At 54.0% G+C, this 118,250-nt stretch overlaps 5 protein-coding genes across 11 annotated transcripts; 3 read left to right on the top strand and 2 right to left on the bottom strand.

Moving 5' to 3' along the window:
• The first annotated feature begins 9,870 nt into the window (after window positions 1–9,870).
• ZNF185 (zinc finger protein 185 with LIM domain) lies at window positions 9,871–36,510 on the top strand. Its single transcript, XM_063170274.1, has 29 exons — window positions 9,871–9,931; window positions 10,187–10,322; window positions 11,770–11,829; window positions 12,707–12,745; window positions 12,932–13,006; window positions 13,163–13,231; window positions 13,705–13,785; window positions 15,133–15,216; window positions 16,019–16,057; window positions 17,093–17,176; window positions 17,519–17,593; window positions 18,282–18,362; window positions 19,277–19,345; window positions 19,820–19,903; window positions 20,103–20,147; window positions 20,489–20,569; window positions 21,649–21,732; window positions 22,130–22,213; window positions 23,348–23,455; window positions 24,730–24,810; window positions 25,575–25,727; window positions 26,502–26,609; window positions 26,857–26,952; window positions 27,948–28,025; window positions 29,231–29,299; window positions 32,282–32,362; window positions 33,531–33,633; window positions 34,187–34,285; window positions 34,990–36,510. Exons 1-28 carry the CDS (start codon window positions 9,907–9,909, stop codon window positions 34,283–34,285), a joined length of 2,271 nt encoding a protein of 756 aa, XP_063026344.1. The 5' UTR covers window positions 9,871–9,906; the 3' UTR covers window positions 34,990–36,510.
• Window positions 36,511–37,976: 1,466 nt separating this feature from the next.
• LOC134425559 (SLAIN motif-containing protein-like) lies at window positions 37,977–59,571 on the top strand. Of its 4 annotated transcripts, XM_063170271.1 has the most exons (9): window positions 37,977–38,102; window positions 41,488–42,152; window positions 50,302–50,435; window positions 53,262–53,411; window positions 55,644–55,784; window positions 56,382–56,699; window positions 57,444–57,581; window positions 57,661–57,958; window positions 58,550–59,571. In XM_063170271.1, exons 2-9 carry the CDS (start codon window positions 41,509–41,511, stop codon window positions 58,614–58,616), a joined length of 1,890 nt encoding a protein of 629 aa, XP_063026341.1. In that variant the 5' UTR covers window positions 37,977–38,102; window positions 41,488–41,508; the 3' UTR covers window positions 58,617–59,571. The 4 variants fall into 4 exon arrangements, with proteins under 4 accessions (XP_063026341.1, XP_063026343.1, XP_063026340.1 ...); XM_063170273.1 differs by lacking the exon at window positions 53,262–53,411; XM_063170270.1 differs by having other exon boundaries at window positions 57,444–57,958.
• Window positions 59,572–60,850: 1,279 nt separating this feature from the next.
• On the bottom strand, window positions 60,851–77,370 carry VAMP7 (vesicle associated membrane protein 7). Of its 4 annotated transcripts, none has more exons than XM_063170267.1 (8): window positions 77,325–77,370; window positions 72,256–72,414; window positions 70,669–70,726; window positions 68,865–69,002; window positions 65,276–65,366; window positions 64,928–64,995; window positions 63,432–63,524; window positions 60,851–62,572 (listed from the first exon to the last, which is right to left on the bottom strand). In XM_063170267.1, the coding sequence occupies exons 2-8, from the start codon at window positions 72,399–72,401 to the stop codon at window positions 62,504–62,506; spliced, it is 663 nt and encodes a 220-aa protein (XP_063026337.1). In that variant the 5' UTR covers window positions 72,402–72,414; window positions 77,325–77,370; the 3' UTR covers window positions 60,851–62,503. The 4 variants fall into 4 exon arrangements, with proteins under 4 accessions (XP_063026337.1, XP_063026336.1, XP_063026339.1 ...); XM_063170266.1 differs by having other exon boundaries at window positions 72,256–72,411; window positions 77,325–77,369; XM_063170269.1 differs by lacking the exon at window positions 77,325–77,370 and adding an exon at window positions 77,049–77,071 and having other exon boundaries at window positions 72,256–72,411.
• Window positions 77,371–77,403: 33 nt separating this feature from the next.
• Window positions 77,404–80,758, top strand: LOC134425557 (DNA-directed RNA polymerases I and III subunit RPAC2-like). The gene is made up of 5 exons (XM_063170264.1): window positions 77,404–77,459; window positions 78,167–78,264; window positions 79,202–79,278; window positions 79,619–79,701; window positions 80,393–80,758. The coding sequence occupies exons 1-5, from the start codon at window positions 77,424–77,426 to the stop codon at window positions 80,438–80,440; spliced, it is 342 nt and encodes a 113-aa protein (XP_063026334.1). The 5' UTR covers window positions 77,404–77,423; the 3' UTR covers window positions 80,441–80,758.
• On the bottom strand, window positions 80,541–92,562 carry LOC134425556 (endothelin receptor type B-like). The gene is made up of 8 exons (XM_063170263.1): window positions 92,408–92,562; window positions 88,081–88,598; window positions 86,348–86,460; window positions 85,614–85,818; window positions 84,576–84,725; window positions 83,825–83,958; window positions 82,532–82,640; window positions 80,541–81,886 (listed from the first exon to the last, which is right to left on the bottom strand). The coding sequence occupies exons 2-8, from the start codon at window positions 88,561–88,563 to the stop codon at window positions 81,737–81,739; spliced, it is 1,344 nt and encodes a 447-aa protein (XP_063026333.1). The 5' UTR covers window positions 88,564–88,598; window positions 92,408–92,562; the 3' UTR covers window positions 80,541–81,736.
• Between the last annotated feature and the right edge of the window lie 25,688 nt (window positions 92,563–118,250).

The following is a 118,250-nucleotide window of genomic DNA, read 5'->3' as shown; positions in this document are numbered from 1 at the left end:
ATCCTCTTGGTTTTAATCAGATACGTTGGGAAAATGGAAAAATTCCCCTCTTGGATTCTGCTCAGGTCGGGTGAGTACAAAGGGCTTTTTGTGTTGCTGACTTCAGCACGCTCAGGTTTCCTCCAGAGGTGTGCAGGGCTCCTGTGCTGCTCCAGGTGGGGCTGCTCCTGCCGGGGAGACCAGACTGGTGTCTTTCCTGGAGCATCCTGAATTTGGCAGTGATGAATCCCACTGTGAGCAGCTCCCTAGCAGAAATCCAGAGCCCATCCCTGAGCCTGTGGCAGAAGCTGTCAGCTCCTTCAGGCCCTGCAAGGCCACACTGAGCTCACCCCAAAGCTTCTTTTCTCCAGGTGAACAATCCCAGCTCTCCCAGCTGAGCTGCTCCATCCTCTGCCCATCCTGGAGCTTCCTCTGGGCTCTCTGAGCAGCTCCAGGTCCCTCCTGTGGTGGCCCAGGGCTGGGGTCTCACTGAGGGGCAGAACCCAAATCTCTTTGCTGCTGCCCACACTGCGGGGATGCATCTCCTGAGCCAGCAGTGACCCCTGGGTGCTGCTCCGGCAGCTCCTCATCCTCTCAGTGTTTGATGCTGACGTGCTCATCACAAATACCTTTTATTTTTGCCTGGTTTTTGAACACTCGGCGTGGAACGGTGTGTTCCCACCGGGAGAAGCAGAGCCTGGGTGTCCGTGCGGTGCCGGTGTACCTGCAGGGCTGGCCGGGCTGGGCTGGGCTGGGCTGTTACTCACGGCTGTTTCAGGGAGAGCCGGGACAAACCTTCAGCAAACGCTGCCGTGACTCAGGGCCTACCGAGAACAAAGCTGCTCTGTCAGCTGCAGCCCTGGAGCAGGGGATGCTGCCCAGGAAGGGTCTGGGCTGTGTTTTGCAGCCCGCTTTGAACCATTCCGGTTCCCTGAGCCGGACCCCGAGCCCGCCCCGCCGGGAGGGAGCTCGGGGCGCGGCCCTGGGAGCAGCCCCGCTTATCTGAGCCGGGATCAGCGCAGCCACCGAGCCCGGCTCAGCTCAGCCCGGCTGCTGCTGAGCCCCAGCAGATCCCAGGGCAAGATCTGGGGCGGCAGGAACGCCGTAATGCCTGAAAATCCCTGATGTCATCCTCACTGTGCTGCTGGGAGCCAGGGCTGGGCCATCGGCCCTGTTCCAGCACATCCCCATGGCATAGAGTGGGATGGGGATGGGGATTGGGATGGGATGGGATGGGGATGGGATGGGGATGGGGATGGGGATGGGGATGGGGATGGGGATGGGGATGGGATGGGGATGGGATGGGGATGGGAATGGGGATGGGGATGGGATGGGGATGGGATGGGGATGGGATGGGGATGGGGATGGGGATGGGGATGGGGATGGGATGGGGATGGGGATGGGGATGGGGATGGGATGGGGATGGGGATGGGGATGGGGATGGGATGGGGATGGGGATGGGGATGGGGATGGGATGGGGATGGGGATGGGGATGGGATGGGATGGGGATGGGATGGGGATGGGATGGGATGGGGATGGGGATGGGGATGGGGATGGGGATGGGGATGGGGATGGGATGGGATGGGATGGGATGGGATGGGATGGGATGGGATGGGATGGGATGGGATGGGATGGGATGGGGATGGGATGGGGATGGGATGGGATGGGATGGGATGGGGATGGGGATGGGATGGGATGGGGATGGGGATGGGGATGGGATGGGGATGGGAATGGGGATGGGGATGGGATGTTTGCCCATCATCCTACAGCAGGAGCTCTCATTTCCAGCTGCTACAGGCTTAGCATTACCTGTGCTTGAACTGGGGACAGGGGATCCTGGTGGGGGCTTGGTTGGGGCTTCATCACCTCCAGGGCTGGAGGAGACCACGGAGCTGCTCCCAAGGCCTGGAGCCGGGCTGGGAGAGCTGGGGGTGCTCTCCTGGACAGAGGAAGCTCCAGGGAGAGCCCAGAGCCCTGCCAGGGCCTGAAGGGCTCCAGGAGAGCTGGGGAGGGACTGGGGACAAGGATGGAGGGACAGGACACAGGGAATGGCTCCCAGTGCCAGAGGGCAGGGATGGATGGGATATTGGGAATTGGGAATTGTTCCCTGGCAGGGTGGGCAGGCCCTGGCACAGGGTGCCCACCCTGGATCCCTGGCAGTGCCCAAGGCCAGGCTGGACATTGGGACACCCTGGGACAGTGGGAGGTGTCCCTGCCATGGCAGGGGTGGCACTGGGTGGGCTTTAAGGTCCCTTCCCACCCAATCCAAATTGTGGGATTCTCTGGTTCTTCCCACGCTGTGGCAGTGCCAGGCTGATGTCCTGACTCCTCAGCAGAGCTCCAAAGCCCCAGCCCCACTGCCAGGCTCTGGGGATGTGCAGAACGGGAGTCCCAGGCTGTGGCTGTGCCAGGCTCTGGCTGTGCCAGGCTGTGCCCACGGCCGGCCCTGGGGACCGTGCGGTGACGGGAGCAATTAGAAAGGGAAATCAAATGAGGACGAGCGGAATGCCCGGCCATTTCCTGTGGGATTATCACACCTGTGGGCCTTGGTAATGAGTTCCAAGGAGACAATCAGTGTCGAGGGCTAATTACAGCCCCGCTGCTCCCTGATGCCGCCCGGGCACCACTGCTCCCAAGCGGCTCCGAGCAGCATCGGGGGTCCCGCTCCCCCTGCCTGGGGCAGAGCTCGCTCCGAGCAGAAATTCCGTGGGGTGAGAGCTGGGGGGCTGCTCGGGGCTGTGCCAGGCCCCACGGGGCCGGGGACCGTGGCATTGGCTGGGGAATGCCAGGAATGCAGAGCGGAGCCTGCAGGGAGGGGAGCCCGTGCCGCCGAACGGAGAAACCTGTTTGATTCCCCTGCAGGGCCAAACACACCCAAGTCTCCTCCTCAAAACAAGGCTTGGCTTCCCGGGGCCGGCCCTCCCGGCAGGTGGGGGCTCAGGTGTGCCACAGCCGTGCCAGGCCCGCCGGGACGGGGACAGGGACAGGGACAGCTCCGAGCCGGGAACCGCAGGTGGGACCGGGGACGGGAACGGGGCTGGTCAGGGGGGGAGAACAGAGGGCTGCCCTGCCCTGCCCTGCCCTGCCGTGCCAGGGACACCCAGACACCCAAACCCTCCTGCCCCGTGCAGCTGGAGCTGTTCGGGGGTGTCTCGGATCTGCAGGGGCTCTGCAGGGACGGGTGGGGCTCTGCAGGCACCGGCTGGGGCTGAGGTTTGGCTCTCCCCGGGGCTTTGTTGCACCTGTCTGATCTCAGATTCCCTCGCTGCCCACGGCTCCACATGCTCCCAAAGCCCTTTTCCCCCTGGATTTCCGCCCCGGGACGGGTCTGGGTGTGGGCAGGGTCGGGAAAACTCCGGGGAATTCAATCCTGTGACCCCGAGAGCCTCCGCAGCGCTTTGGGGATCCCCAGCTCCTCCTGCCTCCCCTGCCAGGGCTCCCGGGAGACGCAGGGGCTGCAGGCAGAGATTTGTGCCTCTCTGCTGCTCTGCCTTGTTTTGTTTCTGCCCGAATCGGTGAAATCAGCACCCTGGGAAGGAGTGGCAGAGCTGGCACGGAGGACAGAGCACCTCCCTCTGTCCTTGCTTCATCCAGGGAATGTCATCCCCATTTCCCCGTCCCTGCCCTGCTCAGGACAGACCCCACAGAGGAGGATGAGCTGTGCTCACCTGGGCAGGGATGTCCTTCCTCCTCAGCTGGACCTAGAGGTTTTCTTTAGGATATTTTATTACTTTTATTAGAAACTCAGTTTATTTTATTCATCCAGCCAATGACTCAGTATATTTCTTCCCAAAAAAATGTACCAGGACTTAAGTGGAAGTCCCAATTTCCACAAATGGCAGATTTTAGCTTTCTTTTACAAAAAAAAAAAAGTTGTGTTTTACGGCAAAACTTTGTGGTGTCTGTGTGACGTCGTGTGGCTTCAAGGAGCTTTTGTCCTGCTCTGTCTGTGGGTCGGTGACACAAACACAAAGCTCCACCTTTGAAACAAAACCCATTTTCCTTCCTTTTTCCTTTCATCTTTGAACATCAAGGCTCAAGGTCAGCGATGTGTGGGTGTGGCGAACGTCCTGCACATCCTTCCTTTCAAACCCAGAAATTAGCTGAGCAATTAGGAATTAATTCCATGTAATTAGAGCAATGAAACTGCACACCCAGGATGGTGAAAATGACCCGGGAATTTCTGGCAGTGGCAGGGGGAGCTGTGCCAGGGTGGTCCTGCATGGGCAAGGCTCAGGAAATTCGTGCCACCCTTCCCTGCCCTCAGCAGCTCCAGGCTGTGCCAGCTTCAGCAGGATCTGATGGTTTTGTGGGATGTGTGGTTGTGAGAGAATGAAAGGAAATTCTAACTGGGCATTTGCAGCTTTTCACACATTGTGAGGTCTGGGCAGGGCTCCCCCCTCCAGCTGCAGGTTTCCATCCCTTTTTCCCAAGTCTGGGGGAAAAGAGACTTTCACTGTGCTCAGGTGATGGAGGGAAGATCCCAAGGGAATGTGGTGCTGGGATGAGGCTCCTCAGAGCCCCCAGGCTCTGCTGCAGCCACAGGGGGATCAGGACAGAGCTTCAGGACAGACACCACAGGAATTTCCCCGTGGAAAGGGTGCCCAGGGAGGCCTGGAGTGCCCATCCCTGGAGGTGGGGATGGGGCACAGGTTGGATTTGGTGATCCCAGAGCTCTTGTCCAGCCTCAGGGACTCTGGGATTGATTGGGAGTGCTTCTGGCTCATGAACCAGGCAGGCGTGAGCTGTTGCGTTGCACAATCCCAGAAGGGTGGATTTAATGTTTGATTGAAGGTTGCCTGGACTGTTTCAATTATTGAATTCCTGATTGTTTATAGCTTGGCTTCAGAAATCTCCTGGTGCTTCTTAAATATCCCCAATGTTTATGGAACAGCATCAGTGTTAAACAGTCACTGCCTGGAAAAAGGGAAAGGCAGCAATAAAAAGCTGGTCCTTCAGAGCAGCTGAGCATTGTCTAAAATCTGGAATCCCAGACTGGGCTGGGTTGGGAGGGACCTTGGAACCCACCCAGTGCCATGACAGGGACACCTCCCACTGTCCCAGGCTGCTCCAGTGTCCAGCCTGGCCTTGGGCACTGCCAGGGATGCAGGGGCAGCCACAGCTGCTCTGGGCACCTGTGCCAGGGCCTCAGACTGGGTCTGGACCTTCAGAGGCTCCCTCAGAACCTCCCCCTCCAAAGAGAGCCCCTGTGTGCAGGAGGTGCTCTGGGACCCTCAGGTGCAGGCTGTGAGCTCCCAATGCAGCCTGAGGTGCAATTCCCATTGTCCCTGGTGCCCCCAGGAGCAGACAGCAGGACAGGAATGTCCATCCCTGCCCCAGGAACGGGGTGGGCTTCAAGTCTGAGCTCAGGGAGGAACTAAATCCAGCTTTAAATTACTGACTTAAAAATGGCACAGCCACTGGCCCAGGGGCTGCTCCAGCAGGGGCTGGGGATGGTCTGGAAGGAGTAGGGGTGGGTCTGGCAGGGGTTGGGGTGGGTCTGGCAGGGTTTAAGGTGGGTAGGGTTCCTTCCAGCTCCTGCTGTCCCCTCTCAGCCATCAGGTGTCAGGTGACATCATTGCAGAGCAGGGACAGGGTTTGCATTGTGGGCTCGGCTGGTGCGCGGAAATTCGAGTCTGTGCCCTCTCGGGAGGTGCCTGCTGGGCCAGGTAACCCGTGCCAAAGGAAAAGGAAAAGCCTTCTCCACCTGCTCCCCTTCCCGGGGGTGTCCAAAAGCTGGGCTCCAGCTGCTGAGGGCCACCAGATTGGTGCTGGAACCCTGGGGGCTGAGAATTTCAAAATTTCTGTGCTGCCAGGCACTGACCCCCAGGAGAACACTGCATTGACCTGAGGCTGTGGAGAAGGCTTCCAAAATTTAATGATAAAATTGAGATTATAAATTTGAATAAAAGTGTGTAGTATCACATAGTAGAAAACTTAATGCTTTAGAATATAATAATATAATTATATATATATATATAACAAATTTGAAGTTTTAAAGCAGTAGCTAGTCCTTCTTCACCTTCTTCATGCGTTTAAGAAGCATTGTGTAATTAGATAAAAAGTCCACATTACAAACCACAAGTACTTAGCTATTAAGTTAAAAATAAAAATAATTGTAGTGTAATTTCTAAATTAGACAGTTTATCCTTAAAAAGCCTAATAGAAAGAAAAATACAACTCAATCTTTTTAGTTTGTTAGTAAAGTACTATAAAACTCACAACTTATAGATATATATGTATATAAATGTAGTATATATATAAGTAATATAAACAGTATGTATAAAATAATATAAATAAAGTAATATAAATAATAAAGTAATATAATAATAAATATAATAATAAAATAAATAATAAACATAATAAATATAATAAATATAATAAATATAAATACTTTGAAATAATAAAATAGTAAACATCTAAGTTAATAATAAACATTTAAGTCCAAACAAAAAATACCATCTCACACATTTAATCCCAACCTTAAAAAAATAAAAAGGAAAATTAAAAAGCAGCACAAGATCCCCCCTTGCCCATGGAGTGGGGACCTGGCCTGGAGCTGGGCCTGGAGGCCAAAACTCTCAGCAGGCTCGAGGAGGCTCAAAGGAAGGAGGTTCAAACCTCTTGCAGGCTTTAAATACATTTTAATTGGAGGCTCGTGAAGGTCAGAGCAGGCATCAATTATCCCCAGAGCAGGAGGTTTTTCCGCGTGACTGCGCTGGGTGCTGCTCGCAGCCTCCGGCTCAGCAGCCAAGGCCTCCATCAGCGCCCAGGCCTGGGGAAACGAGGCTGTGCTGGCACCAGGGGCAGGGGGAGCACGGCAGGGATCCCTGGAGAGCTCCAGCACGGGCTCAGCTGCTGGGAGCAGGGCCTGGAGCTGCTGCTGGGCCACCTCGGGTGGCACCTGGGTCCCCACAGAGCTGGGATCACCGCGGGCAGGACAGGATCACTTCAGAGCTGGGACCATCAGTGATGGCCCGTGGGTTTGGGCTGAGGGAAGTAACCCTGGTGAGGGCACAGGTTGGCATCTGTGGATGTCCTTTGTGTGAGGAACGCAGAGTTTCACCCCTTCTCCAGGAGTCACAGAGCCACTGAGGCTGGAAGGGCCCTTCAGGGTCCTCCAGTGCCACCGAGGCCTTGCAGGGACAGGGAGGGCAGCAGAGGGACCTGGGGGTTCCTGTCCCAAAGGGAGCTGAGACAGTTCCTGTCCCAAAAGGAACTGGGATCAGCATGGGAGAGTGAGGTGGGGCTTGGGGCATCCCATCCCAGGGCCAGGAAGCCAAACACGGGGAGCAGGACCGCTGGAAGCTGGGCCTGGCTACAGGAACACTTCAGGGGTCTCAGGGCGCCCAGTGCTCCCAGGAGAGCTGGATTTATGGGATCAAAGCAACTCCATTCACTGTTCCTAGGGTGTCACCCTGATTTTTTAAGATTTTCTAAGCCTTCTGTTGTTTACATTCTTGTAATGAACTTTCTCACACACTTTCTGTAAATAACTCATTGTTTTGCATTCTTTTATGGAAGGAGAGAAATTTGATAGACTGTTAGTTTGTCCAGTGTCATTGGAGAGGTGGCACTGTCACCCTCCAATCCACTATCACTATTAGAAAACTATAAATGTTAGAGTCAGGAAATAAACTGCCCTTTTGTTCACCTTGAGAGCAGCAGTGTGTGCCCTCGTGTTGTTTTGTGTCCTATAGAGACACCAGGGCGTTCTTTCTGTCCCCAGAGCTGGATTCAGCTCATGCCCAAGGCACACAAGGTGCTGTTAGTCTCAAAGGGGCCATTACCCCAGGTGCCCACAAACTGCAGGCTGAACTCTTGTTTTTAACATTTCCAAGGCCCAGCTGCGCCATCCCAAAGGAGGGTGGAAAGCAGGGAAGGGGAGCTGCCATCAGCTTTGAAAGAACAGCGAGCGTTTCATCTCCTGCAGGGTAATTAGAGCTGTTCAAGTGCTTTCCGTGGAAAGCAGATCCTTTCCAATTAAGGACTGCACTGCTGATTTCAGGCACTTGCAGAATTTATTGGGGAAGAGTTGGTGTGGCTGTGCCTGCACTCCTGAGGGACAGGATGGGACAGGATGGCTGGGCAGGGACAGGGACAGGTCACCCCCCCAGGGCAGGGCAGCCCCACAGCCTCGGGCACAGCTGGAGGTGCCCCCTGGTTCATCCAGGGGCTGTGATCCATAGGGAACACTCCCTGCCGGGGATGGGAGAGGAGTTTGGGGCGCTGGAGCTGCTCCAGAACTCCGGGGCATGGAAAGAGCTGAGGCAGGGCAGGGACCCCAGGGAGAGCTGGGCTGGGCTCTGCCCCTGAGCTGGGCTGGGCTCTGCCCCTGAGCCCCTGAACACTGGCATCCAAACAAGGTTCCAGCTCCCTTTTCCTTATTAAATAGCCTGGAATTGCTTTCCTCATTAAATAGTTTGGAATGGCTTTCCTCATGGGATGAGGAGCTTCAGCGTGTCCTCAGTGGGACACTGCAGCCAGGCTTGGTCCTAAAGCAGGGGATCAAGATGACCTCAAGCCTGGCTCTCAGAAAAGCTGCCCATGAGCCCCAGGACTTCCCAGAGGTGGGAACAAACTGTGAGTGCTGTCTGGGCGGTGTTCCATGCCTTTGGAAATGGGATCCTGTGTTACCTAGCACGGCTTTAAGCAGCAGCCCCGTTTGCAGTGTGCAGTTTGGGGACACAGTTCAATGGGATTTTGCTGCTGTGCAGAGAGGACGTTTATCTCCTGTGCCAGGTGGCTCGTGTTGGATGCTTCGTCAGTGGGAATGAACCATTTTTATGGATCTCCTGCTGCCTGGGACATCCCAGTGCCCCATCCCAGAGGCTGGTATCCAAAGCTGAGCACCAGTTGCGTTTATCCAGCACACAGGATGAGGGATTTAATGTACCAGGGACATGAGCTGGACCATGAATCACAGGTTATTCCAAATACCAGAATGAATACTGGAATATCAGCTGCCTGTTGCATATTTGGATGGCACAGGGGTGGGTGTGATGCTTGGGAATGTTTGCAGAAGGAGAGGAGCCCTGGGGAATTGTTCATGATCCTGATGGGGAGAGCAGGGATGAGCAGTGGGCAGATCCCTGGCTGAGACGAGCTGGGGGAGGAGGCTGTGCCAAGCCCAAAGCCATGAGATCAGCAGCCTGCATTCCTCCTGGGCATGTGGCTTCCCAGGAATACTGCAGGGACAGGCCCACCAGCAGGGAACAACAACCTCCTCTGAGATTCTCCCAAAGAGGGCTGGGCCTTCTTATTTCTGACAGGCAGAGTCATTCCAGAACCCAGGAGAGAGTTTTGGCAAGGGAGGACTGGGGGTGGTTAAAGCTGGAAGGTGTCCCTGCCATGGAACGGTTTGGAACTGGAGGAGATTTAAGGTCCCATCCAACCCAAGCCATTCTGGGATTCAATGTGGGAATTTCTCCTCCATAAACAAAAGCTCATCCTGCAGCTTCCATGGAAAATCTAGGAGTGCAAACAGAACAGAACCATTTCTGACAAGCACAGCCAGGTGCTGAGTTAACCTGGGTGCCTCTCATCCCACCTGACACAAATCCCAAGGGATCCTCGGGGTTCTGTGGGCTCCGGAAGGTCTGGCCCAGCTGGGCACTTTTGCAAGGTCTCCCCCACAGCTTTCCTCCCAGATCTGGAAAAACACCTCTGGCATGGCTGGATTGGATTTTCCCTGTCCTTGATGCTGCAGTTCATGGATGGGGAGGAATCCCGGCTCTGGTGCCAGGCCAGAGCCTCCCCACCCTCCGGCTGTGCCACCACGGCTGTGGCTCTGTGCCTGTGCTCTCCTCTCCCCTTGCCTGCCAGGTGTTTGTACCACAGCTGATATTTTGCTTATCCCCTTTTCCATGTCTTCCAGGGCCTTGTTGGCTGTGAGCAGGGGCAGAAGGGGAAGGTGCTGCTGAGACCATGATGTCCCTGGGTGTCACTAAAGGTAATTCCTTCCTCTGCTGGTTTTCCTCTGTTTCCCCTGCCCAGCTGGAGCTGCTGGAATGTCCCTGCAGGGGCAGGACACCAGGGAGGTGTTCCAGTGAGGTGTGAGACTGTCATCCAGCGGGATGCTCATCCCGAGCTCTGCATGGCCACGTCTCCATCTTCCACCCGCCAGGGAGGGGAGGGCTCCGTGCTGGGCTGGATCCCGCCTGCCCCGGGGTGCTGTGAGCGCTTCCCTCCCTGTCCCGCTCTCCAGGAGGGCCCATCCCGCCCACGGACGAGGATCGCCGCAGGATCATCCGGCAGATGAAGGTGCGCACCACCCTGCGGGGCGACAAGAGCTGGATCCAGCACCACAACTCCGACTCGGACGAGGAGAAGAGCAGCCCCCGGTAGGAGCATTTCCTTCTCCTTCCCTTTCCCCATCAGGACTCCCTGGGTTGGGTCATTGATTCAAGCCCCATTGATCCCACCCTGTGCCCAAGGGCATTGTCTGGAGCTCTGGGCTCCCCAGGCTGCACAGGATGTGCTGGGACAAGTTTTGGGGTGGTTTTGGGGTGGTTTTGGGGTGCCCCTGGTGCCAGGCCCTGACACTGCCTGTGGGAACCCAGAACATCCTCAGAGACCCTGGCACAGAGCCCAGAACACCTGTGTGAATTTGATTATGACCCGTGGAGCAAATTACCAACCTTGTATGAAGATCAGCAAGCCACAACAGTTTAGGTAGGATAATAGTGAAGTTATCACGGGGTGCAAAAGTAGATTTGGGAGTTTTTGGTATGGCAAGATGTAGGCATCTGGGTGTGCCCAGCCTTTCTCCTTCTTCTTCTTGGCCTCCATCTTCTGCTGTGATGGTGGCACTCACAGATTGGTTTAGAGTAGAAGCTCACTGTCTAACACAGGTGATGGGTATTGGAAAGTAATTGTAAACATTGTACACGTGGTTTTTAGTATAAAGCCATAACACTGCCCTGGGGCAGGCAGAGTGCCTGGAACTGTCCTGCTGGATGGACCTCGGCAGGACAGGAGAAAATTTATAGATAAGATACAATAAACAACCTTGAGACCAAGAAATGAAGATCTCTGAATCATTCTTCAAGTGCCAGGCTGGGAAAAGAGACTTTTAACAATCTCGGGGTCGCAGTGACCCAGAAAGACCCCGAGAACTGACAGATGAGTTGCTGCTCCTCTTTATTTCTGATAAATGCAAGGTGGCCAGAAGCTCGGACAAGTGTCTTCTGCTGGAGCTGGGATTCAGCAGCACAGACAGGTTGGGAGGCTCAGGAGAGCTCTGAAGTTTTGTGAAGCCAGATTGTGCTCTGGAGTGACAAACTCAGGGCAGGCCTGCAGGGAGTTTAGGATGGGAGAGGCAGGAGATCAGACAGTTCCCTGGCTGTCACACAGTGCCCTGTGCCAGGGAACACCAGTCTGCTCCAGCTCCTCTTTACCTGGGAGCAAACCCAATTCCAAACCCCCCTTCCCTTCCCTTCCCTTCCCTTCCCTTCCCTTCCCTTCCCTTCCCTTCCCTTCCCTTCCCTTCCCTTCCCTTCCCTTCCCTTCCCTTCCCTTCCCTTCCCTTCCCTTCCCTTCCCTTCCCTTCCCTTCCCTTCCCTTCCCTTCCCTTCCCTTCCCTTCCCTTCCCTTCCCTTCCCTTCCCTTCCCTTCCCTTCCCTTCCCTTCCCTTCCCTTCCCTTCCCTTCCCTTCCCTTCCCTTCCCTTCCCTTCCCTTCCCTTCCCTTCCCTTCCCTTCCCTTCCCTTCCCTTCCCTTCCCTTCCCCTCTCTCCAGACCCATGCTCAGCAGTCAGTTAACCACATCCTTGTGTTTGCTGTTCCCTCAGGTCTGGCCAGGCTGCTGGGACACCCCCAGCCCCCAAACCCACTGCTCCCCAGCAGGACAGGTAATTCCAGGGGCCCATTCCCATCCATTCCCTGCTCTGCTGCCTGCAGGGCTCGGTGCCAGCCCTCACCTCACTGTGTGCCCCCCCTCACCTGCTGCTGCCAGCACAGCCCTGGGCACAGGGATGGCACACCTTGGAGAGGGCAGGGAGTGGCTCCCCAGAGGTGCAGCAGGATGCAGGGGTGACTTTAATTCAGGGGAACGGAGCCTTTGAGCCGTGGATGGCACAAGGCTGGGCTGGGACATCAATGGCTGCGCTGGTGCAGCCCCCCAGTGCTCCAGGCAGGAGCTCCTCAGGGCAGGGGGAGCCCTGGCTGGGGCTGAGGTGGGTTCAGAGCATGAGGGGTCTCCAGGAACTCAGGAGCTTGGAGGAATATCCTGAAATACCAAACTCTTGGGAAGGGCCTGGCCCTGTGTGAGAGCTCTGCCCTCTCCCCTGAGCACTTCCCTGCTTCCCTTTCCCTGTGGCTGCTCTCCCCACTCCTGGTGCTCTCCAGAGGAGCCACGCTGTGCTCCCTCCTGGGAATGCACCTCGGAGGAGCTGGGGTGCAGCTGTGATAAAATAATCAGGATCTGCATCACAGTTGATTCCCCCTCCTGTGCCACCAGCCTGGGCCAGAGAACACTGCCAGCAAGGCTAATATTAATTGGTTCACTCTAAAATTAATTTTTCCTATAAAAAAAATCCTTAAGAGAGCTTGTTCTGGTGATTATTCATGTCAAATATCCCTCCAGAGTCAGTCCAGTTGTGGGATCCCTCCAGGCCTGTTTGGCTGAGTTTTGGTTTGACACCCACGTGGACTTTCCCCTTCAATCCTGGTGCTGCTGCTGTTGTTTTCCCTGTGTTTTTTACTCCCTGATGTCTGTTCTTTGCACAGGTCCTCTGCCCCCAAGCCCCAGTCTGGATACCTCATCAGGTGGGTATGGAGTGGGAGAGATCTGGGCTGCAGCGGGAGGAGAACTGGATCAGGAGCAGAAAATGTTCCACCAGCTGGGAACATCCCAGTGCTCAGGGCCAAGAGCCAGCCCTGTTGTTTCACTGCTGCTTTGAACTTGGCTCCAAACATTTCCCATTTCATGTGAGATGTCCCTTCCCTCCCCAGGGGGGTGTTCACCAGGACCATCGACAAAAGCTCCTCCACGCCGGATCCTTCAGCTGCCAGCCCAGCACAGAAAAAGTACGAGGGTGTCCCCTGTGCCCTCCCCTCCATTCAGCAGCATTCCCTGCAAACAGAGTGGGGTATCTGGGGCTCTGCTGTTGTCCCCCTCCCTGGGGAGCTCCCCTGGGGAGGGATGGGAAGGTCACATTGCCAGTGTGCTTTGTGTCCCCCCAGCACTGCCCTGAAGGGACAGAGCCGCTCTCCCTCTGGATACAGGATGACCACAGAGGACTACAAGAAACTGTGAGTGGGCAAAGGGAGCAGCTCCTCCTGTCCCTGCTCAGTGGGAGCCCCAGGAATGCCCCTGGAGCATCCAGAGCTTCCACTGGAAACTCCAGTGGTTCCCAGGGTGCCTCTTTGTGGGCCAGGAGCTGCTGCTTGAACTGACACCAGGCAGGAACGGAGGGTGCAGCCCGGGAACTCGGTTTGGAGCTTTCCTGAAGCCTGGAGAAAGGCAGGGCAGCACTCTGGGCATTTCCTGTGTCCCAGAGTGTCCCTGGTTTTTGTGTCCCAGAGTGTGGCTGTCATCCAGAATGGGGTTGGGGCCTCTGGGCTAAGGACAAAAGTCCTTCATGGACCTGTGCACCCCTATGGAAAATACAGGTGTCTGCCAGGGCCTGACCGAATGCCTTGGATTCACTTCTGTTTGGCTCTGGTGCCTGTGCCCAGCTCCAGCAGCAATTCCTGACCCTGGCTCTCCCTTCCCTCCCTCCCAGAGCTCCGTACAACGTCCGGCAGAAATCCGTGGATGGGGAGGAGGAGGATGTGCCTTTCTCTCCGGATGAGCATAAAAAGAGGTGAGCCCTGGAGGTGCCCCCGTGTTCCTGCAGGGACAGGGACAAGCTCTGTTCCATCCTGGAGGGTTGGTGGACCCAGGCACGGCTCAGGGCCGGGTGCAATCCAAGGATAATCCCAGCTCTCCCTGCTCCGAGCCCCGCTCTGCCCACGGGCAACCGCGCTCCCCACAAAACGTAATTAAATCCTGACGTGATGCAGCCTGACAGCACAGCCCAGTTACCCAGGCAGCTGGGAGGGCTCTGGCATCCCTGGGCTGCCTGCTGGCCGTGGGGGAGATGGAGAGGCACAAACAGGCAGGAGGGAGGAGCCCAGCTCCCCACACTGCGGGTGTGCCAGAGCTGGGATCACTCCAGGACTGGCACCGAGGGCAGCTCCAGGATGGGCTGTCCTTCCTACCAGGAACAGGAGCAGAGAATCTCAGAGAATCATCCTGGGATGGTTTGGGTGGAAGAGACCTCAAAGCCCATCCAGTGCCACCCCTGGCATGGGCAGGGACACCTCCCACTGTCCCAGGCTGCTCCAAGCCTTGTACAGCCTGGGCTTGGACACTGCCAGGGATGGGGTACAGGACATGGATAGAACCAGGTCTGCTCTCTCTGGCTTCAGCCTTGTTGCTCTTGATGGAGTTTCTGATGCCCCTTTTCCCCAGCCACAAGTCTTGTACAAAGGAAAACCTAATCATTGTCCCCTGAGGTCCAACCACTAAAAGACCTGGAGAGGAACTTTGGATAAGGGATGGAGGGACAGGACACAGGGAGTTTCTGACTTCCCACTGCCAGAGGGCAGGGATGGATGGGATATTGGGATGGAATTGTTTCCTGGCAGGGTGGGCAGGCCCTGGCACAGGGTGCCCAGAGCAGCTGTGGCTGCCCCTGGATCCCTGGCAGTGATCCCTTCTCCCTTGGGACACGTGGTAGTACCCAGGTCACTGCAGACACTCCATGGAGTGTCAGCCACAGAACCCATGTCCATTTGTCTGCCCATGGAATCCAATATTGCAACAGTCCAGGTCTGCAATGGACGGTCCAGCCCTGGCACAGCTGCCCAGGGCAGTGGTGGAGTCCCCATCCCTGGAAGTGTTCAAAAAACCTGTGGCTGTGGCACTTGAGGACGTGAGTTGTGGTGACCATGGTGGTGGTGCTGGCCCATGGTTGGACTGGATGAATTTGCAGGACGATTGGATGATTCTTTCCAACCTGAACCATTCCACGATTCCATGAAATCTGCTCCCCAGAGCTCAGGGTTAGCCCAGCCTGCAGAGGTTGTTCCCTGCCCCTCCAAGGCTCCAGGCAGGGAGCAGCAGGGTGAGCAGGCTGTGAGCCCTGCCCTGCTCTGTCCCCCTGCAGGACCGAGGCTGCCAACAGCGTCCTGCGGCGCTCGGCCGGCCGCGAGCGCGCCTACGTCCTGTCCGCTGCCAAGAAGAGCAACGGGTGAGCGCAGGGCTGGGAGGGGAGCAGGAGCCAGGGAAGGGCTGCTGGAGCTGAGGGAGCCTCTCCAACACAGCAGCCAAGCACAGGACACAAGGGCTCCAAGGGCTGGAGCTCATTCCCTACAAGGGAAGAGCTGGGAATGCTCACCTGGAGAAGGGAAGGGTCCAGGTGCTCTTCCAGGGCCTGAAGGGGCTCCAGGAGAGCTGGGGAGGGACTGGGGACAAGGATGGAGGGACAGGACACAGGGAATGGCTCCCACTGCCAGAGGGCAGGGATGGATGGGATACTGGAAATTGGGAATTGTTCCCTGGCAGGGTGGGCAGGCCCTGGCACAGGGGCCCAGAGCAGCTGTGGCTGCCCCTGGATCCCTGGCAGTGCCCAAGGCCAGGCTGGACACTGGGACACCCTGGGACAGTGGGAGGTGTCCCTGCCATGGCAGGGGGTGTGGCTGAATGGCCTTTGAGGTCCCTTCCAGCCCAAACCTTTCCATGATTCCATGGTATCTGTAGGATTCTGCAGAACTGGGAAATCCTCCAAGTATTCCTTATTGAGTGGGATGAAACTTCCAGAAAAGAAAATCCAGGGGAGTCCCTAATTCCCATTTTCAGGCTCAGTCCTTCAGCTGCTCTCTGCAGTTTTGTTGTATTATTTCATTGGTGTCACACCCCTGGTTGGGGCCAGCTCTGCCCAGAGGGGTGACAGGACCTTGCACACCTGGGGCAGGGCTTGGGGGGCTCTGCCCCTGCCCAGGGAGTGTCATTCCCTCCAATCCTTTAACTGCTCCTTAACCCTTCCTCCACAGCAGCCCAGCCCAGGAATTCCCACCCCTGTTTGCCAAGAGGTAGGTGCTGCACCTCGGGGAGCGCTGCTGGGGCTGGGTGCTTGTACCAGGCTGGGACAGCAGATCCCAGCAGTTTCACAGCAGAGGAAGAACAATCCCTCGACAAAGGATGCTGAGGGTTGAATCTCACTGCTCTTTTGGGATAAACAGTGTTGGAAGAACTGGGAATGCAATCCTGGTGGTGCTTTGGGTTATGGACAGCCTGAAATGGGGAGACTCAGGCACAGCCTCCCTGCTCCAGGCAGCCAGGACAATGCTCCTCAGCATCTCCCTCCTGGAGCTGTCTGTGGGACAGCAAACGTGCCCAGGGCTCCCTCTGGTATCACTGCCACTGTTGGTAATGTGGGGATGGGACTGGTTTTGTGCTAAGAACAACTTACTGCTCAGATAAACATCATTCTCAAAGGCTGGGAGACTTTAAAAAAGTCAGTCATAGCTCAAGAGTAGTCACAAGTTCCTTGTTACAAGACAATATAGAACTTTCTAATCTGATGAACAGATGTTACAGGGGTTAGTTTGCTTTTCTAACTTATCATTTTTATTTAATTTTGCTGCACTGCAGATAATTTTGCCTAATGGGCTTCTGTCTCACATATGCTTCTATTATAACATCTAAACTCTATACAATTACACCCCTACACTATAAACCCTTCACCATCTTACCAATGCAGTTTCTCACTTACTTAAGGCATATTCTTACTTACAACTATAAAAACATAAGTTTATAGCTGTTCTGTGTATTGTGTTTTTACATCAATCCAAGCTTCTCCCAAGGCTAAAGGTCAAACCCTTCAGTGTCTCTGGAAGTTTCTGTTTTTCCAATTCCCACACTCTGGAATCCAAGAACTCAGCTGATGCTGTGTGGAAAATCCCCCTGGCCTGGCTGCATCCTGCCCCTTGGGATGCTCAGCAGGAGCACAAGGGAGCAGCAGCAATAACCTGCTCAGGAAACAGGGGAAAACAGGGATAAATTGCCTGGAAGGCTACAGAAAAGAGGGAATGATGTGCTATTTGTCTCTTTCTCCCTGTGGAAAGAATTGAGATAGAAGAGGAGGAAGGACAGCAGAGGAGGAGTCCGAGCGTGCCGGGTTCGTCCAGGGTTGCTCCGGAGAGCAGCAGGTACTCATTGCTCAGGGTGGCATCTCTCATTCCAGCCTTTGCCAGCTCTGGGGATAACTGCATTTATCAGCTGGCCAAACACAACCAGACATGGGGAGTTTGCAGAGGAAACCTCCCAGGAAACACTGGGGATAGAAACAGCTCCAGCTGGGATAAATGGGGAAAATCAGTTTCTAAACCCGAGCAGAATGGCAGATGTGATGGACATTCCCAGGGAGCAGCACAGGAGCTGTGGGCATAAAGCAGCATTTGAGCATGGGAGAAGCTCCTAAAATTCATCTGGATTAATGTTTTGTTGATTTATCATTTTGTTCTCTTTTTTTCTTTTTTTTTTTTTGTCAGTGCTAATGGGCTAAGAAAAACCAGCCCTGGGTCTTCCTGGGATGAGCCAAAGGCAGCAGCAGCCTCTCCCTCCAGGTAGGAGCTCCAGCACGGCCAGGATGGGTGGGATTGAAGGTCAGAGACCTCTGTGGGCACCACTCTGGGAAAGGGGAGGATCCAAATCCATCTTCCCGTGGGAACCTTTCCTGGATGCACACAGCTCTTGATAAAGGTTTTATGGCTGAAACCCATGGCAGGATCTGACAGTATCCTGATGGAAGGGCTCAAAACCCAAAAGGAAAAAACCCAAATGTGGAATCCTGGGCTGGTTTGGGTTGGAAGGACTTTAAAGCCCATCCAGTTCCACCCCTATGGGAAGGGACACCTTCCACTGTCCCAGGTTGCTCCAAGCCCCATCCAGCTGAACCCTTTCCTGCCAAACAGGTGTAAGGGAATCATTTTTAGCTGTTTTCCAAGGTTTTTGACTGAATCCATGCCTGGTGTATAAAAAAGGTGGAATAGTTCTCACTGCAAACAGCACTTTGTCTGCTGCCCTTGTCCTGGTGCTTTTACTGTAGAAAGTGGAAATTCCTGGCAAAATCTGTGCTTTTAATTTAAAATTGCTCTGAGAAGATGACTTTGCCAGTGAATGGATTGAGAATAGTGATGATTCATTCCCATTTTCTTCATTGCCATAAGGAACACTCCAGTGCAGGGTGGATTTGCTGCAGCTGGAGCTGGTTTGATCAGGAATGACAGTTTTGTCCTTTGTCCTCTCCTGCAGCCCCAAACCAGGCAGCAGGAGCCAAGCATCCCCATCCCTGAGGGACACTGTGGGGACAATCTCCACTTCTGCTGAAATCAGGTGGGTCTGGAGGCCCTGCAGGATCCCAAGGGCAGGGTGGGGATTCCCTGGAGACACAAAATCCTCCAGGACATGTCCACCTGTCCATCCATCCCACCTGTCCATCCATCCATGTCCACCTGTCCATCCATGTCCACCATGGCCACCTGTCCATCCATCCCACGTGTCCATCTGTCCATTCATCCATGTCCACCTGTCCATCCATGTCCATGTCCATCTGTCCATCCATGTCCACCTATCCATCCATGTCCACCTGTCCATCCATCCCACGTCTATTCATCCATGTCCACCTGTCCATCCATGTCCATGTCCATCTGTCCATCCATGTCCACCTATCCATCCATGTCCACCTGTCCATCCATCCCACGTGTCCATCTGTTCATCCATCCATGTCCATCCATCTACAACACACCCAACACACTTGTCCGTCCGTCCATCCATCCATCCATCCATCCATCCATCCATCCATCCATCCATCCATCCATCCATGTCCACCTGTCCATCCTCCATGTCCATCCATCTCAAACACACCTCTCCATCCATCAATGTTCATCTTTCCCTATCCATCCATCAATGTCCATCTTTCCATCCCACCTGTCCATCCATCCATGTCCACCTGTCCATCTTCCATGTCCATCCATCCATGTGCACCTGTCCCTCCATCCGTGTCCATGTGCCCTTCCCACCTGTCCAGCTGTCCATCCCTCCATGTCCATATGTCCATGGAGCTGCACAGACCAGCAAACACCACACAGGGAGTTCCAGGGAAGGGGCAGAAGCACCTGGGAGGAAACATCCCCAGATGGAAGCCAGGGCCTGCCACAGTGTGAATGCTGGGAATTGGGATCCAGACCTGCAGCCCCTTCTCCAGCTCCTCCTCCCCCTGCCTCACGCTCCTGCTGTTTTCCCTGCAGGAATGGTGAGGACAGGCAGGCCCTGAGTGGGAAATTCTCCTTGGAAACGGCGTCCCAGGCTGGGGATGGGTAAGGACTGGGCGGGGGCTGCTCTGTGCTGCTGAGCCTGGGTTTGCTGGGGAGCAGCAGCTCCTGCTCCTGGTGTCCCCCAGCCCCAGAGCAGCATCTGCTGGCAAAGCCGAGCCTGGCAGAGATCCCCGCCCTTCCCTCTCTGCTCTGGGATTCTCCCCTCCCTGCATTTCCCTTTATTTTGCTGCTCCCTTTGCCTCCAGCTGCCATTCCCTGGAATTGTCCCTCCTCCCAGGGCTGTGCTGGTCCTTGCTGCCTGCTGCTCTTGGGCCATGGTTCCATGATCCATGATCTGCAGTCAGACCCACTGATGCAGAGATTTAACCCCAGGAATGCATCCCTGCCCATCCTGATGGAGAGATTTAACCCCACTTCATTCCCCAACCAAATATGAGCAGATTTCTCTAGGATGACACATTACAAATGCTGACAAGTCCCATTTTCACTGGAATTTTCCTTTTTTTTTTTTTCCAGTGACAAAGCTCAGAAGGAAAAGCCTGAGAGGTTCCCGTGGGATGAAGGGGCCCCCAAAGCCACCAGGGCTGCCACGAATGGAAGGTAGAGTCACTGTGGGATCCCTGACTTGGGCACTGCACAATCCATAAGCTGCTGTTCTGGAGCTCCCTGGAACCCTGGAATGGATCTTTACTGGTGGAAAAACAGATTCCACATGGGCTTTGTAGAACTGCTCTCTCCTCTAGGAAATCAGGGGAAAGCCACTGCAGAACATTCCTCAAGCTGTGTCTCTCTTTTCCAGTTTTGCTGAGCACACAGAAGCCAAGAATGGGTTTTACCCACCAGAGTAAGTGGAAAATTCCCTTTTTCTCCTTCATTTTAGAGCTGGGGGGTTGTTTCTCCTGCCCTGGGCCTGCCCTGTGGATGAGCTCTGGGAGCAGCCCCCAGAGGAGGGTGGGCCTGACCCAGCAGCTCAGAAGCCCTGGGCTCTTCCAGCTGCTTTCCTCACACGAGGATGAGTGTGTTGGATGTGGGGCTCAGCCCTTCAGGAAATTCCCAGAGCTAAGCAGGAGGGAGGGAAAGATGCTCCACTAGAGCCAGGAAAACCTGGTGGTGGATGCTTCTACTTCTTGGTGTTCTCCTCTTGCTGAGGTTCCTGCCGGACCAACCCTCCCTCTTCTCCCTCAGGTCCAGCTCTGGTTCCTGGCACTCTCCTGGGGATGCTCCGGAGCTGCTCCGTCCCTCTGAGCCCTCCCAGGGGGACACCAGGTGTGACACAGGGCCTGGGAATGGCACCCTCTGCCTCCAGGGGCACCTGGGCTGGGAAGGAGCAACTTGTCCAAGTTAGAACCCAAACTGGGCAACAAAGCAACTGGGAAAGGAAAATCCTGTGTGGGCAAACGGTGGGAGGAGCATCTTCCTGTTCACTGTGACACAACCTCTTCCCAGAGAAGCAGCCTGGGAATTCAGGGGGAATTTCCTCTGGAAAAGGTGGTCAGGGCTTGGCAGGGGCTGCCCAGGGAGGTCTGGAGCCCCCACCCCTGGAGGTGTCCAGGGAAGGACTGGAGGTGGCACTCAGTGCTCTGGGCTGGGGCACAGGTTGGACTCAATGATCCCAGAGGGGTTTTCCACCCCTGAGATGCTGGGAGCAGATCCAGCAGCTTTAGCACTGCCTTTAGTGCCTCCATCCCACAGGATTTTAGAGCCTTTGCTCCCCTGACATTGCCAGGGGTGCTTGGTCAGGGAGGAGTTGCTGCTGTTGGCAGCACTGATCTCCCTGGAGCTGCTTCCCTCCCTTGTCCATTATTTTAGGATTCATTTCCCTGTACTGGCCCCACAAAGGCATTGAGGTGAGCAGGTTTCAGTGCCAGGTTGGGGCTTGGAGCACCCTGGGATAGTGGAAGGTGTCCCTGCCCATGGCAGCGGGTGGGACTGGATGAGCTTTAAGGTCCTTCCAAGCCAAACCTTTCCATGATTCCTGGGTTCTGTGAAATTAATTCATCCCCCTGAGCTGAGGAGAGGAGGATCCCACGGCCTGGAGCTGCTGCTGGTGATGAAGGAATGTCCTCCCCAAAGTGACTCCTGTTGTACTTTGTCCAGGTGCTTCATCCTGGGACAGGAAATTCCTGTACAGAGATGTGTAGGAATTTAATCCCAGTAACCACCTCAGTTCCACCACCAGCCTCTCCTCCTCTTGGATAGGATTGAAAATGGGTTTTTCTAAGGGCAAATCAGTTCTCTGAGACAATTCTTTCCTGTTTCCTGGGCTGATACAAAGTGCAGTGTTGCAGTTCCATACAAATCCTCTGGAAATTTTGGAAGCTCTAAATCCCCTGGTTTTTTGCCAGGTCATCCTTGCAGCCTGATGTCTCTTTTCATCCCACTGAGAGAACCCCTGTGCACATTGAGAACACAGAATATTCCTTTAAAAGGTAAGAGTAGGGTGAGTTTAGTGGGTGTAGGAACAATCCTGAGCATTAAGGGAAACCTGAATGGGCAGGCACAGAAAGAGTTCCTTCTCCTGATTTTTTCCCAAGGATGGAAACAACTAAGGTTTAAATAAACCAAGAGCTTTGTGTTGTATCCCCCTCCATCTCCTTTGAGCACTCCAGATTTTTCCTCCTCCTGTGCTCTCAGTGGGGGTCAGTCACTCCCTTTCAGTTCCCTGACAATGCAGGATGCTGCAGCAGCAGCTGGAGCACAGGGACACGGGCTGCCCTAGAGAAAACCCCAGTGCAGGCTGGCACAGAGCTGGCTGGGTGAGCAGAGCAGTGCCAGGAGCCAGGTGCCAGTCTTTAGGGATGTGATGGGGGCTGCTCTGGTTTCCAGCTCTGTCCTGGGCTATGAGGAGAGGAGCAGCTCCACGAATCCTGAGGGTCCATCCCACCACCAGCCCTACTGGGATGAGACAAGGTGAGGACTGGGGGGACTGGGGTGTCTGGGGTTGGTGATCTGAGGTGTTTGGGGTTGGTGATCGGGGATGTCTGGGGATGGTGATCTGGGATGTTTAGGGATGGTGATTTGGGATGTTTGGGGTTGGTGATTTGGGATGTTTGGGGTTGGTGATCACAGATGTTTGGGGTTGGTGATCTGGGGTATTTGGGTTTGTTGATCCAGGATGTCTAGTCTCGGTGATCTGGGATGTTTGGGGTTGGTGATTTGGGATGTCTGGGGTTGGTGATCTGAGGTGTTTGTGGTTGGTGATCTGGGATGTTTGGGGTTGGTGACCCAGGATGTCTGGGGCTGGTGATCTGGCGTGTCTGGGGTTGGTGATTTGGGATGTTTGGGGTTGGTGATCTGGGGTATTTGGGTTTGTTGATCCAGGAGGTCTAGCCTCGGTGATCTGGGGTGTTTGGGGCTGGTGATCTGGGATGTTTAGGGATGGTGATCTGGGATGTCTGGGGTGTTTGGGGTTGGTGATTTGGGATGTCTGGGGTTGGTGATTCGGGATGTCTGGGGTTGTTGATCCAGGATGTCTAGCCTTGGTGATCTGGGATGTTTGTGGTTGGTGATCTGGGATGTCTGGGGTGTTTGGGTTTGGTGATCTGGGGTGTTTGGGGTTGTTGATCCAGGATGTCTAGCCTTGGTGATCTGGGATGTTTGGGGTTGGTGATCTGGGGTGTTTGGGGCTGGTGATCTGGGATGTCTGGGGTGTTTGGGGTTGGTGATCTGGGATGTCTGGGTTGGTGATTTGGGATGTCTGGGGTTGTTGATCCAGGATGTCTAGCCTCAGTGATCTGGGATGTTTGGGGTTGGTGATCTGGGATGTCTGGGGTGTTTGGGGTTGGTGATCTGGGGTGTTTGGGGTTGGTGATCTGGGATATCTGGGGTGTTTGGGGTTGATGATCTGGGGTGTCTGGGGTTGTTGATCCAGGATGTCTAGCCTCGGTGATCTGGGGTGTCTGGGGTTGGTGATCTGGGGTATCTAGCCGTGGTGATATGGAATGTTTGGAACAGCTCTGGCCAAACTGGCTCCTGCTCCTCTCCAGGGAATGGGTTTCTGCCCATCCCAGCATGGGTTTTCCCAACCCTGGATGTCTGGTTTAGGTTTCTGGACTCAGTCAGCCTCACTGAGAGGGGCCAAGGAGCTCCTGGCCATGAGAGCCCCCCAGAGCCCCCCAGGCTGAAGGATCCCACTGAGCCCAGCAGGGCTGGGTAAGGAATGGGATATTCCCCCTGCCTTCTGTGGGATGAGGGGTCATTCCTTGGGCATCTCCCCCCTGCTGATAAATACCCTCCCAGGTTCTCCTTTTCATAGAGCAATGGAATTGTTAAGGTTGGAAAAGACCTCTCAGATCAAGTCCAAGCATCAGCCAGCACCATCACCACGTTCAGCACTAACCCATGGCCTCCAGGACACACCCACACATTTCCTGAACGTTTCCAGGAAATGACAACCCTTTCCATGAAGAAATGGAAATTACAACCCTTTCCATGAAGAAATGGAAATGACAACCCTTTCCATCAAGAAATTTTCCCCAATATCCAACCTAAACCTTCTCTAGTGCAACTTGGGGCCTGCTGGTGCCTGATTCTAGTGCTGCTTCTACTGGATGAACCTTTTACCATGGTTTTATAGGAAAACCTGGGAGAAAACATCCTCCTTAGCTGGAGCCATCAAACCCTGTCCAGCTGGACTGCCAGGAGTGCCTTCCTAGACTTTAAATTTGGGAGCAGAGGGTGTTTAGGGAGAGACAATAAGCAATAAAATTTGGCATTGAGCTCCATAGTAATGCTGGGTCTGGCTTTGAACTTCCCCAGTCAGGGCTGGGTGTCCACATGGGAGGAATTTATGGACTGATTTCCTTTCTTTTGTCCATATTTTCCACCTAAACTGGAAGAACTGAGGCTCTTGGTTAAACTGGGCTCCCTCCCAGGTGTGTCAGTGAGAACACCTGGAGTCAGAGGGTGAGCAGAGTGTTCTTCTCCCCAGGTCTGAGCTGCGCTCCCAGGACACTGCTGGGAGCAGGGACAGGCACCTGGCACTGTCATCCTGTGTGCAGAGTGAGGAGAGCACTGCAAGAAGGCAAGAGTGATAGTGGGACTGCCTGTCCTGGTGGGAGGAATTTGCTGCAGGGGGCTCTGGAGGTGGCACTAAAGGTGCTGTGGTTGAGGTCCTTCCTTTCAGCCCTGCTTCTTAAGAGGTCTGGATTTTCCATCTGTTTGTTTTTTTTTTTTTTCACATCACTTTGGGTTATTTGAGGGCTTGGGTTAGTGCTGGGTGGTTGCGTTTGATGATCTTAGAGGGCTTTTCCAACCTAAACAATTCTGTGATTCCATGATTCTGTCTGGCACATTTCCATACAGGGATATTGCAGTTTTTATTTTTCCCTTGAGGCAGGAGATTCTCCAGGGGCTGCATCTCCATCCCACAGGAATTCTGTGCTCAGGGTGCTTCCATAGCCCATAAAGGTCTCATGTCTTGGCAGGTCCAGCTCTGTTCCTGGAGGAAGCAGCATCCCAGCTGCAGAGATTCCACATGCAAACGAGTCTGAGCCCTGCAGGGACAGGTACAGAGCCAGGGCCCCAGGACATCCCTCACACACCTCCAGCTCTCCTTCCTGGCCTGCCCAAGGCATCCAAATGCTCATTTCCTGGCCTGGGCAATTCAAGAACCAATGCAGGCTCTGTGCCACCTTTCCCTGTGGAAGGAGCACAGCCCTGCAGGGACCTCCCACAGGAATTATTGCAGTTCAGCATCAGAAGGACCTGCAGCTGCTGCAGAGAGCCCAGAGGAGGCCACAGAGCCCCTCTGGAGAGCTGGGGGTGCTCACCTGGACAGGAGCAGCTCCAGGGAGAGCCCAGAGCCCTGCCCGGGCCTGAGGGGGCTCCAGGAGAGCTGCGGAGGGACTGGGGACAAGGATGGAGGGACAGGACACAGGGAATGGCTCCCACTGCCAGAGGGCAGGGATGGATGGGATATTGGGAACTGGGAATTGTTCCCTGGCAGGGTGGGCAGGCCCTGGCACAGGGTGCCCACCCTGGATCCCTGGCAGTGCCCAAGGCCAGGCTGGACACTGGGACACCCTGGGACAGTGGGAGGTGTCCCTGCCATGGCAGGGGTGGCACTGGGTGGGATTTAATGTCCCTTTTAACCCAAACCATTCTGGAATCCCCTGATCCTGTGGTTCTGTTAACACCATGGTGCCCCATTTCTCCCTGTTCCCTTAGGAAGTGGCAGGATCCACCCTCAGCACACCCTGAACACCCGTGGGAGCTGCTCAGGGCAAAGACACCCCTTGGCTTTATGGTCAAACTGGTTTTCATTCTCCAGCAGGTCAGAATTCAGCCCTCAGGAGGGTGTTGGCAGTGCCCACGAGCCCCAGCCCCCCGTGCCCCTGTTCCAGGAGCGCCAGCCCTTTGGGGGCTCTGTGCCCAGCCACAGGATCCCAGGCTATGTGGACAGCCAGGTGTTCAGCGCCAGGAGGTGAGGAGTTGGGCATGAGGGGGTTTGGGGATGAAGGGTTTAGGATGCAGACACTGGGAAAGCTGCTGGCGTGGGACACTTGCCACTGTCCCAGGCTGCTCCAAGCCCCATCCAGCCTGGCCTTGGGCACTTCCAGGGATGGGGCAGCCACAGCTTCTCCAGACAATCCATTTGGGAATGCTTTGGCTTTGCTCAGGTGTTGGGATTGGAGCCTGCTGTCCCTGTGGAGCACAGACCTGGCACAGGGGCAGAGCATGGGGGAGTGCATGATGGAACCATGGAGTCCTCGTGGCTGGGAAAGGCCTCTGTGATCATCAGCTGTGTCCCATGGGCTGGAAATGCATCATGGAACCGTGGAGTTCTCGTGGCTGGGAAAGGCCTCTGTGATCATCAGCTGTGTCCCATGGTCACCACCAAGCCACAGCCTCAAGTGCCACATGCACACATTTTCTGGCACTTTCAGGGATGGGGATTGCACACTGTGCCAGAACCTGGAAGTGACTGTGGGGATCCAGAGATTCCCACTGTGCCAGCACCTGGCAGTGAGTGTGAGCCCAGTGTGGGGAGCCAGAGATTCCCACTGTGCCAGAAGCAGGCAGTGACTGAGCCCAGTGTGGGGAGCCAGAGATTCCCACTGTGCCAGAAGCAGGCAGTGACTGAGCCCAGTGTGGGCACCCAGAGATTCCCACTGTGCCAGCACCTGGCAGTGACTGAGCTCAGTGTGGGGAGCCAGAGACTCCCACTGCCGCGTGCTCAGGGCTTTGTGTCCCCCAGCAGGCCCAGCCCAGATCCCAAAGGGAATGTTTATGGGAGCAGCAGCCCCAGGAGCAGCTGGTATGACAGTGCCAGGGGGCTCGGGGACTTCAGCCCCCCTGCAGGACGGTGAGTGCGGGGCTGGGATCCCTTCCCCAGCCAGGGACCTCCCCCTGCCGCTCCCCTCAGTGTCCCTTTGTCCTCAGTGTCCCTGTGTCCCGATCCATTTGCTCATTCCCTGGCTGTCAGCAGGTGTGGGGTGTGCCCTGGGAGGGGCCAGTGCCCAGCAGGGAGATTCCAGCCCAGATCCCACCCTGTGTGAGGATCCCTCAGGTGCCCAAACTGAGCTTGAGACTGTTGCACTTCCTCTCCCCAGCCATGACTCCTTTCCCAGAGATCCCACCATGTCCATGTCCCAGAGAAGCCACAGGGTGCCGTTCTACATGGACAGCTTAAACTCTAACAGCTCCAGGTAAATGGGGAGTCACGAGGGCTCCGAGGGAAATTCCCCAGGAATTGATGAGATAGGAGCCAGCAGGCACAGCCAAGAGCTGAGAGAGGGAGGATTGGTTTCCAGGGAGTGGATGTATGATCAGACCAGCTCTTAAACCATTCCTAGCTAAAGCTGCCTAGCAGAGTGTCTGGGATACATCCAGAAAAATCCCTGGAGATTTTTCACTGTGTGGGAGGCCAGAAGAGAGGGACAGGAGAATGGGGAGCTGGTTCCTGGCCAGGAGCTGGCCTTTGCTACAGGAAAACAGAGATCACAGCAAAGAGAGAGGGCCACTGTCCCCAGAATGTCAATGATTAAATGCCAGAACTGCTCCCATACGAGGCTGTTGGAAGGGGCAGGGGGTATCCAGTATGGAATTCCATCATCCTGGGCCCCTCCTGGCAGTCCCTCCTGGCAGTGCCAGCCCACCCATGTGCTGCCAGGTGCTCCATGCAGCCCCCAGTGCAAGGCTGGGGGATCTGCAACAAGGAGGGGTTGTGGGGGTGAAGGGGAGGCACAAGATCCTTGGATTGGCTCAGCCTCATTCCAGTCTCTTTGCTGAGGGGATGGGCAGAGCTGTTTTCCACAGTTTTGTTGCATTCTTCCTTCAAATTACTGAGCTGGGGACAGTTCCATTGGTCTTGGGAATGTTCCCATCTCCTGCAGTCCCTCCTGTGTCCTGTCCCCCCCTGGCTGCTCCCAGTCAGGCTCCACTCACTCAGCCCATCCTCACTGGAGGATCTCATGGCATCCTCTGCCTCATGGCCCCACAAGTGAGACATCCCCAAATCTCTTCTCCAGGACAGGATCTCTGTCCTGTGGCAGATGTAGAAGGAGAAAGGGGTTGGTTTGGTCCATGACAAGGTCTGGCCAAGGGCTGTGCTGTCCATCTGCCCTCCCAGCAGTGGCAGCCACTCTCCTGGTGGCCAGTTTGGATCCTGCCATGGCTCACAGACTTTTCCCTCTCTCCACAGGCTCCTGTCCAGCTCCAGTGAGAGGCTCTGCAGCTCCCACCACAGCTCTGGGTACCAGCCTGACTCCAGCTCTGCCGGGTAAAGAACCGAGGGGGGCACAATCCCCTCACTGCAGGCTGGGGCCATCCTGCCTGGGAGGAATTGCAGCGTTGGCACCGGGCTGGTGCCACCCACTGTGCCCAGCAGGGTCAGGGCAGTGATTGTCCCCCTGCTGGGCACTGCTGGGGTCCCACATGGAATCCAGGGGACAAGGCAGACCCTGAGGGGCTGGAGCATATCCAGGAGCTGGGGAAGGGGCTGGAGCCCCAGGAGGGCCTGAGGGAGCTGGGAAGGGGCTCAGCCTGGAGCAAAGGAGGCTCAGGGGGCCCTTGTGGCTCTGCACAGCTCCTGACAGGAGGGGACAGCCGGGGGGGTCAGGCTCTGTTCCCAGGGAACAAGGACAGGAGCAGAGGAAACGGCCCCAGGTGGGCCAGGGGAAGTTGAGGTTGGTGGTGGAAGTGTCCAGAAAATGTGGGGATGTGACACTTGGGAACATGGTTTGGTGGTGACCATGATGTTTTTTATTTGATGACCTTAAAGGTCTTTCTCAACATTAATGGTTCCATGATTCCATGACATAGAAAGAGCCCATGCACAGTTTAAGGGAAAAAAAGAGATTTCTTTCCTTAGCCATGACAGGTCTTAGTGTAAGAAGGGAGGATTAATCCCAGCTTTTAGGCAGCACTGGAAATGCACCATGGAAAAAGGCTGATTAATTCCTGTCAGGGCTGCAGGCGGAGGGTGGGGGGCACAGGGCTCCCCTCGGCCTGCACAGAGCTGCATCAGGGTGGGATGGGAAAAAGGCAGGAACATACAAGGGAGATAAAACATCCCCAACGAGCAGCAGCAGTTTACACTGGCTGGAAACACTGGGGATATTGCAGAGGCAGAGCAGCCCCGGGGAGCAGCGCTGTGCCACAGGGCTCGGCGGTGCCCGGGAGCTCTGCCGTGCCCATTGTGCCCATTGTGTGCCTAATCCTGACGGGAGCTGCGAGAGACATCCCTCAAACCCATAACTGGATGAAAGGGTTACATTATCCATCCCATTCTTCCCAATTAACTCGATTTGTTTTGGTGGGGTAATTAGAGGAGTCGGTATTTAGCAAAAATGCTCGATATGCAGGATTTGTCGCAGAACAACAGCGTCCCGCTCGCTGCGAGCCTCCCCGCACGCGTTCCGTGGCCGGGGCCGCAGCCGAGCCCCAGCCGCGCTTTTCTCATGCAAACGCTTCCCGTGTTCCCAGGAGAGGGATCCTCTTCGTCAAGGAGTACCTGAACACCGGCGGCTTTGCGGCCTCGCCGCGCCACGGCAGGTAGGGAGCGCTGGGGACAGCTGGGGACGGTCACTGCCCGGTGTCACTGCCCGGTGTCACTGCCCGGTGTGACTGCCGGGTGTGACTGCCCGGTGTGACTGCCAGGTGTGACTGCCAGGTGTCACTGCCATGTGTCACTGCCCAGTGTCACTGCCAGGTGTCACTGCCAGGTGTGACTGCCAGGTGTGACTGCCAGGTGTCACTGCCCGGTGTCACTGCCCGGTGTCACTGCCCGGTGTGACTGCCCGGTGTCACTGCCAGGTGTGACTGCCCGGTGTCACTGCCATGTGTCACTGCCAGGTGTCACTGCCGGGTGTCACTGCCCGGTGTCACTGCCCGGTGTGACTGCCCGGTGTCACTGCCCGGTGTGACTGCCCGGTGTCACTGCCCGGTGTCACTGCCCGGTGTGACTGCCGGGTGTGACTGCCCGGTGTCACTGCCCGGTGTCACTGCCAGGTGTGACTGCCGGGTGTCACTGCCAGGTGTCACTGCCCAGTGTCACTGCCCGGTGTCACTGCCGGGTGTCACTGCCGGGTGTCACTGCCAGGTGTCACTGCCCGGTGTCACTGCCCGGTGTCACTGCCAGGTGTGACTGCCGGGTGTCACTGCCCGGTGTCACTGCCCGGTGTCACTGCCCGGTGTCACTGCCCGGTGTGACTGCCATGTGTCACTGCCCGGTGTCACTGCCGGGTGTGACTGCCGGGTGTCAATGCCATGTGTCACTGCCCGGTGTGACTGCCCGGTGTCACTGCCCGGTGTCACTGCCCGGTGTCACTGCCAGGTGTGACTGCCCGGTGTCACTGCCGGGTGTCACTGCCAGGTGTGACTGCCGGGTGTCACTGCCCGGTGTCACTGCCCGGTGTCACTGCCCAGTGTCACTGCCGGGTGTCACTGCCAGGTGTCACTGCCCGGTGTCACTGCCCGGTGTCACTGCCAGGTGTCACTGCCAGGTGTCACTGCCCGGTGTCACTGCCGGGTGTCACTGCCGGGTGTCACTGCCCGATGTCACTGCCCGGTGTGACTGCCGGGTGTGACTGCCATGTGTCACTGCCCGGTGTCACTGCCAGGTGTGACTGCCGGGTGTGACTGCCATGTGTCACTGCCGGGTGTCACTGCCCGGTGTCACTGCCCGGTGTCACTGCCAGGTGTGACTGCCCGGTGTCACTGCCCGGTGTCACTGCCCGGTGTCACTGCCAGGTGTGACTGCCAGGTGTCACTGCCAGGTGTCACTGCCCGGTGTGACTGCCCGGTGTCACTGCCCGGTGTCACTGCCACGTGTGACTGCCAGGTGTCACTGCCAGGTGTCACTGCCAGGTGTCACTGCCGGGTGTCACTGCCAGGTGTGACTGCCGGGTGTGACTGCCGGGTGTCACACCCAGGTGTCACTGCCAGGTGTCACTGCCATGTGTCACTGCCAGGTGTGACTGCCCAGTGTCACTGCCAGGTGTGACTGCCATGTGTCACTGCCATGTGTCACACCCAGGTGTCACTGCCAGGTGTCACAGCTGTGTGTCACACCCAGGTGTCACTGCCATGTGTCACACCCAGGTGTCACTGCCAGGTGTCACTGCCAGGTGTCACTGCCCGGTGTCACTGCCATGTGTCACACCCAGGTGTCACTGCCATGTGTCACTGCCATGTGTCACACCCAGGTGTCACAGCCCGGTGTCACAGCCGTGTGTCACACCCAGGTGTCACTGCCATGTGTCACACCCAGGTGTCACAGCCCGGTGTCACAGCCGTGTGTCACACCCAGGTGTCACAGCCAGGTGTCACTGCCAGGTGTCACTGCCAGGTGTCACAGCCCGGTGTCACAGCCGTGTGTCACACCCAGGTGTCACTGCCATGTGTCACACCCAGGTGTCACTGCCAGGTGTCACTGCCAGGTGTCACACCCAGGTGTCACACCCAGGTGTCACAGCCCGGTGTCACAGCCAGGTGTCACAGCCAGGTGTCACAGCCAGGTGTCACACCCAGGTGTCACTGCCAGGTGTCACACCCAGGTGTCACACCCAGGTGTCACAGCCAGGTGTCACACCGTTGTGCAGAGCACTGACTTTGCCGCCCCGCACATCCCACCGCAGGGAGCAGCTGGAGCTGACCAGCCCGGGGCTTGCTCCGAGGGGAGGTTCTGCTCTGGGGCTCCTGCCCTCTCCTCCCGCTGTGCTGGTGACAGCAGGACCCATGTCCACTGCTCCCAGGGGACAGGCCAGCTCCTCCTGGGGTGGCTTGGTCTCTGAGGTGGGTGAAAACACCACACTGCAGCTTTGGCACTGGGAGGCTTCACCGTGCACCTGTAAACAATGACTGGAAGGCATGAGGAGAATGTGGAAGCTGAGGGCTCTCACTAGTAAAATGAGTTTTAAAAAGTTAAATTGCGCCATTTTCAAGCTTAAGTCTTCAGTACTTTGAGCTCTGCTCAAGTGAAGCTGCTCCAGACTGGCCCCAGGTGACAAGAGCAGGGTTTGGCCCCGTGCACATCCCTCACAGGGATGTGGCACCAGTTCACACCAGTTTGAGGCTCCCTGCAGGCATTTTCCTCCCTCGGCGCTCTGCTGGCCTCCCTGGGGGAGCTGATGACACTCCCCACACCTCTCCAGCCTGTCCCAGAGCTCAGCAAAGCTGCTGGCAGCAGCCACAGACAAGCCAAAGATCCAGGAAACTCAGGCAGGGAGGGAAGGGAACACTCAGCTGGGTGAGGGAGGGGTGAAACCAGGGATGTGCTCTGTGCCTTTTCCTGCACAATAGTGCAGGGTTTGGAGTTTTAGCAGTGGAAAGCTGCTATTTGTAGGGGCCAGATGCAAACATGAGGGCCTTTGTGAGGCCAGGGGAGTTTTGTCCTCTCTGGGAAGTCACTTGGAGGACCTTCTCCTCAGGGAACAGGCAGCCAGAATATTCCAAGTCATTGGATTATGATTCTGTCCAAAATTCTCTTCCCACATATCACTGCCAAGGCTGATCTTTCCCTCCTTCCTTCCCCAGTGGCAGCCTTGTGGATCTGAGTGACCTGGAGAGAAGCAGCTACAGCCACCACAGTTACCTGTCCAGTGCTCCCCTGCACAGGTAGGACAGGGTGGGGCTGCCCTGGGCAGGTTCATCAAATTCTCAATCAGAAATGATTGCAAGGGTTGCTTCTTGAGGCCACTGGGGTGTGTTTGTGGAACAGCAGCACAGTAAATGGAAATACAGTGACATGGACACCAAGGCCACCAAGGTGACAGAGGGATGGAGCACCTCTCCTGTGAGGAAAGGCTGAGAGAATTGGGGTTGTGCAGCCTGGAGCTGAGAGGCTTTGTGGTAACCTAATTGTGGCCTTCCAGTGCCTGAAGGGAGCCTGCAAGAAAAATGGAAAGGGATTATTTCCAGGGGCCTGGAGGGACAGGACTGTTGCTGGGCTTGCAAGGGTTCCTCAGGGGTGAAGAGATAGACGAGAATCTTGACTCCATGATCAGAAGGCTGGATTTATTATTTCAAGATATATATTACACTAAGACTACACTAAAAGGAATAGAGAGAAAAGTTCAGAAGCTTGCTATGCTAAGAATAGAAAAAGAATAATCAACAAAGGAGCTCTCTCTGATTCTGTCCCAGAGAGCTTGGCCCCTGATTGGCCCTTAATTGTAAGCATGCAACATGGGCCAATCACAGGTGCACCTGTTGCATTCCACAGCAGCAGATAACCATTGTTTGCATTCTCTTTCCGGGGCTTCAGCCTTCCAGAAGAGGGAAAAATCCTAAAGAAAGGATTTCTCACAAAAGATGTCTGTGACACAGGACAAAAGGGAATGCCTTCTCACTGATTAAAGGAAGGGTTAGATGGGATATTGGGAAGAAATTCTCCTTTGAGAGGGTGGGGAGGCCCTAGCCCAGGGTTCTCAGAGCAGCTGTGGTTGCCCCTGGGTCCCTGGCAGTGCCCAAGGCCAGGTTGGACACTGGGGCTTGGAGCAGCCTGGGACAGTGGAAGGTGTCCCTGCCCGTGGCAGGGGGTGGAACTGGATGAGCTTTAAGGTTCCTTCCAACCCAAACCATCCCATGATTCCACAGCTGTAGGATTCTGAGATCTGTTCTGCTCCACTGCTGTGGGGCACCCCTGGGGCAGCACAGTTCCCGTTCTGTCACTCCTGTGGGAGCAGGCTGCTCATGGACAGCAGTGCTGATGGCTGGGATGAACCCCTGGCACCAATGCTGGCACAGAGCATCCCAGAGGCATGCCCTGCCCTGTTCTTGCCAGGTCCAGCGAGCCCCTGTGCAGCTACTGCAGCCGGGAGATCCGAGACTGCCCCAAGATCATCATCGAGCACCTGAACATCCACTGCCACGAGTACTGCTTCAGGGTAAGGCCAGAGCCTGCCTGCCTGCTGGCAATGGCAGGGCTGGCAGCAGGGATCTTCCTGCACATTCCATCCCCAGCCTTTCAGAGCGATACCCATGGGGCGTGCCAAATCCTCACCTCACGCTGGGACAAAACCAGTCAGGCAGTCACAGGTGTCCCTGAGAGGTTTTCAGGTCCTTGAATAAATGTTAGAACAAGGAGAATTCTTTATGATTGGCAGCATCCTCAGAACACCCTCATGTCCTTGTCCCGCTGTCCTTGGGGCAGACTTGCTGCTTTGTGCTCTTTGTGCTCCAGTGGAGGTGGCTGAATCCTCAAATCCTGCAGGGTTTCCAAGGAAAGTGTGTGGGGACGTGGGGAGGGTGGGAGGAGGAGGGATGGGGAGTGTGGGAGGAAGAGGCCTGCAGGGACATTTGGCTGTTGTAGGAAAGTGCAGCCTCAAAGGTTGCATTCTCACCTTTTAATAAATTATGCAGAGCCTCTGCCCCCTCCCTTCTGCCGTTCCTGCGTGGGGTTTTGCCCATTGTCCAACCTCCTTGTTTTCCCTTTGGCAGTGTGGAATTTGCCACAAAGCGATGGGAGATCTCCTGGATAAAATATTCATCCACCGGGACATTGTGCACTGTGACAAGTGCTACGAGAAGCTCTTCTAGGTGCGTTTCCAGGGCCCCTTTCCAGAGAGCACGCCCCTAGGTGAGAGCTCAGGGTTCACTGGGGAAGGGCATTTAACCCTCGCATTGCCAGGGTGGCCAGGCAGGGATGCTCCTGGGCTGTTCAGTGGGAAGCAGTGACCTCGCTGCAGCATTAGCTGGGAACTCACTCGCGCTGTCCCGGGGGTGTTGGTTGGAGCCAGAATGTCGGTGACAAACGGGCTGTGGTGGCTTCCCGGGGCTGACAGGCAGAGGCTGGCTTGAGTGATGACAGAAATGCCCTCAGAGGTGGAGCGTCCCCACGGAAGGCAGCTAAAGGTTCCTCGCTGTGTCCCGGGCTGACCCCGCGCCGGGACTGCGGGCGGCTCGGAGCTGTGACACTCCCCTGACAGGGACACAGCTCCTCCTTTAGTAAAGATCCTTTGCGGGGAAAACCTTCGGGTAGAGTTGTACATTCCAACACATCGACAGGAGCGGGTTGGACACCGTTTGCTTTTGTCAGATTATCTGGAAGCGACCAGAGCTGCTGTGTGGGGCTGGGGGATCTCGTGCGCTCCCGGTGCCTCCCGGCACAGAGCAGGAGGAGGAGGGGGGAACGGGGCTCCTGCCTCGCTGCTCCCCGCCCCTGCTAACGGGGTGTGACTGCTGAGGTGCCCGCATTCCCGGCGGGATCAGCCCGTGCCCAGCCGCTCTTTGTGTGCTTGCAGGGCCCTGGAGCTGGGAATGCAGCCCGAGCCCGGCGGCACGCCCGGGAACAGCGCAGCTCTGACCGGCTGAGATTGCACAGCTCCCGCTTCCCTCGAGTTCTCCTCCCTCTCGCTGCCCCGTGGCCGTGGATGAGTTCAGCACCTGCTGGTTGATGCTGTCGCCTGCTCCAGACAGGAGTGATGGGAACGAGATAAGGCAGCCTCCTCCTCAGAGATAACGTTTTCCAGAGGTGCTGAGCCCCTCTCGGCCCGGCTTTAGCTGCATGAAGATCCCGAGTGCTCCCGGAATCAGCTCCTCAGGTCTATCCCAGCTCATTGCCACGATCTCTCCTGATGATATTTGTATTTCTTTCCCCTGTGCAGCCAGGCTGTGCGAGCTGGCACACAGACACTGGGAGCCTTAAACACTAAATGAGGATTCTTGGGAGGGTTTGAATTCAGTTCCTTAGCAAAAGCCTATTTCTGCATCCTTCACCCCCAAATTCAGCCTAGAAATAGCTTCTGCCTGATTTCCATTTGCTTTCTCCAGGATTCCAATAGCACTTGCAAACTCTATTCTAATGGTGTGTCAGCTTTAATTCCCCTTCCTGCCTCTTCCCCGAGGATGCAGCAGCAGCACTTGTGGCTGCTGCCTGCTTGGGGAGATAACAGTGTCCTTCCCTGGGCTCTGAGGGCAGGTGTCCTGTGCCACAGCAGGGCCACCTCAGCTCCCTCTCCTGACAAAGAGCTCTGCTCAGCTGAAATCCCACCTTCCCCCTCACCAGGGCTTTGCCCAGACCTCTCATGGCTGTAGGTTATTCACAGCCCAAATGGTCACTAACAACATTGAACTTCCAGCAGATGCTGCACTCAGTAAAATCAGAATTGTGTCTGTTTAGCCCTTAACTCAGAGCTGAGAGGTTGGGAATGCTGAATACTGAAACCTGCAGCTCAAGTGTCCTAAAAGTGTCCAGACTTATTGTTTCCTCAAGACTTACTGTTTCCTCATGGGAAGCATCAGGAATCGTGGAACTGTAGAACCCCAGAATGCTTTGGGCTGGAAGGAGTTGAAGTTCATCCATTTAAAGTTCATGCCCAGGGACACCTCCCACCATCCCAGGCTGCCCCAAGCTCTGTCCAGCCTGGCCTTGGACACTTCCAGGGGTCCAGGGGCAGCCACAGCTGCTCTGGGCAACCAGGGCTTCCCTATCCCCACAGCCAAGAATTGCTGAAAACCAAACTTCTCCTAAAATCCTGTGATTACCTGGGGAAAAGGAACCATGATCCCCCATGTGAATTTTTGTTTGTTTGAGAGCAGCTGAGGGAGATGGGAAAGGGGCTCAGCCTGAAGAAAAGGAGGCTAAGAAGGGACCTTCTGGCTCTGCACAACTCCTTGACAGGAGGGGTTTTCCCCCCTAAAGACATGTATCACCTAAAGGGAACCTGCAGCTACTATAAAAATGTTATGCTTTATAATTTGTATTGGTCTGAGCTTTGAAGAATTGCTGACCCCATGAATAAAAAACAAATGAATTATTCAAAGAGGTGAATCTTCCTGGTATTTGTGGAGAAGGGTCACCTGCACACAGATTTTTCCTACATGATGGATGAGGTGCATTTTCTTTAACAAAAAGATCTTACTTCTCTTGGGATTCTGCTGCTTGTGGGGACAAATCTTGACCAGATTATTTCACATGAAATCAAATAAATAAAGGGTATGAAATGTGCTGGTGGAGACTGAGCAGAGGTGGAGACAAACCCATCCTGGCCTTACAGCTCCCATGGTGGCACAGGCACCTCTGCTTTTGGAAATCCCATCTTCTGCACAGACCAAACATCTCCAGAGCATCTGAAAATTAACAGTGACAAAATTAAAATTAACACTAGCCCAGCAGACACCAGGACAGACCTTGAGCAGTGTCAGTGCTGGATGTGGTGTACAGGCCAAGTGGTACAAAAACGAGATTCTGCTTGTAGCACATGGCCTTGGTGACTGCCAAACACTCAACGCTTCTTATCAGGAGGTGCCAGAGGCTGTGTGTGGGTCCAACAGGCACATCTGGGAGGAGGATGTCAAAGAATGCTGCTAGTTTTATTGTTCCTTGATAAAACTGTCCTGAAGAGACATTACATGCACCAAAGCTTTGGGAGATCCCAGCTAAGCTGCGTTTTGTGCATTTTTCTGGATCACATGCACAGGGAGAGACCCTTTCCCCTTTCACTCATCCCCTCCCTATTCAGCCCTTTCCCCCTAATTTGCTCCTCTTCCTCGCTCCCTTCCCCTCTTCCCTCACTTCACCTTTTTGCCTCCATCCCTTCCCTCCCCCTCACTCTCATAGCCCCTCACTCACCCCATTCACTCTCACTGCCTTTTCCCCCTTTTAAACCTTTTTCCCTCATTGATCCCCACTCCTCTTCCTCCTCACTCATTCACCTCCTTCCCACCATCATTCTTTCATTTTCTCCTCATTCTTCCCCTTTTCCTCCTCTCACCCCTTTACCCCCTCACACACTCCCCTTCTTCCCTCACCTGCTCTAATTGCCTTTCCTCCCTCACCCATTCCATTCTCCTTTCACCCTCACTCGTCTCTTTCCCCCTCACCTGCCCCCTTTCTGCCATCACTTACCCCTTTCCCTCTCAGTCCCTTTTCCCCTTTTAACCCTTTTCCCTCCACTCCCCCCTTTCCCCCTCATTAACCCCCATTTCCCTCATCCATCCCTTTTCCTCCTCACTCACGTCCGCATCCCCCTCACTCCGCTCACTTCCTTCCCATCATCACTCCCCGCTTTCCCCCACACCCATCCCCTTTTTCCCCTTCTCACCGCCATTCCCCCTCACTTCCTTTCCCCCGTGCCCTGGCCCGCCCTCTCCCCTCACTCCCGCTCCCCTCACCGGGGCTGCCCGCGCTCGCTCCCGGTGCCGCCCCCCGCCCGCCGCCGCCTGAGGCGGCCCCGCGCAGGCGCAGCGCCCCCATCCCCCGTTCCCCACACAGGGGCGGGGGCGGCGCCTCCCGCCGTTCGCGGGCCGGGCTGAGCCGCCGGAGAAAGGCGGCACCGGCACCGACCGGGCGGGCGCCCGCCCTCCGACCGACTGCCATCCGCCTGTCCGGCCGTCTGTCCATTCATCCATCCAGGTACCGTCCGAGGGGGGAGGTGCCCGCTGCGCTCGGCTCTGCCGCGCTCGGTGCGGACCGGCCGCGCCCGTGCCCCCCGCGGGGGTCGCGTCCGCCGGTGCCGCACAGCGCGCTCCCCCATCGCGGCCATGGGAGCGCGCTCAGAGCCCGCCCCAGAGCCTCAGCCCGTCCCTTGCCTCACCCCCCGGCTCTCGGAGCTGCACGGAGCTCCCACAGCCCCCCGGCCATCACAACCCCCCGGCCTCTCAGAGCCCTCACAGCGCTCATGGCCATCACAGCCCCGCAGCCCCCTCACAGCCTCCCCTCCAGCTCTTCAAGCCCCACGGCTCCCCAGAACCCCCCGTGCAGTCCCATGGCCATCAGAGCCCCTTCACAGCCTCCCCCTGCTTCTCAGAGCCCCCTCATAGCCTCCCCCTGCTTCTCAGAGCCCCCGAGAGCCTCTCCAGAGCCTGCACTCCCCGTGAGCCCCATGGCCGTCATTGCCCCTAAAACCCCCCCAGCCCCACGGCAGCCCCTCCACAGTCCCTTTGCTCGCCCTTGCCGGCCCCCGCAGCCCTCGGAGCGCTCCGAGCCCCGGCCTGGCCGCCGCGGGGTGAGGGGACCGTTACCCTCGCTGAGACACCCGGATGTCTGCTCGGCAAACTCCGAATTATTGTCTCCGACCCGCTCACGGCTGCCGCCTTTTTGCCTTCTTCCAAACGTGTTTTATTTCCTCCCCCCCGTTACACGATGAAATTAACTTTCACAGGTTTGTATCTCTTCCCCCGCATGTCTTTGCGGGGTTTTGTTTTTTTGGGTGGTTTTTAGGCTTAGTGGTTGTGGGGAAAGACTGAACGCTTTTCAGCTGATCTTCCCCCCTCAACGTGTGTTTTTTTCCCTCACGTGAGGTTTTTTTCCAGCTCCTGACTCTTGAAAGGAAACGGATTTTTTGGGTGACCCGTCTCCTTAATTCCCTCCTTGAGCCGCTGTTTTGCTTGGTCAGTGGAACTCGTGGAACGCTCCACTGGTGCATCCTCAGAGCTGCTGAGCTTTGGGATATCTCTGGGAATCACACTGCCCCTTCCTCGGAGATCTCCTTGGAAATCACACCCGAGGGGATCCTGTGGCTTTGGAGGAGTGGGAATCCACGTGAGGAGCTTTTTGAAGCTGGCACTTGGGTGGGAATGGGATTGCTTGGTAACTCCACAGTAAATTTCCCTAAGCCAAAATGCCTTCAGCAGTGCTGCTTGCAGGCACAGGTTTGCAATATGGGTGGAAGGTGTGCTCTGTTCCTCACAGCTCTTCCTAAGGGCTGTTTGTATTTTTTTTATTAAATTGAGTGGAAGTTGAAAATCTTGCAGGTAGAGGACCAAAATAATAATAAAAATAAATTTAAAAAACCCCAACAAAACAAAATGTATTTTTAAAGAAATGTACCAAGCTGTTGCTGTTACAAGTGCCTAAATAATCGAGAGATGCTGAGGTACCTATGGCAGTGTCTGTTTGTCACCTTGCTTTGTGTGACACTGAGTTTTTGTGGTTTCCTTTTCCCGCTGTCACTTAAAAACAGATGACATTTTCAGACAGCAGAGGGAGGGGGAAGAAATCCACAGCCACAAAAAGTCAGGGTTTGATTGCAGTTGTAACAAGTGCATCAATTTTTCAACTTTGAATTGGCTGTGTTGACTCACTCCCTCTTCTCTCAGTCAGTTTGCCCTCCTGCAAAACAGAGAGGATTTCTGACTTTTAACCCTTTTTTTTTTTACTTTTAACCCTTTTTTTAACCTTTTTTTTGTTTTACTACTCCGTGGACCGTTAATTAAGGGATTTTCAGTATTGGGGGTTTTCAGTGAAGAGTCAGTTTGGAAATGAATGTGCCCAGTGAAACTGAGAACTCACGTAAATCAAGTGCAGGGGAAAAGCAGTGTTTGCTCATGTTGTAAAACCAGTGTGAAATGCACTTTATGGTTTTTTGGCTTAGTGGAGTGTGTAATCTTAAGCTGTTTTTTTTTTTTTATTATTTTTCCCTATTTGCACCACTCTCTTTTCAATTTTAACAGGAAAACACACCAGTAAAATCATTACTTGAACTTATTTTCATGTACCACAGTAACTGCAGTTCCTGTTGTTACTTTGGCATAAGGTGATAGAGAAATTTTTCCAAGTTTTTTCTGCTTTTCCAGGATAAGCCTGGTAATGAACAAAGGATGTTTTCACCATTTTCTTGACACTGTTGTTGTCTGACGTCAGCACCTTGCTAATGATGTTTCCTGACTTTGCTCCATCAAGTATTTTGTTGGTAAACAGATGGAAACTAAACTATTGTGGGGGATTAAATCAGCTTCCTTCTCTTAAACTCATTGGTAGCAGAACAGGTGCAGTTCAGAAAGAGGAATTTGTGGGCTTTTCAATGTTCCACCCTAATTTAAGTCATTCTTGTTGGGTTTGGATGAAATTCAGACACTTTCCACCCCAGTGTAATTAGAAAAGCCAGAATTTTTGGTGTGTAATTCTGTTTGCCTAGAGCTCTCACGGCTCTGTGCTGTTTGGTACACCCCAGTGTAGTTAGAAAAGCCAGAATTTTCAGTGTGAATTCCTTTTGGCTAAAGCTCTTGTGGCTGTGCTGTGTTTGGTGCACCCCAGTGTAATTAGAAAAGCCAGAATTTTCAGTGTGAGTTCCTCTTTCCTAAATCTCTCGCAGCTCTGTGCTGTGTTTGGTGCACCCCAGTGTAGTTAGAAAATCCAGAATTTTCAGTGTGAATTCCTGTTTCCTAAATCTCTCTTGGCTCTGAGCTGTGTTTGGTGCACCCCAGTGTAATTAGAAACGCCAGAATTTTCAGTGTGAATTCCTCTTTCCTAAATCTCTCCTTGGCTCTGAGCTGTGTTTGGTGCCTTGCAGTGTAATCAGAAATGCCAGAATTTTTGGTGTCTAATTCCATTGGCTAAATCTCTCGCAGCTCTGAGCTGTGTTTGGTGCACCCCAGTGTAGTTAGAAACGCCAGAATTCTCAGTGTGAATTCCATTTGCTGAATCTCTCCTTGGCTCTGAGCTGTGTTTGGTGCCTTGCAGTGTAGTTAGCAAAGCCAGAATTTTCAGTGTGAATTCCTTTTTCCTAAATCTCTCTTGGCTCTGTGCTGTGTTTGGTGCACCCCAGTGTAATTAGAAACGCCAGAATTTTCAGTGTGAATTCCATTTGCTGAATCTCTCTTGGCTCTGTGCTGTGTTTGGTGCACCCCAGTGTAATTAGAAACGCCAGAATTCTCAGTGTGAATTCCATTTGCTGAATCTCTCGTGGCTCTGAGCTGTGTTTGGTGCACCCCAGTGTAATCAGAAACGCCAGAATTCTCAGTGTGAATTCCATTTGCTGAATCTCTCGTGGCTCTGAGCTGTGTTTGGTGCCCTGCAGTGCCAGCTGCTGCCCTGGAGGATGGTGGTGCCCGGGAACGCCCCCCTGATCCAGCAGGACCCCGCGCTGGAGCCGGCCCTGGGCAGGGACGCCCCCGAGCCCTCGGCCATGGGCCCGGAGCCCCCCGAGGAGCCGGTGGGCCCCGAGGTGCGCAAGCTGCGCGAGCTGGTGCGCAGGCTGGAGCTGGACAGTCAGCACGGCAGGACCCTGCTGGGGACAAACGTGCCCGGGGACATCCGTGCCGGGGTGGACAACCTCACCGGGATGGAGATCAACAACAGCATCAACGCCATGGCCGAGCAGCAGGAGCTGCAGCTGATGGCGGATCTGCGCAGCCAGCTGAGCAAGATGAGGCGGGAGGAAGGGGAGAACAAGTTCAGGAGAGCCCTGGATGCCCCGGTGCAATACAACAGTGCTCCTGAGGAGGTGTCTCCCAATGGGGGGCAGAGCCACAGCAATGGCCAGTGTCCCTCGCCCGTGGACACGAGTGCCAGCGCCGAGCTGCTGGGCAGCCTGCTCATGGCAGGGATCCACCCCCCAGCTGCAGCCCACGAACAGAACCCCAGTGAAAAGGGTGCAGACCTAGAGGGGCTCCCCAGTCACGCGGATCTGGATGAAGTCAAAGTGTTAGAACTGGAAAACGGCCCCGAAGAGGAGGATTGCTGGTAGGTACCCCCAGGCCTGGGGGAGAGGGATGTGCTGTGGTTAGGTGAGCAATTCCTTTAAAGCTGTAAACTGATTTCTGTACAGGACTTGGATTTTTAGCAGCAAGAATGCAGTTCTCATTAGTGACTGTTCTTATTCTTATGTCCATTGTGCCAGACTATTATGTTTTAAAAAATAAGTTTACCTGTAGGTGCTGATTTTTCCCCCTTCCTTCCAGCCACTGCTGCAGCTTCCTTTCCCTCTAAGTTCAGTTATATATAGCACATGCAGATAAATGAATAATGCACCTTTTAAACCTTGTGCACAACTGTCAAATACCATATTTTAATAACAATTTTGTCAATAGGAATCCTTTGACCATCTGGAATTTGTGGCTTTTGCTAGGACCTGAGGAGACAAACCATTCCCAGCTCCTGGAGGCTGTTTCTTTCCAGTTAAGCACCTCTTTTGTTCAGAGACATGAACTGAACCAGATCAATGATGTAATCCTCAACTGACCCAACTCTCTGGGACTCTCCCCTCCACCCCCAGCCTTGTTTAGAACTTGTTTTATGAATCAGTACATTAACAACCTTTGGAAGGGCAAGGGAAATGTAAAATTTAAGGCTGATTCCAGCTCCTGCAATAGCTGGGACTTGAGATTTTACCCAGAGTTGTTAATTTGCAAGGAAGGAAGAGCCTCAGGGCTCTGCAAATTGGGTTTCAAATTTGTGTAGCCAGATTAATCTGGCAGCAAGGACAGGGCTGCTGAACACAAACCAAACCTTCAGCTCCAAACATTCATTAGCTGTTAGAAGGGAAGGTGAAGTTTTTGTTAATGGAGTGGAGCTCAATGAGGTCATGGCATCAGCTCCAGCCTGAATTTGAGGTTACATTTAAAACAGGATTTTTTTTCTTTGCAAGTGTACTTTTAATACCCAAATGCTTGATCACTGGAACTCTTCAATATACCCAAATAGCATTTTGAGCAGATTTCCTATAAATAAATAAGTGAATATATTTAACAGGTTACATATGGAAGACTGGCTTTATTATTTCCATGCTAATGGGAGCAGCCAGGTTTATATTCACATTTATAGAGCTTGTGACAGGGAGAGTCTTCAAATTCTGTTGAGGCTGGGATTTATCCAGGCAGGGGATGCTGCCCAGTGAATCAGGAGAGATTCTGTGCTCAGGAGTTCTGTTCTTTGACCTTTCCTTCAGTTGGTGCCTGGTGAGGCCCTTCTTCCCCAGGTACCCTTCACTCTGCACCTTGTAAGATCCTTGTGCTTTGTTAGCTCTGTTTTATGTCAGATTTGGTTGGAACAGGGTAACCTGTGACAAAGAGGCCCCTGAGGAGCTGGATAAGGGTGGTGATCCAGAGCACTTGTGCATGTGCTGCTTCCATAAATTATCTTTGATTGTGCTGCATCCCTTCCATCTGTGCCCCTTTCCTCTTGTCAAACAAACCTGCTGAAACAGGAAGCTGCTTTTAGTGGTGGCGTCTTGTTCTGAAAGTGGGGAATGAATCCTGTGTACAATCAATAGTGCCTGTGCTCACTGCCAGATATCCCAAACTGTCTCCATAAACACATCCCACACTCAGCCCCTGCAGGTGTTTGTGCTTTCCCACAGCAAGAACCAGTAAAGTGCTTGCAGGGGAGGGAGGGTTTTCTTAACGCAAACAAGAAAACCCAACAAATTCCTTTAATTCTCTGTGAATTTAGGATCAGCTCCAACAAGGTGGCTCTGCTGATGGGGGGAATTTAGTGCTGCCTGAATTGAGCAAATCCAGAGGGAATAGCTGAGTGGATTGTGTATTTGCAATCCTTTTTAAAATATTGTACATCTTTCTTCCCTGGAAGGAGGATGGACTGTCAGAGGGTTTCTTGCTGTGCAGGTGGAGTCTCAGTCCCTTCTCTGTTTTGGAATTGTTCTCTTTATTCATCTGGAAGTGTCAGCAGTGTCTGTGCAGCTCTCCTGTTCAGCAGCTCTGAGGGTGTGTTTGGAGCTGTGTGAAACCCAAGGCAGGATTGTGTATTTGCAGTCCTTTTTAAAATATTGTACATCCTTCTTTCCTGGAAGGAGGATGGACTGGAGAAGGATTTCTTACTGTTCTCTGCAGGTGCAGGTGGAGTCTCAGTCCCTTCTCTATTTTGAAATTATTTTCTTTATTCAGCTGGAAGTGTCAGCAGTGTCTGTGCAGCTCTCCTGTCCAGCAGCTCTGAGGGTGTGTTTGGAGCTGTGTGAAACCCAAGGCAGGATTGTGTATTTGTAGTCCTTTTTAAAATATTGTACATCCTTCTTGCTGTTCTCTGCAGGTGCAGATGGAGTCTCAGTCCTGTCTCTATTTTGAATTGTTCTCTTTATTCATCTGGAAGTGTCAGCAGTGTGTGTGCAGCTCTCCTGTTCAGCAGCTCTGAGGGTGTGTTTGGAGCTGTGTGAAACCCGAGGCAGAGCCCACTCCCAGCTGCTGTAACTCTGCCCTGGCCTGCCTGGCCTTGGCTGCTCCCTCAGCTCCCTTTCTCAAATAGCTGCTCAAAATTGTAAATATCCTGGAGAGCAGGGACATGGAGCTGGGCCCTGGCACTGAGCAGCTCAGTGATGGACTCCAGCACAGGGCAGCTCCTGAGCTGTTTTGGGAGGGTTTTATCCAAATTCCCCCTTACCCAGGGAACAAGCAGATCTTCTGCTGATAGCCTTGCACTGGTTGTGTTCCCCAGTGTTTGTCATGCTGGGGTTTTTCCATGGAAGGAATCCCTGGCACTCAGGTGAATCCCTGAGTTGCTGCTCTCATTCCAAAAGTCTCTTTCTCAGCTGAAACTGGGTCATGCTATCTTCTCCTCAGTGTTGAGTTGTCTCTGCCTGGATCCGTGCTCAGCACAGCAAGTGGGGTGTCCTTGCATTGGTGTTTGCAGGAGCAGGAGCGTGCTGTGCTCTCAGAAATGCCACTGCAGGACTTTCCTGGGTGTGCAGTCTCAGCCTTAGCTCTGTGCCCAGTCACCTTCTTCTATATCCATGTTTAAGTCTTTAATTCTGTGTACTGGAGGAAATCATTGCTTCTTGTACCATCAGAGATAGGGAGAGAAATTCTGGGGAAGTGAGGGAAAGTTTCATATCCAAGTGAGGATATGATGCTGCACAAAATCCAGGAATTCTCCCAGTGCCTGCAGCCTGGGGGAGAAGGTTACTTACAGAGTGTCTGTGCAATCCATTTACACCCTTCACAGCTGTGCTGTAGCTTCCCTGGGATCTCTCCTGGCCACAGGGTGCTGCTGACAAGATCTGCACAATTTAGAAACAGCAATTTGCAAGGTCCTGTTCTCTCAGCCCGATCATTTTATCAGGTGTTTTTATCCCTGTTGCATTAAATAATGCACAAGTGACTTCTCCAAACCTTTCCTGTTTGAGGTGAGTGTTCCTTGTGCTGGGTGACCCCTGCCCTGCTGGGACATCCCTGGGTGCAGGAGCTGCCTCAGAGCCCCGTGCAGCTCTGTGGGAGTGTCCCCAGCCCGCCCCTGGTGGCAGAACCTGCTGGTGGCGACACCGCGTGCAGAGCTCGGCCTGGCCGGGACAGAGCCTGGCTGGGGCTGGGAGTGCTCCGGGCTGTGCCTCCTGCTCCTCTCATTGCTGTGACACGAGGGGTGGGCAGGGAAATCCTCAATGCCAGAGAGGTGGGGAGCAGGGGAGTCTGTGTGTCAGTCTGTGTCTCTGTCTGTCTGTCTGTGTGTGTTCATTCACAGCAGCACTCTGGAGCTGCCTTGTCATCACTGTGGGCTGCTGGCTGGGTCAGGAGATTCATTTAACTTTGGAGCTGCTCTGGCTTGGGGACTGATTTTTGGTGTTTTGTTCAGCAGGATTAGTCCCTAAATAGACATGAGAAAGTGTCTTTGCAGTGTCATTTATTCCTCTCTTTGCAATTTCTTGGGAATAAAGCTCAGTCCTCTCCTTGGGCTAGCAGCAGAATGTTTTTGTGTGGAGTGTTCTCCACAGGATTTTCCCTTTTACATTTCTGTCATTTCAGAACCTGGATATTATTGTTTCACTGTGGCTTTCTACTCCAGTCTTGTCTGTGTTAGGATTTCTGTTCAGCAGGAGTGTTTAGATTTGAGATTAGCACAGCATAAGCAGAGTACTAAATCTGAAAATCAACTCTCTGAAGTCTGATATGCAAAGGAAAGGAAAATGAATGTATTACCTGTTTGAAATCCATGATTGGAGAGGAATTCAGCTGCCTTTTAGCACTTGGAGGAGGTGTATCTCATACACCTGGATTGTTCTAAACCCTTTCAGCTGGTTGAGGTCTCCTCCTTGCAGTGTTGTGTGTAACTCACAGGTCTGCAGATCAGTGCAGTGATTGCCATTTTTGGAGCTGCTGCAGCCACTGGTGCCAAGTGCTTTGGAAGATGGATAATAACCCAGGCTGTGTCTTCAGAAAAGGCCTTTGCTTCATGCTCAGTTTCATTTCCTAATGCACTGCTTCTAGAGCCTTCTGCAGCCTCAATTCTGCTCTTACAATTTATACATTTCTGCTGGATCTAAAATTCCCAGGATTTGACTCTTAGAGCTGCTCTGATCAGTTTTTCAGTGTGAGAATGCTTTTTCTTGGTGCATTGTGCAAGTTGAGAAAATTGTTGTGTTTCCTGCATTCTTGGGGTTTGGGTTTTTGAAAGCAGGAATTTCAAAATCCAACAACAGTGGCCATTAACTGCTGTAAATCCTTCTGTGACATTGATTCCATAAGGGAAGTAGTATCTCTGGAATATTCCTTGGTTTTAGTGCTCTGGGTTATGTCAGAATAAAGTACAGAGTGTATCAGAAATTTATTTGTGAATGGCTGCAATTTAATGGAAGAAAAATTCCTATGTTTGTCACAAGGTACTCTGTTTTACAGGGTAAACACAAACATTAGTAAGCAGAAAGTAAAGAATCTTTATTATTGAAGGGTTTCCTCTCAGAAGATGAATAAAATCTCATTTGTATTTAATAATTTATACAACAAACCCCCAATACATCAAACTGGGAATATTTGCCCAAATGTTTACTTCGTGCATTTTGCATGAGGCCTTGTAAGTATCTAAATAACCAATTTTCATTTGCAATTTGACAAAAGAAAACATTCAGAGACGTTTAGAGAGAACACCCAAAGTGCTGAGCTGAGGAGCAGACTGCAGGGTAAGGTTTGGTTCTGAGCAGGGCTCTGACTCTGGGCTGCCTCCTGCTTTTCCAGTGCTTCTGGGATTCAGTGCTCACCTGGCAAATCAAACAGCCTGGAGGCTGAAAGTACCAGAAAGAAAAATTCTGAGTGTTTTTAAACAAAGCCAAGAGTTTTTAGCTTTTCACACCCCCCTTTTCCAAGGTTTTAGCTGCCTGGATGTGAGGCTGGGTTAGGTCAGCCTCTGGTGGGTGACCCTGGTCACTGGGCTTTCCTGAGCCTAGGAAAAGGTGACTTCTGGCTCTTAATATGCCAGAGAAATACTCACATTGACATATTGGAGGGGTTGGTGCTTTTAGCTGAGTGCTGTGCCTGCACCTTTGGAGGAGTCAGGGTGCTGAGCCCTTCCCAAAGCTCCTGCAGAAGGAAAATGGGAACCCTGGTGCTGTGAAATCAAACCAGAATTCCTTTTGTTTGAAACTAAGTTGAATCTCAGTGCTCTGAAGAATTGAGCTGTGTTCACTTAATTGGGTTTGGGGAAATGGTGAGAGCTTCTCTTGCCAATGGATTTGTCAGAGGAAAAATCAGAGTTCTCTGGCAGAGCCCAGAAGATTCCAGAGCTTTGCTCCATGTGGGAAAGGCTCTGCCAGGCAAACAAGGGTTGCCATCCTCAGCTGGGATGGGAGCAGGGCAGGATTCTCTCCCTGAACCTGGAATATGAGCAGAGCAGCCTGACCTGCCCTGAGGAGGCTGTTGGCCTCTTTTTTGTCTGATGGTTTTACTGCTCCTTTTGTGGTCTGAGCTGTGCAGTAAATCCAGGGAGAGGGAGCACTTTGCTTCCTGGCTTTGATTGGATTTGAGTGCTTGTAATGTTCATTTATCCATGCACAAATGCAGCAGGATTGGCTGGGGGGATCTGCCCTGAGAGGTACCTTTGGAGACTCAGGAATATTTGCATTCATTCCTCAGTGTTTATTTTATCAATAACAAATTAGCCTTTGGATTTTTTTTTATTTGCATTTGGCTTTGTGTAAACCTTGGTGGGGAAAAGCTCCTGTGTGAGTTGTGACTGAAGAGGCTGAGTTTATTCTCTGGAAAAGCTGGCTCTGGCCAGAGGCAGGAGTGGTGTGTCAAAAATAGGGAATAATGTTGTCTGCAGGTAACAAACAGTGTTTTGAGAGCTGTTGCATGCAGTGGTGCTCCATCTCACAGCCCCAAAACCTGCCAGGTTTGCTTTCTGCATTCCCTGTTATCCCTGCCTGGATCAGGGTCAGGACAGGAGCCAGGGCAGTAGGTCAGGCAGACCTGTACAATATTTTAAATACCCCATTTAAATATATATTCTGTCTTGGCCAGGTGTTGGTGTTACAGCCAGGACACCTGACAGCTGAGAGTCCCACAGTGTTTCTCTGTATTTTAATCCCAGGTTTTCAAGAAGGAGTGGGATAATGACTGACATTCCTGCTGATTTACAGCAGCTTTGTTGAGGAAATCAGTGTTCTGTGGGTTGGATCTGAGCTGGCTGTGAGAGAGTGAATAATTGGAGCAAAAGGCTCTGTGTACCTTGCTGCAGGAGTGGCAAAGGTTGGGAGAAAGAGGATAGGAGGCAACTGAAGCACAGGCAGACACCTCTTGAAATCTTAACTCCACCACCAGGGTTACTTTATGCTTAAATACTGGAATTTGGCCTGAGGAAGGTGAAATTCTCTGGATGTATCAGTGGGGCCAGCTTTGGGAACACCATAAATGTTCAGGTGTGGCTCTGGGTGTTTTCTGTGTCACCTGGGAGCAGTTGCTGAGGTGAAGGAGCACAGGAGAGGGAGGTGCTGGTGGGAAAGCAGCAGTTGTGGCATTGTGTGCATGGGAGAGCTCCTGGAGCTGCTGCTGGGGATTTTCCAGTGCAGAGGGAGCAGCTGAGGGCTCTGCCAGCAGCTCCTCAGAGCCTCAGGAGAGGGGGAACCTGAGACCCAAACCTAATGTGCACAAATCACAGAATCCCAGAAGGATTTGGGCTGCCTGGCACCTTGAGGACCATCAGCTCCAGATCTAGGTTGAAGTCTCACTGCCCTCTGCACCAGGGTATTCTCCAAGTGATCTGCAAGAATTAAAAACAGCTTCACTTTTGGAAGTGCAGAGCACTGATTTTTTCCCCTTACAGGTTTTGAGTGTGTTGCTGAACAGCAAAAACATTAAAAAACAGGGAACTGCTTTTTCCTTTTAAAAATACAAATGTGGGATGTGTAAGTAAAATACTTGAGTTGCTTTTATAGCAAAGGCTCTTCCAGCTTTGACCTTTCCACAGAGCAATGTTCTGCTTGGGAAATCTGGTGAAGATGCTGCTTTCCACCCAATCCCTTGTAAATAATCCAGGAGTTTAGGGTTAATAAATCTGATCCTGAGTGTCCATGCAGAGCAATGGGGGTGTCAGAGATGTGGCAGACACTCAGGCTGGAGGAGAATTGATCTGACATTGCAGGGAAGATAAAGCACAGCCACACTTCTGCCTGTCTGGCAATGTCTGAGCCCTCCAGTGCAGGGGTTTATCCCTGGAATCTGGGAATGCACCTTTGGCTGCCTGGGAGGGCACATCCAAAGGGTTTTAAACCAAAACCACAACACCCTGCAGCTCAAGTTAGGAGCACCTCACTCCCTCACTGCCTCTGAGAGGGGATGTTTTGGAAGAGGGGAGTGGAGGGAGAGACAGGTGAGTATTCCAACAATTGTTACAACAGCCTAGGATGGCACCTTGCCTTGCAGAGCCTGTGGGTTTCTCTGTAAAGCCATTGATTTTCCTTTTGTGACAGTAAATTTTCTTTCTGAGTCAATATGCTATTTAAACCTGAATTTTTTTAACTTGGGTAACTGGTAATTGGTAATTTGGGGAATTTTTAAATTCGGGCAACTAAATTTTTTTATTTGGTTCCTCATGGCTGCACTCTAGCAAATGGCACTTTGGTAGCTGTGTGCTTTGAATTAACCAGCATTTCTTCCTTCTCCTTTGAATCCTTGCAAAGGCTCTATGTGTCTCCAAGGAAATCCATGGATGAGAAAACAGCCTCTCCTCTGAAGTGGTGCCGGCAGGTGCTGGATAACCCCAGCCCCGAGATTGAGGCTGCCTGCAGAACCCTCATCAACAGGCTGGACCAAGGTAGGGCAGCTGCAGCCTCTGCTGCTCTGGGCTCCCTTGCAAAGCTCATTCTGAGCAGGAAAACTGAGCTTAGTGTTGTCAGGCTCTTGAATTTTTAAGTTCTGTTAATATTTAAACATTTTTGAATGTAAGAAATGTGTAGAGGAACAAATGTGCTGCTGGGGAGTGGGAACCAGGGCAAACTGTTCTTGCAGCTTCTTCCTGGTGCTGAGTGTTCCTAGTGGTGATGGTTCCTCCTCTGGATATTCCTGCTGGATCTTCCCAGCTGCTCTTACCTGGCTGAAGAAATTGCTGCTGCTCAAAGCTTACAACAATGAAATATTAAACTTGAAGAAATGGTGTCACTTGGAAATCAAGTTTTTCCTCCAGTTTATCATCCCCTAAAAGCATTTCCAGCTGTGGGTTGTGTTAATCCTGAGGGGAAATCTCTGATTTCAGCTGCCTGAAGTGAAACCCTGGAATGTTGTGTGCAGTGGGGACATCTCAGATCACAGGCAGTGTTCTGGTCTGGCTTTGGGGCTTTGCTTTTCCACCTGGGCTTTCAGTGGTGGGACAGCTCTCACAACAGATGCAGTTCACAGGACAAAAATGAATTTATTCTGCTCTACCTCTGTCCTGCATCACCTGCAGTGCACCTGGTGCATGTCCTGCCTGTGTCAGCCCAAATGGCCTCAGGTTTGTGTAAAGTGGGCTGGACACTGAGCTCCTGACAGCCTGGACCCTGAGGGCTTGGAAAGGAATCAGGAACTGCCTTTTACCTTCTCTAGACACCCTCTCATGCAGCTCCCCTGGCCAGGACCGGCTGCAGGTTTATTGCAGACGTGTGTGCAGGTTGGTTGCAGACGTGTGCAGGTTTGTTGCAGACGTGCATGCAGGTTTGTTGCAGACATGGGTGCAGGTTTGTTGCAGACGTGTGTGCAGGTTGGTTGCAGACATGGCTGCAGGTTTGTTGCAGACGTGTGTGCAGGTTTGTTGCAGACGTGTGTGCAGGTTGGTTGCAGACATGGCTGCAGGTTGGTTGCAGACGTGTGCAGGTTGGTTGCAGACATGGGTGCAGGTTGGTTGCAGACATGGGTGCAGGTTGGTTGCAGACATGGCTGCAGGTTGGTTGCAGACATGGGTGCAGGTTGGTTGCAGACATGGGTGCAGGTTGGTTGCAGACATGGGTGCAGGTTGGTTGCAGACATGTGTGCAGGTTTATTGCAGACATGGGCTGCAGGTTTATTGCAGACATGGGCTGCAGGTTTGTTGCAGACATGGGCTGCACTCTCCTCTGTCCAGCTGGACTCAGGAACGTTCAGACACAGCAGCTGTGTGTGGAGAGGGACACTTGTGAGAGAATCACTGTTTGGAAGCTCAGGGATGTCCCTGAGCTCTGGAATCCAGCCCCAGCTGGGTCCCCACGTTGCTGTCTCAGGGTTTGTCTCCATGGGAATGCAGAAATTCTGATTTCACTTGAACCAGCAATTCCAGCCCTGTGGTTTGGAGTCTGAGGTTGCTGCTTTGGGGGTTGGTTTGGGTTATTTTAGTTTTCATTCTAACAGTGTTTGGCACTGCTTGAGATCTCAGGCTGCTCTTGGGTTTAACCTTGGCATTCCTGATTGGAGATAACTGAATAGACTTTGAGAACAAACTTCATTTGCTTTCATAAACCATCTGTGCTTAGAAATTTGAATGAAATCTCTTTGATTACCTCTTTCCTCTCTGAAATGTATCAGGCTTCAGTTGTACTTAGTCTGACCTGGTAGTATTTGTGGGAGAAATAAAACAAGAAAATTTAATATGATGAATCTTCATTATATTCTTAGCTGATACTCTCACAGTAGGCAGAACTGAGTTCTGTGTGCAGTTGAGCAGCACCTTGAGTATCTCCAGATCATGGTGTGAGTAATTTCCTCAGTGTTGTAGCTGCTCCAGTAAGTTTCCACCTCCAGTAAGGACGGGGGCACTTGGCTTTGCCACCTGCCTTATTTTGGTTGGTTTGTGAACATGTGAGTGTGTGTGAGCTGAAGGAGTTTAATTCAAAGAGCTGGTTTTTAATATTTTATTTTATTGGATTGGCATAATTTCTGTGGTTTAACACTGTCTTGGTTCTATCACAAAAATTCAGAATAACACATTTGTAACATAAATTCAGTAAGCTCTCTAAAATGAGGGGGTGTGATGGTGTGCACAGGGGTCTGAGGATGAGGGAAGAGATGAGGATCTGACTCCATGTTTCAGAAGGCTGATTGATTATTTTATCATATATATTATATTAAAACTATACTAAAAGAATAGAAGAAAGGATTTCATCAGAAGGCTGGCTAAGAATAGAAAAAGAAAGAATGATAACAGAGGTTTGTGGCTCAGCTCTCTGTCCAAGCCAGCTGACTGTGATTGGCCATTAATTAGAAACAACCCCATGAGACCAATCCCAGATGCACCTGTTGCATTCCACAGCAGCAGATAATCAATGTTTGCATTTTGTTCCTGAGGCCTCCCAGCTTCTCAGGAGGAAAAATCCTAAGGAAAGGATTTTTCATAAAATGTGTCTGTGACCCCCTGTGACAAGGGAGTGTGGAGGTGGCAGATATTGGTGGAACTGGTCATCCATCCAGCACTGGAACTTTGTGAAATGTGTGGCTTTTTCAAAGCCAGGTTTGTCAGGAGTTCCTCTTGGAGTTCTTCAGAGGGGACAAAAGCAGTTAAAGGACACGAGTGGGGACTGGGCACTGCTGTGCTCCAAGTACCTCTGCTGCAGAATTTAATCCTGTTCTTGATCTTGCTCTCTGTTTCCAAAATAATTTGCTAACCTTTGTGGCTTTTTTGTATTTTTCCTTCTAGCCAGTAGATGGAAAAACCTGTATTGCAGCCCCCTGGCATCTCCCAGCGCACATAACCTGAATTCCGAGGCAGGCTCCTGTAGCAATGCACTAAACTCTCCTGGGCACCTCAAATCGACTAACAAAGCACTACTAACCTGTGGCAGCTCAGGTATGGCATGGCACTGCAGCACTGGGCTCTTTAAAATGCAAGGAGGGGTAGGGATTGGCACAGGGAAAAGGTCTCATGGCCACTCGTGGTGTTTTCCCCTTTTTGTTTGCTCCCTTCCTCACCCAGGTTTCATTTGTGTGGGAGAAAACCTCCTTGCATTCTAAATGTCCTGTGGTTATTTCTTGGTTTGGGTTTCTCTACTTTCTCTCCCTATATATATATATATATTTATAAACTGTACTAATTTTAAGTGGCTTAAAATAGAAAGCAGCTCTGTTGGGGCAAAAATATATTGCTCTTGAATAAAGTTGTAGAGTATAGATGTGATCTTTATAGAGTCACTTGGATTCAGTTTTCTGGGGAAGGTTTCTCTTGGGAATATTGATTAATGCAGGGAACAAAAGGCTGCAAAGCCTGCAGGGTAAAACCTTCAATTACCTGAGTGGGAAGCTAAAACAAAATACCAGAAGTTTTCCTTCAGCCTTAATTGTGTGTGGAGAAGATTCCCTACCTTAGAGGCAGCTCAGCCACGACTCCTGTTAGAGCCTGATAATGCAGCTCCTCCAAAATGCTGTGGCCTGCAGCCTCCTTGTGCCTGAGGAGGCAGGAACCCCCTTCAGGAGCTCCATTTGGCATCCTTGGTGCAGTTCCTGCTGTTCCCTGCACAAAGGCTTTGCCTCCTGGCTCTGCTATCAAAGGACTCGTCCTTATTTGTTTGTTTTGTGTGGAAATTGCTAAACCCTACTTTGCATGTTTCAAAACACAAAGCATGTTTAACAGTCTCTGCCTCCAAACTTGATGTTAAATGAACTTTTTTTCCCTCTCTGAAAAAAAGAAGAAGGTTGCCTGTGACTGTTTTCACAGGTGCAGGTTTATTTTTGAGCTCTGATTTTTTTATGTAAATAGAAATTAACACTTATCTCTGTTTTGCAAACAAAAGGATGCACGTAGGACTGAGGATTTTTGCCAGCTGAGTTCTGCAGGGAAACATCTCTAAGGCAATTTCTTGTTTTTCATATGAGTTTGGGGGGCAATCCAGGTCTCTGAGCACCTTTTCACCCAGAAGCAGCTCCTGATGAGTAAAACCAAAATGTCTTTGGCTTCTGCAGATGTGCAGGGCCAGGACAGGCTCTGTCCTTTCAGAGCATGATGAGTTCACTTCATCTCAGGTGCCTCTTCCCTGTGCCTTGGGCAGGTGCTAAGATGAGTTTAAAGTTTTCTGTCAGCCTGACTCAAATCTTACCTTATTTCCAAGAAAAACCAGCTTTTCTACCCTTCAAATGGAAAATGTTTAACTGACTTCCCTTGAAAACCAAACCAGCCCCTTTGACAAAGCCCAGATGTGGTTTCTGTTTGAAAACCATCATCAGCTCAGCTTTACTGATGGAAGCAGGAGCAGATTTTTCCCCTCCTTGGCTATTTTTAACTAGACCTTCAATTTGAAATGCAACAGCCAAACTAAACAAAGTTGGATTGGGAGTTTTGCCTTTTAGAAAGCTGGTCTCAAGGTCCAGCTGGATTTTTAATCAGTGTTGAATGTGCTGTTAATTACAGCAGGAAACCTGTGCTTCTTCCTTCCACCACATCCTACAGGTGCAAGCCCAGCTCAGGATGGATTTATTTCAGCTCTTACAGTCTTTTCCTGACACCAGGAGGAAAGAAATGGGATTTTATAGTGCAATATCCTGACGTGGAGTGTGTATTTGTGCAGCACACACCCAGATGCACCTTTAAGGTACAGCCACACTTGTGTCACTGTGTTACTGCAGCATCCTGAAGCTCACAGTTTTCCTGCCATGTTCTGAGAAGATTTGAAGGCAGGGCACCTCCTGATGTTCAAATAAACCATTTGCCAGCAAAGCTGAGCAGCCCTTTCCAGCTGTGCTGAAATGCAGCAGGCAGGGAAAAGCAGCAGGTTCCCAACATGATTTCTTCTACCAGCTTGGAAGAGAACTAAGTGCTGACATGGGAAACACAGGTGTGAAGTTCAGGTGTGAAATGAATTTCTTACATGGGCACTGACCAGGCTGCTTCCTGCCAATCAGCCTCACATTCCTTGTTTGAAAAGCACCTGAAAACTGCAGGTTAAACACTGAGTGTTGGAATTCCTAAATTCTTATTTCTCACAGCTGGACCTGCAGCTCCCAGCTGCACTGCTGAATTCCTGGGATAGATCCTGCTGCTCCTGGTGGGTCTGTGAGTGTGTGACTGGGTTTGTGTCCCTCTCCCCAGGGTACCTGAGCATGCACTCGGCCCTGAGCTCCCAGTCCTCGGTGGACAGCGAGCTCAGCACCTCGGACGACTCCATCTCCATGGGCTACAAACTGCAGGACCTCACTGATGTCCAGGTCATGGCACGGCTGCAGGAAGAGAGTAAGTTTTGGTTGGTTGGTTTGGGTGGTGGGTGGGGTTTTTTGGGGGGTTTTATTTGGCTTTGATGTTTTGGTTTTTTTTTTTTTTAAGTTGCTTCTATATTGTCAGGCAGGAAAACTTCAATAAAGGCATAATCTGGTGAGAAGCTGTAAATAACCCAGATGCCACCCAGGCAGGTGTGTGTTCACGGGAGGCAGACTTGAAATCTTTGTTTCCACCTTTGAAATGCTGCTGGGTGCAGAATGAATTAAACTAAAAGATTTAACCTCTAAATGAGACTGCCATTCCTGTGGATTAGACTCCTGTACCTACTTAACCTGCTGGAGCTTGTTGGCAATGTCCACAGTCGTGGGTGGGATTAGGGAGCACTGCAGGTCCCCTGAATGTTAACTGGGCTGTAATTAAGCAGTGCTGTAATTAAGCAGTGCTGATGCAGGTGATGCTGTTCCTGCTGATGGATTCCGGGGAGGACAGGTGTTAACCTGGCTCTCCTTCCAGAGTGAAACAAATCACTACCCAAGCATTGCTTTGGAGTTGGGGGTGCGTTGTTGGGATTGGTGCTGCCCGTGTCCCCAGTGATGTCCCCCGTGTCCCCAGGCCTGCGGCAGGACTGCGCCTCCAGCTCCGCCTCCGTGTCCCGCCGCAGCTCCAGCGCCTCCCTGCACTCGCTGCGCCGCGGCACCTACAGCGACCAGGAATTCGACACCTACAGCCTGGAGGACGAGGACGACTGCGACTGCTCGCTGTCTCTGCGCAGCGCCCACCGCTACTCGCCGTCCCCGCTGAGCTCCCCGCGCTGCCAATCGCCCTCCTCGGGCGCCGAGCTGGGCCGGGCCGCGGCCTCGCGGCTGCGCGCCCCGCGCAGGGCGGTGCAGAGCCCCATGCAGGAGCGCCTCAAGTACGCCAACAGCGAAGGTGAGGGCGTGCTGAGCCGGGGACGGGGCTTCTGGCACACACGGATGCCCCCGCAGGGCTCCGGGCTGGGCAGGAAGGGAGCTGGCCGTGCTGGGTGTGAGGTGCACAGGGACACAGGCGCTGGATCGAGAGTAGGATGGCCACGGGACCAGGGCAAGGATTGCCCCCTCTGCTGGGCGTACCTCGAGTGCTGTGTGCGGTTCTGAGCTCCTCACTACAAAAAGGACATTGAGGGACTGGAGTGTGGCCAGAGAAGGGAATGGGGCTGGAGCACCAGGAGTGGCTGAGGGAGCTGCAGTTGTTCAGTCTGGAGAAGAGCGCGCTCGGAGGAGACCTTACTGCTCTCTACAGCTCCTGATAGGAGGATGCAGCTGGGTGGGGTTGGTCTCTTCTGCTGTTTCCCAAGTGAAAGGACAAGAGGAGATGTCTGAAGTTGCACCAGGGGAGGTCCAGGTTAGGTGTTAGAAGCAATTGTTTCCCTACAGAAGTAGTCAGGCCTTGGAATGAGTTGCTCTGGGAGGTGGTGGAGTCACCATCTCTGGCTGTGGCACTTAGGGGTGATCATGGTGGTGCTGGGTTGATGGGATCATCTTGAAGGTCTCCTCCTTATCCTGTGGTCTCAAAATCACTGCTATTTACTGGAGGCTAAGAACCAGGTGCAGACTACTGTGCTTTGAGGTGCATGGGTTTCTGCAGAGCCTCAGAGCAGCAGCAGCAGGGGGCTGAGGCTGTGTGTGTTTTCAGAGGAGCTGAGGCACAGCATGCCCAACCTGGCCCGCAGCAGCCTGCGCGCGCTCGAGGCCGTGCGCGGCAGCCGCAGCCTGGAGTCCGACCTGCAGGTGCCCAGCAGCCGCATCCCCAGGACTCAGCAGCGGTCAGCAGGTCAGTGCCACACCTCCCACAGCCCTCCTCTCCCTTCTCCCTTTGGCCAGCCCTCAGAGGTGCTCTTGTGTCCCTGCAGGTCTGACTCCCAGCAAGCTCAGGTATTCCTCGGGGGCCGCGCAGTCCCCGCTGACGGGGCGCCAGCCCAAGGCGGCCGGCTCCCTGCTGCCCGGCCGGCAGGTGGGGAAGCCCTGCAGCTACACGGCTCCCGTCCCCCCCGTGCGCAAGGCACAGCTCCACACGGGCTCTCCCAGCAGCAGTTGCACTTCCAGAAGCTCCACCATGGTCACCGTGGCCAAAGGCTCTGCCCTGAAAGCGCGGCCGGGCGCGGCAGGGGTGGCCGTGCCCAAGGGAAAGGCGCCGCCCCCATCCAGGAGGTGAGAGGGGTGCAGAGCTCTTTGGCGTTTTGTAACTGCATGCCATGAAGTTCATGAAGCATGGGGAGTGGTGTAACAACACTTAAAAGTTTTTGTTCTTGCTGCTGGTTTTTTAACAGCTGTTATGCTACAATTCATTATTGAGGGAAATTAAATTGATTGAGTTGTTATGATATGACTGATGCCAGACTAATAAGCAACCAGTGCTTGTTGATCTTTAATGTCCTATTAGAGCCTTATATTGAAATCTTTAAAAACATGAAAAAGGGAATTTTTAATCTCCTAATTTATATCAGTACTCTACATACCTGATTATTTTTCATGTGTTCAGTTGTATTTGCATGGAAAAATATTTCTCTTGGACTCAGTCATGGGCTGAAGTCACAACAGTGTTAACGTGGCAGATATCAGTGATTAAGATTCCAGTAACAGCCACTGAATTTCTTAAAGTGCCTCAAGTTGGTGTTTGCTGATGCTCAGGGTGTGACAGCAGCCCTTCACCCATGGCAGGGGGATGCTGGTAACCCAAACCTGTGTCCACTACAGGGCTTTTCCTGGAGCTGTCCCTGATGTGTTACTTTGTCCCCTCAGGTTCCTCCAGGCAGCACAGACCCCCCAGGCCCCCGAGGACGACTCCTGGAAGGATGGGTGCTACTGAGAGCCCAGGACACCTCTGTGGAGCAGATCCCAGCTGGCTGGGCATGACCTCACTGGGAGAGGCCCCGAGCCCCTGTCCCTGCAGACTGCTGTACATATCCCTCATTCTGTGCTCTCCACACCTCCCACCTCCCTCTGCTCTGCCAGGAGCCGGGGCTGGGACACACAGCTCCCACCCTTCACTGAACCCTGAGTCTTCCCAGGAAGACTGGAAAAGCCTTATTTCATCCACACCCCAGCTGCAGCCCTGGGGAAGGTGTGTCACCATCCCCTCCCAGGGATGCTGCAGAGCTGGGGTGTCCTCAGTGCCAGAAGCAGCTCTGAGCTGGTGCTGTGGCAGAGCTCATGGGGAGTAGAAATAGTGACATAGGTGTTAGATTTGAAACTTTTTAAACCCAGCCTGATGTACTCTAATATTTGTCTGGAATTCAACTGGGTTTGGTTTGTTGGTTTTTTTTGGTTTTTTTTTTACTTCTGTATAGAATGTATTTCTGCTACTTTTTATTGTTTGGTCTAGAGCTGCAGCAGGTTTTTATAACTGTAGAACACTGAGCTGTTGTATCCAGGTGTCAGCACAGGTCATGAGGAGCAGTACACAATATTTGTGTGGGGTGTGAACAGGCAGGGACAGGGATGCCAGTTAAAAACTGCTGGGCACCAGCACCTTACCTCAGCTGAGTCAGCTCAACACCACTTAAGAGTAAATTTTTAAAAATCCCCTTCCCTCACAACTTTGTCTTGAAGTGTTGGAGATCTCAGCTGGTTCCCAACTGCCCTGACTTTTGTAGAAGTTTTCTACTGTCTCTTAAGGATTCTGTTCCAGTGTCCTTTTCCTCAGCAAGTGCTGGATGCTACAAATACAGTCTTAGTCCAGGAAATATGCACTGATAGCAATGTTCTCCCTGCCATCAATGTGACTTTGATAGTGTAGTTTAATAAAATGTTATGGTGCTGAACTAGATCTGCTTTATTCCAACACTGAGTTCTGTGCCACAAACGAGGCCTCTCCTGACAGAAAAGAGCTCTGCAAGGATAATCAGGGCCTCAGCAAAGTCTGGTAGGATGCAAGGAGTGAGATTTACCTTTGATTCCTCAGAGATCAGGACAAGGCCCTCAGTTTTTGCCATTTCTGAAACCTCCACACGTGGCCTGAGCAGAAGCAAAGGCAGGAAGCAGCACAGGGGAAGTTCTGCACCACAGGGATCTCTTGTGATCCAGGAAAAGAGGAAGGGACAGTTGTGCCCCCAGTGCTGTGAGGGGCCCAGGAGGTTCCTGTGCCACCACCCAGCCCCTGCCAGGCCAGGCCTGGCACAGCAGCACTCACAGGGCAGAGAGGGGGCCCAGGAGGCTCAGCTGGAGCTGCTGCTGTGTCCCTGGGTCCCTCCCACCCTGATAAAGCTGCATGGGGTGCCAGCACTGCCCTGCTGAGGCTCTCCCCTCATCCAGAACATTCTCTTCTGAGACCTCTCCCTGCTGGCACAGCTGGACCAGCTCACACTGACTTCCCAGGGCACAGAAAGGTGAAAGAGCAGCAACATCTGTGTGATTTCTGTTACTGGGGGCTTCTCCTGTTGCCTTTTCTGTGCCCCGTGTTCCAAAGGGGATTTTCCAGGCACTGCCTGAGTCAAGCCCTGCTGCCCCTCCATGGACATGTGACAGTAGGTGAAGAACAGAAACTTCCTGAAGGAGTCAGATATCAACTGGTTGAAGGCTGCATCCCAGTTAAAGCCTCTCAGGCAGGTGGGATTGTTTCCATGTTTTCCAGCCTGGCTGCTGTGGAGATGCAGACCTGGCTGCAGTTCCAGGCTGAGCAGAGCAGCAGGAAGGTGCTGAGGATGGATTTTGTTTGGATTTCCAGGTGTTTCCAGTACAAACCTGCTGCTGCCAGGCACTTGGGAGAGGCTGTCCCACTTCAGGAGGGAACAAGCACAGCTCTGACTGAACCATCACACTCAGGAGCTGTTAATTTAATTTTATCCTTTTGTTTTTCTGAGCTGTTCTCACACCAAGTGATCTCAGTGCAGCTCCCAATATTCTCCATCATCTCAAGCCCTGGCTGATACCATGAAAATGCAGCTTTGCCTCAAACTGAGGTAACAATCAGCAACTCCCAACAACTTCTGCAAGTGCAAGAGGAAATCCACCTCCCTCATCCCCAAGCATGATCCTGCTTCCAAACCCCCCTGCATCAGCACAGAGCATTCCTAAGGGAGGTGTTCCACAGAACCATGGAACTCTGCTTTCTGTACAGGAATTTTATTGAAATCAAGGTAATGGTATTTTACACTAATGCCTCAGTGCATCCTCGAGAAGGAAAGGATTTTCTTTAAAAATTGTTTGTACAGAAGACAAATCATCCAAATGAACATGGTACAGCACAATCCCTAAAACATGCACAGCTGGACCTGGGGCTGCAGGAGCAGGAGCTGCGGGGAGGGGGCTCCAACTTCACATTCAGCACAGAAAGAAGCAGGTGCCAGTGGCCACTGGCACTTTGTGGATAGCAAGATCCAATCACCCCTGGTGAAACTGCAGCCTAGCAGTGACAAATCCAAAGGAGGCACTGTTCCTAGGAGACTGTAACTCTACCTGGGCCCTGCTGGGAAGCTCCATGGCCAGAGCCACCTCCCCACCCTGCCAGTGTCACCAGGACCTTGTGGCAGCAACTCCATGCTCCAGCTCAGGCACCACAAGAAGCCTCCCCTTCCATCCCTCGCCTTCCCTGGGCCAAAAGCAGATTCCTTCACCCTGAAGTGTTTCCATTTATTTCCTGGGAAAGGAGCCCCTCAGCTCCAGGACAGAGGTGCCCCCAGCCCTTTCCCAGGCCCCAGCAGCTCCAGCTCCACAGCCAGGCCTGGCTTGGGATGGAGATGTGCAGCTGGCACAGAAACAGCAGCGCTGAGCCTGCATTTGGTTAACAGCCTTGGGTTTGGTTTGAGATCCTCCCACAGGAGAACGTTCATCCTGTGGCAGAGCCTTTCTCCCTCAGACCTTGGGGAAAGTCACCAGCCACCAACTCCACCACTCATCCTCCAGTTTCAGTGCACACCTTCCAGGAGAAGCACAAGCAGCAGCTCCCTGGCACCTCAGCAAACCAGCTTGGCCCCAAATTCACTGTAGCCAGTGCCAGAATAATTCTCATTGCAGTCCAGCCTCCAAAGAAGAGCAGGAGAAATCATCTGTGAGGAAGCAGATCCTGAACCGTGTACAACCAGCCCCATTGCTGTGTCTGTTCAGCTCCAGCCCAGGGGGAGATGAGGAAGAAGTGAGGATGAAGAGGCAGCCACTGCACACCCTGAGGTGACCCCACACCCTCCTCCTGCCTGCAGGATCACTGCAGGAACAGGGAGGTGTCCCCAGCAGCAGCACCTCCAGCTGTGAGTGCACAAAGCCCAGACCCCTTTTGTTCCTACCAGGGTGACACTGTGACCTCCCCATGGTGCAGCACTGGGAGCCACCAGCTGTGGCCAGATGTGCAGGGGAGGCTCTGTGGGACCCCAAACCCACCTGTCCCCGTTAGTTTGGCTCAGCCCACCCTGAACCTCCTCTGTGGGACAGCTCCATCCCAGGGGCAGAGCTGCAGCCACTCCTGTCCCCAGCCAGGGGAAGCCACAGGGACACGGGGCCAGCATGCACTGAACCCTCCCAGGGGTGGCATTGGGACAGCAAAAGGAACACAAAAATCCTTTCAAGTAATTAACCCAGCCCACTCTTGAGGTCACAGCTGCAGAGCAGTGACCAGCTGGGTCTGTCTGGGTGGTAAGGCAAACAGTCTGAAGTCCTGGAGGGATGGGAGGTGCAAGGTGGCAGTGGTGACAGGCAGGAGTCACTCTGGAGGTTCCTTCTTCACACTCTGCCTCATCTCCTGGTGAGCAGCTCCAGCTCCAGTTACTTCTGCACACAGCTGGGCCAGGCCAGCCCGCCACACACAGCTGACAGGATGATGTACAGGATCACCTGGGGAGGGAATGGGGGATTGCCAGCATTCACTGACTGCCACAGCACCACCTGGAAACCTCTGATGGTCACAGCCTTGAAGAACCTCTCTAACACCCTCCTGTCCCTCCACACCCCTGCAGTTGAGAAGTCCCCATGGAGGTGACAGAGTGCTTCCCACCCTGCCCTGCAGCTGCTCCATCCACAGTCCTTACAGCTGGAGGGGAACTGTCACACCAAAAAAGCCACTTCAGAGTCACAGATCCAGACCCCACAAGGACTGAGAGCTCAAAAGCCACCCCAGCTCAAGCAGGGCACCTCAGCTGCTCCTGGGGCAAGCAGGGGCAGCTCCTGGACAGGGTCCCCATCTCCTCTCAGAGGGTCACAAAGGTTGGAAAAGACCTCCACAATCACAGAGTCCACCCTCTGATCAAATCCCCCCACATCCACTAAACCATGTCACCAAGTGCCACATCCACTCGTGTTCTGAACCCCTCCATGGTGACCCCAGCACTGCCCTGGGCTGGCAGGGAAGGAATTTTTCCTAATATCCAACCTGAACCCCGCCCCCCCAGTGCAACCTGAGCCCATTTCCCCACTTGCCTGGGAGAAGAGGCCAATCCCACCCCATCACAACCTCCTTCCAGGTGCTCGTAGAGCCAGAGGGTCCCCCCTGAGCCTCCTCTTCTCCAGGCTGAGCCCCCCAGGCACTCCCTGCAGTTCTGACTGCCCAGGCCCTTCACCCTCCTCATACAGGAGGCCCTGCCCTGGTTCTGCCCTCCCAGGCAGAGCTGGGCACACACAGATGCCAGGACAGTGCCAGGGGTTTGGAGTTTGCAGGGGCTCAGCCTGGCACAGCAGCTCCAGGCCCCACACTCACAATGGACACGATGATGATGACGATGGTGAGTTTGAGGTTCTTCATACACATGGCTCGGGCAAGGTTCCTGCTGGTGGTTTTGAAAGTGACTGACTGCAAGGGAAAACAAGGGAAATCCCAGCATGGATTGGGTTGGAAGGGATCTAAAGCCCACCCAGTGCCACCCCAGCCATGGCAGGGACACCTCCCACTGTCCCAGGCTGCTCCAAACCCCAATGCCCAGCCTGGCTTGGGCACTGCCAGGGATCCAGGGGCAGCCCCAGCTGCTCTGGGCACCTGTCATGGAAAGCTTGTCCCATCCCAAGTGTCCTCTCTGTACCCTGCAATTCCACACATTCAAAATAGGGTTTGGGCACTAAATGATCCCAGCTCCCCCAGGCTGGGTCAGTGCAGCCATTCCCACAGCCAGGCAGGAGGCACCTGCCCCTGGCAGCAGCCACTCCAGCAGCTCATCCCACTGGGCAGCGGGCAGTGCCAGCTTTTCCTACAAACCACCCTCCTGAGGCTGCAGCAGGCAGGAACCACATCCTGGGAGCTGCAGCTCTGCCTTGGGGCCCATTCCCAAGGTGGGCAACACCAGCCCTGGATCTCCAGGGATGCCTCCTCCTGGGCTGTGGGACATTCCCACCGAAGGATGTTCCATCCCTCCATCTCCCTGAGCTTTCCAAAAGCCTGCACTCGCTGGGCCAGCTCCCCCAGGAGCTCAGCCCAGCTGCTGAAGGAATTCCAGTCCCTTTCCCTAAAGCTTTACCTGAGCTTTGAACACCTGGGAGCTCCAGGAGTGCTCCCTGCTCTGCTGCCCTCCAAAGCAGGAGGGCTCTGGGACAGCTCAGGGATGTTTGGATCTCCACAGCCACACACAGGAGCTCCTGGCACTCTCCCAGCCCGAGGATTGGATGCCACAGGAGCTGGGCACCAAGCCAGGATGCTGCAGAGGAGGATGCTGAGCCAGGACCAGGGATTCCCAAAGGAAACACAAAAAGCTTCCAGAGCGCACAGCACTTTGCTAGATAACTGTGCTTCATAATTACATTAATTTGGGGTTTTTTTCAGTCTTCATTTCCTCAGAAACACTCCAAGAAGCTCCAGAGTCTTTAAAGATTATTTAGATGCAACAACTCAGCTTTTTTTAATTTTAAATCAGCCACACTTTCCCTGCTGGTATCAGAACAACTCCACAGATGCACATTTTCCAGTTTATTTGCAGCCAGCTGCCAGGGAAGTGTAAATTGTGATTTTATCTCTCCTATCACTGCAGAGAGGGTTGTCCCCACCTTGGGCACAGGGATGAGGACAGGGATGTGTCACCCTTGGCTGGCTGTGGCACAGGGAGCAGGGGGAGCTGGAGCTTTCCCAAACTGGGAAACAGCTTGGAGGGGAAAGGATTCCCTGCAGGCCTTCATTCCTCTGTGTCCTTTAAGTGTCTCCAGGAGCTGTCCCCACCTCCCTGGTGCAGTGACACAACTTCCCCCCTTCCAGGACTTCCCCAGACTCACCGAATCCACGAGATTCTCTGTTTTATCAATCAGCAGCTCCAGCTTCTCTCCTCTTTGTGCCACAAGGTCTGGAGAAAAGAGACGAAAAATCCAGCTCTGAAGGTGAAATCCCAGGGCAAAAAGCTGCTCCCAACAGCCAAACCCAGGCCAGGAGCTCCTGGCTGCAGCTTCCAGCCCTCCTGGGATAGCCAGGGCCTTAGGGAACAGCCTGACATCACACAGGCTGCACTTTGGCACTGAATTCTGCTCAGTTCCACATCTCACCCTCTGTTTTGGGTGGGCAGACCTGGCAGCAGGCAAAGCCCAAATGAGAGCAGGTGCAGGGAGCCTTTCCCAGGGAAGCAGTACCTATGTTCCGGACCATGATCCCTTTGAGTTCATCGATCTGGGCCTGTGTCTCTGCCACCTGGTCTGGGCCCTTGCTCTCTGAGTGGTATTTCTGCAACAGAGAACAAACATCATGTTGTACTCCTTGAGCAAGGTCTTATGAGCTCTGAGAGGAATTTGTTACACTTGAGATAGCTCTGCTACTTGGAATGGTTTAAAATGAGTAGGATGGTTTTTGAGGTTGTGTTGGAAACAGAAAAAGGTTTAATAAAAGGCAAAATAACAAAGATAATAAAAATAATTTAATAAAGTGTAACAAAAGGCAAAATAAAATAACAAAAGGCAAAATAAACAAGTTTTTCTTACAGAGAAAAACTTGGGTTAGGGGTAAGAGGTTTGTACTCTTGTTAAAACACTCTATAAAAGCGATTATTTCTTTTGTTTTCTTTTTTTTTTAGTGAATTACTGAGGAGGACCTCTTGGCTTCTGTCCAATTGGGTAGCTCCAGTTCTGAGGTGAAGTCTTAAAGGTCTTATGAGGTGTCTTTTTACTAAATTGAGGAGAGAAACTTTTGGGCTTTTTGCCTTTGTAAGCAGACAAAGAATAATTTGGTCACTCCGTCAACAGGGGGCACATTCCTACAAGAACAGGCAGGGAAAACAGGAGCCTCAAAAACCAGGAGCCAGGGAAAACAGGAGCCTCAAAAGCCAGGAGCCAGGGAAAACAGGAGCCTCAAGAAGCCAACAGTTTGGGAGCAGCACACCAGATGTTGAAGGTCAGTGGGCCTGACTGAGTGGCCTGACTGCTCTCCCCAAAGGAATGGAGAGCCAGGAGCCATCCCATGTCCCAGAGCCATCCCAGAGCATCCCCCTGTCACCTCCTGGGTACAGCTGAGCCCTCACTGCCAGCTCTGCTGCTGCCAGCCCCTCTGGTGTTTGTCCTGAGCACCATTGCTGCCATCCCTCCCCCTCCAGTCCCTTCTCTCAGCCTGTGCCCCCAGTTTGGGGATCCCAGGGGTCCCCTGGTGACTGCACAGCGCGGGGTGGGTGGGAGCAGCACGAGCCAACCTCAGGCTAAAGGAGCCTGAGTGCTTGCAGGATCAGTCAGGCCCAGTCAGCATCAGGGAACTGAGCTCTGCTATTCCTGTTCAGGGATTTCAGTCACAACAGCTCTGCTCCATGATCACCCACGTAGCTGCTTAAATCTGAGTTTTTCCTGGTTAGGAGTTCCATTTCTGACAGCTCAGGGATCCAGTCTGACACTGCCACCCCCACCTGGGCAGCCACAACTCGTGGTGACAGCACCAAATCCAGCAGCTCCTCCTCCACCTCCTCAGGGGAGATTCCCAGGAGGTTTCAGGCTGGCCACAGTCAAAGCTGGGCACTGGTTATACTGGGAGCATGGCACTGGTTATACTGGGAGCATGGCACTGGTTATACTGGAAGCATGGCACTGGTTATACTGGAAGCATGGCCTCCCTCTCCAGGATTATCTGAGTGCTGCACTGGAGCTGGGGCTGGATCTCTGCCTCACACAGGAACCTCCTACAGAACATCTCAGCAGGGAATGTCAGCCCTCACATCCCATGGGACCAGGGAGGGAAGGGCTCTGTCAGCACTGAGCTCCCCTCAGCTGATCCTGCATCCCAGCAATGTGGAAAAGCTCAGGCAGCTCCTCCTGTGCTCAGGGAGATGGAAAGGTTGGGATTTTAGAGGAATATCAGCCCCATGGCTCCAACGACAGCCTGGCTTTTCTGATAAGGCAATTCCAGCTTATTCCAGCCCTGAAGAGCTTATAAAGTGATGAGTCAGCACTTTGGGTAGTTTCAGTCTCCACACAGCAAAGCCTGGAGGAAAAGCTCCTTCCTCAGGCACAGGAAGTTAATCCTGTTCATTATTCACTGGCATTGCCATTCCTTGCTCTCCCCCTGCTGTGGAAGGCAAGGAGCAGCTCCTGGAATGAGCTCCTGTGACTCTCCCTGCTCCAAACCACCTGCACAGCCCCAAATCCCAGTGCAAAGCTCAGGCAGGAGCAGCACAGGTGCAAATCCTCCCTCAGAGCCCTGGCCTCACCCTGCAGCCACCACACAACTGGCACAGCTGGGACTGCTCCACAACTCCTGCACTGGGGAGGGTTCAGCTGTGCCCCTCCTCCTGCAGCTGTGACAGCCCCAAACCTGGCCCTGCCATGGGATAAACAGCAACAGAGCCAAGCCCTCCCTGGAGAACAGCCCCAGCAGGGCTCTGAGGGCCTAGGGACACAGACCACAGGCTGGGGACAGCCCTAAAGCCACCGTTCCCAGGACACCTCATCTTTAATCCAAGGGACACCTCCAACCCCCCTGTCCTGGATTGTCAAGCAAATTGTATCTATTTGCCATCTGTATGGAAGTTGTCTTCTGTTCAGTGGGCAGTTTTCCTTACCTCCCCCACACCCACTCCTCCCTCAGGGAGACACCTGCTGATAACAGCTATTGAATGTCCCTGCATGGCTGATAAGAACTACAGCATCCCAGAGGGATGTGAGCCCAGAGGGAGGAGCCAAGCATTCCCAACTGGATATAATCTGAGATCTTGGGACAACAGCACAGTTTTCTCCACTGGATTCCCCAGAGGAACAGCAGCTGCCTCTCCTTCCACTGGATCTTCAGAGGAAGAATCCATCCTTCTCTACAGGATCCTGCTCCAGCAGAACCACCCCTGACACTGCAGGAGGGCTGAGCCCCAATTCCAACGGGACTGCTGCCAACACCCTGACCCACAGGGTGTCAGAATGTAGCTATGATATTTTTTGAAAAATCTTTTCTTTAAAATTTTTCCTCCTGAGAAGCTGGGAGGCCTCAGGAACAAAATGTAACCAATGGTTATCTGCTGCTGTGGAATGCAACAGGTGCATCTGTGATTGGTCTCATGAGGTTGTTTCTAATTAATGGCCAATCACACCCCAGCTCGGACAGAGTCTGAGACAGCTGCCTTTGTTATCACTCTTTGCTATTCTATTCTTAGCTAGCCTTGTGATGAAATCCTTTCTTCTATTCTTTCAGTATAGTTTTAATATAATATATATGATAAAATAATAAATCAGCCTTCTGAAACATGGAGTCAGATCCTCATCTCTTCCCTCATCCTCAGACCCCTGTGAACACCATCACACACTGAAGATCCAGAGGAACAGCAGCTGCCTCTGCCACTGGATCTTCAGAGGAAGAGACTGCACCTTTCTCCAGGATCCCTGCTCCAGCAGAACCACCCCTGACACTGCAGGAGGGCTGAGCCACAATTCCAATGGGACTGCTGTCAACACCCTGACCCACAGGGTGTCAGGCTGGGTTCTGACTCTGTCAGTATTGTTTTTAGTTTACTGCACTGTTTATTTTATCCTTTTATTTTCTTCCCTATTAAAGAACTGTTATTCCTGCTCCCATATTTTTTGCCTGAGAGCCCCTTAATTTAAAATTTATAGCAATTTGGAGGGAAGGGGTTTACATTTTCCATGTCAGGGGAAGCTCCTGCCTTCCTTAGCATTCACCTGGCTTTCCAAGCCAAGACAGCCCCAAGCCCACCCGAGGGGCTCTGTGGGGAGGCTGGGCTGCAGGGGCTCAGGGCCTCACCAGCTGTGCAGCCAGCACAGAGGAGAACTCGCTGTTCATGGCGTAGGGCAGGGCGGTCTGTGCCCGCGAGCCGTACGTGGTCTGGAAGCGCTTCTTGATCTCGTTCAGGAACGTGAAGGCTCGGGAGCGCTCAAAGTCCTGCCAGCAGAGAGCACACACAGAGTCAGCAACAGCAGCTGCAGGGCTGGGGCTGCACTCCAGCTCGGGCACTGGCAGCCCCAGGGCTCCAGCCCTGCACTCAGCGGGAGCATTTCCTGCAGCACTCCCAGAATCCAGGAGCACCAGGCAAGTTCCACTGGCAGCTGGAGTGGTCTTTGCACCACCAACTGTTGTGGTGTGCTGTAATGTCCCATTTTGGCCTTCCAGGTCATTCCCCCAGGTGTGCCTGTACCTCTCTCCCTTCCCCCTTGCCCCCATGCTGAGTGAGTCCTGTCAATCAGGCTGAACATTCCAGCAAGGCCTCGTGTGGTTGGTCAAGTTCAAAGGATGCCCCTATGCCCAGAGGTCATTGGCCTGTCTGGGTGTCACCTTCCCCTGAGACCCTGCCCCTCTCACCTGGTTGGTGGCTCACCTGTACCTCCCCTCCCCCTGTCCCTGAGCTAAAAAGGTGATCAGACCATGCGGTCCTGGTTCTGTTGGAGCAGCTCCTCACGTTCAGACCTCTGTAACCATGGAATGAACCTCTGGACATTAAACCCTCCAGCAGAATCCTCTCCTTTTTCTCTTCACCATCCCCTGAAGCTATTCCTCCTGAGGTAAACGGGGTTCCTAACAAGCCTGGACTTGTTCAGTGCCCAGCTGCAATCTCCAGCAAGCCAAGGTATCTCTGGGGTGACACACCGCAGTTGCTGCCTTTGGCCCAGCAGCGAGGGTCAGACTGGCCCAGGCACAATCTAACTGGTAATATTGGGAGCCTTTTTTCCAATAACCAACTATGGAATAATATCCCAATATTAGCAGGTGGAACGTGCCCGGGCTCATCTGACCCTTGCTGCTGACCAGAGGTGGCAGCTGTGGTGTTTCACCACAAAGACACCTGTGGCTGGCTGGATGTTGCAGCTAGGCACTGGAACAAGTCCAGGCTAGAAGAACTCAGGTTTACCTCTGGTGAAAGTCCTTAAGCTAGGTGAAGAGGAAAAGGAGAGGATTCTGTCATAGAGTTTAATCCAGAGTTTTATTCCAGGATGACAGACCTCTGGATCTTGTAACAGCTACACACAGAATCCCGGCCGTGTGGTCTCACTGTCTTCTTAAGCTCATGGGGAGGAGGAGGGAAGGGACAGGTGAGGCACCAACCAGGTGGGAGGAGGGGAAGGCTCAGGGGACAAGTGACACTTGGCTAGACCAATGACCCTAGAGCTGAGGGGCATCTTTTGAACTGCACCAACCAGCCCATGCCCCTGCTGGAATGTTGAGCTTGACAGACAGCCCTTAGCGGGAGGGCAAAGGAGAGGTGGGCACACCTGGGGGGTTGGGATAGGTGAAGCAGGAAATGGCATCACACTGCAACAACCAACCCACTGCACTGAGACAAACTGGGCACAGCCAAGAACTTCACCCCACAACTCCCAACCCACAGGACTGAAAGCTCCCTCCCATGGAATGGATGATTCTGAAGGCCACTCCCAACCCAAACCATCCCACAGCTCCAATCTGAGCTCTGGGCTGAGTTCAAACTATAACTGAGGCTAGAGCAGCTCCAGTGGGAGAAAAGGCACCTCAGAGCAGCCCTCACTAATAACTGCCACACCAAAACCAAAATTCCCCAATTTCCCAGGGCTGTAGCGGTGTCCCCAGTACTCACATCATCTGTGATGCACAGGTAAATGATCCTGTCCTGGCAGATGTAATGGAACAGGTAACTGCAGGGAATGGAAAGGAACAAACAAAATGTCATTGGAACCTGCCACATTTCCAGAATTTCATTTTCCAGAAGCCACTGCTGCCTGCGGGGGCTTTGGGGGCTGGCAAGAGAAAATCCAGGTTATTCTATGGAGCTGGCACAGATAAACATGTCCAAGGTAAATGTCCAGGGAAGTGAGGCTGGGGCAGAGGTCTCTGTTCTGAAGGTCTGCTCCTATAAAAAGTTCAAAAATCCTTGCACATCCACAACTCTCCTGGAAAGAGTGAAGTGAAACTTGTCTGGTACCACCCTGCAGACTCCTCAGAGAGGCCAAGAGCAGAGAGAGAGAAACCCAAGAATTCCTGATGCCAGAAGGGTGCTTTTTCTTGGAGATTTATACAAAAGACACAAAGAAAAAACAAAAAGAACTCATTAAATGAATTTAAGGAGTTCAAAGAAACTCAAGTTTTTCCTGTTTCAGAACAGGATGAATTGTCTTGGACAGAACCCAGGGAGTTTTTCAGCCCATAGGCTGGGAGGCACAGCATCCCTGGGAGGCTCCAGACAGAGGAACAGCTCCAAGTGCTCACTGAGCTTCACAGCTCCCACATTCTGCCCAAAATGCACCACAGCACTCCTGAAACTCAGCTTTCCACTTGGCTGAACAGCACTCAAGGCAAAGTTATTTTAAAGGAATAACTTAAAATATTAAAACTTATCCTTAAAATTCCAGCATGAGAGAAGAGCTGCAGCACCCAAGGTGTGTCAGACTCCAGAGCAGGCACTGCCCCCAAAACATCTCCCACAGGGACTGGCTGTGCTCCTGAGCACGTGGGAAGCCCAGCCCAGTTCTGCATCCTCAGAACAGCTCTGACACAACAGCTTGGGCACAGAGAGGATCCAGCCATGCTGCCATTTCCAAAAAAAGAGCTGGAATGGGCTCCAACACCTCCAAATCTGTTTTTTTCCACAGTTGTTCTAGTTTGTTCCTATTGACTCACCCACTTCCCACGTGCAGGGAGTCACAGGTGATGAAGCATCTCCTGCCTGTCCTACCAACACTGACCAAGGGTTCAGAGAGCTGGGAAAATCCTGGGAATGACCCCTCTGTCCTGCAGACTGGACTGGGGGCAGCTCAAGATGTGATCTGTGAGTACAGGATCTACAGGCACCCCAGGAAGGGTGACAGTTTCACCTAAAGCCACGTTCAAGCCTCAGAAAATCCAGGGGAAGCTTCCAGAAGCCAAACTCCAAAGATTCCAAAGCAGGGCACCCTCCAGCTCACTTTGGATTATAAAAATGGAAAATTTTATAAAATGAAAAATTTGATTTTGTATCAACTGCTTTGTGCTGCTGCTGGAGCTCAACTCAAATCCTGGTTATGCTGCAGAGTTCTGGGGGACAGAAGTAGCTACTGAGCTGGTGGCACAATTCCATCAAATGGGAATTTGGATGGAAAAACCTGCAAAATCACAGAAAAAACCCCAAACACACCCAGTTTGTCCCTGCCCTCATGCATCCCCAGAGCCAAGGAGGGGGGACACTCACCTGCCATGGGAATAGGTCAGTTTGTTGTTCTCAGATGGGATTTTGGCCAGGATCTGCTCGGTGACCTCCAGGAAGTTGCCCCCACACCAGGCGTGCTTGGCCAGGATGGTGGTGCCCCTCGCCACCACTGCAAACAGGATGGCCATGGCTGCTGTGCTGCTGGGGACAAACAGGGACATCAGCACTGGGGCACCGGCAGGGTGGCACAGGGACCTGCACAGTGTCCCCTGGCACAGACAGCAGGCCATGGGCAGTGTCCCCTGTGGAGCACAGGGAGCAGGGCATGGGCAGGACTCAGCCACGACACTGCAAAGTTCCCTCATTTCCCCTTTTAGCTCTGCTCCCAATGACACCAAACCCCCTAGAAAAAGGGGTTTTTATCACCTCTGTGCCCTGTGAGGGTGGCAAAGCTGAGGTTGTCCAGAGAAGCTGTGGAGCCACCACCTCTGCCTGAAGAGAAACCAAGGCAGAAACCAGACCCTACAAGTTTGTGAGGATGAAAGCAAACTAAACCTTGGAAAAGTCGCATTCAATGCTGCTCACAGCAGAGGGAAGGGCAAATCCCACAGCCAGAGCAGCTGTGGCTGCCCCTGCATCCCTGGCAGTGGCCAAGGCCAGGCTGGATCAGGCTTGGAGCCACCTGGGGTAGCAGAAGGTGCTGGGAGTTGGAACTGGATGAGCTTCAAGCTCCATTCCAACCCAAACCGTTGTGGGATTCCCTGAGTCTCCAGAGCAGGAAAAACATCCCTGCTGCCACAGAAAGGGACACTCTTAATCAGCTCAAGTATCAGCACATTAATCTAGGGCCAGAGCCAGATCTAACACATGGAGCACATGGCAGAGCCCAGCTGGCACAGCTGCCCTGCTCATCCTGCACATCCATAAGCCTCTTTTCTGCTCAGCAAGGACTTAGGACGACTTTGGACCCTGCAAAACCCAAAAATCTCATTTTTCACTTTGTACTTAGGCCCTGCTTATGACCTGCTCTGTTCTGTGCACAATCACAGAGCTCTCCTGAAGGCCCAGGAGAGCTCTCTGGGAACAGCCACAGAGCAGCAGGGCTGCCTGAGCTTCTGGAGCCAGATTCTCCATCCCCCTGGCACTGCCTGGTGAGAATTAGGGATCTCTTCTGGATTAACAAGGCCATGAAGGGAGATCCAACCCAGCAGGGCTCACCTGGGCAGGCTGAGCCCCACAGATCCAGGCTTGGCCAGCACCAACCAGAGCTCCTCCCACAGTCTGAGCCCAGCACTGGAGGGGAAAAGGATAAAGTCATGGATTTGCTCACAGGACAGACTCCACACAACCACCTGGGAGCGCTGCCAAGGGGAACAGAACCATGGAATGGCTGGGGCTGGAAGGGACCTCAAGACCATCTCCATGGCAGGGACATCTCCCACTGTCCCAGGCTGCTCCAGGCCTCATCCAGCCTGGCCCTGGACACTGCCAGGGATGCAGTGGCAGCCACAGCTGCTCTGGCTGTGGGATTTGCCCTTCCCTCTGCTGTGAGCAGCATTTCATGTGATTTATCCAAGGTTTAGTTTGCTTCCATCCTCATCAACTTGTAGGGTCTGGTTTCTCCCTTGGCTGCTCTTCAGGCAGAGATGCTGGCTCCTGCAGGAAGCTTCCAAGGAATTGCTTACTCCTTTATGTTTCAGCTCTGAGTAATCTCCACTTTGGCTCATTTTCAGGTCAAAATGCTCCTGTCTTAAATAATATTGTGAGCTAACTCAGCCCAGGGAGTTCACTGCACCCTCCTGTCCCTGCAGAGCCACTGGACACAGAGGCTCTGGCCAGCCCAGCGTGGAGCAACACCAGGGCACAGGCTGGAATCACAAACACCTCTTGAGCAATCAGCTGAGTGTCCAGCACCAGGAAACCACTGCCTGCTCCTGCAGCCACCCAGGAGCCACAGAAAGGAGCAGCTGTAGCAGAACACACACCCCAAACCCTGCAAGGACACTGAGACTGAGGGTACAGAGCCCACACAGACCCCTCAGCGCCCTGAGCAGAACAAACGCAGCCCCAGCTGAGGACTGGGAAGTGTTTAGACAATTCCTGCAAATCCCTGCTCTTTTAACAGTGGATATTGGTGGAACTGAGGTGACACCTCAGCAGCAGCAGTGAGGTGGCACTCACTGGCACTGTGGGACCCACAGCCCTCAATTCCCTGGGTTCCTGGCTCTCCCTCCCTGGGCTCACACCCTCATCCCCCCGAGTTCACAGCCCTGACTCCCCAGATTCCTGGCCCTCATCATGCCCGGGGCACAGGAGCTCTGTGCCTGGCAGGAACAGCAGCCCCAGCTCTGAGCAGAAGGGGTTACATGAAGTAGAAGAGATTAACCAGGAGCATTTCCCTCCCTGAGCAGCCCGTACCAGCCGTGTGCTACTGCTGTTAGTGACACAAATCTGTTAAACTGCCACAGAAGGTCCTTCCTCAGCAGTTACAGCAGTCAGGAATGAAATCCCTTCAAATTAACCCCTCTGCAGAGCTTTTTCCTACCTAAACTTACAACATTACACAGCTGGAAGCAGCCAAGACCAAACCTTCCAAAAAGACCCTGAAAGATGCACAAGCTGCTGCCTCTGGGGACTGAAGTGAGGGATCCTAGAAACCCAGAAGGGTTTGGGTTGGAAGGGACCTCAAAGCCCACCCAGAGCCACCCTGCCATGGCAGGGACACCTTTCACTGTCCCAGGCTGCTCCAGCCTGGCCTTGGGCACTGCCAGGGATCCAGGGGCAGCCACAGCTGCTCTGGGCACCTGTGCCAGGCCTGCCCACCCTCCCAGGGGACAATTCCTGCCCAATACAAGGGCACAGAAAAACCTTCTAAGGAACATCAGAAACACAGGCTCAGTCCCAGCATGATGTTTACAACTCCTGTAAGGATGATTTACTGTTTTCCAGCCACTCTTCTGGCCCAGAAGATTCCCAGCTTAATGCCAGTGAGCCATGGAAGGTCCCTGCCTGCACTTGCAGAAATCCTCTTACCAGAAAGCAAAGGGCACCACGCCGCCGTTCTAGCACAGAACAAGGGAACAAGGGGAGGTGTTGCAACCCAGCGAGCTGCAAACTGCTGCAATAAAGAGATCGTTTGAGCAGGGTGAGCTCAGCAGAAAGCAGCCCGAGCTTCCCTTTAACCTCTGCTGGGCAGCTGGAAAAATCATTACTTCATTACAGAATATTGCACCGTGAAGTCTTGCGGCTCTCCTGTTCATTTTGAAACTGAGAATTGCAACATTTGTGCTCCAACTTATCCCACGTTCAGCCTCCCTTCTGCACACAGAATTTACTTCAGGTGCCCCCAGCGCATCACTATGGAACAAATCACCAAGGAAATCAATCCCCGTGCTCTTCCAGCCCCATCACCTTTACTGGAGGCAGCACTGCAGGGGTTGGAGTGGGGTAAGGACATGCAATACCACGGTGATTGAGTAAGCAGCTCTCTAAAAAGGGAACACGTGCAGCCCAAAGCATGGAATCAGGGAATTGCTTAGGTTGGAAAAGCCCTGCAAGAGCACCAAGTCCAGCCATCCCCCAGCACTGCCAAGGCCACCCCAACCCGTGTCCCCAAGTGCCACATCCACACGGCTTTGAAATCCCTCCAGGGACGGGCACTCCACCACTGCCCTGGGCAGCTGTGCCAGGCCGGACAGCCCTGTCCATGAGGAATGTCCCCAACATCCCACCTGACCCTGCCTGGCACAGCCGCATCCTGTCATGCTGTGGCTGTTCCATGGGAGCAGGGCCCGACTCCCTCCATCTCCCTGCACCCTGTGGTCAGCACACCTGTGGTTAATTAATTAATTAACAAATTAACCCATGTAGTGCTACATCTGCAACGCCGTCCACCCCCAGACACACCAGTAACACCTCAATAACACGCCAGTAACACACGGGTAACACCCCAGTAACAAGCAAGTAACACACTAATGATACCCCAGTAACAGACCAGTGACACACCAACAACATCCTAACAACGTACTGGTAACAGCCCCGGTAACACGGCAATAACACCCCAGCAACACAGAGATATAACAGCCACTAATACCCCAGTAACACAGTGTTATAATAACCAAATAATACCCCAGTAACACGGCAATAACACCCCGGTAACACAGAGATATAACAGCCACTAATACCCCAGTAACACAGTGTTATAATAACCAAATAATACCCCAGTAACACGGCAATAACACCCCGGTAACACAGAGATATAACAGCCACTAATACCCCAGTAACACAGTGTTATAATACCCAAGTAATACCCAGGTAACACAGTGATATAACATCCCAGTAACACCCCAGTAGCACAGATATATAACACCCCAGTAAGATGCCGGTAACACCCCCAGTAACAGGCCAGTAGTACAATAATAACACGCCAGTAACATTAATAATATCTCAGTAACACGGCAATAACCCCTCAGTAACATCCCAGTAACGCAGCAATAACCCAAAAGTAACACAGCAATAACCCACCAGTAACATCCCAGTAACGCAGCAATAACACCCCAGAAACACACCAATAACTCCCCAGTAACGTGCCGGTAACGCCCCCGGTAAGAGGCCTGTACCACACCAGTAACACCCCAGTAACACACCAATAACACCTCAGTAACGTGCCGGTAACGCCCCCGGTAAGAGGCCTGTACCACACCAGTAACACCCCAGTAACACACCAATAACACCTCAGTAACGTGCCGGTAACGCCCCCGGTAAGAGGCCTGTATCACGCCAATAACATGCCAGTAACACACCAGTAACACCCCAGTACCACACCAATAGCACACCGGTACCAGGCCCGCCGCTGTCCCGTGACACGCCGGTCACACTCCGGTAATCCCCGGTCACCCGCCGTGACCCCGTGCCCGTGCCCCGCTCCCGGTGCCGGTGCCGAGCGCGGCCTCCTCCCGCCGGCAGCGCCTGAGGCCCGCGGGGCCGGGGCTGTGCTCGGCCGGAACCCCCGCACCCGAACCCCCGGCCCGGCTCGGCTCGGCCCGGCTCGGCTCGGCTCGGCTCGGCTCGGCCCGACCCGGCTCCGGGCCGCGCCGGCCCCCCGCGCTCACCGGCGCTCCCGGGCCCCGCCGGCCCCGCTCGGCCCCGCCCGGCCCGGCCCGGCCCCGACGCGTTTCCGGCCGCGGGGCCGCCGGGAGCCCGGAACCGCCATGGCCGGCAGCGGCAGCGGGCCCGCGCTGGAAACCGTGAGGGGGCACCGGGAGCCGGGCTGGGATCGGGATCGGGGTTAGGGTTGGGATCGGGGGGCCCCGCTCGCTCCCTTCCATGGGGTGGAGCGGGGGCCGGGCCCTTCTCCCGAGGAAAAGCAGCCTTGCGTTGTGCCGGGGAGGGTCAGGTTGGATATTAAGGGACGTTCCTTCATGGACAGGGCTGTCCGGCCTGGCACGGCTGCCCAGGGCAGTGGTGGAGTGCCCGTCCCTGGAGGGATTAAAAGCCGTGTGAATGTGGCACTTGGGGACACGGGTTGGGGTGGCTTTGGCAGTGCTGGGGGATGGCTGGATTTGGTGCTCTTGCAGGGCTTTTCGAGCCCAGATGATTCCCTGATTCTGTCATTCCCAAGCCTGGATTAGCGGTGGGGCACCTTCTCGTGTGGTGGGGTGGCTTCAGCATCAGGACAAATCATGTCAGGGTGGCTCCAAGGAACACCCTGTCCTCCTGTGGTAAACAGCAGCAGGTGGAGGTCAGGACTAACCTGGTTTAAAGCTAGGTGGGATTTTGGAGCTTTCCCTCCTCTCTGAAGGTGTTTTGGTGCCACAGCAGACCAGAGGTGGCCCAGCGAGACCCGCAGCCCTCCCAGCTACTCTGGGAAGCTGAGCACGGAGCTGACCCTCACCCTTCAGGTGTCCTCGGCCTCAGGGAGGTGACAGCTCCTCTCCTCTCCCTCTGGTGACAGATCCAGGCGGATGGGACGGACGGGAACTGCGTCACGTTCGTGCTGCACGACGAGGATCACACCCTGGGCAACTCCCTGCGCTACATGGTCATGAAGAAGTGAGTGGGGCCTCTGAGGGACCCCCGTGCCCTGCTCTGCCCTTCTCCTCCCTGACCCACACCTCAGCTGTCCCTGGGATGAGGCAAACCGTCCCAAATCCCCTCAGTGCACACCCTTCCAGCCTTTCTGTCACACGTGGGGCCCTGCTGCCACCTGCTGCTCCTCCTTTTCCTTGGGCTGTGTCAGGACTCTGAGAGCACCAACAGCCCTTAAAGGGCCTGACCAGCCTCTCCTGAGCCTGCCCCCACACCCTCCCCTGCCCAGGAACACAGGTTAAGCTCAGCCCAGGGCTTTCAGTCCCTCCTGAGCAGCTGGAGGAGTAACTGGTTCCTGGGCTCTGTGTGCTGCCCAGAGAGGCTGTGCATTTCCCATCCCTGGGACTGTCCCAGGCCAGGTTGGACAGGGCTTGGAGCACCCTGGGGCAGTGGAAGGTGTCCCTGCCCATGGCAGGGGCTGGGACTGGGTGGTCTTTAAAGTCCCTCTGATGAATCTCTGTGACAACAAGAAGAAGCTGCTGACCAAAGCTGGGGGCAAAGCTCCATCACTCAGCTCAGCTGGAGGGAGAGGCCCTGCAACATTTTGGGAGCTCCTCCAGTGCCCTGGACCATTCAGACTCTGGCAGCAGCAGAGCAGCAGCAGGTTTGGTCACAGAGAGAATTGCAAACATCCAGTATCCCGTGTTTGGATCTGCAGAGTTGGCACTGCTCTGGTTGTGGTGCCAGCTGTGGCTTTGCCCTGCAGAGCTCCAGCTTAGCTCAGAGAGAGATGGGTGTGAGGGAACAAGGTCACATGTGGAGTTTCCCCTCAGCACATCCCTGCCCTGGAAACATCCAGAGCCCCAGCAGGCCTGGCATGCCCTGAGCCTCTGACTTCCCTGGGATTTGCTGAGGACTGGCCTGGGTCTCACTGCTCCCTGTCCTCTCTGCCCTCCTGCAGCCCTGACGTGGAGTTCTGTGGCTACTGCATCACACACCCCTCAGAAAGCAAGATCAACTTCAGGATCCAGACCAGAGGTGAGCCTGGGACTGTCCCTGCATGGCTGGGGCCCTGCTCTCATGGAATTCCCCCTGCTCATGCCAGCTTCCCAGGAGTGTGTTAAATAAAGGAAAGCCCTTTCTCCCTGCCCTCTGCCAGGCACTGCAGTGCTGAGCCTCAGAGGCTGCTCCCAGAATTCTGCTCCAGCTGCAATGGGAAGCAGCATTCCTGGCTCCAGGCACCTGGGCTGGCTGAGAGCAGCCCTGGCACCCCAAGCTGTGGGGCTGGGCAGGGGGCACACCCCTGGGGAGGTAAGGACTGCCCTTGGGAAGCCACCTCCCATGTCCCTAATCCATCTTTTCCCGTCTTTTCCCAAAGGGGCCCTTCCTGCTGTGGAGCCATTCCGGAAAGGGCTGAATGACCTGATGGGTGTTTGCCAACACGTGCTCAACACCTTTGAGGTGAGACATTCCTGAGGAGCTCAGGGTCAGTTCTGTCCCTTGGGCCATTCCTGGGGAGCTCTGGGTCAGTTCTGTCCCTTGGGACATTCCTGGGGAGCTCAGGGTCAGTTCTGTCCCTTGGGACATTCCTGGGGAGTTCAGGGTCAGTTCCATCCCTTGGGACGTTCCTGGGGAGCTCCAGGTCAGTTCTGTCCCTTGGGCCATTCCTGGAGAGCTCAGGGTCAGTTCTGTCCCTTGGGCCATTCCTGGAGAGCTCAGGGTCAGTTCTGTCCCTTGGGCCATTCCTGGAGAGCTCAGGGTCAGTTCTGTCCCTTGGGCCATTCCTGGGGAGCTCAGGGTCAGTTCTGTCCCTTGGGCCACTCCTGGAGGGTTCAGGGTCAGTTCTGTCCCTTGGGCCATTCCAGGTCACTTCTGTCCCTTGATCCCAGCGTGGGAGGCTGACTCCTGTGTTGGAGACACCTTTGGCAGGAGAGCCTGGGAGGTTTTTGGCCAGGCCCTGCCTGATCCTTGGCCTGGCCTGGCTCCCTGTCCCTTGAGTGACTGTAAAGCTCAGGCACTTCCAAAAGCACCTGGAGCTCTGTTGGAGCTTCCCAGCCTTTCCAGGCTCTGATCAGAGTAATCCCAGCACAGCAGGGTGGTGGCTCTGTGCCACCCCAGGGACACATTGGTGACATTTATGCTTTTGTTTCAGAGGAGCATGAAGGAGTTCAGGGCACAGAAGGAGGAGGAGATGCAGTAGCCTTTGGGAGTGGCATGGATGTAATCTCTGTTGAATTCCCTGTGTCCAAACAAGGGTTTTTTTTTTTTTTGTTGTTTTTTTATTACTTTGCTGCAAAATGTATTTTCTTTAATAATAAAGTTTATTCATTTAGATGCTGCAGAGCTCATGATGTGTTCTGCTCAGCACAGGGATGGAAAGTCATAGAATGTGGAGACAGACTGCTCCACAGATTGGGAAATTTGGGAAAATTCTCCAAATTTGGGAAACTTTTTGCTCTACGGATTGGGAAAGTGGGCTGTGTTGATATTCCTCAGTCTCTGTTTTCCTTGAAACCCATTTGTCCTTTATGATTTATTTGTAAAACATTTACATTTGAGTGAAAGTTAAGCTAAAAGCCCACCCCAACACCTGGAGAATGTTTTAATTGCAGGTCTTGTCTCTTCTCCCCTTTTCCTCTCTCCATTTTTTTTCTATGACAAGGTAGAAGGGGGAAAGAAGGAAAAGAGAGATGTGGGAAAACCAGCAAAGAATCATCAAAAGCCTGATAAATACAACTTTTTGATGTAGTTTTTCTGGAAGTTTTGGCAAGAACGTTAGAATGGGATCACATGGATTCTCAGTCACATGGAATCACATGGATTGCAGTCACAGACTGGTTTGTGTTGGGAGGGACCTCCACTCCCTCTCCTCCCACCCCTGCCATGGGCAGGGACTCCTTCCCCTATCCCAGGGTGCTCCAAGCCCTGTCCAACCTGGCCTTGAGAATTGCTGGCACATCACCTGGGGGATGAATTATTGCCAATAATCAATTCGAGAGGGCCCTTTCCCATATTTTACTTTGCTCTAGTGGCTCTTCCAGCTGAGACTGGACCTTCTCCACTGCCTTTCCCACCTCCACATGACCACAAGGACATCTCTGTGCCTCACAGGGATTTATCCAGGCTTTGCTTGGCTTTTACAGCTGGGAATTGTCACTCTCCCTCTCCTCCTCACCCCACAGGGTGACCACCCCAGTGTTCCTTCCCTTCCCACACGCATCCCCCAACCCCACGTTCCACCCCGAGGCAATGGCCAGAAGTCCCTTGGCTTTCCTGTGAGGAAATGAAAAATCCTGTGAGGATGTGAATGCCCTTCCCTCTCCTGAGGGGACCTCTGGGGTCAGGGCTTGGAGCAGGTCCTGGGGAGTGCTCCAGCTCCTTCCAGCTGGGTGAGGACACAACGGCAAAGCAGATCCAGGCCCAGCCAGGGAGAGCCCGGGGGAGGATCGGAGGGGTCCTGCTGTCCCTGTGCCTTGTCCTGGACAGTGACCCGGCTTTAGGAGGAGCTGTACTTGTTGCTCAGGCGGGAGCTGCTCCTGTCCAGCCCCAGCTCCTGCCCCGTGGCTTTCCACTTGCCAACAGAGCCCTTCTCATCCGTGGGGGTGATGCTCAGGGCCGGCCTCTGGCACCAGCAGCACAGGCAGGACTGGGGAGACACAAGGGGGAGAGGTCACACGTGTGGGATGTGGGGAAAGAGGAGGGAATATTCCCATAATGTGCCAGCAGGTGTCCCTGCACAGAGCCAGGCTGGGAATTGCTGAGCCTTGCTGTCCTGCAGCTCTGCTGGGAGTGGGTTTTCCAGGATGGTGGTGAGGGTGGGAAATGAGGACACTGAAATTTGGGGCATTTTTTATAATTATGTGTTCTTATCATTAGGGGACAGAAATTACAGGTGATGCTTAGCTCCCATCCCAACAGGTGGATTCAACTCCCATCCCATCCCATCCCATCCCATCCCATCCCATCCCATCCCATCCCATCCCATCCCATCCCATCCCATCCCATCCCAATCTCCTTCCCTTTCTTTCTCAGGGCTTCACTACTCCTGACAATTATCTCCCAAAATCTTGGGTTCAAAGTCTGCAGCAGCCCCAGCCCCTGGTCTGATTGATTGTGGGGATGTTCCTGTCCCAGAGTGACAGGGAATTTTGAGATTGTCCTAAATCCTGCTCTGGCAAAAGCCTCCCCCAGCAGGACACTGAGCTCTGGTGTACTTGGAGAAGAGAGGGATCTAACAGGGAAAATTTGGGATGAGGAATAAGATCAGCTTGTGCCCCTGGGTCATTCCTACCTGGAAGCAGTTCTTGAATTTGCGGCTGACAAAGTACAGAGCCACGGGGTTGATGCAGGAGTTGAGGGAGGCCATGTTGATCCCAAAATAATCCATCACCAGGAGGAAGCTGAGATGGGAAGGGAGAGAACAGATGTGTCAGAAGCTCATAGAGAACAGAGGGAATTTCCAAACTGCCTGCCCTGGGATCCTGCTTCTGTGGAGGAGCAGTGACTGATAACAGAGCTGAGCACATATCCATCCTTCCCTGAGAAAAAACCACTTTTCCTTGCATGGAGCATTCCCTGAGGAAGCCAAGAGCAGGAGCTGTGATTTCTCCTGGTGCTCCTGATGTTCCCAAACCCCAGCACAGCTGCAGCCCCTGGCCTGGGCTGGATTTTGGCTGGTGGGTGGAAGGGGAGGGAGATGGGCACCAAAGCCCTCAGCCCTGCTGGGAATGTTCTTGTGCCCAGGAGACCTCAGCCTCACAGAGACATTCCAAAATTTAATTTAACCCTTCTCACATCCCCCTGCCCTCTCTGTGCCCATCAGGAGGGCAGTGCAGTCTGGGCAAGGAATTACTGAAGGCAGGAGGTGGAAGGCAGCTCCCCCAGCCTGGTCCCACCCAGCAGGGCCTGTGCAGGTGCCAGGGGGGCTCCCAGGCTGGTGTCCCCTGCTGGGGCTCTACTGTTGGGATCTCGAGCTGGTCACAGTGACTCTGAGAAGAGTTAGAAAGTCTCTTTTCCCAGCCTGAGCTTGAAGAAGGAGTCAGGGCTCTTCATTTCTCCGTCTCAAGGTTGTTTATTGTATCTTATCTATAAAATTCTTTCTCCTGCCCTGCCGAGGTCCATCCAGCAGGACAGTTCCAGGCACTCTGCCTGCCCCAGGGCAGTGTTATGGCTTTATACTAAAAACTACATGTACAATGTTTACAGTGACTTTCCAATACCCATCACCTGTGTTAGACAGTGAGCTTCTACTCTAAACCAATCCAAAAGTGCCACCATCACAGCAGAAGATGGAGGCCAAGAAGAAGAAGGAGAAAGGCTGGAAACACCCAGATCCCTCCATCTTGCCTCCTGAACCCCCATACCAAAAACCCCAAAATCTACTTTTCCACCCTGTGATAACTTCACTATCATTCTACCTAAACTGTTGTGGCTTGCTGACCTTCATCTAAGGTTGGTAATTTGCTCCACGGGTCATAATCAAACCCACAGGTGTTCTGGGCTCTGTGCCAGGGTCTCTGAGCCCCCTGGCAGGGTCCTGGCCATCCTGGGCAGCAGAGGGATGTGCTGGGTTCCCACACCGTACCTGAGCAGCTCGCAGCGGTTGGGGTCCGTCTGGTCGTAGATGGTTTTCTTGAGGATGCGGCTGAGGTGCAGGGGCAGCCAGCAGAGAGCAAAGATCACCACCAGGCAGAACACGGTCTTGGCCACCTCCCGGCGCTGCCAGACAGGGCAGGGGCAGGATCAGCACGGGGGAGCAGATCCCAAATCGTGGAATGGTGGAACGGTTTGGATTGGAGGGAACCTTAAAGCTCGTCTCACCATGGGCAGGGACATTTCCCACCGGCCCAGGCTGGTCCTGGAGCCCTGCACCAGCTCCAGGCTGCAGAAAGGGGCAGGGCAGCACAGCTCCACCTGGACAGACCCCTCCCCACCACTGCTGGGTGGCTCTGCTGGGATGGTGCTCCCTGGGACACGGGGCCTCCTGCGCCCACCCAGCACACTGCTAAGGTGGCAACCACTGGAGCTCCTCAGGGAATCATTCCCAAAGCGTGGGAGGGGACAGTGAACTCTTCCCTGCACCCCTTGTCTGGGATTTGGCACATCCAGCCTTTGGTCCAGTGTGGTGTGGGCTGGGATAAATGACCAGGAGAGCTCCAATGAAGCCAGAAGGGTTTGGGGTCATCCTTAAGGCTGGTGTAATCCCTGCACCAATGTACCAAGATCCTCTGTGAGGCTCTGCCAGCTCATCCTGTCCTTCAGAGGGATGGGAAGTATCCCCCCTCTGAGAGCACTCCCTCTCTTTGGGGTGCCAGCATTCCTCCCTGCTCTCTCACCCGTTTCATGTGGTCATTCAGAGCGATCCTCATCCCGTTCCTCTTGCTCAGCATCTCACAGGACATGAGGGTGTAGAAGATGCCCGTGCACACCAAGGGCAGGCAGAAATAGAAGCCAAAAAGCCACCAGTCCTTCACATCCCGATAGAACTGTGGGGAAAGGGAGAGAGGGCAGCTGGAAATGGGGCCAGGGCAGCAGAGGGGACTTGGGAGGTGCACATGTACCCTCCTGGAGCGGGATTGGGATTGGGATTGGGATTGGGATTGGGATGGGGATGCACAGGTACTCTCTTGAAGCAGGATTGGGACTGGGGTTGTGTCACAGACATCTTTTATGAAAAATCCTTTCCTTAGGATTTTTTCTCCTGAGAAGCTGGGAGGCCTCAGGAACAAAATGTAAACAATGGTTATCTGCTGCTGTGGAATGCAACAGGTGCATCTGGGATTGGTCTCCTGGGGTTGTTTCTAATTAATGGCCAATCACAGTCAGCTGGCTCGGACTCTCTGAGAGTCACAAGCTTTTGTTATCACTCCTTTCTTTTTCTATTCTTAGCTAGCCTTCTGATGAAATCCTTTCTTCTATTCTTTTAGTATAGTTTTAATATAATATATATGATAAAATAATAAATCAGCCTTCTGAAACATGGAGTCAGATCCTCGTCTCTTCCCTCATCCTGGGACCCCTGTGAACATGGTCACAGGGTTGGGGATGGGATTGGGATTGGGATTGGGGTTGGGATTGGGATTGGGGTTGGGATTGGGGTTGGGATTGGGGTTGGGATTGGGGTTGGGATTGGGGTTGGGGTTGGGATTGGGATTGGGGTTGGGATTGGGGTTGGGATTGGGATTGGGGTTGGGATTGGGGTTGGGGTTGGGGTTGGGATTGGGGTTGGGGTTGGGGTTGGGATTGGGGTTGGAGTTGGGGTTGGGATTGGGATTGGGATTGGGATTGGGATTGGGATTGGGATTGGGATTGGGGTTGGGGTTGGGATTGGGATTGGGATTGGGATTGGGGTTGGGGTTGGGATGCACAGGTACCCTCATGAAGCGGGATTTCTGCTCCGAGGCCAGCATGCACACCCACAGGTGCTGCTCCCAGTAGCTCAGCTCCACCATGTCGAAGGCGATGGCCTCGGGCACGGCCAGCACGATGGCCACTGCCCAGATGAGCAGCACCTCCACAGCCTTCCACATGGGGATCCCAATGCCCTGGATCCGGCTCCAGGACGCCACGGCTCGGTACCTGCCCGGGGTGGGAACGGCACAGGAGCAGATGGGAGAGAGAAAAGCAGCCAGGGAGGGGAGCTGAGGGTGCGGGTTAGAATTGTCCCCAAAGGTCCTTTCCCTCCAAATCTGAACCTTCCCAGGTGTGGGAATGGGAAGCGAGGGCTCAGAGGACGGATGGGATGGGATGGGATGGGATGGGATGGGATGGGATGGGATGGGATGGGATGGGATGGGATGGGATGGGATGGGATGGGATGGGATGGGATGGCATGGGATGGCATGGGATGGCATGGGATGGCATGGGATGGCATGGGATGGGATGGGGCTGTCCTTGGCCACCCTTCCTCACCACCCCACCCACATCCTGATCCTCCCCTCAGCCTTTCCCAGCAGGATTTCAGCTCTGTCACCAGAGAGTTCCTGCTGGGTTGCAGCTCCACATGAGAGCAGTCTGTGCCCATCTTGGCACTGGCCTGAGAATGAGCTCCTGGTTCTGCCTCTGGTTCCCACCAATGGACAGGGCTGGGGTGGCTGCTGTGTCTCACCTGTCGATGCTGAGGGCACAGAGGCTGAGCACTGTGATGCCCACAGAGGCTTTCTGGATGAAGGGCACCAGCTTGCAGACCTGCACGCCGAAGGGCCAGTCCTTGGCCAGGAGCTGGGGAGGACCCACAGGTTAGCAGGCTGCTCTGGGAATGTGCTCCCAGCTTCCTCTCTGGGGGTGCACCCAGGGCTGTGGGGAACCCACAGAGAGCAGGGAGAGCTCCCTGAGCTTCCCACCATCGGGAATGTGGGCACTTTCCCACAGTTTGCTGGCACTGGGAAGCTTTCATTTCCCTGACTGGACACAGAGATGAAGGGTGGTCCAGACAGCAGTTCCTGACTCCAGAGCCTGGGGGCTTTTGAATGGATCTGAGTCCTAAACTCCACACAAGGCTGCTTTGGATTGTTTTCAAAGTGAGAATCAAAGTCATGCTCTGACACAGCCAGAATCCAGCCTGGCCAGCTCCAGAGCCCTGTGTCCTGAGCCTTTTGCAGATTCTGATCCCCGAGCACACAGGATGGGCTCTGTGGCCCCACGCTCAGCCAGGACAAGCAGAGGTGGGGACGATGCGTCCTGACAGCTGGAGAAATCCAGACCACTCATTCCAGAGGAGACTGAGGCTGAGCTCACAACCCTCCTATCCCCCTTGTCCCTGGAGCCCTTCCTGAGCCTACCCCAGAACCAACCACCCATTCCAGCTCTCCTTGGGCCTCAGCAGCAACACAAACCACGGAACCCCAGAAGGGTTTCTGAGGCACCTCAAAGCCCATCCCATCTCGTCCCATCCCATCCCATCCCATCTCGTCCCGTCCCATCCCATCCCATCCCATCCCATCCCATCCCATCCCATCCCATCCCATCCCATCCCATCCCATCTCGTCCCATCCCATCCCATCCCATCCCATCCCGTCCCATCCCCTCCCATCCTATCCCATCCCATCCCATCCCATCCCATCTCGTCCCATCCCATCCCGTCCCATCCCATCCCGTCCCATCCCCTCCCATCCTATCCCATCCCATCCCATCCCATCCCATCTCGTCCCGTCCCATCCCATCCCATCCCATCCCATCCCATCCCATCCCATCCCATCCCATCCCATCCCATCCCATCTCGTCCCATCCCATCCCGTCCCATCCCATCCCGTCCCATCCCCTCCCATCCCATCCCATCCCATCCCATCCCATCCCATCCCATCCCATCCCATCCCATCCCATCCCATCCCATCCCATCCCATCTCGTCCCATCCCATCCCATCCCATCCCATCCCGTCCCATCCCGTCCCGTCCCATCCCCTCCCATCCCATCCCATCCCATCCCATCCCATCCCATCCCACCCCATCCCATCCCATCCCATCCCGTCCCGTCCCGTCCCGTCCCGTCCCGTCCCGTCCCATCCCATCCCATCCCATCCCATCCCATCCCATCCCATCCCATCCCATCCCGTCCCATCCCCTCCCATCCCATCCCATCCCACCCCATCCCATCCCATCCCATCCCATCTTGTCCCATCCCATCCCGTCCCATCCCGTCCCATCCCGTCCCATCCCATCCCATCCCATCCCACCCTTGCCATGGCAGGGACACCTCCACCACCCCAGGCTGCCCCCAGCCCCATCCAGGCGGGCCTTGGCCATTTCCAGGAATGCAGGGGCAGGCACAGCCCGTGCAGGAGCCCCTCCCAGCCCCCAGGGATGCCGAGCAGCCCCGTGCCCGCCGTGCCAGGCAGAGCCCACCTTGTAGACGTTGATGGGCAGCGCGATGAGGATGTAGAGCAGGTCGCCCAGGGCCAGGCTGGCGATGAGCACGTTGGGGCCGTTCCTCATGCACTTGTTCTTGTAGATGATGCGCAGCAGCGTGGAGTTGCCGACGATGCCCACGACGAAGATGGTGCAGGACACGATGGTGTTGATGTACTTGAAGGCGTGGCGGATGTCGGCGGGCCGGGCGCACACGGGCAGCAGCGGCGCCTCCGAGGGACGGCTCCCGGCGGCGCCCGACGCGTTGGGCACGGCCCCCGGCAGCCCAACACGCACCAGGCCCTGGGGCTGCTCCCGGCCCAGCTCCCCCAGCGGCACCGCGCTCTCCGGGAGGGCTCCGGGGGTCTGGCTGTGCGCCCCCGAGAGCAGGCAGCCCAGCACAATGGCCAGGGCGGCAGGGAAGGGGATGGGCGCTGCTGAGGAGGGCACAGCCAGGCTGGGGGCTGCAGGAGCGCTCATGGTGCTTGTGGGGTGTCCTGGGGGTCCTGTGGGATCTGCCAGGGGAGAAAGGGAGCAGGGAGAGAAATTGTTTAGCAGAGCATGGAGAGAGAGAGGAGAGTTGTCCAGCCTGCAGAGGAGGAGGCTGAGGTCAGACCTCACTGGTTTTACAACAGATTGGGTTTAACAACAGATTTGATTCAGTTTAAGGCGAGCTGGGGAGGCAGTGTTTTCCTCTCCAGTGCTTTGTAGAGCATGTAGAGCAGGTTGCCCAGGGGCCATGAGCACTTTGGGGCCGCTCCTCATGCACTTGTTCTTGTGAAGAACGAGGAGAGGCAGCTCAGCACAATGGCCAGGGCATGGAAGGGGATGGGTCCTGCTGAGGAGGGGGCTGCAGGAGTGCTCATGGTGCTTGTGGGGTGTCCTGGGGCTCTCCTGGGATCTGCCAGGGGAGAAAGGGAGCAGGGAGAGAAATTGTTTAGCAGAGCATGGAGAGATGAAATTGTCCAGCCTGCAGAGGAGGAGGCTGAGGTCAGACCTCACTGGGGTCTGAAAGCTCCTCACAAGAGGCAGCCCTGATCTCTGCTCTGGACAGACCCAGGGAACAGCTGGAGCTGTGCCAGGGAGGGTTAGGATGGAGATCAGGAAAGGATCTGCCCCAGAGGATGCTGAGCACTGCCCAGACTGCCCAGGGAATGGGCACGGCCCCGAGGCTGCCAGAGCTGCAGGAGGGTTTGGACAGTGCTCCAGGGATGGACACGGTGGGATTTTGGGGGGTCCATGCAGGAAGCTGGGCTGGGTGATCCCTGGGGGTCTCTTCCAAGCTGGGATATTCTATTTTATGATTCAATTCTATTTATGAGTTGCTGGAGAGCTCCATCATCATAGCAAGCAAACGATGCCAGATTGGATCCCACCAGGTCAGAGCTGCTGACCCTGAGGGTGGGGTTTGTGCTGCTAAATTTAAACAGCGCAGTAGAACAAAGTGGAAGGGGAACAAACTGTCCCTTGTGCCTGTGACGTGGCCCTGCAGGGGCTGGGACACCTGTCTGTGCTCAGGGACTGTGGCAGCAGGGGCTGCACCTCCTGCATTGCTGCTCCTGGGCAGTCCCAATCCCTCCTGGGATCACCCACGCCCACAGGATCACTGAGTCCAAGCTGTGCCCAATCCCCACCTCCTCACAAGCCCAGAGCTCTGAGCCCAGGTGTTCTCTGGACACCTGCAGGGCTGGGCACTCCAAACTTCCCTGGGCAGCCCCTTCCAAGGCCTGACCACCCTTTCCATGGGGAAATTCCTCCTGGTGCCCACCCTGATGTCCCCTGGCCCATCCTGGGGCCGTTCTCTCTGCTCCTCTGCCTGTTCCCTGGGAGCACAGCCCAACCTCCCCCTCCTGTCAGGACTGCAGGGTTTCGTTTTGGGCCATTTAGCTCCTGACAGGTTGAGGCTGCACTTTTGGGGCACCTCTGTCAATGCCTGCCCATCTGGGCAGCTCTGCAGCCCCACCTCAGGCTCCAGAGAACCAGCAGTGCTTTTCCAGCTCATTCCAGGGGGAAACTGAAGCCTCACCACCATCCCCCTGCCCAGCCGGTCCCAGGGCTGCAAAGGGAAGGCTCAGCACAGCCCTGCTGGGGAAACGCTGCAGGGCTTTGGCAGCAGTGCCACCCTGATCGCTGAGCTCTCAGCCATGGATGTGAGGAAAGGCAGCCCCTCCCTGCCCTTCCTCACCCCATCAATGAGGAGCTGCCCAGCCCCTGCTGCCCTGCCCGGGGCTGTGACTCTCCCCGGGCTCCCTCCAGCCCTGGCTGCTGGCACAGGGAGAGGTCTCCATGCCTGGAATGTCCCCAGGGTGGTTTTGCTGTGCTGAGCTCTGAGCAGGCAGGAGGAGCCCAGGGGCTGCCCCATAAACACAGGAGGGAGCTGGGGGTGGCTCCATCCCGGGGGAGGATTGAGGAGGGGACTCAGGGAAATGAGCCCAGAGAAGGAGCAAACTCCAACCTGTTCCTCAAACAGGGATAAATCTGGGACTCCTGGTTGGAGTGAATAAGGAACGCTTTTGTCAAACTGTGAAACTTCCCAGCTCTGGAGGAAGAAGAAATGGCTGTGGCTGGGCTGGGAACCGGAGCCTTTGTGAGAGTGCCTGGGATTTCCCTGCCCCAGGGAACAATGAGGCAGGGACAGGGACCAGGGAGCCTGACTGGGAGCAGAGCAGGGGCTCAAGCTCTGCTCCGACTCCTCCAGGCAGAGCTGGGCTCTGATCCCAAACCCGCTGCACCCCGGGAGCTGCTCCCAGTTCTGTAACTGTTCCATACCCAGTTCTGTTCAGTTCTGTTCAGTGACAGCCAAGGCACTCCAGCTGCAGCAGGGCTCTCCCTGCCCATGGCCAGGGCAATCCCGGGCCCAGCACAGCTCCCACCCTGGAGGAGGTGGCCAGGCCAGGCAGGAGCCCCAGGACTGCCCACAGCTCCTGTGGGCACAGCTGTGGGCTCAGCCTTTGTGGGAATGCCTGGGCTGGGCTGGGAAGGGTGAAGGAAGCAAGGGAGAGATGGAAAACACCCCAAAGGATCACAAACCTGGGCACAACCCCTGCTCTGAGCTGTTCCAGGGATTTCAGCCGCCCCGTCCCCCCCAGCCATGCCTGGCATCGGTGCCCACGGGGTCTGTGCCCAGCTCTGCTCCCCACCGTGCCCACAGGATTGCAGCTCTCAGGAGAGGGCAGACCCTGCTCAGAATTCCTGCCTGGGGTCCCCAAGAGCTCTCAGGGACAGCTCTGGATGGCACAGCCATTGTCTGGGGGACAGAGGTGGCACTGGCAGAAAGTGCCAGAGCACCCCTGGGACAGGGAACGTGCCCAGAGCCCCCCAGAGCCCCCCACAGCTGTTTCATGAGCCCAGCCAGGCCTCTGAGCTCTGCTAAAGAAAAATGCAGAAGCACAAAACCCCTGGGGCTTGGAGAGGAGCTCATGTGAGGGAGGATCACAGGACACAGCTCCTGCCCAGCCCCTCCAGGACACAACCACAGAGCACTGGAGAGGAAAACACTTCCTCACCAGCTCGCCCTAAACTGCATCAAATCGTATTAAACCCAAAATTCAGGCAAAGAGAAAATGTTTGCTCCTGACCAGCTGCCCATTTACTCCTTGCTCTTCCCATCTTGGAGTGCTTGGAAGCACAGCCCTTCCTCAGCTGACGGAAACTGAGGCATGGGAGCGTCAAGAACCTTGTTCAGATGGGAAACCAACACCAGCATGGTTAAACCCCAGATCCAGAACTGCTTTCACCCATCCCAGTGGGAATTTTAACTGTGCTGAGCCCAGATGGCAGCTGAAGCCACTGGAATGCTGACATGGAGACTCCCAGAGAGAAACTCAGACCGAAAACTGTCCCCTCGACCCTCCAGAGCTGATTCTGGCTGGAAGGTGCCGTGGGTGGGATTGGAACCCCTCTTCCCTGGGAGCCCAGGAGAGCCCAGCACCTCCATCCCCACACCCAGCAGCCTCCCCCTCCATCCTCCTCCTCCTCTCCCTCCCTTCAGAGCAGTTCCACCTCTCCAGGCTCAGCTCTGCAGACACCAAGCACAGCTTTTCTGTGGGCAAATATTGCAGCACAACCTCTGTGGATGGAGGAGAGGTGACAGCAGCACATCTCAGCCCCGGGGCTCCCTGCCCTGAGCCCAGCCCGGCAGCAGGAGGAGCTCCCACCCAGGTGCGCTGATTCCTCCTCTCCTGCCACATCCTGCACCTTGTCCAGCCACCGTGGTGCCTCCAGCACCTTCCGCAGAGGGAGGCTGCAAAAATTCCCCCAGACACAAGGAATCATTTTGTCTGCAGGTTAATGCACAGGAGACCAAAGCTTTCCTTGGAGTTACCTTCCCGCTGCCCCTGGAGTGTGGGAGCTGCTCCTCAGGGCTCCTTCCCCCTGCTGGGCATGTCCTGGGGGAGCTGCACTGCTCTGGATGCTGGGCTTGGCGTTCGAGAGGGGCTGGAGCTGTGGAAAACGCTCCTTGCTGCCGTGGGTGGTTTTATAGAACATCCCAGGGCTCCCCCAGCTCAGCCCCTGCGCCAATGGCTGATGGGGATGGGGATGGAGGAGGGAAAGGCGGGAGAAACACGGGACAGCTCTGGGGAGGAGTGACAAAAACAAACAAATAAAGCTGCACGGGGGCTGCCACTGCCCGCTCCGTGAGGGACACGATCCTCAGCACAGGGTTTGTGCAAAGCTCCTGGGGAGAGCTGCAGCAGCCTGGCTCTGCTCAGTGGTCAGGGTTTGTACATAGGGCAGAAATCGTCTGTGTATGCAGGAAAAGCCAGGTTTAGTGGGGAGGACATGGAAATAAAGCCAGGTTTAGTGGGGAGGACATGGAAATAAAGCCAGGTTTAGTGGGAAGAATATGGAGGTGAAACCAGGTTTAGTGGGAAGGGCACAGAGGTAGAGCCAGGTTTGGTGGGAAGGACATGGAAACAAAACCAGGTTTAGTGGGAAGGACATGGAAATAAAGACAGGTTTAGTGGGAAAGACATGGAAATAAAGCCAGGGTTAAGTGGGAAGGACAGCAGGAAAAGCCAGGTTTGGTGTGAAGGACAGCAGGAAAAGCCAGGTTTGCTGGGCTGGGCTGGAAGGACACAGCCCATCCCTGGCCTTGCCTGGAGCACTCAGCTCTGTCCCATTTTGTCCAGTAACACCCAGAGGTGTTTCCACCTTCTGTGTCCCAGAGTTGACTCTGGAGGTCGGTGGGTCATTCCTGCACCTTGGTGCATCCCTGGGGCTCTGGGGCTGGATTTTGCTCTGGGAGCAGACAAGTCCATTGCCAGCTGGAGGCTCTGAAGGGCAGCAGGAGGTGACCTGGCCCTGTCCCTGTCCCCTGTGCCCTCTCCATCCCAGGCAGAGCAGGGAGAGCCCCTCAAAGGCTCCTCTGCCCGGGGCACAATCCATGGATTTAACCACCCCTTAACCCTTTGGCCTCTGTGAGGAGCTGCAGCTTTTCCTGGGCTCTCCTCCCCAACACAGAGGGGTTTGGGGCGTGCAGGGCCCCCCTCCCTGCCTATTCTGGGCCAGTCACGTTCCTGCACGGGACAGGCCATGAATGGCCCCCTCTGTTCTGCTGGGGACAAAGGATGGCTCCAAGCCCTGGAGACCCCAGGAAAGCCCAGCCTTGCCCAGCCAGGGGGGCCTTGACACAGCCTGGGGTCCGGGGCTGGTGCTGAGTGCCATCAATGGTGAGAATGAAACCCCAAAGCCAGGCCACATGCCGTGCTGTGTGTCCCAGCAGGAAAGCAGCACAGCCTCCAGGGATCCCTGAGGCCTCAGCCCAGGGCACCCATCCCTCAGAGCTGTGCCAGCTGTGGGAATGTGCCAATGGCTTTGTCCAAGCCACGGGAACAGCTCTGCCAGGCAGGGGTTGGTGAGGGGGATGGCTGCTGCTCCCAGCTGGAATCACAGGGTGTGACCTGCGTGGGACAGGTGGGAGCTGCCCCACAGAGGCTCAGCTGGGCTCTGCTTTGGGGTGAGGAGATTGAATGGAATCCGATTTACAGGTGAGCAGAGAAACACCTGGAGAATCATTTGGGAGGTTCTCCTTTCCCCTCCCAACATCTGGGCGCTCACCCCATGGCAGGGGGAATGCAGCTGTGTGCCCTGGGATGTGCATAGGAGGGCATGGAGGTGCTCCCAGACCTCCCACTAATTGCTCTAATTATGGCACTAATTAGGGCACTAATTGCTCTCCACAGCCCGACCCTGACCCCGTTTCAGTCCAGCTGGAGGAGCCCCATGCCCAGTGTGGGTCTGTGTTATCCCAAACGCTGTGGGAAATCAGGGATGCCTGGCAGGAGGGAACATCCCTGGAGGCACCACAAACAGCCTCTCCTCTGGGAGCTGAGCAGGAGAGCTCAGAGATATCCCTCGGGAATTCAGGCAGGTAAAACATCACAGAGAACCGACTGCTGGGGACCTGCAGGGACAAATCCCTCAGGAAAACGTTTTTACAGGGTTGTCAGCTGGCAAATCCTGCTTTTGAGAGGCCTGGTGTCATCTGACTGAGATGCTGAGTGTATTTGTGCTCAGGCATCCTCTGGGAAGGCTTGGGTTTAATTCTGGGGCACTGGGAATGCTGAAGTGGAAAGCTCAGGAACTGCCTCCCAGCCCGACACCTCCACTGGCATCATTAAAATAAATAAATAGAAGATTGTGCCTGCATTTCTGGTCAAACTCCTCAAGTCCTGCTGCCAGCATTCCCTTTGCCCTGCTCTTATGCCAGAGGAGAGCTGGGGAACAGCTCTGGCATCTTTCCAGCAGTGCTTTTCTGCTGCAAATATTTTCACTCACATCAAGTTCTGCTCTATGAATTTCCCCTTCCCCATTCCAGGCTGATATTCCCCGGGTTTAACCCCTGGAGGAACCCAGCAGTGAAGAGTGAGGAGAACAAGAGGTGGTGCCAGTTCCTGCCATGCCCTCTGCTCCTTCCCTTTCCCATTTTATGAAGAGCTGAGCCTGAAGCCTCAGAGCCAGGAAAAATGTCCCAGTGGCTTGGGAAGCAAACCTCCATTTGCCCCCTATTCCTGCTGCCCATCCTGCCCCACCAGCCCGGGGGGAACTCCAGGAAATTCCCCCTGGATTTAACCCTGGAACATCCAACAACTGCGGGCTGGATCCCCCAACCCGGGAACGTGCAAACAGCTGGAAAATCGGGATTATTGCAGGGTGTGCAGGGTGTGCAGCGGGACGGGTGGGTGTCTCTGCGGGTGCAGGACGGGATCGTTCATCCCACGGGATTTTCCCTTCCCGGGACAGGGAGGGGATGCCTCGGCAAGCGCCGCCACATCCCCGCTGTTCCCACGAGCCCGCGCTGACCCCGCGATTGAAGTTTTTTTTTGTTGCTCATAACTTTCTTATCAGCCGGGGCCGAGCGGAGTCGAGTTCTTGGAGCTGTTGGAGGGATCGGGGCGTTTGCAGCCCGGCCGGGACAGCCAGAGGGACACGGGACAGACGGAGGGACACAGGACAGAGAGGGGGACACGGGACAGAGAGGGGGACAACGGGAGGAACACGGGACAGACGGAGGGACATGGGACAGAGGGAGGGACACAGGACAGAGAGGGGGACAACGGGAGGGACACGGGACAGACGGAGGGACACGGGACAGCGGGGTGGGACACAGGACAGCAAGGGGGACACGGGACAGACGGAGGGACACGGGAGGGACACGGGACAGCGGGGGGACACGGGACAGCCGCTGCTGCTGCTGCTGTCGCACCTCTGTCCCCGTGTCCCCGCTCGGGGGTGGCCCTGCTGGGACATCGGGCACACCGGGGATGTGCAGATGGCCCTGGTGACAAGGATCAGAGGCTGAGCTGTGTCTGTCCCTCGGGGTGCAGGAGCCCTGAGGAAGTCACAGGGGTTTGGGACAGCTCTGTGTCCCAAAGATGGGAACAGCTCTGGGGACAGCTCTGTGTCCCAAAGATGGGAACAGCTCTGGGGACAGCTCTGTGTCCCAAAGATGTGGAAACCAGTGGTGGGAGGATGTTGGTCCTGGCCTGGTGGGAAGAGGGATTAACATCACAGAATCATGGAGCTGTTGAAGTGGAAAAGACCTTTTGGCCACCACGTCCAACCATCAGCCACCACCACGAGCGGCACTAAAGCTTGTCCCCAGCTGCCACATCCGTGTGGTTTTAGCCCACTTCCAGGGAAGGGAATTCCACCACTGCCCTGGGCAGCTGTGCCAGGGCTGGACAGCCCTTCTCGTGAGGAATCTTTCCCCAGTTTCCAATCTGAGCCTCCCCTGTTGGGGAAGATGAAACAGGAAAGCCTTATAAATATGATTGTCTGGCAAAAGATTTTGAGAATATAGAAAGTATAAGTGTGATTGAAATGAAAGCAAGCTTTGAGATCCCTCAGTTACTGAACAACTGGAAGACAATGGTGAGGCCAGACTGAAGGTGATCCCCTTTTGATGGAACAACACCCTCTGCTTGCAGCTAGGGCCAAGGGGCAGAGCAGGACCTGCCAGCTTGGCAGAAGGGGCCCAAAGAGGAGTTTTTAGGGTTTAACATGTAACACAGCATGGTAATGTAGTGATTCTTATCGGCTGTAAGTAAATGCTGTAGGATTTGTATATTGTACTAGATTGGTTAGTGAGAATTAGAGTATTCAACACAGAAGAAGATTTATTGTAAAAAGAACTTTGCCCTGGTACCCCTTTTACTCTCTTACCCCTTCTACTCTCTCACCCTCCCATCCTCTCTCCCCCTCTCTTCTCTCAGCCTGCTCTCAGGCCTGCTCTGAGCTCCCAGCAGGGCCCTGCCCCCAGGCCCTTTGCAATAAACCCCAAGTCCCAGACCTGGCTGCAGAGATCTCTCGTCTCCGTCCGTCCCCACCGTGCTGCCCCTGACGCTCCCACATCCCCTGGCACAGCCTGAGGCCATTCCCTCCCATCCTGTCCCTGTTCCCTGGGAGCAGAGCCTGATCCCCCCTGGCTGCTCCCTCCCGGTTTATCCAGGAGCCCCACAAGGCCTGAGGGCTCTCCAGAGGCACAGGGGAGGCACCTCCCAGGTGTTCACAGGGTCGGGATTGCAGCTCTCAAGGCGCTTGGTGACTGCAGGGGATCCCCCCAAAGTGCTGGTGGAATTGTCCCTCCTCACCCCGAGCTCTGCCATGGCTCCCAAGAAGGTCCCTGCTCTCCTGGGTGTGGAACTGTGGCTCCTCAGGACCCGTAGGTTGCTCCACAGCTGATCCGGGGCCAGGCTGGACATGGGAGCGAGGCCCATGGACACAGAAATGGGATTTCTGCCCGGGTTTTGTGTGTCACATTTCCCTGAGGTGTTTTGGGGATGTCTCCCACAAACCTCCCTCTGTTGGAAGCACTGATGCCATTTGCTAATGGGCTTGATTAAAGGTGGGCTACTTGCTCCTGCAGCAGAGTGGGATGTAATTATTACATTAATTTCTCTTTAGCAGATCTTTGACTGAATCCTAAATGCTGTGGGCTTTAAACCTGAGCAAACTCCCCTGCCCTGAGTAACTGTTCTAAACTTTAATTAATCCTTTGCTTACACACACCTATGTATGTAAGAAACATTGTTATCAATTGATAGAAAATGAGAGGGGATTTGGGCTTTTTAATTTCTGAGTGCTGTTTATTATCTTCATTCATTTTGGTAAATCTACTTCATTTAAGTAGTTCAGCTCCAGAACTGTGAATATTTTGAATTCAGGGCCAAACTTCCTAAACAATTCCAACTGAAGTAAATCCAAGCACTGTCAGTAGTGGAGCGGATCCAGACCCTTCATGTGAAGCCCACGAAGATCTGGGGAGATGTCCAGACCTTTCCAGGGGCTGAAGGGCTGGGGCAGATCCTCAGTGGCTTTGGCAGCACCGGAGCTCCCACAGCCACACCGAGCCAGAAGCTCAGTGAGACATTCCCTGGATTATTTCCCAGTGTCTCCCACCTTCCATCCCCTCCTTCTGCTTAACAAGCTTCTGAGAAAAGCTTGGACAAATGGGTTATTGCTCCTGAAATGACTGCAGATAATTAGAGAGAGATTAATGGCCTCTCCTCCAAGAGCCACCGACGCCTTCAAGTGCTGTTGACCTTTCCAGGAAACGGGAATGAGGAAAGGCAGCAGGAAACAGGCTGGACAAACAGGGTGGAATTTAGAAGCTCCAAAGTTCTGGGGAGGGCAGAACTGCTGAGATTCCCCATATTCAGCCCATGGAACCCCCTCAGTGCTCACCAGAGAAAGCTGGCAATGGGGAAATGAAAAATGCCTCTTTGGCAGTGGGAAAATGCCTTGGGAATGAGAGAAAGGAGAGGAAAACTCCAGTGGGGATCCCCTCCTCGGCATCTGGGAGAGGACCCATCCTTCCATGGTCTGGGCTTTGGTTATACCTGGGGAAGGAGGGTGGAACAGCCAGGAATTCCAGGCTGCCTTCACTCTGGGATTTGCCAGATCACTTCCACGCACTGGTGGCCAGCTAAGGGATGAGCCAGGAAAAACCAGAATTTAATAGAGGTAGTGGCAAAATCTCAACCGGGCACTGCTGAGTTCAGACTCACCCTTGAGTGAGTCCCACCCTGTGGGAAGAGAAGAACATGGATGCCATCCAAGGAAAGGGAGAAACCCTGGCTTTGGGAGTCCCCACTCCCTAACGGGGATCTGAGCCTTTTTGATGAGTTTTGCAGTGGCACCTCCACGAGGGACCTGGAGGAGGCTTGGAATGAACCAGCCGAGTTTTAGAGCTCTGCCCACTGGAGCCACCCCAGAGAGACAATAAAAGGGTGGGAATTGCTTTAGGAGTGTTGGAATCCTGCCAGGGGATGTTTCCTACTGCAGGTGACAGACCTGAAGTTTGGCAGCCCCACCACAGATGTCTCTGGGTCAGGCACTGGCTGTTGAGATCAGTGTCCCCAAAAACGTTTGGGGAAGACAAGAAGTGTCCCATCTGTAATTCCCTGGCTGCTTCAAGGGGATCCTGGAAGGAGAGGTGGGAAGATCATGTAGTGCACGTGTGCAGAGCTGGCTTTAGTAAGGAGCCATCAGCTAAAAACCCACCCCTGCACAGGAATCATCCCATCTCAGTGCCCCAGGGAGATCTTCCTGCCCTCAGCAGCTCCAGTCCAGGATTTATTGCCGTGAACCTCCAATCTTCCATCCTGCCTCCTGATGGGGAGGGGCATTCCAACAGAGCAGGCAAATCTCCCTTCAGAAATGTGTTGGGGAGCCTTCCAAGGAGGCCCAAGAGGTGCTGAAGGGTGGAGGGGCAGCCCAGGAGCTGTGGCTGAGGTGACTTGAGGATGTCAGACCTCCTTGGGGTCTGGAGCCTCCTCCTGAGGGGCAGCTCTGGTCTCTGCTCCCCGTGAGCAGGAACGGGAATTAGGGGAAGGCTGGAGCTGTGTTGAGAAGGGATAGGTGGGACATCAGGAAAGGTTCTGTCCCCACAGGGTGCTGGCACTGCCCAGGGATGGGCACAGCCCCGAGGCTGCCAGAGCTCCAGGAGCCTTTGGACAGCACTGCCAGGGATGCCCAGGGTGGGATTGCTGGGGGGTCTGGGCAGGGCCCGGGGCTGCACCCACAACCCTTGGGGTCCCTCCCAGCTCAGGATATTCCAGGATGCTCTGCAGGAAGGGCTGTGCTGTGCTGGGGGACACTGTGGGGCTGAGCCTGGAGCCCAGGGGGCACAGAGGGCTCAGAGGGGTTTCCATCCTGCTGGAATGGAGCTGCACTGACACTGACGGAGGGCAGAAAACACCATGGGGAAGAGGAGTTGCCTTGTACACCAAGAATGGCCTGGGGACAGCAGAGTCACGCGTGCCAGGCCTGACTGGGCCATGTGAGGAGCCTCAATGGGGCTCTGTGAGGGGACACTGGGCCCTCTGTGAGGGCTGCACGTCCCCACAGGGCCGCTGCTCACAAGCACCACATGTGACTGCACCCTGCAGTTAAGGACAGGGCTTTGGGGAGCCCCTCCCTGCTCCAGGAGTTAAGCCGGACAGGCAGGGAGGGAATGGAAATGAGGTTGTTTTTTTTTTTAGAGGATTTCATTATGAAAACACCCCCAATATCCCATTTTATGAAATGTTGGTTCCTGGGGAGCTCTGTGGGCTCCTGCACAGGAGCTCTGCTGCAGAGGGTGGATGAGGACAAGGATTTCCTTGTGACACTCCTCATTTGTCACCCCCAGGTCTCCTCTGGGAGTCAGGAAGGGAGAGCAGCACGTGGGCAGGAGCTGGTGCCCTCTGTCACCTGCTGACCACATCACAGAATGGTTTGGGTTGGGAGAACCCTGAGGGTCACCCAGCTCCATCCCCACCACGGGATGCCTCCACCAGGCCTGGGAGGCTCCTGAGGGGTCTCTCCACCAATGAAAGCGCCCTGAAAACACTCCTGGGACACCCTGGAGGGAAGGAAGGACCTCCTTCAGGGAGCTGGGAGGTCCTGAGAGCCTCACCATCCATCTGGAAGGTCAAAGGGAGGGGAGGAAGGAGCCTCACCTGAGGGCAGGGAAGTGAAGGAGATGTTTCACTGCTGGGGGCTGAGATGAGCCCCAGAGCTTCCCACTTGAGAAGGCGAGAGCAAAATTGGAATAACAATTCCAAATGAACCCCAGTCCCCTCACCCAGACAGGATGGGACAGTGGATGTTTAAAGGCAAGGCTGGGCCCTCCTGTTTATTTTAAGCTGGAAGCCAAGAGGCTCCTGCTGGTGACTTCAAAGAAAAGTTTGTTTCTGTGTTCTGCTAATTACCAGAACACCCAGAGCCCGTCTCTGGGGCCTGGAGTGTTGCAAAACCATGGAAAGGTTAATTGAAGGCAAAGGGAAAAGGAGAATCCCAGCTTTAACCTTGCTGGGCTGCCCTTGTTCCACTGCCAGCACGGTGCAGGCAGATTTAATGACTCCTCATTACTCTGCTACCTAATTAACCTCCTGCCCTGAGCACAGAGAGGCTGAGAAAGAGCTCCCTGCCCAGGAACCCCTCTGCCAGCACCCCCAGGCTTACAGGAGACACCTCCAGCCATGCCAGGCTCAAATCATGCCGGGATTCCAGCTCACTCCTGGGACACGGAGAGGGGCAGTGCTGGGATCCGTGGGGTTGGATTTTGGGGATCTCTTTGCCCATCATCCCAACGGGATCGCTGGCAGCAGGGTGGCTCCAGGGACAGAGCTGGCACCAGGCACCCAGTGGGCCAGGGAGACTGCAGCTGGTCATGGCAAGGATGCTGCAGGGCTGTGTGAGGCTCTGGAAGGGGGTTTGGGAGCACAGGCCTGGACAGACCTGCACCCTCCTGGCAGCTACAGCAGGGTCACAGAATGGGGCAGGTTGGAAGCGACCACAGTGGATCCTCTGTGATCCAACCTCCCTGCTCAAGCAGGGCCAGCATCTGCAATACCACTCCAGATGCTTGAGATTGTCCTGTATGGAACAGGAATCTGTCCCAGTGCATGGTGAAAAAGATGTTATGTGTTCTCTTTGCTGGATCAGCTCCTATTTTTCCTCTTACCTCAAATATTGGTGCAGGTGAAATCAAGGACTGGCCCTGTGATTTCACCTGCAGGAGGCTGGACAGGGATTTCCCCTGAGGGCATGGAGGGATAGGACAAGGGGGATGCCTTAAGCTGACAGAGAACTGTGTATTGGAAAGGAATTATTCCCTGGCAGGGTGGGCAGGCCCTGGCACAGGTGCCCAGAGCAGCTGGGGCTGCCCCTGGATCCCTGGCAGTGCCCAAGGCCAGGCTGGATGGGGCTGGGAGCAGCCTGGGACAGTGGAAGGTGTCCCTACCATGGCAGGGATGGGGCTGGATGGATTTTAAGGTCCCTTCCAACCCAAACCATTCCATGATTCCATCACCCACCCTTCCAACAGAGCTGGTGGGAGCTGCCGGTGCTTGGTGGGACCTGGCCCTGCCTCTGAGAGGGAACAGTTCTGTCACCTGTGGGAGCTGAACCACCAACATGAGCCCAGCTGGTGCAGGTTTGTAATTTGTTACAGGAGTTGCAGTTTAATTTCTTGGTGTCACCACCCGCAACAAGTCCATGAATGCCATGCATGGGTAAGGAGCAGAGATGCCATGACACAGACCCAGTGGGAATGCTGAACATCCTGCTGCTCTTCTGGGAGCAGCTGGGCACCCATGGAAGACCTGGGGCCAAGGATGGGCAACGGAGAAAAGGAGCAGGAGCAGAGGAAAGGAACAGGAGCAGGGAAAAGAAGCAGGGAGAGAGAAAAGGAGCAGGAGCAGGGAAAAGGAGCAGGAGAAGAGGAAAGGAGCAGGGACAGAGGAAAGGAGCAGGACCAGGGAAAAGGAGCAGGAGAAGAGGAAAGAAGCAGGGACAAAGGAAAGGAGCAGGGACAGAGGAAAGGAGCAGGGGCAAGAAAAGGAGCAGGGACAGAGGAAAGGAGCAGGGTTAAGAAAAGGAGCAGGAACAGAGAAAAGGAGCAGGAGAAGAGGAAAGAAGCAGGGACAGAGGAAAGGAGCAGGGACAGAGGAAAGGAGCAGGGACAGAGGAAAGGAGCAGGGTTAAGAAAAGGAGCAGGAACAGAGAAAAGGAGAAGGAGCAGGGAAAAGGAGCAGGAGCAGGGAAAAGGAGCAGGAGAAGAGGAAAGGAGCAGGGACAGAGGAAAGGAGCAGGGGCAAGAAAAGGAGCAGGGACAGAGGAAAGGAGCAGGGTTAAGAAAAGGAGCAGGGACAGAGGAAAGGAGAAGGAGCAGGGAAAAGGAGCAGGAGCAGGGAAAAGGAGCAGGGACAGAGAAAAGGAGAAGGAGCAGAGAAAAGGAGCAGGGACAGAGAAAAGGAGCAGGAACAGAGAAAAGGAGAAGGAGCAGAGAAAAGGAGCAGGAACAGAGAAAAGGAGCAGGAGCAGGGAAAAGGAGCAGGAGAAGAGGAAAGGAGCAGGGACAGAGGAAAGGAGCAGGGACAGAGGAAAGGAGCAGGGACAGAGGAAAGGAGCAGGAGCAGAAGCGTCTCCATGGGCCCCAGCCACATGATGGGCCAGAAATGCAGGGGCCAGAGCTGCAGATAAATCACCCCAAGCAATGGAGAGTGCAATGGTCTGCAAGGCTTATCTGGGCTCTGAGGTGTCACTGAACTGTGCAGAAGCAGGGCCCGTGTGGGATTCACCCCCCAGGCCATGAGCAGTGTCCGGGCTGTCACAGCCCCAGCCCGGGGACACCGGGGCCATTGGCACGGCCTGACCCCGCTGCAGCTCCCTGGGGAGCTGGGGCAGCAGCTCAGCCCCTCCTGCCCTCTTCCCCCTCTCTCCCTCCTTGCAAACTTTGGGGTTGGTGCTGCTGGGCAAGGAGAAAATCGCTCCCAGGGCTGAGTGTTTGGGGTGGTGGCAGCAGGCTGAGGGGACAGTGGGGCTGTGGGGTGCTCTAAAAACCATCTGGGGTGGCCTTTTGGGGAGGTGGGTCCCAAACTGCCAAACTCTCACACATCCACAGGGTTTGTACATAATTTGTGTCCATTTATTCCCTTTCTTTAGGCACTGAGGATTTTTAGAATGGTTTGGATTGCAAGGGACCTTAAAGCTCATTCCATTGCATCATCCCAGGCTGCTCCAAGCCTTGCCCAACCCAGCCTTGGACACTTGCAGGGATCCAGGGACAGCCACAGCTGCTCTGGGCAGTGCCAGGGTCTCCCCAGCCTCTCAGGGAGGAATTCCTTCCTTTCTTATACTCCTGCTAAGGTGAGCCACCCAATGCCACCTGCAGTTCATTCCCAGTGCCCCCAGCCTGTCTCAGGTGGGATGGATCTCATCCTTTCATTCACTTCTCCAAAGGCAATTCCCTGGACTCTCCAAAGCAGGACCAGGCACGGCCAGGGCTGCAGAGACAGAAACGCTGCAGGTCCTGCCCCAAACCCAGAGCAGGGGCTGCCAGCAGCTCCAGAGGGAAGAGTCAATCCCAGGCCTGCCCTTGCCATGGATAAACTGAGGGATCCCCTGGAGTGCTTCCAAAGCCGTGGGGATGTGACACTTGGGGACACGGCTTTGGCACTGCTGGGGTGTGACAGTGCTCACAGGGGTCTGAGGATGAGGGAAGAGATGAGGATCTGACTCCATGTTTCAGAAGGCTGATTTATTATTTTATCATATATATTATATTAAAACTATACTAAAATAATAGAAGAAAGGATTTCATCAGAAGGCTGGCTAAGAATAGCAAAAAAAGAATGATAACAAAGGCTTGTGTCTGGGACAGTCTGAACCAGCTGACTGTGATTGGCCATTAATTAGAAACAACCACATGAGACCAATCCCAGATGCACCTGTTGCATTCCACAGCAGCAGATAACCATTGTTTGCATTTTGTTCCTGAGGCCTCCCAGCTGCTCAGGAGGAAAAATCCTAAGGAAAAGATTTTTCTCATAAAAGATGTCTGTGACACTGGGGGAATGGTTGGACTCAGTGATTTTGAAGCTCTTTTCCCAACCTAGAACATTCTGGGGTTCCAGGGCTGCAGCCTCTGGCCATGGGGCTGCTGTTGGCCAGAAGATGGTGCTGGAAGGAAGGGGATGAAGCCTGTGCTCCACTCCGCTCCTGCCAGCAGAGGAGAGCTCAGATCTTTCCTTTTCTTCCCCTCCTTCTTCCTCGAAGAATCCCTGTGAAAGTAACTGGGCACATTTAATGGTCCCAGTCCCACCCCACAGCACCCACCGGGTTATTTATTGCATCCAGCGGGGTCCTGAGAGCTCCACGGCAGTAACCTGAGCCCGGAGGCTCCGGCAGCTTCTGGGCAGAGGGCTCTCTAATGGAAGCACAACCCTGATGGATAATGGTTTTAAGCTGATTTATTTTTCCCCAGATCCTTCTCAGAACATCCTCCTGTCAGGCTGGGCTGAGCCAGGCTGCCCCACAGTGGGGAAACTCTGGGGATTTCCCCCAAAAGCAGCATAGGGGGACACCTCACCCTGGGGAAGGGTTTTTGGGGGGTTTTAAAGGTTTGCACTTCTGGCAAAGGCTGGGAAATGCAGGGCTTGGTGAGGGACCAATCTTATTTTTATTTGTGCCTCAACATATGTTATGTTCTTATAAGGGCTGTCCCAAGGAAGGCTTTGCCTGGCAGCCAACCAGGGCAGAGAAATCCTACAGGATTGGGCTGTGAGTGGCACCTGCCACAGGTTGGTGATGCAAATGCCTGGGTGCCTGCCAAAAAAGCCCACCAAAAAAATCTGCTAAAAAAGTGTGCCAAAAATTCCTGCGAAAAAAGTCTGCTAAAAAAGCCCACCAAAAAGCCCACCAAAAAGCCTGCCAAAAATTCCTGCCAAAAAAGCCTGCTAAAAATTCCTGCTAAAAAAGTCTGCCAAAAATGTGCACCAAAAAGCCCGCTAAGAATTCCTGCCAAAAAAGTCTGCTTAAAAAGCAAACCAAAAAGCCTGCCAAAATTCCTGCCAAAAAAATCCCACCAAAAATGAGCACCAAAAAGCTGACCAAAAATTCCTGCCAAAAAAGTCTGCCAAAAATGTGCACCAAAAAAAGTCTGCCCAAAAAGCCCACCAAAAAGCCTACCAAAAATTCCTGCCAAAAAAGCCTGCCAAAATTCCTGCCAAAAAAGTCTGCCAAAAATGTGCACCAGAAAAAGTTCACCAAAAACGTGCACCAAAAATGTCCACCAAAAATGTGTGCCAAGAAATGAGCACCATAAGAAAAAAGCCCGCCAAAAACACCTGCCAAAAAAAGCCCACCAAAAATACCCCCCAAAAAAGCCCTCCAAGAAAAGCCCTCTGAAAACACCCGCCAATAAAAAATCTGGCCAGAAGTGCCCACGAAGCACTTTCTTTAGAGGATTTTTAAAGGGGATTTCATTATGAAAACACCCCCAATATCCCATTTTATGAAATGTTGGTGTCTGGGGAGCTTTGTGGGCTCCTGCACGGGAGCTCTGCTGCCATGGGCGTGGGACTGGGAGCAGCAGCCGGGTGTGGGAGCAGCCTCGGCACTCAAACACAGCCCACGGACACGCAGTGGGAGCTGTTTTATCTCTGGGCAGGAGCAGGGATCACCTGAGGGGTCTGCTCAGCCCCTCCACCCCTTGGCTTCTCCTCCCGTGGTCCCGTGTCCCTGCCCTGCACCTGAGGGAAGATGTGAGCTCGTGTGTTCCAGACAATTGGATGGGTATTAACCTTTGGAATGGGTCTGGATGTCTCTAGGAGCTTTGGGCAGCAGGTTTGCTGCAGAGCCCACGCAGTTTGGCTCCTGACAGAGTCAAGGGTCTGCACAAGGCTGATCTTCTGAACTTTGAGGTGAAACAGCGGCTTCAAGGGGAGAATATGGGGTAGGCAGCTCGGGGAGGCTGCACCCTCCTGGTACCTCCCAGTGGGGGAAGGAGAGGGCAACAAGTGCCCGGGAGCTTGGGATAAAAGGAGGCTGAGCCCTCCAAAACCCAGAGAGAGAAAACCCCAGGGTGTGTGCCCCAGTGGACTCTCTCCCTCGGCCCAATAAAGTTGCAGGACTCCTCTGTGTCCTTTTTTGGACATAAACCTCTGGTTTGTGATTTTCCTGATGGAAGGAACACGCAGGCTAGTGCTGCGTGGAAATGGAGCCCAGCCCAGCACAGAGCCATGCGGACATACTGTCCGTCTGACAGACAGACAGACAGACAGACAGACAGACAGACAGGCTTCTTCTGGGAGCCTGTCCCTGCCTGCTGTTTCTTTCTCTGTGACCCATTTTCCCCTCTCTGCTCTTTCTTTCCCCCCATCCCCCTTTAGCAGGAACGCTTTCCCTTTTTTATCAATAAGCAGTTCTCAGATATAATATTGCCATGTTTGCATTTATTTTCATCTGAGCAATCCATCAAAAAGGATCCATCCTAACTCTCCCTTTCACAGCAGAATGGGACAGGCACAGTCTGTCCTGGGGCAAACCCCCCCTGGAGCCACAGGGGCTGTGGAGCCACAGGGGCGTCTCTGGTGCCTCTGGAGCATCTCTGGTGCCTCTGGAGCTGCTCCCTTGGCTGCTCCCTGATTCCCCTGCCCGCAGAGCCTGGCAATCCCACAGGGATCCCCGTTCCCACTGGAGGGGGATAAGCTGCCCCAGTGCCGAGGGAAAAGGCCCCAAAGCCATCAACCACCCCAGGGCAGCTCCTTCCCTCCTCCCAACATCCTCCTGCTGGGCTGGGCTTGGCAGCAGAGACTGTGGAATGGTTTGGGTTGGGAATGACATTAGAGATCATCTCGTTCCATGGCAGGGACACCTCCCACTGTCCCAGGCTGCTCCAAGCCCCAATGTCCAACCTGGCCTTGGGCACTGCCAGGGATCCAGGGGCAGCCACAGCTGCTCTGGGCACCCTGTGCCAGGGCCTGCCCACCCTCAAAGTAAGAATATTTTTTCCTCATATGTAAAATAATCCGTCCCTCTTTTAGTTTAAAATCATCACTCTATCTCAAGGTGTGAGTGGGACTGGGACTGGGACTGGGACGTGCCCCAGGATCATGGCAAAGTGGTTTTGGGGTCTGAGCCCCCAGCTCCCGACCTGTGGAGCCAAGCAGGGATGCTGGAGGGGAAAGGCTGAGCTGAGCCAAACCTGGTTTGTTCCCTGCATATCTAAAAACCCCAATTCCCAATTCCCAAGGGCTTCTCCCCAGCCTGGGCAGTGCCAGCCCTTGGGGCTGTGCCCTTCCCATGGCTGGTTGCCCCCACACTCCCACAGAAGGGGGAGAGCAGGGGCCGGGGGGCGCTGAATCTTTGGGATGAGTGTCACAGAGTGGGTGGGAGCAGGCTGGAATTTATTCTGAGCTTGTCAGAGGATGAAATCATCCTCCTGTGGGATGAGGGTTGATGGCTGTGGCTCTCCAAGCCCTCACACTGGGCAGGTGAGTGGGTCCCAGGTGTTGTGTGACACCCAGGGCAGCAGCAGGGAGGGGATTGTGCCTCCCTGTGTCCCAGGGCTCCTGCAGGACCACTGTCCCTTCTGGAGGGGGATCCTCACTCTGGACATCCTTTCAGCTGCAAACCATCTCCACTGGGATCCCCGGGCCTATTATAGGCTGATTAAATATTAAAACAATTCATTTTGTACTTAAACTGTTCCGAAGGCTCCTGCTGACGAGGACTTTGAAGTCTGCGGTGCGAGGCTTTGCTCTCATTCCCTCCCTGCCCCATCCCCTCCTTCCACACCTTTTCCCAGGCAGGAGGGAGGGCAGGGCAGCCCTGGCCGGGTCTGTCTGTCTGTCCCAGGGGATGGGGTCGGGCCTGAGGGTGTGTTGGTCCCTGTGTGGGAGCTCCATGGCGCTGCTGGAGCAGGAGGAAAGCTCTGGGTGCTGATTCCAGGGACCAGGGTGGACTCTGGGCAGAGCTCAGCAGCTGCCTGGATGTGGCTGCTCAAGGAGAAGGGGGCAGTGAAGGCCTTCCCCTGGTCCTGCTGGTGCCCTGGGAGCTGAGGGCAGCTTTCATGGCAGGGTGGTCTCTGCTGGTTTTCCTGTGCTGCTCTTTCCAGGCACTCCAGGAGTCATTGGATGCCTCCAGGATCTGAGTCTGTAGCATCCTAATTGTGGGCGACCCCCAGGGTGACACCCCAGGTGTCCTGCAGGGAGGGACACCCACCTGCAAAGAGCATTCCAGGCTGGGAAGGCAGGATGGATGTGGAAGAGCTGGTGCCTGCACCAGAGGGAGTGAGGATGGAGATGTGGGAGAGGCACCCTGGGGTCCGTGACAGTCCCTTCAAGGGATGGGAGGGAAGGAAGGAAGGAAGGAAGGAAGGAAGGAAGGAAGGAAGGAAGGAAGGAAGGAAGGAAGGAAGGAAGGAAGGAAGGAAGGAAGGAAGGAAGGAAGGAAGGAAGGAAGGAAGGAAGGAAGGAAGGAAGGAAGGAAGGAAGGAAGGAAGGAAGGAAGGAAGGAAGGAAGGAAGGAAGGAAGGAAGGAAGGAAGGAAGGAAGGAAGGAAGGAAGGAAGGAAGGAAGGAAGGAAGGAAGGAAGGAAGGAAGGAAGGAAGGAAGGAAGGAAGGAAGGAAGGAAGGAAGGAAGGAAGGAAGGAAGGAAGGAAGGAAGGAAGGAAGGAAGGAAGGAAGGAAGGAAGGAAGGAAGGAAGGAAGGAAGGAAGGAAGGAAGGAAGGAAGGAAGGAAGGAAGGAAGGAAGGAAGGAAGGAAGGAAGGAAGGAAGGAAGGAAGGAAGGAGAGCTCCTGGGAATGAGGGTCTGCTCAGGGTCTGCTGGGGGCAAGGTCCAGGCTGGGAGCCCAGCCCTGGATGGATTTCTGAGCACCTCAGAGCTTCCATTTCCAGCTGCAACCTCCCTGTTTGTGCCCTGATCCCAGCTCAGGAGCCCGAGCATCCCGAGGACCTGAACTTCCTTCTGCAGAGGGAGGAGAATGGGAGTGGCAAATATTTCCCCTCCCCAGCTGGATCTGGCCTCCTTCCCACCTCCCTCCCCCTCCCCAGTGCCATCCTGTCTATCTGCAGGATGTGAAATGCAGCAAACTCTCAGCAGAGCTCATTACTCCGGGCCCGCTGCTCTGAGCGGGGCTGAAAGGTCCTGCTCGTAATGATTGCAGGTGATTTGTATTTAAGGCACTTGGCTTTCAGATGCTGCCAGGGGGAGGGGAAATTAAATAATTGAAAGCTGTGGGGAAGGGAAGGAGAAAGCTCTGGATGGAGGGAGAGGACCAGAGTTTCTCCTGATCCAGAAGTGTTTCGGTTCACCTGCATCGGCTGCATGGGTGCAGCTTTAAAAGGATTGAGGAAAATCTTCCTCTTGTTCCATGCAGGGTCAGAACGTGCTCCAGGGATTGATGGATGCCCCAGGGATGGCACAGCTGGCCAATGGGGCAAAAGGTCTGACAGGAATGGGATAGGGGACCCTGTGCCCTCCATGGCCTGGTGGGATGTGGCTGCCTTGGCCACACTGACTGCTCCTCTTCCCCACTCCCTGCCTCTGGCCCACTCCAGGCAATCAGGGCACTTTCCCAGCCTGGCAAAGGGTGTGAGGAAGGCTGGAGCCCACGGCGATGTTCCCCAGCTGAGCAGGACAGAGCTGGAGCCCCAATGGCACTGACTGAAAACTCACAGTGAAAGCCTCAAGGTGTTTGTTAAGGTCTCAGAGCAAAAGAAAACCCCAGGCAAGATCTGTGGGGTGGGTGGGGAAACTGAGACATGAAGGGTGGAAACAAACTTCTGGGAAAAGGGCAGGTGGGTTCTGTTGTTTACCTGGAAGTTCAAGCTGGGATATGCAGCTCAGACTTATCTAAAGCAATGTTGTTCCCCTTTCATTCACCAAAGGTACTTTAAGCCTAATTGCTTCTCTCTTTTTTTGACCAAATTGCCAAAAAAATCCACCAGTCTGGTCTGGTTCTACCTGAAATTAAATGCACCTGTGTGCTGCAGGGTTGTGGCTCCTGCTCCTCTTCCAGCTGCTGCCAGAGCCTGGGCTCACCAGTGCCCCTGGGTGTTTGTGGGGTTTGACCCTAGCCTGTGGCTTCTGGAGAGCAGAGCAGCCTCACAGAGCCCTTCTGCACCTGAACTCAGAGTTTAAGCTCCAAACCCATCTTTAACCCTGACCCAAACTCGTGCCTGGCTGCAGGGGCTCAGGGGAAGCTGCTCCCAGTCTGGGGAGCCCATGGGTGCTGCTGTCCTTGCCAGGCCCTAATGAGCTCCTGATGCTTCCAGGAGGGGGCAGGTGGCCCTTTAGGCTCGGTTTTAGGGCTGGGAAGGGGAATTTTCCTTTAGCCTGGTCAGTGAAGATCACAGAACCAGCTCAGCTCAGCCTGCTCTGGGCTAATGAGCCAGGAGAGGGCTGTGCAATGAAGGTCAGGAATCAATAGCCTGGGAAGATCTGATGCTTTTCCACAAGCCCTTCATGTATTTCCCAGCTCTGTGCAGAAAGCAGGGAAGTCTAAGGAGCCTCCCCTAAAGTCTGGTGTTTAACCCTTGTGTGTTTTCCCCTCCAGCCCAGTTTTCCCCCACAAGGTGAGATTCCCACAGTGCCACCCTCCCACGGCATCACCTTTTCTCCCAAAAAAGAGGTGGAGGTGTGTGCCTGGCTCCCTTGTAGAGAGGGAAGTCTAAGAAAATTAGTTTTTCTTAATCCCATTGTCACAAAATTCACTTCTGGGAGAGCAAAGGGCTGGGAGGGGTGATAATTCCCTAGTGTTGGCAGCACTGTACCCAAACACACCTTTCCTTGCAATCTCTTGGGGAAAACTCTCTCCTACTGATTTTGGGGTGAGCACAAACAGCATTTTGTGGTCCCTGCCCCCACGTGGCTCTGTCTGTGGCTGGTGCCCTCGGGGTGTCTGGCCATTCCTGCCTCACTCCCTCCATCCTGCTCTCCCTGCAGCCTGCTTCCTTCCCTTTCCCTTTCCCTCCCTGCTGGATGTCCCTGAGGGACCTGCAGGTCTCCCATTCCCACCGTGGGTCACAGCCATGAAGAGAAGAGTGAAAGAAAAGTGTTTAGAGAAAATGCTTCCATGTTTTTATGGCTCCAGCAGTGGGGATTCTGGATCTCTGCTCCAAAAGTGGGTCCTTTTCTTGTGATGCTCACATCCCATGACAACTCCCAGCCAGCATCTTTGGGGAGTGGAAAGGCAGTGTCTAATTAAAACAGGTTTAATTGAACCTGCTGCCAGGCAAGCCACCCCCATCCATCCCATATTGGCTTCCCTGGGTGGTGAACTTGGAGCTTGTTCTTGGAATTTGGGGTTAAAATCAGCCAGGGATGGGGAGAAATGACCCAGCACACCTGGAAGGGGAAGTGGGTGCCCTTCATGTGCTACCTGATAACCCTTATTGCCCTAAATTTATTGGGGAAATAATTAGGTGATACGTAAAAATAATGACAATAACAACAGCAACAATAATAATAACAATGATATTAACAATATTATTAATAATAATAGAGACCCAGGGGGTTTACAGAGCATTGCATCCACAAAAACATTTTCCTGAGGACCCAAATCCATGGTAAACACTCTATCATAGAGCTGCACGAGAACAGCTGGAATGAGCCCTAAATATTTATTATTAATAGCAAAGCTGTTTATTTTTTACATATTAAATAGGTCATATCTCATCTAATAAAACCTCAGGGCTGGCTCTGCTCGCTGGGAGAAGGATTTTTCTTTGTGGTGTGAGCAGAAAGAGGGAATGCAGGAGTTCCTGCTTGGGCTGGGCAAGCTGGGATCACATCCCGAGTTCCAGCCTTTGGATTTGCAGGAAGATTCGTGCCTGGGTAACTGCAAGGCTGCTCCTGGCATCTCCCAGGACGTGGTCTAGAAATGTGACCAAGAGGTGGGGATGCAGGTCCAGCCCATCCAGGGATTCCCTGTGTCAGGATGCATAAACCACTTAAACCCCAGACTGGGCTGGAGTCTGGAAATGGGATTGCACCTTTGGGATCCCCCGAGTGACTGGGAGGCACATGGTGACAGCAAAAGCTCTTTCTCCCCTTCTGAGACATCATTAAGCAAATATCTACGAACCTTCCCGAGCTCCAGAGCCTGAATTCCTGAAGTTTGCTGGATCCTTAAGTGCATCAGGACTTAATTGCTGCCAGGTCCAGGTGTCGGGGGGAAATGAGTGTTGCACAACCCCCCATCATTTCAGCCCCCTTCCAATGGCATTAACCCCACATCAATCTCCCCAGGCCTCCCAGGAGCTGCGAAAAGCTGGGCACCCCCATGGAATTTCCTTGCTAGTGCAGTGCAGCCCCTAATTCCTGACCTGGATGTGGATACCGAAGCAGGCTCTGCCCTTCCCCACAGCTGGGCGTGTGCAGCCACCCCTACAAAGTTTGGGAAGGAATTCCTTCCTGGAGGGTGGGGACAGCAGCACCTGGGGTGGCCCAGAGCAGGGACAGCAGGGCCAGCCATCCTCACTCTGAGAGAGCAGGAGTGAATGTGGGTGCAACCACAATCTTGGGATCAACCCATTCCTGGGCTGGTTTGGGAGCAGAAATGTGTTCCAAAAGTCCAAATATTTCATTTTCAGGATCGTTGGAGACACTTAAGAGCTTTCCCAGAGACTGTCAAACCCTTCCTGTAGGACAAGAGAAAATGGCCTCAAGTTGTGCCAGGGGAGGTTTAGAGTGGATTTCGGGTATTAGGGAAAAGATTTTCATGGAAAGAGCTGTGGGAAGCATGGAAAGGTGTTCATGACCAGCCCTGGCCAGTGTGGCTTGCCCATCCCTGGGGCAATACCAGACCTGTGGATGTGGCACTTGGGGACAGGGCTTACTGGTGACTTTGGCAGCGTTGGGAGAACAGTTGGACTCTATGGTCCTGGAGGGCTTTTCCAACCTGAAATGTTCTGTGATCCCATCCAAACTCCATTTCCCACCTGCCCCTGGTCCCACCATCACCAGCACTGGGAGAACAGCTGAACAGGGCTTTTCCAACCTGAAATGTTCCGTGGTCCCATCACAAACCCCATTTCCCACCTTCCCATGGTCCCACCGTCACCAGCTGCTCCACCACGTGTGCAGACCCTGCCGTTCCTCTGGCAGCTCCAGCGCCTGTCCAGGCTCCTTCCCTGCTCCTGCAAACTCTTCCTGGCACATTTCCATGGAATGCAGAGCCCCACGGAGCATTTCCATTTAAAACAAGCCTGGAAGCTCCATCAGGAGCCTCCCTCCGAGGGCCGCGGAGCCTCGGCAGCATCATGTCAGTAATTTGTTCTACATTGGTGATAATAAGCCATAAGAACATAAACACAGGCAGGGCTTTGTGTGGAGAAGTTTTTATTCCTCCTTTTTTTTTTTTCTTCTTTTCCCTTTTTTTTTTTCCCCTAAAGGAACCTCTGAGGTGGGGGGGGGAAGAAAAAAAAAAAAGGCATGAATGATTCATCGATGTGAGGGGGGAAAAAGGCGGAGAGAGGGAGAGAGAGAGAGAGAGAGAGATTAAGAGAGAGGAGCTTCAAAGTGACTGGAGAGGATTTGAAGTGCTGAGCGTTCCTGGGCTGGGCAGAGCAGCAATTCACCAGAGAGGCCCCGTCAAGCTCCCTCCGCCCCGGCCTCATCCCGGCTGCCTCCTCCTCCTCCTCCTCCTCCTCCTCCTCCTCCTCCTCCTCTCCGGAAAAAGCAGCCTCCAAATCACAGGTTCAAAGTTCAGCATCATCTAATGATGGGAAGGCCTCCCAGCCCCTCTGTGAGTGGCATCTGTTTATAGACATGGCCCTTCCCTGGTGGTTTAGCCTGGCTTAAAATAATTTTTAAAAGAAAATATTTATATATATATATATTAGAGGAGGAGGAAGTGTGGAATGAGATGCAGCACTCCATTAAAAAAAAAAAATTACAGAAGAATCTACTGGTGGTGAGGTGCCTTTGATTCTGAATATTAAAAAAGGCCGTTGGATTTCAATGTAATGAGAATATTAACAGTGCTGCCTTGATTTGTATTCACCGGCCAGCCCAGGCAGGCTGGGCAGTGGGGAGGGAGGCACAGTCACTCCTGGCTGGAGCTGCCACCCTGGGCAGGGCTGTGGGAGATGGAGGGACCAGCCCTGCCCTTCCCATCTATGGAATGGGATGGGCACTTCCAGAGCCATCCCTGGACTGGTGGAACTGGTGCTGTCACCACCAGCACGGTCAGAATTCAGTATCCCCTTCCCAGGGAAATTCAGGGATTTTGAAACAGCATTTTGGGTTCATTCAAGGGGAGTCGGAGGCCAGGTTTAGAGAAGGTGGTAGTTAGGAGTTAAAGGGGGATTAGATGGGATTTGGGATGGAATTCCTGGCTGGGAGGGTGGGCAGGCCCTGGCACAGGTGCCCAGAGCAGCTGTGGCTGCCCCTGGATCCCTGGCAGTGCCCAAGGCCAGGCTGGACACTGGGACACCCTGGGACAGTGGGAGGTGTCCCTGCCATGGCAGGGGTGGCACTGGATCAGCTTTAGCATCACTTCCAAGCCAAACCATTCCATGATTCCACAGCTCTATGACTTCCTTGTCCATGGGATTCAAGTCTTGAAACAATAAATTTCTTTTTAATTTCGTCCAGAGAGGCATTTGGTTCCTGCTCCTCCTGTTGCCATTGAACTGAGCACCTGTGCACTGAGATAAATCTGAGAGAGGGACAAGTGACATTCAGAGTCCTGCAAGACCCATTATTGCTCCTGTGTCACAAAGTAAATGGCCCAATGATGAATGGCTAATTAGCAATTCAGTCTATTTTATTATTCAAAGGCCGTGCCCTTCACTGGCCTAATGAAAGAGTTTGATGTTTTAATATTTCTGAAAAAGGAAAAAAAGAAAAGATCTCAGGACTAATTAGAGGAGAAGCTGATTTTAGAAGAAACATCTTAAATTATTGCTTGGCTGAAATAAGGGTATTAAACACTGCAAATCTCCCAACTTGGGAATGAAAAGAACAGAAAATAAAATCAGAGGCTTGAAAATAAAGTTTAAAAAAAGCACAGTTGTCCATTCTGTCATATCAGAATATGTCAAGACATGTCATCAGAAGTCACAAGTAGTGTATATGTATAGCTCTGAACAAAATAGAAAGAAATTGTATTGAACAAATAATTCCATCACAAATATTCAACCACAGCTAATATTTAATTAATAACAAGGTGGACTTTCAGGGATTTCTAACTTATTTTTGGGAAGTGCAATATTCTAAAGACTTGGATAGGCTTTCCCAACCCAACCCATTCCATGAAACATTCCACGCCCTCCTAAGCTGGAAATGCCAGGAAGGGGATCAAGCACAGCCCTGCTCCTGTTTTGTTGAAGTCCCTTAGAAATCTCCTCTCCATGTGACAAACAATGACCAAGGACTGATGGAAAACCCATTTTATCAACTCCCAACTCCTCATTACCAGAGTCTGGGTGAAGCCACAGACTTTTATCAGAGGGAAGGGAAGCTCTGGAAGTGGTTGAATTCCATGGGGCTCCAGCTGGGAGCCTGGGCAGGGGTGTTGTCATTGTAATGGGATTTCCCCCAGAGGAAAATTCCCCCTGCAATGCCCAGAGACAGCAGAAAACACAATTAACTCCACTGGAGGAGCCTTAAGCCCACTTTCCTTGAGTGTTGTGTAATTAAAACCTCAGCCTTGTTAATACATTAGTGAGATGTTTGCATATAATTCATCAAATGTTTATGAAAATGCGTAACAAATAATCCTGACAAACAAGTTGCTTAATTGAGAGAAGGGCTGGGAAGCCTTGTGAATTTTTAATAAAAAGGGGGAAGGAAGCACACTACATTAATCAGACAAAGTTATCTCATTCAATATTTTCAAGTGGCTTCTCCAGCGCACATTTTATTTCATGTATTGCACAAAAGGAACGTCTTGGTCCTCCAGTGAGATTTGCAGAGCAAACCCAAACGGGCCCTTGGCTGGAGGCACTCCCTCTGTTACTGATCAAAACCCCAATTTTTCATTCTCAGATAACAGCACTGAAGCCTGGCTGGGATTTTTCACTTTGTGTGTGGGAAGAGGACCCTGTGTGTCTTTGTGCAGGTTGCAGAGAACCAGAGGTGGTGTCAGAACTCACAGCCCAGAGCTCCCACCCAGCCCTGCCCTCTTGCAGCCACTCTCCCTTGTCCTGTCACTCCATGCTCCTGTAAATTCTCCATCTTCCCTGTAGGATTCTTCCCCACCACGTCCATCTCCTCTTGCAGAGAGAGGTTGTGAGTCCTCAGCTCCTCAGGTCTCCCCATCAGCACAAGAAATCTCCCTCAGGGAGGGAGGAGCACCACGAGGAGAGAGCATCTGACCCCAGAGCATCCAGGGCTGATCTGATCCCACTGTTTCCTCCAGCTCCTCACAATCCCCTGGGATCCCACAAACCTTGAACCTTGGATCTGCTGTTCAGCATCCATGGGTCAGCCTGAGCCTCCTCATCTTCCTCAAACATTGGTTTGGTGTAAGCTTGTATGGACAGGAGAAAGAGCAAGGCTGGGAGTGGAGGGGAGAGGAAGAGAGGAACAGAAGGAGAGAAGGGATGGAAAAGGAGGGTTTGGGATGGGAGAGGTGGAGATTCACTGTGGGTGTTAACAGGAGCCCAGGTGTGCATCACAGCACCAACACCATGCCTTGCTTTGGTCTCCTGACAGATCTTCCATGGTCTTCCTCCTGCCCTGGCTGTTCCTCCCCTCTCCTCGTGGCTCCTTCCACCCTGGCTGGAAGCAGGCAGGAAAAGCTGCAATTGGGAACCTGAGGTGGAGATTGCTCAGCCCCAACAAAGCCCACCCTGGCACGTTTGCCTGCACTCCCAAAGTGCTCCCACTGAGCAAGCCAGGGATGAGGAACCAGAGACTCCATAGTTTAAAAAGCTCCCAGCCCAGAGTCAGCATTTCTGCCCTGCCCTGCCTCATGGATTATTCAGCAGGGGACTTGTTGATGCTCACTTATATTCTGCTCCCAGTGGAGCTGATGATCTTCCTGCCTCAGAACGGCCTCTGCTCCCTCCCCACCACGGGGAACAGTGGCTGGAGCAGGGCTGGGCTCACCTCTGGCATGTCCAGGATGGGGATGGAGCACGGAGCTCCTGGCCATGGCTGCTGCTGGTGGCAAGGCCTGGGGGCAGCAATGGGAGAGGGGTCCATGGGAGGGAGAAAAGTGGGAGAAGTGCAGTGGGAAGTGAGTGGTGTTAATGAAATATTCAGCAGTGGTGGGCCTGAACGCATTGCCGAAATTGCAGAAGCAGGGATGATTAATATTTCACAGGGTAAGCTGCCACTTGGCTGCTTTCTGCACACAGATTCCACCCCCACATGCACACACACCCCTTCCTCCTCCTCTCCACCCTCCTCTGCTCCCCCAAACTCTGCCTCCACCCCTGCCCTGGCTCCAGCTGATGGCTCCCACCATGACTGGAGAGGATCCCCAGCCCCTCCATGAGTTCTGCCCGAGGGACACCAGGTCCCAGAGTGGCCTGGTGGGAAAGGCACCAGCAGGAGGGGGGAGGGAGCCGAGGGAAAGCACATAATTTATTTTTCATGGGGATGGGAGAGCAGGTTGTCCTATTTAGTCACATTAGATGCTCTGTTAACACAACAGGAAGGAAAAAAAGAAAAGGGGATGAATAAATGCTTGGAGCTGAAGAAGGCTGCTCCCGGGTTCTCTGGGAAAAGGGGCCTGGGCTTTCAGCAGTTAAGTGTTTTGGCTCTGCATGAGCCTCCCATGGGGTGTCCCACGTAGAGAATGGGAGTTAAGGAGTCAGGGAATGTGAGGCTCTCCATCAGCTGGCTTGGTGCAGGTGGAATGGCCCAGGTGTGGTGTTTGGGACATTTCCACCCATCTGGTGAGGAGACAGGTGGGTCCCAGCAGATGGAGGAGCT

Source organism: Melospiza melodia, chromosome 16 (assembly GCF_035770615.1).
Source record: "Melospiza melodia melodia isolate bMelMel2 chromosome 16, bMelMel2.pri, whole genome shotgun sequence".
Taxonomy (NCBI): Eukaryota; Metazoa; Chordata; class Aves; order Passeriformes; family Passerellidae; genus Melospiza; species Melospiza melodia.
Note: the sequence above shows the minus strand (reverse complement) of the source record. Positions and strands in the feature narration are given on the sequence as shown.

Coding starts and splice junctions, on each gene's coding strand:
- ZNF185 (XM_063170274.1), top strand. CDS start 9,907: ATGATGTCCCTGGGTGTCACTAAAG. Junction 13,007..13,162: donor GCCAGCCCAGCACAGAAAAA/GTACGAGGGTGT, acceptor GTGTCCCCCCAG/CACTGCCCTGAAGGGACAGA. Junction 13,786..15,132: donor CCGGATGAGCATAAAAAGAG/GTGAGCCCTGGA, acceptor GTCCCCCTGCAG/GACCGAGGCTGCCAACAGCG.
- LOC134425559 (XM_063170270.1), top strand. CDS start 41,509: ATGGTGGTGCCCGGGAACGCCCCCCTGATCCAGCAGGACCCCGCGCTG. Junction 42,153..50,301: donor CCCGAAGAGGAGGATTGCTG/GTAGGTACCCCC, acceptor ATCCTTGCAAAG/GCTCTATGTGTCTCCAAGGA. Junction 55,785..56,381: donor GGCACGGCTGCAGGAAGAGA/GTAAGTTTTGGT, acceptor CCGTGTCCCCAG/GCCTGCGGCAGGACTGCGCC.
- VAMP7 (XM_063170267.1), bottom strand. CDS start 72,401: ATGGCCATCCTGTTTGCAGTGGTGGCGAGGGGCACCACCATCCTGGCC. Junction 70,727..72,255: donor CTGACCTATTCCCATGGCAG/GTGAGTGTCCCC, acceptor CATTCCCTGCAG/TTACCTGTTCCATTACATCT. Junction 63,525..64,927: donor CAGAGAATCTCGTGGATTCG/GTGAGTCTGGGG, acceptor TTTCCCTTGCAG/TCAGTCACTTTCAAAACCAC.
- LOC134425557 (XM_063170264.1), top strand. CDS start 77,424: ATGGCCGGCAGCGGCAGCGGGCCCGCGCTGGAAACC. Junction 78,265..79,201: donor CGCTACATGGTCATGAAGAA/GTGAGTGGGGCC, acceptor GCCCTCCTGCAG/CCCTGACGTGGAGTTCTGTG. Junction 79,702..80,392: donor ACGTGCTCAACACCTTTGAG/GTGAGACATTCC, acceptor CTTTTGTTTCAG/AGGAGCATGAAGGAGTTCAG.
- LOC134425556 (XM_063170263.1), bottom strand. CDS start 88,563: ATGAGCGCTCCTGCAGCCCCCAGCCTGGCTGTGCCCTCCTCAGCAGCG. Junction 85,819..86,347: donor TGTGCCCTCAGCATCGACAG/GTGAGACACAGC, acceptor CACCCCGGGCAG/GTACCGAGCCGTGGCGTCCT. Junction 81,887..82,531: donor AATTCAAGAACTGCTTCCAG/GTAGGAATGACC, acceptor GTGTCTCCCCAG/TCCTGCCTGTGCTGCTGGTG.